Genomic DNA, 144,179 nt, shown 5'->3' on the forward strand with positions numbered 1-144,179 from the left:
AGAGAACAAATGAGAAAGAACAAAGAAAATGAAAAAAGACAAAAGAAAAAAGATGGGAAACGGAACGGGAAAAATGGTGAGTTGAAAGGGGAGAGGGGATTGAATTTGACAAGCATAATGCAAACGCCCACTTGAAAGAATCAAAGTGTGTTGCCATAATCATTGTCGTTTCCCTTCCCCCCGCCGTGTCACCTCTACCATATATAAACTCATTTTCTTTTAAACCTCACTATATATATATATATATATATATATATATATATATAGGGTCTTGTTAGGTTGAGATTTTTTAGCTTAATTGAGAATTGAGATGCATTTTCAGCCACTCATTTTGAAATGTCAACTGCAAGTAGATTATGTCAACTAAGGGGTATTATCGTCATTTCATTTCAATAGCCAGAATATCAAATGTCAACAACTCGTATTAAAATGTCAACAACTAAAAAAAATTTAATTTTTTTAATTTTTTTTAATTTTTTTTTAATTTTTTTAATTTTTTTTTAAATTTTCGCGCGATATCAACTACTGAGACATTATGTCAACTACGATGTGTAGTCTGCACATCAAATGTCAATAGCTCTGCACATCAAATGTCAACAGCTTATAATTAACATTATATATGTGTAGTTGACATGAATTGTATATGTAGTTGACATTATATGTGTGTAGTTGACATGAATTGTATATGTAGTTGACATTACATGTGTGTAGTTGACATGAATTGTATATGTAGTTGACAAAAAAAAAAAAAAATAAAATAAAATAAATAAAAAAATAAAAAATCGAAAAAAAAATAATTTTTTTAAAAAAAAATAAAAAAAATATTTATTAAATAAAATATATGATGAAATTACAAATATGCCCTTTCACAATTAATTAATGTAAAAATATTTTCCATGTGGCAAATTCTGGACCACTCATTTAATAAAAATGAGTGGCTTATAATGCATCTCAATTCTCAATTAGGCTAAAAAATCTCAATTGATCACAACCCTATATATATATATATATTTGAGGGGCATCATAAGCATCTTAAAGACCTCTTATCTCACTTTAATTATGTTTGTTTGTCTTACTGAATGACATGTCTTATTTTTATTAGTCGGATCATTAAATTAAATGCATAGTTACAGAATTTTAATTTATAATATTACATATGTGAGGTGCTTATTATTTTAACTTTCTTAAAGCATTACTATATAACATCACCACCACATTCCAATCAATAATTGATTGGATTGGGCTGATTGTAAGATGTCACACTGAAAAGGAACATTATTATCCGTTTGCATAATTTTAAATTACACAATTTTTGGATCAGCTTCGTCATTTACAATTACATATATAACCAAGCCATACATACTATCCCCCTTTTCTGCGTTTCGAGTGGCAATTTCTTCGTGAAAATGATTTGACAATATAAATAATCTACCTTAAAGTCAAGCAATTATGATATCAAATTCGCAACTTTTAGATTTAGGTACAAAATTAAAAGAAAATTAGATTTGCGGGTAACTATAGGCTTCAAAAGCGCAATTTTATTAATATATTCCATACGTTCCATAAAAATACGTGCACTTTCTATTTTTATCCGTCCCACAAAAATATGTGCATTCCATTTTCAAAAAATTATCTCAATTTATTACCCATATATATCAACTTATTTATTACTTTAACTACCATCATACATTGTTAATAATATGAGTTCCATTATCCAATGACACTATTTTAACTATCATTTACATTATCTCTCTTACTTTACTAATTTTATCTTAATTCTCATGTTATATCATATGTTCATATTTTTATGGGACGGAGGGAGTAACATTTTTTTTTCTCTTTCTATCATAGAGATTCATGTGTCCATTGTAACATAATTATCTTATTATACACCCATATAAAGCATATCACTATTACTTTTAAAACAATCCCAAACTATACTTTGTATTTTAACCTAAGAAACTTACAACATATGTTAATGAGTACAAAACAATACACACATATTTGTAAACTACACATCAATTAGTTATTTTATTAAAACATATGTTGAGTCAAATGTGATATACTTTTCGTAAACGGAGAGGTATAAATTATTCTACTACTGAAAACATTATGTATTTATAAATTACAAATTAAATCATAAAATTATATCTATTTTGTTATTTTGGTCTCAATTTTAAAATATTTACAAAAGATACAAAATTTTCTTATTATTAAAGCAACAAAAATCAGTAGTAAGTTATGTGGTGTTTTGTACCTTCAAGAGGCAAGTAATAAATGTAGGAATATATTTGGCTTAGAAAAATATGTATAAAATATTTGTGTGTATATATGTAGAAAGCGGCCCACATTGATATGAAATGAAAGGCAGCAGCCCCACTTAGGTTGAGTGACTTGATTTTTCGCAGGCTTTGGAATTTTGTGTATTTTGTTAGTGAATCCACTGTAGACTGCACCAACATTCAACCTTACATCATCAATGTCGATATAAATTAGTAATCAATCAGATCGAATTGATCATAAATAAATGATTAATGTGAAGTTTTTATTTTCCCGAGTTAACTCTTGAGTCTTGACATTTTTCATAACGGAATTTGTGATTTTCAAATAATCTATTGACTACTATTATTAGGATTATAATTTATTTCCTAAAGAAAAATAATTGTTGGAGTGACAGTTTATATTTTGGTGAATTGAACTAAATCTTAATTGCTTATTGATAAAAGAAAATCCAATTAATGCAATTTGATAAATTAATATAAAATCTAATCTGCTCCTACGTATTAACTTTGATGCTAAAGTTAAATTATTAGTAATTAACACAATCCTTCACACACAAAAAAAAGTACTCCAATTAAGATGAATTTCGTTGTCATTTTTATATTGAATCAGTGAATGCAAGTATAGATGTAACCGAGTTGAGTTAAATTATGTAATCTTGATTAATACTCCATATTATCAAGTACTACATGTTCGACCATTTTATTATCAATCACTTCAATGCTTGCAAGCCAAAGGCCCATAATTGACTTCGTAAATGTAGATGTAGATTTAAATTTAACGATTTGAACTTATTAGTAAATTGCAATTTATGTAATATACATCTTTGAAATTTCAATAATTAATCAAAACTCTAAAATATTGCTTAATTAGTCGCACTCTAAATAACACAAATTTTATTTCCGGTCGTCTCATTAACTAATGCCTTTAACTCTACTAAAGTGTTTTTAATAAAAGAAACAAGTTTAGTTCCTTTAATTTGTTTTAAGCCATGAGGAAATGTAATGTACTATCATGAAAAATATGAAAACTGCAAATCATAACATAGGGGGTCCATTAAGTAAAATATTTGGACTATTAAGCCCATTTGATATCTAAAGAAGTAAATAAAATAAAAAATTCTTGGTTTAAGCCCAATATTTGTAACCTCTAGTCGCTTACTTACGCTATACGATTCTTCCACATAATTAGGTTAAGTCTCTTATTTCATTATGTTTCTAATATGAATAATTCATTTCCGCTAAATATATAGAATTAATACAATTCACTTGTATTTAATTAATTAAACAACACATACACACAGTTTTGTTCAGACAAATTTGAGTAATGTTATATCAACTCATAATCGAATCTCTTGCATCAATATCAATTTTTTTTTCTTATAATCGCAAAACTCAAACAATCGATTTGTATACTTAGAGCTAGGATTATTAAATTTTACTTATCGCATCTTCCGACCACTAAAAAAAGAAAGATATATATGTCATGCAGTCTTATTTTAAAGCTGTCACATTTATTATATAAATTTCAATTATTTTGGATATTTAGTAAGGATGTCAACCCGAAATACGTGAGTCGGCCTGAATAATCGAATAAAATTAGCGGGTTAGGGCTGTGATTTCGCAACCCGAATACAAAAATAGGCTAAAAGGGTTTGCTCATTAGGATTGGCGGGTTAAATGGGTTGGTCCAACCAGGTTGTGGGTTGTCCCAATGGGTTGTTGTTTATAATTTTAGGGATTTTTTTGTACTTTTAGATTTCTTGCGTCGCAATTCTATAATCTTCTTAAATCTCCCTTCAAACCTTTCTACTCGGTTCCATACTACCAATTTCGAAGTTCCACCTCATCCCGTCATCCGTTGCTGCCTGACTTACCACAACAAAAGCCAAACATGACAAAATTGAGAATTAGCATGTCAAAATTTTAATGTATTAATCGTTTAACATTGATTCATGTAAGATACTATTTGAAAATTAGAATTTCTTATAACACTTCAAAAATAATAACACCAACACAAGCATTAATTAGAATTGATAGCTCTAATTTTAATTTATCTTTCTATATATTGTACTCCCACCGTCCACCAATACACAGGCACATTTGACTGGACACTGATTTTAAGAAATGTAGTAAAAAGTAAAAAGGTTAATGAAAGGTGGGTCCTACTTTTATATACTCCCTCCGTCAGCGAATAGGAGTCTCATTTCTTTCCGACATGAGTTTTAGGAAATATTAAGAAAAGTGGGTGAAAGAAAGTTAGTGGAATATGAAATTCACTTGTATATTAGTTTTAAATGATATGTGGGGGAATGCGTTGGTGAAATGTGAGACATTTTACCATTTATAGAAATAATGAATCGGGACTCCTAATCGCGGACGGACCAACGAGACTCCTATTCGTGGACATGGGGAGTATTAGTTTTATAATGAAATGTGAGTGAGTTAAAATTTATGAAATATGAAGTCCATTACCAAAAGTAGAAAAAAAATAAATTAGAGATTTATTGGTGGACGAAAGAAGTAGTTGATCCATCCCAATGTAGTTGGTGCATTTCTTTTGCACGAGATTTAAGAAATTAATGGATTAAAGATTAAAGAGGAGAGAGAAAAAGAAAGATGAAGAGAGATTAAGGTATGAGAGAGAATAAAACTTTTACCAAAAAAGAAAATGGCTTATCTACCTTGGGACGAAGGGAGTATGATTTTAAACTAAGAAAGAAAAAAGATAACGATTTATGTTACGATGGTGATCCAATCGGCACGCAGTAGTCGCCGAATGCTCTCGCCTGCACCTCTGGGTTGGGAGTTGTTGATCGGCGCCCTATTGCAAATGCTCATATAATCTGAAAATGTGTTACACTAAAATTCACCCAACAATTAAATAGAGCTCAATAGTTTACTTGTAGAAAACAAAAATCCGAAATTCCGGAGACAAAGATCTGCAATGCTCAAATTGTTTAATACAGTCGCATCCCCCAACGCAAAGATTCATATTAATTTAGTTACTCGATTTCAGATGATAACAATTAGTCTATACAATAAAAAATACTAATTTTAATCTCTGCATACAATTCAAGAATCAAGAAACAAACAAACCCCACATTACCTCGACAATTCAGATCTGTGCATTGGCAATGACACAACTACTTGAAAAAAATCTCACTCAGAAAACTGTCCCATTCCCATTCACAAACTCAAATCTAAACCAGCAGCCACCTCATCTCCATTCTTCCTCTCTTTCGAGAGAGACAAGCTGCTGCTGTCGACCTCTTCATGATCACACGCGGCCTTCTTCTTCTTCTTCTTCCCAATTGTCTTCAGAGAGAGAGTGAGGTCAAGGTTGAGCTCCGCGGGGGTTTGCTTTCTCTTCAACAGAGGAAATGCGCGAGCATTCGCTTGTTCTAGGCCAGTTTGCCAGAATCTTTGATTCAACATTATGTTTTTGTGATCAAGAAATCTCCAAGAATTTGTTGATATATACCCATTTTTGGCCTCATTTGATGGTGGTGGTGAAGGCACATAGAGTCCATTTTTGGTCATGTTTGGTGTTGCCCAACTAGTACTGCAAAAATTGAATTAGGGTTAAATCTTAGTTGATCAAGAAAAAATAGTGAATTATTTTAAATTATTTGTCACAAACCTCAAGATAGAAATTGATTTGTGATTGTTGTAAGTTTGTAGCATTGGGAGTTGGCTGAGGTTATAGACATGTCGATCTCCGGCATCAACTAGGATTCGTCTTTGTTGTGAAGTAACTATAATTTCCCCCAAATTAATCAATTTCAACACAAACCCTAATTTTTGTAACAAAAAAATGATTAGATATTTGGTTTACCTTCATTGGGATCATCAATCTTCTTGCTTCTGTACATCTGATTAACATCAACACAACTAATTAGTTGTTACAATGAAAATCAACCAAAAAAAAAATCAAATGATATAATTTTATAATTATACCTGAAGATGGCTCTTGACATGAGCAATGCTTAGCCCTTTAACGTTCATTAGTTGTAACACCAATTTTGGCGTTGCTTCTGCGAAGATCAAGATAAAAGATATAGTAATGATTTTTATAAAAAAGAAATTCATGAAATGATATGAGGGCTCACTTTCTTCTCCACCTGTTGCATGCATAATCCACGTACGTGCATGCAACAATTCGCGGAATAGCCGCGTTATGGAATGAAGGAATAAGGGTCGTATGCGGATAATAATAGGCCCACGTGGACGTCCGAGCTGGCATGGGAAGGGGAGTACGTGAGTTCGGCACCGAGCTGGCATGGGAAGGGGAGTACGTGAGTTCGGCACCGAGCTGGCATGGGAAGGGGAGTACGTGAGTTCGGCACCGAGCTGGCATGGGAAGGGGAGTACGTGAGTTCGGCACCGAGCTGGCATGGGAAGGGGAGTACGTGAGTTCGGCACCGAGCTGGCATGGGAAGGGGAGTACGTGAGTTCGGCACCGAGCTGACATGTGAAGGGGAGTACGTGAGTTCGGCACAGAGGAATATAGGTGGATGCGGTGTGCATTGCGTGAACTATAAGAAGGGGGACCACACTCTCATTTTGTTATGTTAGTTATGTGATTGTTGATTTGGGCTAGGATCCGTGATCCGTAGCAATTAGGAGTTTCATTCTCATTGTTATCGTTATTGTTTGTTGTTGCTATTTGTAATTCCTCTTTTGCAATTTACATTCGATTACCCAGATCTATCTATCTTAGCTCGGTTACTCTGCTACGTGAGGTGGTGTTGCTTGCTTTTGCTGTGTGACTTGCAGTGATCGTTGCGGTCTCGCTGGCTTCGAGCTCGAATCGCAACAAGTGGTATCCAGAGCTACCGATTCTCGGTGAAATGACGCCGGTGAACACGAGGGGATCGACGGAGGCGGAGAGGAAGGTGATGGAGTCGGAGAGGCGGGTGATGGAAATGATTGCGGAATTGGGTCAGAAACAGGAGAGAGCGGAGGCGAGAATGGAGGAGATGATGAAAGCGATTGTGGCGATAAACGTACGGAATCAAACGGCGGAAGTGAGAAAGGAACGGGAGGTCGTAGGCGATGGTGGATGTACGAACGAAGGCGGAAATGATCTCGGCCGATCTACTCGGTACGAATTTCCTAAGTTTGATGGAACTGGACTAGAAGGTTGGGTGATGAGATCGGAGTTCTTCTTCGAAATCGCGAAGGTGACAGAGGATAGGGAAAAGGTGAAAACAGCAGCGCTGCACCTAGAAGGGAAGGCATTGCAATGGCACCGGGGGTTTGTGAGTTTGCAAGGGGAAGGAGCCTACGCAGATTGGGGTGGATATGTGAAAGCTATGTCAGCGCGGTTTGGAACACACGCTTATGAAGATCCATTAGCTGATCTGAGAAATTTGAGGCAAACCAATTCGTTGCAGGAGTACATGGATGAATTTGATGAGTTATACCCGAGATCGAAGGTGTCGGGAGAGCAGGCGCTCAGTTTCTTCCTTTCCGGGCTTGTGGATGAGTTACAGATGCCCGTGAGGATGTTTAAGCCGCAGAGCTTAGACGATGCTTATGCCTTAGCTAAGCTGCAGGATCTCACTGTCAAGGCGATGCAGGGCAAGCCTAAAGTGAGCCAAGGGGGAGGTTCGCAGGGGAGCAGTTATAGTGCGAATAACAAATCATTGACGGTGACTACCACCAACTACAAGCCAAGTGGAAGTGCAGGCGGCTATGGGAGCAGTAAGGAGAATGATAGAGGGAATCCAACGAGACCACCACCTAGACTTCTAAGTAAGGAAATGGAGGAGAGAAAGGCTAAGAACCTCTGCTTTTGGTGCCCGGAGAAATTCACACCGAATCACCGCTGCTCTAAAAGGAAATCCTACGTGATGCAATTGCTTGAGGAATTGAAGCAAGAAGAGTCTGAGGAGCAGGAAGAGGAGGAAGATTGTGAAGTAGCCCAGGACTTACAGCTATCTTTGCATGCTATGTGGGGAATTAATGGGGAAAGAATTATGAGGATGAGGGGAGTTTGTCAGAAAAAATACCTTAGAGTTTTGGTGGATACAGGAAGCACACACAACTTTTTGAGCAGCCACATAGCTGATAAGATCAAATGCAAGTGGACACAAGTAGCAACCGCAGCAGTTGAGGTAGCCAACGGGCAGCTACTGCAGTGCACAAAAAAATGCAAGGAGTTCCAATGGGAAATGCAGGGTTCTAAATTCACTACTGAGGTTCATGTTATTAACTTGGAAACCTATGATTTGATATTGGGAGTGACTTGGCTATCTACATTGGGGAACATTGGCTGGAATTTTAACACACTCAGTATGGTGTTCAAGTTAGATGGTCAGTTGTATCAGCTGCAGGGAGAGAAGTGGAATTCTAAGGAGAAGCAGCTCAATTGCATCCAACTAATAACTCAAGAGGAGGTCTCTGGTCAACCAGTAAAAATGAGCCAAGTGGTGACAGCGGTGGAGGGAGTTACTTGGCAATGTAATGGAATAAGCAAGGAAGAAATGTGGCCTGAGTTGGAGCAGCTACTTGAGGAGTTTGCTGAGATTTTTGAAGAACCTAAAGGCCTACCACCACAAAGGGAGCTAGATCATAAGATCATTCTGAAGGAGGGAACTGAGCCTATCAATGTGAGGCCCTATAAGTATGCAGCTCATCAGAAAGATGCTATTGAAATAATGATTAAGGAAATGCTAGAAGCCGGGGTTATAAGGAACAGCAAGAGCTCTTATGCTAGCCCTATAGTATTGGTGAAGAAAAAGGATAATACCTGGAGAATGTGTGTAGATTACAGGGCTTTGAATGCAGCCACTGTGAAGGATAAATACCCTATTCCGGTGATTGAGGAGCTGTTAGATGAGCTAGGAGCGACTGGTTGGTTCACAAAAATTGATCTCAGATCAGGCTATTGGCAGGTTAGGATGAATCTGGAGGATGTGCACAAAACTGCTTTCAAATCCCATGAGGGCCACTATGAGTTTCTTGTCATGCCCTTCGGCTTGACAAACGCACCAGCTACTTTTCAGAACTTGATGAACACCATATTCAGGAAGTACTTGCGGAAGTTCGTGTTGGTATTCTTCGATGACATATTGGTATATAGCAGAAGCCAAGCTGAACATGTTGGGCATCTTAGGGTGGTGTTGGAATTAATGAGAGAGCATTCTCTTCTAGCTAAGAGGTCCAAGTGTGTTTTTGGGGGAAAGGAGGTGGAATACTTAGGCCATATAATATCAGAAAACGGGGTGGCTACAGATGAAGCTAAGATTGAGGCTGTCAAAAACTGGCCTCAGCCTAAAACGGTTAAACAGGTTCGGAGCTTCTTGGGTCTAACGGGGTATTACCGGCGATTTGTGCAGGGCTATGGTGTTATAGCAAAGCCTCTGGTGGAAGTTATCACAGGGTCGACCTTTGAATGGACAGAAGCAGCCCAGGCAGCCTTTGAAAAGTTGAAATTCTTGATGAGTTCAACCCCTGTTTTGGCCTTACCGGATTTCTCCAAGGACTTTGTGGTGGAAACTGATGCATCTGGGGTGGGAATAGGAGCAGTATTGATGCAAGAGGGGCATCCAATTGCCTTCATCAGCAAGGTATTATCTCCTAGGTATCAATCTCTATCAGTGTACGAGAAGGAATTATTGGCTATTCTCTTGGCGGTGAAAAAATGGTATCACTATTTGCAATGCAGAAAGTTTGTGATTGTGACTGATCATCAAAGTTTGAAGTACCTTTTGGAGCAGAAACTCACAACACCTACACAACAAGCTTGGATGGCTAAGTTGATGCACTTCGACTATGAAATTAAGTACAGAAGAGGGGTAGAGAACTCAGCAGCTGATGCCCTCTCAAGAGTTCCTGAAATTATGGTTCATGCTCTCACCTCTTACATCATTCCCCTGGAACTCATAGCTAAAATCAAATCTACATGGGAGAAGGATCCGCAGCTACAACAGATTATCTCAGAAAAACAGCAAAACCTTGAATCTCATCCGAAATTTAGTTGGCAGAAAGGGGAGTTGAGGAGATATGGGAAGTTAGTGGTGGGAAATGACATCCAATTGAAGGCACAGATATTGGCAGTATTTCATGAGTCTGCTCTAGGGGGGCATTCTGGGGCTCTGCCTACTTATAAGAGACTATCGGCCTTACTATATTGGCCCAAGATGATGAAGGAAGTAAGGGAGTTTGTGAGGCTTTGTGTCGTTTGTCAAAGATTCAAGGCAGGAAATTCTCCCCCCGCTGGGCTACTACAGCCATTGCCTACTCCAACTTCACTCTTTACTGACTTAACTATGGATTTTGTGGAGGCTTTGCCAACTTCTCAGGGGAAGGATGCCATACTGGTGGTAGTGGACCGGCTGAGCAAGTATGCTCATTTCATGGCAATGACTCATCCTTTTACCTCTAAACAAGTGGCTGAAACCTTTATGAATTCAGTCTTTAAGCTTCATGGGATGCCACTAAAGATAGTCAGTGACCGGGGTGCAACGTTCATGAGTGCTTTTTGGGCCGACTTCTTTGCCTTGTTGGGAGTTGATCTCTTGTACTCCACGGCCTATCATCCGGAGACAGATGGCCAGTCCGAAGTAGTTAACCGATGCTTGCAATGCTATTTAAGGTGTTCGGTTGGGGAGAAGCCACATTCTTGGCATCAATGGTTGGGTCTCGCCGAGTATTGGTATAATACTTCGTACCATTCGAGTATCAAAATGACTCCCTTCGAAGCTCTGTATGGGTATGCTCCACCTCTACATGTGCCGTATTTGCCCGGGGATTCACGGGTGGAGGCAGTAGATATTGCCTTACGGGACAGAGAGGAAATGATTTCAGTGCTCAAAATGAATATACAGAAGGCTGCGGACCGGATGCAAAGGCAAGCCAACAAGCATAGGGTGGATCGCGAGTATGAAATTGGTGATTGGGTGTGGCTGAAGCTGCAGGATTATCGACAAAAGTCCATCCGAGGCAAGCACCACAAATTTGAACCAAAGTTTTTTGGGCCCTACCAGATTCTGGACAAGATCGGCAAGGTGGCCTATAGGCTGAGTCTTCCCTCATCAGCCACCATCCATAATGTGTTCCACGTTTCTCTACTTAGGCCGGCTTCTCAGCCTACTGGTCCAGTGCCCAACCTACCTGCTATATCTCACATTAGGGATGCTCTGCCGCAAGCTATACTTGAGCGAAAAATGGTGAAGAGGCACAATCAAGCTGTTACTCAATGGCTCATACATTGGGATGGGTATTCACCCGCGGATGCTTCGTGGGAATATGCGGATGAAATCAAAGCACGTTTTCCCTGGTTCCTTGAGGACAAGGAACCTTAAGAGGGGGGTATTGTTGCATGCATAATCCACGTACGTGCATGCAACAATTCGCGGAATAGCCGCGTTATGGAATGAAGGAATAAGGGCCGTATGCGGATAATAATAGGCCCACGTGGACGTCCGAGCTGGCATGGGAAGGGGAGTACGTGAGTTCGGCACCGAGCTGGCATGGGAAGGGGAGTACGTGAGTTCGGCACCGAGCTGGCATGGGAAGGGGAGTACGTGAGTTCGGCACCGAGCTGGCATGGGAAGGGGAGTACGTGAGTTCGGCACCGAGCTGGCATGGGAAGGGGAGTACGTGAGTTCGGCACCGAGCTGGCATGGGAAGGGGAGTACGTGAGTTCGGCACCGAGCTGACATGGGAAGGGGAGTACGTGAGTTCGGCACAGAGGAATATAGGTGGATGCGGTGTGCATTGCGTGAACTATAAGAAGGGGGACCACACTCTCATTTTGTTATGTTAGTTATGTGATTGTTGATTTGGGCTAGGATCCGTGATCCGTAGCAATTAGGAGTTTCATTCTCATTGTTATCGTTATTGCTTGTTGTTGCTATTTGTAATTCCTCTTTTGCAATTTACATTCGATTACCCAGATCTATCTATCTTAGCTCGGTTACTCTGCTACGTGAGGTGGTGTTGCTTGCTTTTGCTGTGTGACTTGCAGTGATCGTTGCGGTCTCGCTGGCTTCGAGCTCGAATCGCAACACCACCAAGCCTCTCAACGGCGTGAACGAAGTAGAGGTGGAGCTCCAAGGTCCACCGGAGACGGGGATTTTTGGAGCGGATATACTGCCGTACGGATCCAGAGCTGGCCTTCTTCCCATTGTTCTCTTCAACTGTGCTGTTGCTTGAGCTGCACTTTGAATTCTCCATATCTTCAATTTTAAAATTTTCAAGATTTTTTAGCTACCTTCTTTAATTTGTGTATTGGTATGATTTCTCTCAATTCAATTCTTTCTTCTTGGGTATACTTTTTTGTTTATGTGAGAGTAGATGGAGGAGGAGGGGAAGTTGTTAGAATTGGGAATGAAAAATCCTTGATTAGGAATATAAAGAAGAATTCCTTCTCTCTCATCAACCAAAGTTTTACTTATACATGATTTCCTTTATATGGCTCTATCAACTACCTAGCCGATGATGATCATGATGTGATAGATTTATATACTTTCTTTGTCCGCCATTTATAATCCCATTTTGACTGGGTACATGTTTTAAGAAATTATTTGACTTTGTGAAGAAAAATGAAGAAACGAGTTATTGGAATGTTGACCTCATTTTTATATATTGATTTTATAATGGAACGTAAATGTAATAAGTTAGATGAATGAATGATGAACTCCTTACTTATAATGAAAGGTAAATGAGACTTTATATTGCGGACACCCCGAAATAGGAAAATAGAACATTATTTCACGGACAAAGAGTACTCCATGTTTGCAAGGACTTACCTGCACAATGCTTTTTTAGATGAAATTTTAAATTTTATGGTTGAATAAAGGAGTAGGAACTTCTAAATATTGACTAGATTATTATTTTCTATTGAGAATGTTTCTTCTTAGATGACCATTAAGTCAAAATTAGGATCACCCGACCGAAAACTACTCTGCAAAATCACACCATAAATGGTGTAAGAGCAAACTCCTTTTAATTTTTGAGAAGTTCAAAGTATAGATTCTTTGCCTAGCTATATGTTAATTATAAATTTTTCTGTCAAATCCAACTCAATTGGTTAATTTAATTATCATTCAATTTCATAAGATTTCACGCTTCATATTTCCAAAGCGTAAATTTGCGTACACACTCATCGACATTACTATAATTTTATATTTAATTTGATAAAATGCTATATGGAGTATATGTTAATAATGTAGAAATAAGAATAAGCCTCAATTAATATTCATTTGATTGCGTGCATAATATTTGATAATTAAGATCGATCTAGCCACAGTTTTCAAGAATATTGACGTATCTTTGTGAGAAAGGCCTGTGAGTTTTGATGCATGTGCAAAATGGATCCAAGCACATATATGAGTTGGAGTAAAAGAGGGGATGAGGTCCAGAGCCTTTGTCCTAACGGCAAGGAGCTCATACATTATTGTATAAGGTGTCGAGTTCGAGTCCTCTTGACATTAGTTGTAATTTCTCCTTTCTATAGGAGAAAAAAAAGGGTAACAGAGGGGATGAGGACTAAAAATATTATATTAATTCATGTTTTGATAAATACAAAACTTGTTCAGACAAGAATCAAGAAAACTGTCATGAGCTAGACTTAGGAGTAGTAATAAAAAAAATACTCCCTCCGTCCCGGACTACTCGCACATTTCCTTTTCGGCACGGAGATTAAGAATGAGTATATAGCAAAGTCAACAATTGCGGCTGTAGGTGATAATTTTTACCAAAAATGGAAAGAGTGCAAATAACTTGGGACGTCCAGAAAGGAAATAAGTGCAAGTAGTCCGAGACGGAGGGAGTATGTGTTTTAGATTCTACAACTTAAATTGTACCTCATTATTTGACTTATTTTCATTATGGAATCTGTAAAAAATATAGGGCTGCTTCCTTGCTTAAATTATTAAAAAAATACAGTAATGTTCTAATTAATAAATTAATATTCCCAATTTATTGTTTAATTAGTTGTATTTGAATGGGCCATATGTTGCTGTGGTTTTGTGGGCGAGCATCTAGCGACTGCTGTCAGCTTGGTCAACTATTTCATGTCTCCTTATGCGAGATTATTATTTATTAATTTAAAGATTATTTCGTCTCTCATTTTAATAATAGGATTGAAAATTTCCATTATGCGATTGAAACTTTAATGTTATTAATTGTAATATAATTATTGTACACTTATGTATATCAGTATTGTTTTCCCAAAAAACCAAGGGCGTGCTTCTTTCTTGGCTTGGTGCACCCTTTAGACGCTTTGACAAGAAGCTTTAGATCTCTATCTTTTATGTCACTGCATGGTTAATTTAGAATATCCGTAACAAGATCGTATTTCAAAACTTTCAACCCAGTTGGGAGTTTGAGAAAATGCTACTGTGTTGGCTCACTTTCCCCTTCTCATCAGGGCAAATACTGGAGGATTGCAATGTCATCAGAGAGTGTGAGGGTTGACACCAGGTTTGAAGGCTTGAAAAACACACGAAATAGGTGGGCGTTGCCTCTTGCTCCCTACTCATTGTCTGATGTTCTCTCAGGTAGCTTCCTGTTGTTTGTCTTCTCTTTGTTAGTTGGTGGCATGCCTTGCTTTCGACTGCTGCTTTTTCTTTCTAGCTTTGTTGATTTTGCACTTTGCTGATTTTTCTTTCTAGCTTTGTTGATTTTGCGCTTGTTGTGCTGTTAGCTTTGTTGGCTTTTCTCACTTTTTTTTTAATCAGTGTACTTCTATTGTTGTTGTACTCTACCTCGTCACTTTTAGGTGGTTTGAGATTTTTGATTTATCGAAAAAATATGTATATCAGTATGTAAGATTGTGTTATAGTGACATTTACATTTTTTATTAGAACATTGCATAATTATGATCCGCAATTTTATTATCCAACTAATATTACGAGTATAAATCTTCAAAGTGCTGAACTTTTTTTTGTTCTCACAATAATTCTCATTTGAAACCCCTCTCTCGAACTCTCGAAGGTCAAATAAAAATCGCTACCCCTTGGTATTTCTACATATTTAAATTTTTGCGATAAAAGTGAGTGACTTTTATGTTACATTAATCCAGCTAAAAATAAATATGTTCTCTTAATTCAATGAATTTTTAAATCTGAAATCAATCTTAAATCAACATATATATATATATATATATAGATAAAACGATATTGAAGATGAATTGAGCTTTATAATTATCCTTATTTCTTTAAAATAAATGAGCGATATTCGATGGAAAACTTATATGTTAATGAGCTAAATTTGATCTGTAAATGTGGTATAGCATTGATGAGATTCATGTGTCATGAAATTAGAGTTCAATATTCTACGCTCGTGTGTATTGTCAATAGGACTTATTAGGACTGTGAAATGTTGCTTACTTTCAACTAATTCTAAAGAGAAAAATCCATTTTCTCATTATTAATTGATCACAAGCATCTTGCCCTCAATTCGCCCACTAAAAGCCAACTCAATTGGCCCTTTTAATTTTCCTTGTGACATTGTGTACAATTAATTGCATGCCTATTTCAACACTAGGAGGTCTCGTCGAAAATATTTTTTAAAATAAACATTGCGAATCATGATTTTTGTTGTGGGAACATGTATATTATAATTTGACGAAATACTGTATGAATTTTTAAATTAAAACTTTTGTTGTATATGGAATTCAATTCTATGATCCAAGTATCCAATGCATTCAACAAACGAATTTCTCATAAATCATTATGAATTAAGGGTTTGAAAGGATTCAGATTATTTATATTTAAATTTTTTTGCCTACTTTTATACTCCTATATTTATAAAATCGATTTTTGTAAGCATTATTGGATATATCTGTATATCGGCGGTTCCAGTGAGAATTTTTTTTAATGAAAACTTGAAAAAATTGAAATCATATCATTCTATGACACATTAATATCAGTTGACATCACAAAATATATCAGTTTTTTTATATTTAGTCAGAAGTTTTTTAGGAAAAGTTCTGAAATGGCCAATCTTCTATCTACACAATTCATAATTATGTTAGGAAAAAATAATGCAATATCTACATAATTAAAGTTATATACTATTATCTAGAATCGTTTTGGCATTTGGGGCCCTCTATCTCATTTACAGTGGCGCCTCTTACTTGTCTCACTTATATTTTATCGCTTCAATTTTTTTGTTCAATTCAGTTTCTTGTGTTTTAATTTAACTTTCGTATCATTCTATAATTGGGTTTATCATACACCTAATAATTTGTCTCACATGAGAGGGATGTAAAAATCATGGATTAAATATGCCCGGTCAATGGATTTTGACCAAATAATAAATATGACGAGACATTTAATTTTGTGAAATTCACAAAATTAAATGATATAGCGTCGATCTACATTTTACGTAGATAAATGTAGTATATTCACTTTCTCAAATCCGATTTTCGGTGAGTGAGAAATAGTGGATTAAAGTTGGGCATAATTAGCTTTTAATTAAAGCTTGGACTTTGAGCTTAGGGAGTAATTAACTAGTGTTAATTATCCCACATAGGAGAAGTAACACATATTTTAATGTGTTTAAATTAAGTGACTTTATGTTACTTAATAATTATAGTGGACCAAGATGGGTGAAAGAGCCTACACGCGCGCGCCGCCGCCGCCGCCCGCCCGAGCCCGTGCTCGCGGTCATGGGCCCGGGCCCGATCTTGATCTTGGTAATTGGTCTTTGGGTGGTCTTTGGGCTTGGTGCTTGGCCCAAACTAATCTTTTTAGACCACCGCCGAGTCAGCAATCCAAGTGGCTTGACACATCGTCTCTGCTGATAGCGGTGCTGCTTCACCAGAGACGTAGCCGTTTTACCTTTGGGGACGACACGCCAAACCGAGAGCACTACCGGGGCGTATCTCGTCTTGCGGGAAGAGGCCTCCCCGACTCGGCTAAACTTTGTTCACGGTTTATTATTTCTTTTCGTTGTAATTTCAGCTTCAGTTTCTCCATCTGTATTCCTTCCTTTTGGGTTGTATTACGCCCTGTTTATATCTTGTAATCCTCAGAAACCAACAATCGCAAGACGAGATATAACTTGCTTTTGAAGGAATTTGGACTCTAAACTGAACCTAAAAACTTTCGAAACATTTAACACCTTTGCTGGAGATGCCGACTGAATCCAACACCGCTGCTGCCACCACCACCGCCGCCATTTCCTCCACCATGGCGACCACTGGACCTATCAACACTTCATCGACTCCGTCGATGATGCCAACCCCTAGGTTCTATCCATCTTCATCAACAACCCCTTGGGTGTATGTTAACACCCATGGGCTCACTGGCGGATTCACCTCGAGTGGAACAGTTGGTTCCACTTTTAGTGGTTCCTTCGGATCCTTTGATGGATCGAGTGCTGGGGCCTTAGGGTCTCACACAGGTGCTGGGGCCTTCGGGTCTCACATGGGTGCTGGTTCCTTTGGGACCAACACGGGTATTGGCTCCTCCGGGACCAATATGAACATGACGGGCTCTATGCCCAACATGACCATGGCGGGCTCTATGCCCAACATGAATGGTGGGGGCTCTATGCCCAACCACGTTGTTGGCTTCTTCGGGGGTAACGGAATTGGTTCCTTCCATGGACCAAGTGCGACACCTTTGACACCAAGAATGATGCCACCTGCCGAGAAGCCACCGAAGTTTGGAGGATCTGACTTCCAGAGGTGGTACCAGAAGATGTTGTTCTACTTGACAACATTGGGCGTCGCCAACTTCCTCATGGAAAACGAGCCACCCGCGCCAAGCGACCAAGAGACTAGGCTCGAAGTCATGGCGGACTATGAAGCTTGGAGAAAGGGGGGTTATCTATGTAAAAATTTTATTTTAAGTGCATTATATGATAGCCTCTACAATGTATACTCCAATGTAACCACATCTAAACAAATGTGGGAAAACCTAGAAAAGAAGTATAGCATAGATAATGCTGCAGGGACTGAACAAGTTGTAGCTTCCAAATTTATGGACTATAAGATGGTCGATTCTCGACCTGTCATGGAGCAAGTCCAAGAGCTCCAAATGATCATCCACGCACTAGTGGCTGAAGGGATGACCTTGCCCGATAAATTCCTAAGGTGCACGATCATTGACAATCTTCCTCCCTGTTAGAAGGACTTCAAGAGCTATCTCAAGCACAAGCGAAACCACATGACCCTTGAAGACTTGATCGTGAAGTTGCGCATTGAGGCTGATGTGCGCAAAAGCGACCAAAAGGCTAAGGGCTTCACCCCAAATGAAGCCAAAGCCAATCTGTTGGAGCGAGGCGGTCCCTCCAACAAACGCCCTCGCCCAAACCGTCCAAATGACAAAGGGAAGGGAAAGCATCCTTCAAAGAAGTTTGAAGGCGACTGCTACAAATGTGGCAAACCAGGCCACTTTGCAAAGGACTGCCGCGGCAAGAAAAAGAAGCCGGCTGCCCACGTCGTTGAGAAGGAGTTCAAGGACTAGGACGAGAACGACCTCATTGCTGTGGTCACTGAAGAGGTTAACCTTGTTGATAACAAGGGTGGCTGGTACATCGACACCGGTGCTACTGCTCATGTCTGCTCAGATAGGAGCAACTTTGCCTCCTACACGGCTGTTGAAGAGAGGAAAATCAACATGGGGAATCAAGCATCGTCCGAAATCCTCGGCGTTGGCAACGTGATTCTCATGATGACGTCCGGCGTCACAATCACTTTGAAGGATATGCTGCATGTACCGGACATCCGCAAGAACCTAGTGTCAGGATCAATACTAGTTAATAAGGGGTTTAAACTTGTATTTGAGTCTGATAGGTTTGCTTTGTATAAATTTGGAAAATCCCTCGGAAAAGGTTATGTAACCGATGGGCTTTTCAAGCTTAGTGTGGCAACTCGCAGTGTTGCAAAGCCATTGGCGAATAATAATAAAACATATACTTCCTCTTATTTGACCGAGTCTTCAAATTTATGGCATTGTAGATTGGGACATGTAAATTCAAAAGCCATTAAAAGATTAGTGAATTTAGATTTACTAAAGGCTAATGAAGTGGATACCCAAGATAAATGTGAAATTTGTCTTGAAGCAAAAATGACTAAGTTGTCGTTTCACTCAGTTGAACGAAGCACAAAACCCTTTGAATTAATTCACACGAATGTATGTGATTTAAAGATGGTGCAAACTAGAGGTGGTAAAAAGTACTTTATCACTTTCATAGATGATTGCACAAGGTATTGCTACATTTATCTTTTAAGAAGTAAAGATGAAGCAATAGAAGCGTTCAAAAATTATAAGAACGAAGTTGAGAATCAACTTGGTTGTAAAATCAAAACGATTCGAAGCGATAGAGGAGGCGAATATGTAGCCCCGTTTGAGGAGTTATGCAACGCAAGTGGTATAATTCATCAAACAACTGCTCCATATTCACCACAATCTAACGGTGTTGCAGAACGCAAAAATCGTACTATAAAAGAGATGATGAATGCACTGCTTCTAACTTCAGGATTACCACATAACATGTGGGGGGAAGCTGTTTTGACAACCAACTATATCTTGAATAAAATCCCTCTCAAAGGAAAAGATGTTACTCCTTATGAGTTGTGGAAGGGAAGGAAGCCATCCTACAAATACCTCAAAGTGTGGGGGTGTTTGGCAAAGGTGATGGTTCCTCCACCCAAAGAAGTTACAATCGGACCTAAAACGGTTGATTGCATCTTCATTGGATATGCACTTAACAGTAGTGCATATCGATTTGTTGTTCACAAATCTGAAATATCGACTATCACAGTAGGAACAACAATTGAGTCGAGGAATGCTGTATTTCTCGAAAATACATTTCCTTGCAAAGACAAGGAAAAAGTCTTAACCAATTCTGAGACAAGAATTGAAGAAGCCACTAGTTCTAAACCAGTGGAAGAAGAAGCCACTAGTTCTAAATCAGCGGATGAGGAACCTGAAACGCGCAAGCGTGCAAGGTCCGATCCAAAAGATACAGTACTAAGACGTGGTAATAGAGTCAGAACACCAAAAACATTTGGTCCTGACTACATTGCTTTCATGTTGGATGAAGAACCAACATCGATAAAAGTAGCCTTTGCTGGCCCAGACGGGCTGCATTGGAGAGAAGTTGTTCAAAGCGAAATTGATTCAATTTTGCTAAACCACACTTGGGTGTTGGTAGATCTACCTGAAGGTGCGAAACCTCTAGGTTGCAAATGGGTACTTAAAAGGAAATTTAAGGTCGATGGAACAGTGGATAAGTATAAAGCCCGATTAGTAGTAAAGGGTTTTAAACAAAAGGAAGGACATGACTTCTTCGATACATATTCACTTGTAACAAGGATTACATCTATCCGAGTGCTTCTCGCTATTGCTGCATTGCACAATCTTGAGATTCATCAAATGGATGTAAAGACCGCGTTTCTAAATGGTGAACTAGAAGATGAAATATATATGGAACAACCCGAAGGGTTTGTAGTACCTGGACAAGAGAAAAAGGTATGCAAGCTCGTAAAGTCCTTATATGGATTAAAACAAGCGCCATTGCAATGGCACTTGAAGTTTGATAATGTGATGTTATCAAATGGGTTTAAAATCAACGAGTGCGACAAATGTGTCTACATCAAGAGCACTAATAACGGCCATGTTATAGTGTGTTTATACGTTGACGATATGTTAATCTTGGGTAGCAACACTCAAGTAATTAACGATACAAAGGTCATGTTAAAGAGAAACTTTGACATGAAAGACATGGGTCTAGCCGATGTAATTCTTGGTATGAAGATTCTAAGAACGTCTGATGGAATCATCTTAACACAATCACATTATGTTGAGAAGATATTGAATAAATTCAAAGCCTATGATGGCGCGCCGGTTAAGACTCCAATTGAACTCGACGTTCATTTGAGCAAAAACAAAGGCGAGCCCGTTGCACAAGAATAGTATGCACGGGTCATCGGGTGCATTATGTACTTGACTAATTGCACTCGACCTGACATTGCTTGTGCCGTGAACAAGTTGAGTCGTTACACGAGCAATCCAAGCAAAGAGCATTGGAGAGCTCTTGAGATATTTGAAACATACTCAAAATCTTGGGCTACACTTCTCGAGATACCCCCCGGTACTTGAAGGGTATTGTGATGCGAACTGGATATCCGATAATAGAGACTCACTTTCAACAAGTGGATACGTCTTTACTATTGGGGGTGGTGCTGTATCGTGGAAATCCACAAAACAGACATGTATAGCCCGATCAACAATGGAATCCGAGTTCATTGCCTTAGATAAAGCGGGTGAGGAAGCCGAGTGGCTTAAGAACTTCCTTGAAGATATTCCATGTTGGTCTAAGCCAGTGCCACCATTGTTGATCCACTGCGATAGCCAAGCGGCTATTAGAAGGGCAAACAATGGCTTCTATAATGGTAAGTCTTGACATATACGTCGACGACATAACACCGTGAGATATTTGATCACAACAGGGGTGATTACAATTGACTATGTGAAGTCAATAGATAATCTAGCGGATCCGCTAACCAAAGGGTTAAACCGTGATCAAATGAACAAGTTGCTAGAGAGAATGAGTTTGAAATCCACAAACTAAAGAATTATCATAGTGGTAACCCAACCATGATGACTGGAGATCCCAAGAACTTGGTTCAAAGGGACAACTAAGCTATGAGAGTTCATGAGAAACACTCAACTATATCTATTCCCTAGAAAGCAATAGAGTGTTGGAGAACTTGCCTAGTGGTAAAGGCTAAGTCTATGACTTTTAATGGTTCTTAAGGATCTCAAAGAGATGGAGTTCTCAAAGAGACCAAGTATGGCAAGGTACTTGTCTAAGAATCACCTATGTAAGTGCGAAGTGTGGTCGCTTCATAAAACACACTTATGAATCCAAAGTGGTGTCCAAGACCGCAATGGACACAAAACGTGAGAACGGATGAGGTTGAGGTGTTTAAGCGTTAACACCATTGTCTCGGTGCACGTTGTGGGGGATTAGTTCAAAGCATCGCGCTACTAAGCCGCATGTGTATCCGATGGTGTTGACTATGGAGGGTTCAAAGCCAACAACTACCTATCCTTATGCTTATATACCTCTCGAGGGTTGAGCTTGTGTCTGCATGCATATGCATTCGGCTATTTCCACTCATGTGGGGGATTGTAAAAATCATGGATTAAATATGTCCGGTCAATGGATTTTGACCAAATAATAAATACGACGAGACATTTAATTTTGTGAAATTAAATGATATAGCGTCGATTGAAGGTTGGATTTCTCTGACTCTGTAAGCAGTGATAGTAAGTAAGTCAAGTGTGCACAGAGAAAACTAAAGCAAGTGCTCGGTCAAGACACCACGCTCCTTAAATCCACCGGATCACCAGGTCCAGGAACTCAAGAGAACAACAATGTTTTTGTCGTTGGACACACTCGACTCCCCTTAAAAAATAAATCCCTCAACCCGAATACTATAAATTAGTATAGAGAAGCGAGGTCGATCCCACGAAGATGGATTCGTGAAGTAGTGCTTAGAGACTCTGGAAACAAGCGGCTGCTGCCACGCAAAAGGGTTGAGAATTTTAACTACCTCTAGACCTAGGCACGAAATGTAAATGCTAGACCTATGACACGGAAAGGAAAATAGAATCAGACTTCAACACTGAGAGACACATTTTACTTCCTAGATTGAGTAAAGGCCTAACTAATTAAGACTAGACAGAGAGAATAAAACGGCGGGGACCATGACTCCAAATATAGTAAGTACGGCCAAAGCTGCAAATAACAAACTTATGCTCCCACTAACAACGACATGAAATTTCCTAACCGATTCAAGCACGCAAATGGAGAAAGAAGAGCATATATCTGGATTCGAACAGAATATAAAGATTTGGATGCTGGAAACTTACCATGAACCGGAAATACATCAGATCTGCGTAAACTAGACGAAATGAAATGAAAACACGTAAACTAGGCATGAAATTTAATCAATCTTGCTCAGATTCACGTCGGATGCTTAATCCACTCCGGATCCAAGCGATCCGAACCCAACAACAGACAAAATCGACTCTATCACTCCGGTTTTCATAGATCTGTTCCGATCAACTCTGAATTCAAACAATCACAAACATCTCCACAATACCAGCGAACTCAACTCTCCGATTCATCAACAAACAGACTCCGAACTCCCAGATCCAACCACAACCTGCATAAATTCAGAAAACAATTGCGAAACGCATCTAAAACAAGTAAACCAACTCAAATTCCAGAAGATCATAGCAGCAAAACCAGAAATCAACATCATCGTCATAACTGAAAATAAAACTCACATAAAATACGGAATAAATGGTAAAAAACAACCAGAGGTCCGAGCTTCGAACAACGAAGCTCGGCGAAATCAGCAAAGTACGAAAGCGGAAATTAAATTATTTCTTCGCCCCACAGAAGGACGGTGTTACAACCCAATCGAAAATGTGAAAAAGCTAGATGTGAACCCAAAGTGCGTCACCCTGAATCTCCCCTCGAAAAGAACCCAAGTGTGTGAAAAGTGAACTAAGCTACAGGCTGTTAGCGAGGTCTCCAACCGAGAAGATCCCTCCAGCGTACATGTTTCTCCATTTTATAGATGCGGACATAACCTTCTAGAGTCTTCGTAGAAATCTCTATTCTACCCTTCAACTCCGAGGTTTCCTCCGTCAAGCAATTTTTCGCACATTGTTCACTTATCCGCCAGTTTCCTCGGGCGTGTGATTACCGCCTTCTCTTCCTGGACCTAGCGGATTCCTTCTACACACCTGGCTTAAAACAAGTGTTAGACCCTGTAAATTCACGAATTTTTCCCCTAGACCTATGCATGAAATTAGCCTTATCAAACTTCTCACACTTAAACCATGCTTGTCCTCAAGTATGAAAGACAAGAAAAAAAGAAATAAGGCGAATTTCAATGCATGGTTCCCAAGAACGACTCTATAAACAAGACACTAACACAAAAACAGACTCGTAGACCTAGACAACTACAGATTCAGAAAAGAAAAAAATAACACACAAAGAACACAAAACACAACAAATAAGCATGCACTAGTTTCAACTTTTAGGCAACGGTCCCCACAAGCTTAAGTTTTCTCTGACTGTCTACAGTCTTCAAATCCTCCATCTTCCTTCGTCGACCTAAACGGTCCGTCAGTTTGTCAAGAAGCCTATGGATTTCCTAGCGGTTAGGTTCGCTCGATCGCTCATTCCTCACCAGGGATGGTAGGACCAAAACGCTCCGAAGTTAAAGTTACACCACTGATGCGTTGGGTTACGAGAGTTTCTCCTTTCTATCATCTCTTTTTTTTTTCTAGGTCAGGTAATATTTATTCTTTTTTTCCCTTTTTTTCCCCTGGACTTCGTCCAGCTTATACCTCCCCCTTTTTTTCAATTTTCTCCTCCCCTGGACTTCGTCCAGCTTATACCTCCTTTTCCTGGACTTCGTCCAGCTTATACCAACAGTTCTGGACTTCGTCCAGCTTATTCCTCCATAACCCATTTTTCCTCCTTTGTACTCTACTCCCTAAGCATCAAGTGGCTGCCTATTTTTTACATGTTAGCTCAAAGTGTTTAGGCTTATAACTCACTTTTATAGTGGGCTGCACATCTAGGTTATCTAAAGCATCCTCTATCGTCCTCACTTCATCCAAACCGCTTTTGGTTTATTAAGGAAAAGGGCATCAAAGTTGACGTGTATCCTTTCTTCAATTGCTCTTACTAAGGGAATTTTTGCCTTATTGTATCCACTAGCTCATGCAACACGTAAAAATAAAATAACAAAAACTGAAGACTCTAAGACTCTTATTTACATACTGCACCTAATCCCTCCCCCTCCCACTTCACTCAAGCTTGTCCCCAAGCTATCCTAGTGAAGGGGGGAAACAGGGAAGTATGAATCAACACAAAACAGACCACAAAACGAACAAACAACATGCTAAAAACAAAACAAACTTCTCACACTTAGACCGTACACCGGGCTAAGTGGGAGAAAGTTCAACAACTAAAACCAAACATGCAAAAACGGCACAACCCCTTCTCACACTTAGACCAAAGAATGGACTAAGTGTGGGAAATTGCAACACATAAGTACAGAACAAGCATACTGGCACAGAAAAACAAAAACAGAAAGCAATAAAAGATGAAAAGTAAAAGTTACTTGGGTTGGGGGGAATTAATTCGGGGTCTGGCCCCCTTGGGAGCCAGACTTGGGCGGCACGGTCTGTTGGGTCACTTTAGCCTTCTTTCTTGCCGGCGATTCCGGCTTCTCTGTCCTCTCTTCTGTCTGTCTGGGTACGGTCTTCTTTAAAGTCACGGGTCTAGCAGAAGACAGGATGGTCAGAGGCTTGGTGACTTGCGGCGGCTTCTGGATAGATAAACTTCCTGGACTTGGCGTCGTGGTTCCGCCACTGGATCCAGGAAGTGACTTTGGTGGTGCGTCCGGAAATTTCTCGCGCAACCACTTCATCATCGTCATTATTAATGCGACACCTTCCGTCATCCTCTCAGTACATCTGGATGATGTCTCCACCAAATCAGAAATGCGCCCCTTGAGGGCCACCATTTCCTCCCTAACCTTCCTGACTTCCGTTTTCATTTCGTCGATCTCCGTTCTTACTCCGACAACTTCTTTCCAGACTCCCTCAGCCCCAACACTGTCCTTCCCTTTACCCCGTAGGGCCACGATCTCTTCCCTCACCTTTCGAATTTTGGATCTCATCCATCCGACTTCCTTCCTCATCACTTCCACTTCCACGACTGACTCTCTGGCTGCATCCACATCAGCAATTTCCGTCACCCCCGCCTCCTCTTGCTCCTGTTTGATCTGGGCTTCCGACTTACCAACTTCATAAAAACAGACATCCCTCCCGTGCGTGATTAGCAGCCCCTTGTTGAAGAAGTAATCCATGTTGAAAACCTCTGGGGATAGACACATCTTCACTTCTCGGCAGGACTTGTGGATCTTCATGATCACATTCCGCTGTAGATAAGCCCCGAGAAGATGGCATGTGTATAGATGCCTGGAAGGGTTGGCAGTTACTTGGTGGCAGGCTTGGGCTAACCAGTAGCCCAAGTGGACACGTACACCCGTGGCCATGCACCAGGTAAAGTATAAGTCGGGAGTCGTCAATGCATTGTTAGTTGTGCCCATCAGATTATAGCTAATGAAGGTTTGGGCGAACCTCAGGATCATGTTCTCGATATGGTGGGCCTTCGAAAAACTAGTTTTAAATTGACCCACCCTCGGGTGGGGGTCAAGAACTCCCATGCGCTCTGCGCTTTGAAACCTGGCGTGAACTTTGGTGGGCCGACCATTCTCTCGTTCCATAATCCTTCGTCATCTTCTGTACGCGTCAGCAGACCCATCCGTAAGGTCCACTCACGGATGCTCATCACATGTTCTTCGGTGAAGAGCCAGAAGTTAATGGAATTGGCATCCAAGTCGGTGGTAGATTTAAACCGAAAAGTCGAGAAAAATTCTCGGGCTAACTTCCTCATCTCGTTCAGCAGCTCTTTAGTAATCCAGATTTCTTTCGGCTCAAAGTTGAGCTCCACCTCTTGTTCTTCTTCGGAGTCACTGGACCCATCAGGGCTTCCGGACTCAGCAGCGTACGGTACCTTAACAGGTGGAGGGAGAGAGGGTTCAACGGACTTCCCTTTTGCTTTCTTGGTCGAGGAAGGAGCAATCTGTTTTCCTTTCCTCTTCCTCTCAACCGCGTGTCGGCGCTCCTCCTTGTCGCTCTCCCCATCAGTAGGTCTAGGAGAGTTTACCTGGTCAGGAGCTGCAGGCTCTAGATCTAGCGACCCTGCTTCTGTCCGCGGGACGTGTTCCTCTATTTCATCACGTAAACCTCGACGAGCTTGCCTCCTTGCCCCCTGTGCGTTAACTGGTGAATCGGTCCCATCAGGGACATCAGTCAGATCTACCATCAAAGTAATCCCGTCGCCGCCGGGTTCTTGTTTAGCATCAGTAACGAGGGCTTCTCCCTTGTCAGACATAAAAGGGGTCGCCCCCTTGAGATAAACAGGGGACTCTACCCCAACCAACTCTTGTTCAACGTGGGCTTCAATACCCACGGACTTCTCAGGGGTTTCCCCCTCTTTGACATCTTCCTCAACAGTTAGGGCTTCGGTGCCCTCAACCACTTCTGGGGTTCCCCCGCTAATTTTCTATTAGAATTTAGGGCTTCGTCGCCCTCTGGAACATCACTACCAACAACTGGGGTTTCCCCCTCCAAACTTTTCCAAAACAGGGGATTCCCCCTCTGTACGACTATCAGCAACAACAGAAAGATCCACACCCACAGATTCTGGTAGGGCTTCTTTCTCCACAAAATCCACAGCGGCAAACACAGGGTTCACCCACTCAGGAACTCCAACTACTTCATCATTTAAAATAGGGGATTCCCTCTCAGCGACAAAATCTAACCTGGGTTCACTTACAACCAATAATCCCAACCCTGCCGCCAGATCTGCTTCTTCTTCGTGCTTTTCTGCGGCGGCTGTCTCCGGGATGGCAGTGTCAGGTTCTGCAACGGCTTCCGGTTGGGATGTTGAAACCCCTGAAGTTTCCGCTGGGGGTGGTACGACAGATGTTGAAACGGCCGGTACAGATTTCCCCATCACAGCCGCGAACAAAGCAAATGCCTCCATCGCCTTTTCTGGCCCCCCAAATTTTTGTAGGAGGTCAGCCATGAACGCCACCGTATTAGAATCGGCGGGTCCTAAAGTACTTCCTGCACTCTGTTTGTTGTCCATGAAGAATGCTGCAAAATTTTCACAGAAACTCGGACGGAATTTTCTCGATTAGGGTTAGAGAAAGAAAACCTAAAGAGAAATTTTTGGGGATTTTCGAATGTAGAGAGAGAGTGAGTAATGAAAAATAAAAAGCAGCACACGGTTATTAGCTGATGGGTATGGACGAGGACGGTTTTGCAGGCATGACGCTAGCGACCGTACGTCTCCTCGTAAAGGTGCCCCTTTAGTTTTTTTTTTTTTTTTGAAATCCAAACCGGTGCCAATTCCCTCCAATGTTTTGCTCCTCAACTCCCTGCCCCAGTAGATACTCTCTGCAGAACTACACATAAAAAAAGAATCAAGCTAAAAAAATGAAACGCCAGACCCCCCAGGTCTAGGATATGACAATATAAAAAACATTCCCAAGGAGTCTGGTATTTCGAAAATATTTTTGGAAGATTATTTTTTTCTGATTTGTTTGGGTTTTCTTGATTTAAGGAAAACAATTAAATATTTACAAATTGTGTTCAAGTGTTCTCACGATTCCTAGGTCAGGTCATGGTAAAACTTCTTGGATACTGGACCTAGGAAATCCTTAAGAACACACACTTCCTAGAACGATCAGGCGATATCAGGGAGTGCGCGTAGTGGCATTTCGTCCACTACACACAGCTCCGAGTTATACCTAAATACCTTCACACGATGACCGTTGACAAGAAAAATGAGTTGAGTTTGAAGCACTTCCCTAGATCTCTACTGCTCCATTTGCACGAAGACTCACAATAGTGTATGGTCCAATCCATTTGGACTTCAGCTTACCAGGCATTAACTTAAGCCGGGATTGGAACAGGAGAACTTTCTGCCCAACTTGCAGTTCCTTGGTCCGGAGATTCTTATCATGCCAAAGCTTGGTCTTTTCTTTGTACCACATCGCTGATTCGTAAGACTCAAGCCTCAATTCTTCCAACTCCTGGAGCTGCAGTTTCCTCTCTCCCTCACAGGCTTGAGGATTCATATTAATCTCCTTGACTGCCCAGTACGCCCTATGCTCAATTCCCTTCGGCAAGTGACACATCTTGCCGAATACTAACCTGTAAGGAGACATTCCAATGGGCGTTTTATATGCTGTTCTGTATGCCCATAGTGCGTCATCAAGTCTCTTACTACAGTCCTTCCTTGACGGATTAACCGTCTTTTCCAGAATCGCTTTGATTTCCCTGTTTGATATTTCAGCTTGCCAATTTGATTGAGGATGATATGGTGTGGAAAGGCGATGGTGAACTCCGTACTTTCTCATTAGAGCTTCAATAGTCTGGTTATGGAAATGCGTCCCATTATCAGATATTATAGCTCTGGTACTTCGTACCTGTTAAAGTTGTTAACTCTAAGAAATTTCGCTACCTCTTTGGCTTCACACGATGTGGTCGCCTTGGCCTCTATCCACTTTGAAACATAATCAACTGCCACAAGTATGTATGCGTTCCCGTATGAAGACGGAAATGGACCCATGAAATCCATTCCCCAGACATCGAAGATCTCACACACAATCACTGGAACTTGTGGCATTTCGTCCCTCCTGGAGATTCCCCCTGTCTGTTGACACCTCTCACAGTTCTGACAAAACTCGAAAGCATCCTTATGCAATGTAGGCCAGTAAAAACCACTATCTAACACCTTCCTTGCAGTCTTCCTAGGTCCAAAGTGACCTCCACAAGCTAGGGCATGGCAATGGTTCAGCACATCCCTTTGTTCCCATTCTGGTATGCATCTTCTAATCACTTGGTCAGCTCCCATTTTCCACAAATACGGGTCATCCCAGAAATAATACTTGGCCTCGCTTTTGAGCTTCATCCTCTGGGCCCGGGAAATTTCCTGCGAACTGGGCACCTCTCCAGTGACCAAGTAGTTTGCCAAGTCTGCGAACCATGGCTCATCGTTAAGACGACATTTTCCTCTCTCAGAATCACCTGGACCTGTTAACGCCATGATCTTTTCCCAATTGATGGGTCTAGGAAGTTCTCCTAAATAGTACAGATGTTCCTCGGGGAATGCATCTGGAATTGCTTCCTCGGTCTCCTCTTGAAAAATACGACTCAAGTGGTCAGCCACCTTGTTCTCAGTTCCTTTCTTATCCTTGACCTCCCAATCAAATTCTTGTAAAAGTAACACCCAACGGATTAATCTTGGTTTGGACTCCTTCTTCGTCAGCAGGTACTTAATAGCCGCGTGGTCTGTGAAAACGATCACCTTCGACCCCAACAAGTACGGGCGAAACTTCTCGAATGAGTATACAACAGCCAGCAACTCCTTTTCAGTGGTGTCATAATTCTTCTGAGCTTGATTCAGTGTCTTGGATGCATAAAAAATCACATAGCTTTTCCCATCAACTCTTTGACCTAGCACCGCTCCCACGGCGTAGTCGTTTGCGTCGCACATGATCTCAAATGGTAGATTCCAGTCGGGCGCTCTAATAATGGGAGCAGAAACTAACCTATCCTTCAACAACTGAAAAGCTTTTTTGCACTCCTCATCGAAAACAAACTCAACATCGTTATGCAATAAGTGAGTGAGTGGTTGAGCAATTCTCGCAAAATCCTTTATAAACCTCCTATAAAACCCTGCATGCCCTAGGAATCCTCTCACCTCTTTCTGATTCGTCGGGTAAGGCAGTTTTGAGATAACATCGATTTTTGCTTGATCTACCTGTATGCCTCTTAACGATACCACATGCCCTAGGACAATTCCCTCGGGGACCATAAAGTGGCATTTCTCGAAATTCAAAACCAAGTGCTTCTCCTGACACCTCCTCAGCACTACATCCAAACTTGCCAAACACGAGTCAAATGAATTCCTGTACACAGTGAAGTCATCCATAAAAATCTCGATGCAATCCTCCAGGAGATCCGAGAAGATACTCATCATACACCGCTGAAAGGTGCCTGGCGCATTGCACAGACCAAACGACATTCGTCTATAAGCATACGTTCCAAAGGGACACGTGAAAGTTGTCTTCTCCAGGTCCTCGGGATCCACATAGATTTGAAAATACCCACTATATCCATCCAGGAAGCAGAAATATTGCTTGCCCGCCAATTAAAGGTAACGGGAAGTGATCCTTCTTAGTAGCCTCGTTCAGCTTCCGGTAGTCAATACACATCCTCCACCCAGTAACAAGTCGAGTGGGGACCAACTCATTTTTATCATTCTTAACCACCTGTATTCCTGACTTCTTTGGTACCATATGTACTGGACTAACCCATTCACTGTCTGGTATGGAATATATGATTCCTAGGGATAATAGCTTCAATACTTCCTTCAGCGCTTCTTCCCTCATGTTCGGATTCAACTTGCGTTGCAGGTCCCTGCAGGCTTTTGCTCCTTCTTCTAGACGAATGTGATGCATGCACATATCTGGACTGATTCCAACCAAGTCAGAGAGTGTCCACCCAATAGCCTTCTTGTGTCCCCGGATCACATTCAGCAATTTCTCTTCTTGTCCCTCGGTCAAGCTGCTGTTAATAATTACCGGGAAATTTTCATTCTCCTCCAGATACGCATACTTGAGCCCAGGTGGAAGCGTTTTCAATTCTTTCTTGGGGACATCTTTTACCTGGGGCAAGGGATTTTTCTCTGTCGACTCTGTTGTGATTCCCTTCTTAGACTCAGTAGAACTGTCCATGCTCGCCACATAAGGTGCCTTCCTTGATCTAGCTAGCTTCGGGTTCGCACAGAATTTCAGAATCGCTTCAGCTAGCTCATCATCTGATAACTCACTCGTGTTCATTGCTTGACACCAACTAGCTACTTCTCTATCAATGGCATGACTCATCTCAGAATTCTCGATCTGTTCCCGCATTAATTCTGTCTCAAGGTATCCTGGACCAAGGGGTTAATAACATCTATAGCATGCAAATTTTCGACGTCAAGAGGTTTTTTCATTGTCTCATCTATGCTGAATGTATATTTCTCCCCATTATAATCAAGGCAGATGGTACCATCAAAAACATCAATGATAGTCTTGGCGGTACGCAGGAAGGGTCTCCCTAAAAGTACTCCGCCAGACTCTGCAGATTCATTATCACTCATTCTAATCACATGGAAATCAGCTGGGTACAAGAAGTCATGTACCTTTACTATTACATTCTCAAGCACTCCTTCAGGACAAATGCATGACCTGCCTGCCAATTGGATCACAACTTTCGTGTCCACCATGCCTACCCCTACTAACTTCTTGTATATAGACAGTGGTAACACATTTATGGATGCACCTAAATCGCACATAGCATGCTCGATTTTTACATCACCAATAGAGATGGGTAAGGTAAACATACCTGGATCATTGCATTTCGAAGGCATCCTCCGCTTTTGAATCACTGCAGAGACGTTCTCGCCTATCAAAATTTTCCCACTGGGTCTAGCCTTCCCAGCTATAAATTCCTTGATGAACTTGCTAAACACCGGCAATTTCAAGGCCTGTAAGAATGGTAGATTAATCTCCAATTTCCCGAAAATATCCATGAAGTCCACCGGTTCTTCCTTCTTCTTCTTGGCTTCCCTCCGGCTTGGGAAAGGCTTCAGTCGCTTCCCTGCTCCTGTAGAGCTTTCAGCTAAAAATTCTCCAGTTTCCTCCCTTACTGCCTCGTTCTCCAACTCCGGCTCTGGATCGAGGAAAAAAGGCTCAGCTGACCTAGGCAAGGGTTTCTCCAAATCCCATGTCTTAAGGTCATCCTAGAGGCTTGTCGCTTCTTTCGTTCTTACCACTGGCCCATCATATCCTTTTCCCGGATCTCAAGGTAATCTGACTTATATTCGCTCTATCCGGTGGTCTTACGGAGGCGGGAATCTTCCCTTCATTTCCCCTCATATCACTCAAAGAAGTGGCTATCTGGGATAACTGCTTGGCCAGCATATCCATTGCTGCCTTTTGCTCCTGTTGAGCATCTTGAAGCTTGTGCACTACGTCATTGTTCGATTGCAGGTTGTTTTGCATATGCTGCTGAGAACTGACGAGATCGTGCACCATATCATCGATACTCTTTGGTGATTTCGATGGCTGACTGGGCCCTGGCCCTATGCTCAGAGTCGGTCCACTCACTTGACCCTGACGAGCGTTTACTTGACCTCCTGAAGAGTTGTTGTATTGATTTCCTTGACCCTGGTAATTGTTCTGAAAGTTCATTTGGTGCGGTGGTACATAAGAGTTCCCTTGACTGTTCTGATTTCTGTTTCCCCAGCTCGAGTGGTCTCCTTGGTTCCGATTGATCCAGCTGCCCTGCCCTTCTTGATTCCTTCCTGACCAGTTACCTTGTCTTTCGGGCTGAGGTGCAAATTGCTGACTTTGTTGTGGTGCCGGCTGATTCTGCTCATTGTCAGTCCATCTGAAATTTGGATGGTTTCTCCAGGGCGCATCTCTCTGTCTCCCTGGATTCCAGCTCCCATCGGGATTCCAACTTCCCATTGCATTGACCTGGGCCTGATAATCTCCTTCCTGGGTCCCGTAATATTGCTGAATTTGATTATCTCCTGGACCAAGAGATTTCTCCTTCCCTTGTGAAGCCAGTGGAATCCTCTTTTCAATCGCGTTCAAAAGAGCTCTCTCGAGCCTATCAATTCTTGCTTCTACTTTGTCACCTTCTTGCTCTTTTACAGCATGCACCGATCCTCTCCTCACTGCATTCCTAGGGTTATCGTATGCTTTTTTAGCGTCGATCAACTTCCCCAGGATTTCTCTTGCCTCACTTCCTCTTTTTCTTGTGAAATTCCCTCCACTCGAGGAATTCTTTAAGTCCTTTGACTCCGGAGTTTCCCCTTCGTAAAACAGAGAGTAGGTCTCTGCCTCTATCATTCGGTGGTTCAGGCATGCATCCAACAACCCCTTGAATCTCGACCAATACTGACTCAGCGATTCATCGTAATCCTGCTTACACTCTAGTATTTCTTTTTTCAGTGCATTCGTCTTGTTGGATGGAAAGAAATAATCTAAGAATTCCAACTTGAAGTCCCTCCATGTGCGGATAGAATCTGGGGGCAACCTCAATAACCACGTATTAGCTTTCCCCTTCAAGGTAAATGGAATTGCACGTAGGCGATAATCCTCCTCTGTTGCATCATTCGGCCTCCACACAACTTACTGAATTCATTTAGGAACTCATACGGACACTCATTCCTACGCCCAGAGAACGTTGGCAAGATGCCCGAGTACGTTTGTCTTTATCTCAATAGTCCTCTGGCGTGGATTCATCACTATTGCTTGAGCTGGTTCTCCATCTAAATGGGCAGTGAGCGAACCGATCTCTGGATCTGGATCTACTACTTGCGCCATGACTACTTCCTCTGCTTCCCCTGTTTCTGACTCTGTTTCTGATTCGGGTGGTGACTCTGGATCTTCGCGTCCTGACGACGTCCAAGATTCATCGCTAGTAAATTCACTCGGAAACGGATCTCCCGTGGTGAACCCTGATCTGGTGGTCACAGTAGAGACTGTATCCTTAACCCGCCAGTTAAATTGGTCGTGTTTCCACCCAGATGAGTTGCTCCAGTAGGTAGATCTTGAGCCTCTGCTTATAAACTACAAATAAAAGAGAAAGAAAATAAATCAAAACTATTTACACCACAGGCTCTGAACACTAACACAAAGCACGTCATCCATCCCCGGCAACGGCGCCATTTGAAGGTTGGATTTCTCTGACTCTGTAAGCAGTGATAGTGAGTAAGTCAAGTGTGCACAGAGAAAACTAAAGCAAGTGCTCGGTCAAGACACCACGCTCCTTAAATCCACCGGATCACCAGGTCCAGGACCTCAAGAGAACAACAGTGTTTTTGTCGTTGGACACACTCGACTCCCCTTAAAAAATAAATCCCTCAACCCGAATACTATAAATTAGTATAGAGAAGCGGGGTCGATCCCACGAAGATGGATTCGTGAAGTAGTGCTTAGAGACTCTGGAAACAAGCGGTTGCTGCCACGCAAAAGGGTTGAGAATTTTAACTACCTCTAGACCTAGGCACGAAATGTAAATGCTAGACTTAGGACACGGAAAGGAAAATAGAATCAGACTTCAACACTGAGAGACACATTTTACTTCCTAGATTGAGTAAACGCCTAACTAATTAAGACTAGACAGAGAGAATAAAACGGGGAGGATCATGACTCCAAATATAGTAAGTACGTCCAAAGCTGCAAATAACAAACTTATGCTCCCACTAACAACGACATGAAATTTCCTAACCGATTCAAGCACGCAAATGGAGAAAGAAGAGCATATATCTGGATTCGAACAGAATATAAAGATTTGGATGCTGGAAACTTACCATGAACCGAAAATACATCAGATCTGCGTAAACTAGACGAAATGAAATGAAAACACGTAAACTAGGCATGAAATTTAATCAATCTTGCTCAGATTCACGTCGGATGCTTAATCCACTCCGGATCCAAGCGATCCGAACCCAACAACAGACAAAATCGACTCTATCACTCCGGTTTTCACAGATCTGTTCCGATCAACTCCGAATTCAAACAATCACAAACATCTCCACAACACCAGCGAACTCAACTCTCCGATTCATCAACAAACAGACTCCGAACTCCCAGATCCAACCACAACCTGCATAAATTCAGAAAACAATTGCGAAACGCATCCAAAACAAGTAAACCAACTCAAATTCCAGAAGATCATAGCAGCAAAACCAGAAATCAACATCATCGTCATAACTGAAAATAAAACTCGCATAAAATACGGAATAAATGGTAAAAAACAACCAGAGGTCCGAGCTTCGAACAGCGAAGCTCGGCAAAATCAGCAAAGTACGAAAGCGGAAATTAAATTGTTTCTTCGCCCCACAGAAGGACGGTGTTACAACCCAATCGAAAACGTGAAAAAGCTAGATGTGAACCCAAAGTGCGTCACCCTGAATCTCCCCACGAAAAGAACCCAAGTGTGTGAAAAGTGAACTAAGCTACAGGCTGTTAGCGAGGTCTCCAACCGAGAAGATCCCTCCAGCGTGCATGCTTCTCCCTTTTATAGATGCGGACATAACCTTCTAGAGTCTTCGTAGAAATCTCTATTCTACCCTTCAACTCCGAGGTTTCCTCCGTCAAGCAATTTTTCGCACATTGTTCACTTATCCGCCAGTTTCCTCGGGCGTGTGATTACCGCCTTCCCTTCCTGGACCTGGCGGATTCCTTCTACACACCTGGCTTAAAACAAGTGTTAGACCCTGTAAATTCATGAATTTTTCCCCTAGACCTATGCATGAAATTAGCCTTATCATCGATCTACATTTTACGTAGATAAATGTAGTATATTCACTTTCTCAAATCCGATTTCCGATGAGTGAGAAATAGTGGATTAAAGTTGGGCATAATTAGCTTTTAATTAAAGCTTGGAGTTTGAGTTTAGGGAGTAATTAACTAGTGTTAATTATCCCACATAGGAGAAGTAACACATATTTTAATGTGTTTAAATTAAGTGACTTTATGTTACTTAATAATTATAGTGGACCAAGATGGGTGAAAGAGCCCACACGCGCGCAAACGCGCGCGCCGCCGCCGCCGCCCGCCTGCCCGAGCCCGTGCTCGTGGTCGTGGTCGTGGTCGCGGGCCGCTGGCCTCGGGCCCGGGCCTGATCCCGATCTTGATCTTGGATCTTGGCAATTGGTCTTTGGGTGGTCTTTGGGCTTGGTGCTTGGCCCAAACTAATCTTTTTAGACCACCGCCGAGTCAGCAATCCAAGTGGCTTGACACATCGTCAAGCGAGGCACAGTCACGGCTGCCACATAAGAAATCCACATGCTCCACACGCGAAAGGCACACGCCTGTAACCGACGACGGTTACGAATTTACCATGATGGGCCTTCAATGGCTTGGTTGACCCTGCATGGTGGCTTGGCCTATAAATAGGCTAGCCATACCACTGCATTAGCTACACAAAAACAAGCATTCTCTGCATTCATAAGCTCTCTCCCTCTCTCTGCATTGTCTTTCTGTCGAAGCTCTGCCCTCTCCTCCATCCAGTTCGCCGGAGCTCTGCTGATAGCGGTGCTGCTTCACCAGAGACGTAGCCGTTTTACCTTTGGGGACGACACGTCAAACCGAGAGCACTACCGGGGCGTATCTCGTCTTGCGGGAAGAGGCCTCCTCGACTCGGCTAAACTTTGTTCATGGTTTATTGTTTCTTTTCGTTGTAATTTCAGTTTCGGTTTCTCCATCTGTATTCCTTCCTTTTGGTTTGTATTACGCTCTGTTTATATCTTGTAATCCCCAGAAACCAACAAGGGAAATAAAGATAATTAGGTGGTAGTGGTGCTTATGAGTTGTCAATATTAAAAATTCAAGAATACTTTTATATCTATGGAGAAAAATAAAAGACGTACGAGGGAAAATGATGTTGTGAGCAGGATTCAATACCTGTGTTTTTAAACTGTCGCACTCTGTAATTTTTAAGTTATCTTGTGTGAAATAGGGAAGAAGCTATTAGTGCGGATCTATATAAAAAGAGAATGATACCACAATATGTCTGGGACTAGCTAAGCTTTGTACAAATTTCTTTTAACTTTTCATGAATTTTAAAACTGAAATGTTAAATTACTAAGTCTAAAATCAATATAAATTATAGTAATTTTTTTAATTGTTTCATTTATATATAAATATTAATTCTTAATAATGTTCAATATGATATTGGCTTATTGAAATAAGAAAGGAAAATATAAGAAATGAAAATAAAATAAAGGAAAATAAAATAAAGGAAAATAAAATTAAAAATCATATCATAGTGAAATACTATATTATTATGAACATCATTAAAAGACGACATTTGATATACATATGAGATAATTTTAAAAAAATCGAAACTTTATAATTTAACAGTTTGATTAATATTGAAAAGTTGAAAAAAAAATGAAACTTTTTTTTGATACAGTACTAACAAATAATAATAGGGTTTGGTTCGCATATTTCACATTTTAATCCATAAAAGTTATTTTAATTTTTAGACTAACTATGAATATATTTAGTTATGTGTTTGTGTTGGAATCGATCCAGCAAATTATACACGGCTTCGATTACAAATCACTTTTATAACGTTTATATTCCACATACGTAATTCTATTTTATATAGTACTTCATAATTTTCCCTTTTATAAGAGCATGGGCAGCGGTGGACGGACGACGTTCATCCGTCCGTGCCGCTGGCACGGACAAGCTCCACCGCCGCTGGCACGGCGCTGCTCGCTGCGAAGAGCACGTCCGTGCCAGCGAGCAGGCGATGTGGCGGCACGCGATTGGGCCGTTGCCTTTGAAATTTTTTTTATTAAAAATCGGTTTTTAATTAAAAAACTGATAAAAATAAGAAAAATTCACTTCCCAAAAAAATATATCCGTTTATTACCGTTTTTTACCACTTTTTAATTTTTTTTTATTTTTCCCCCAAAAATACACATTTTCATCTATAAATACCCCCCACTTTCACACCCAAAAATTCACATAAAACTACACAATTCTCATCTTCATTCTCTCATATCCATTTTCATCTTCATTCTCCCATATTCATTCTCAATCTTTCTTCCACTCCTACACCATAACAATGTCCGACCACGGCGATAACCCCCCGGGCTCCGGTTGGAACCCCGAATTGGGGGTAGTGCCGCCGGATGAGTAGTCGTCCACGGGGGTATTTTTAGCTTTTAATTATGTAATTTTTAATTTTTAGGATTTTAATTATGTCTTTTTTATTTTATTTGTAATTTGTAATATTTATTGTGGTTTTTTAATGAATTTTAATATTATGGAATGTTTTTGTTTAATTGAATTTTAAATTGAATTGTGCTCGTCCTTGCGGAAGAGCAAAGCTGTGGGTGTTGTGCTCTTGCCAGAGAGCAGACAGGAATAGTGGCGTCGGGCCCACAACCGTGTTCGCTGGCAAGAGCACGGTTGTGGATGCTCTAATCCTATATTTTTATGTATTAGAATAAAAGATGATTGATCTGCTGCACAACTAAAATGAGTGACTAGGGCTGGGTCGATAAGATATATCGTATCGAAAATTTTATATCGTTATTGTATCCAAAATATCGATTTGAAAGAATTTCATATCGTTATCGTATCGAAAGTTTCGGTATACAGAAATTTTGGTAGGGAAAAAAACTATATCGTTCCCATATCGAAATTTCGATATATCGTACCGAACTTCGGTATACCATTCTGAACGATATATCGAAAATTTCGTACGATATACTGAAATTTTATACAATTTCGAATACATGTATACCGAAAAATATAATTTCAAAATTGAAAAATAAAACCAAAATTAATATAATTTCAACACAATGAAATAAACATTGTTCACATCTCCATAATCAAAATCCAACAAACAAAACACCAAAAAATACCATAATCAAGTCAAGTCCGAATAAAATACATTACAATAATTAGCAAAAATTATCAACATCTTGATCTTGAGCACCAAACCCTTCATTTTGTTGAAACCATCTAGAAATATTAACATACATAAATTCAAGACCAAGAGATAAATTAGTACTAATTCAAAAAGGAATTTTAATCGTACACGAATATAAGCATAAAATAGAATTGAACAATAAATATTTTTTAAATATATAAATAAATTAAATGAATATCAATTAATGATTTTAAACTTTTAATCTTAAAAAATAAATTATATTATTATATTTTAATAGGTATAAACGGCATGTATCGATAATTCAATATGTATTGATTGTCGATATATTTCGGTATACCGATAATATCGATATATATCATAATATACCGCGGTATAAGAAAATTCATATCGTTACCGTATCAAAAACTTACGATACGATATTGTATAGTACCGAAAATTTCGGTATACCGAAAATTCGATATTTTTCAGTACGATACGATCGATATACCGTTTTTTCGGTATATTTACCTAGCCCTATGAGCGACTGTGAGCGCTTACATGCCACGTATGCCTGATTTTAAGTTGTTTCCATTTTTCAATTCTGTAATTTCTTTTCTCTTTCTTCTGCGTTGTCTTCTCTAATCTTTGTTGAAAATGGTTAATTCATTTGGATTGAGAAACCTCCATTGAAGAAGGATGAAGTAACTGCTAAAATTAGGGAAAACTTCGATAGAGAAAGTGGAGAAGAAAAAGGGGAAATTTCATTATGGACTACCTTTTAAAAGGAGTTAATATACAAATTACAGTAAGGGTGCCTTATATAGGCTAAGGAAAAATATAAACTACCAACTAATATAATACTAAACACTATCTAATAAAAGAAAAACAATATCAACTAATTACCATTTATTTTTAATTTCAACAATCTTTTTCTCTACCGTGTGCAATTCTCCCCCATTAGTGAACCTCTTCATTGCCATAACAGTAGCCTCTTTCAATATTTTCCCAAATTAAATCTCACCTCACCGTTGCATATACTGAAACGCTTCACCTGGACCTCCCCTTCCACGTCAAAGACCTCTTCACCGAGCTCCAAATCGGCGATGTCGAATAGAAAAAAGGCATACAGTTCCGCTCAGTTCTTTTTTCTCCAGATCTAATTCTCCTTCAAGTAACCCAGCAGTTCCATTTTCATGATTTTTTTCTCTAAATTGAAATTCCACAGCACATCTCAACTTTTGATTTCTTGCTTCTCCTATAATTTCAGAAATCACAAAATTGCAGAGAGAGAAATGTAAAACCCCTCCCACTCTCTTTATTCTCCTCGAATTTTCAGAATAATTGTAAAGCGTAAGATGCAAAACTCACAACAAATTTCTTATTTCCACTAACACTAACCCCTTCTTAATTTTTGTTGAGCTCAAATCAATCAAAAAAATTTGATGCGGTTGTGATAAAAAATCCACAGGAGTGAAGTTTGGGAAGAAATTTTGGGAGTATTGGATGCCAAGAAGGAAGAAATGTGGCAAGGACGAAAGAAAGATTGAGACGAAGAGAGAAGACCCAGTACAAAAACTCCATTTGCAGTGGTCGGCGCAAGGATAAAAAAGTTTTTCGGCGAATATGGAACATAATTCGGGCTAGATAAACTTAGTGATGTAGTGGGTAAGTGGTAGAGACGAAGTAGAGAGTGAATATTTCCATGGGTCGGAGTGGTGGCTGCTCGTCAGAGTAATGTGGAGAAACGAGCGGCGGCGCGCGGGATTTCTAATTCTAGGTAATGAAAGCTCCTGCACGACGTCGTGGTTTGGGTTGGGATTTCTTTTTGGTAAGAATCATGCGTGTGTTATTTTAATGTATTTTCAAATATATTCAAGACATCAAGTAGTACTCCCTTGCAAAAATATTAAAATCTCGCATTTACCATATCAAAAAATTATCCAATATATCAGTTTTTTTTGGTATATCTCAATTTTTGAAATCTTAACGGCATCAATTTTCACGCATGTATATATTGAAATACTAATATATAATATTCCCCCGTTCCATAGTAATAGAGTCATTTTGGTACGTTCTATATTAATAGAGTCATTTCTTTTTTTAGTAAAAGTCAACACATTTCTCCACACCTAGTTTACTCACATTCTCTCTTCATCTCTCTACATTTTTCATTTTCCCCTTTATTCTTCATTTACTTAAATCACCTAACACAATTTTCTTAATTTCTGTGCCGAAAAGAAACGCATACATTACTATGGAACGGAGAGAGTATTACAATATATTATACCCCCTCCGTCCTTTAAATAAGAATATTTTCCATGTAGGAAGGTCCCATAAAAATATTTCCTTCTATTTTTCGTAACTTTTATTTCTTTCTAATAAGAGCATCTCCAATGAGAGAAGGTATATAGAAAATGTATATCATGTATTTACCTTCTTAAAAAGTGAAATATATCTTTCTAAAAAATAACATATTCCAAAGGAAAAAGGTATATAGAAAGGTAAATTATTTTTAAAAAATAAAATAATAGTACAAAATGCATTAAAAACATAAAAAGTGTAATATCTTTTCAAATATCTTTCCTCTTGGAGAATGGTTTTTCATGAAAAGAAGACAAATATGGTAGTTGTAAGATTTACCTCTCCATCAATGGATTCAAAATGGGAAAAGGTATAATACATTCTCAAATACCTCTTCCATTGGAGAATGATTTTTCATAAAAAAAAGGTAAATACGGTAGTTATATTAGTTTACATCTTCATTTACCTCTGTGACGCCCCGGAATTTCTTTCCTTTTGTTATGGATAAGCCGAATTTATTAGGCTAATTAATCCTCGAGTGGAGGGCGTGTGAATGTAGAAATTTCCGTTGTAATCTCCATCGTGGAATAAAACAAGTTTTGTGAAGGAAGCAAAGTACAAGAAATGTTTTCAAGAATAAAAGTAAATGATATGCTTTTATTAGAAGAGCAATTTGGAGATACAATTACATGATTAATGGATATACAAATAGTACATGTTTACATGTGTGAAAGAGACAACACACACATCTACACTACATCTTTCATCCTACCAACTCTAGTAGGCAAAACTAGAAGTTAACTAATTTGGTATGGGATCCAAATAGCTACAAGAAGAGATCCCCTTCCTCTTTCTCCAACTTCTCTCTTCTCGATTCTTGCTCCCACAAAACTCTAATCTTGGACAGCCATTGCACCTACAAAAAGTACACCAAAAAGGGTGTCAAATTTTTAACACATGAGAAGGGGAAGAGGAGAGACAAGCTCAATTAAGATAGTAGGAGTAATAGGCAGCCAAGAGGCTGAGGTTTTCAGCTGTGAGATCAGCCACATTTTTGTCCCTTTTCAACTTGCATCAAGTGGGAATCAAAACCAAGCTGCCACCTAGTAAGAGGACTCAACCACAAGCCAAAATTTGAAGAACAAAGTCCCCTTTATCGAGACTAAAGGAGCAGCCAAGGGAGGGAACCTCTTTCCCCAAGAATTTCACCAATATGGAGTGAACAACAATATCACAAAGCTCAAAAGCAAGCTAAGATTGTAACCCGAAATAGCATATCACTTTCCAAGGATTTCAGGCAAAATGCCAAGACATGAGATATATATAAACAACACTCATCTCCCTTCTCCTCCCCACAAATTCGACACCGTAAATTCACTCAAATTGAAGGAGTGCAGCAAGGAGTGGAGGAGGAGCAAGGGGAAGCCTTGAGGCGAGGATCAGCCCCAGACCGAGAGAGATCACAAGCGAGGTAATTACCTCTGCACCATACTGCATCATGTAGAACACATAGATAGCACAAGAACTTAGTTTTTGCCAATAGGATCCTCATATCCAATATAGAACAGCAATAAACCATCTAAGTCTTTCCACAGTAAACATATATAAGAGTAAGGGCTCTTTACAGTAAACTAATCGCCCTAAAGGAAAAGTCAGGAATCGGTTTCACATAAGCTACTGCCCAACAAAGCAAGAACAATCATAGGAGCAAGCCTTTGTGTAGCAATTTAATATCAAGCTCAGTGGGTAAGAACCCCAAAGGTTCCGAATCAATCATCAATCGAGGACCCCAGAAATTTACGGAATAAGTAAAAAGGAGAAGGGAGAGGACTTAGCTTTAGGCCGAGCGCCGACGGAGCCCGGAGAGATGCCGGAGGAGGCGGCGCTGCCAGAGCAGCAGCGGCGACGACGGAGTGGCCGGTTACCTGTCGAGAGGCTGGAGCCGGGGAGCAAGCGCAAACGGCGGGGGCGGTCCGGCGCGGGCGCAACAGGAACGGAGGACTCCGACGGAGGCGCTACTGCCTCTCTTTCAACTCGACCTCCCTAATTTTTGCTCAGATTTGGCTAATTAGGAAAAGAGAGAGAACGATGTGTAAAATTGAGGGAGAAGTGTTAGGGAAGGGAGAGAGAAGTCCGACTTGGGGGCGAGAACCGCCAAAAAAAATCGAGGAAAACGGGAATGGGGGCGTGGAGAAGAAGAAGACGCTGCCCTCTTTTCTTCTTAAATTGGAATTTAGAAAAAGAAAATTTGAGGAAGGAATGTGAGGGGGGTTTGACCGAAGAAGAAGAGAGTATATTTTTTTTTATTTGGACTCATTTTCTGTTTGGGCCTTTAAATTGATTAAATGGGCTAGTCTTGTGGAAGTGAGATTTCGGGCCAATAAATTAAATTAGTGAACTTGGAATTTATTTATTTTGGGCTAAGTCCCCTATAAATTAATTCCCGAATAATTTATTAAATTCCCAAAGATGGAAAGTGAGGAAGTGGGAGACGCGAAGGGCCGACCGGCGTCGCCCCGTGACGCCATGGGCGGCCTTAAGGAAAATCTTAAGAAAAGATTTGAGAAAAAAGATTTTCCAAGAATCCATATTTTATTAAATAAGTGCCCAAATATTTATTTTAGAGAAAATAAAACTTCTCCGAAGTTAGTAAAGTAAATAAATAAATTCTGCAGAGTAGTGAAGCCCGAGATAGGATTAAGAAAATCCTATAAGACAAGACTAAGATATAGGTGCTATCCAATAGGATGCATGCATTCTTTTCTCAAGAGAAATAGTCAAGTACTAATTAGCGTGCTACGCTATTTATTTTCAAAGGATAAATTGCACAAGGGCAAGTGAGGCCAAAGTTGAGGAATAAGCATAACAGGTGGGCTTTCTTTTAAATATCCAGCAATATAGTGTGGATATAAAGCAAATACTTTTGAAGTTATGAAATATCTTTTTCTCAAAAATGGAGATGTGATTATTTTAAAGTTGTTGTCATGCCATAAAGTGTTTGTTTTCGAGACCTGTCTGATAGGGCTATATGTCGAGAGTTTGGCGATGCCAAAAGTTTTAACGAATTCGGTTCTCAATAGGACCTCAAATCCTATTCGGAATAATGTGCACAAGAGTCGTGAGCCATCCTAGAGAGGTTGGCCGGCGAGGGTACTGTTGAAGGTGGCCACCTTCACGGTACACTAGATTCTCAGACATGGCAGGATACACTAAGAACTTAGACTGCAGTCGGACTTTTAAGATCACAAAAGAATTTAGTATGCTCGGGCCTTTTTAAGAAAAACCCCCGTGTGATACTGTTGATGGATGACAACTTATATATGTATGTTTTGTTTTCGGCACGTGTCCACTGAGTACTCCTGTACTCAGCCCTGCATGTATTTATAAATGTGCAGGTTGAACGTCAAGAGGAATGAATATTGATCGGAGTCGATGCTATTAAATAATCAAGTGGATTTCTCTACGATTCGTGTCTTCATACACGAAGTCGTTTAGTAAGGACCTATTCCGATGTACTTTTGTCAAATGAGAATTTCAAGTCTCACCTTCGAACTCTGATTTAATTGATATGATGAATTATTCTATTTTGAGATCTTGTAATCAAATACTTGGCTTCTAATTTGTGGTATCAATTGATTGGCCTTTTGGCAAGTCCCTTGAGTTCTTTCCTCGTTTTGTTAATTCCGCTTGTTAGTCACGGATTTCCCGCTTTTGCTATTATTAGCAAAGTGTGGTCGTGACAGAGTGGTATCAGAGCCTCAGTTTCCTTCCTGCTCTGAGATCCACACCTTTCTTCAGTAAAGATCTAGACTTGTTCACTAGATCATTCCAAGTAATCGACTCAATCAATACTCCAAGACGTTCAACCAAACAAGTTGAAAGATGAAGAAGTGGGAAATTTTGAGATAACTAAAACAAAGTGTGACGAGAATGTTTTACCTAGTCAAGATAATAGAAAGAACTGAGAGGGAATAAGTACTCTCCCTAAAGAATGTAGTTCGAACTGGGACTGCGAAGGATGAACCATAAATCCTACTATTGCTTTCCCGAGCAACAATTTTAAGACGATGCTAGATAAGAGTTAAGCACGAAAGCGGGATCTAAGGCGACACGACTTTTGCACAAGAATAGCCAATGCCCAAATGGATAAGAGCACGAGAGGGGCAACTGTTGAAAATAGGGACGAGGAACGATGCTATAAGGGAATAGCACAAGATAGATCCTCACTGTGGCCAAGCCACTCATGTAAGATCCGAAAGCAAGTGTTGATCCCATCACGTTTCATGAGACCTTATAGAAACGCTCGATCTGAGATATGAACTTAGTCTAATGACATTAGATCACACAACAAGTGGCTCTAGTTGATGACTTTCCCTACATGGATTTTCGTACATCGATTCATTTTCTTTCGAATACCTTCGACGGACTCAAGATATCCCCACCACATGGATGAAATAGACAAATTTAATCAACAGTACTTACTTGGATTTCCAGAAAATCTCTTTCTTTGAACATCCTTAACGGAAATGCCTTCTTGTCTGTTTAACTCTGTTGATCGACCTGCGTTTTGCAAAGCATGGTGTCAATACTTTCCTTCTTCTATGAAAGTTGTGACCCATTTCCAGATCATGGTTAAAAATTCAAATTTTAGACACTTTGAGCAATTGGCAATACAAATCAATGTGCCACTTCTTATCTTGGGTATATCATATCGCTATTCACTTCCAGTTTCTATGAGCACGAGCTTTGCTCTTATATTTTCATATATGTCGATTGACAACAACTTTTCTTACTCATCATTCGTATATGCCGAGAGTTTGGAGATGCCAAAAGTTTTAACGAATTCGGTCCCAATAGGACCGCAAATCCTATTCGGAATAATGTGCACAAGAGTCGTGAGCCATCCTAGAGAGGTTGGCCGGCGAGGGTACTGTTGAAGGTGGCCACCTTCACGGTACACTAGATTCTCAGACATGGCAGAATACACCAAGAACTTAGACTGCAGTCGGACTTTTAAGATCACAAAAGAATTTAGTATGCTCGGACCTTTTTAAGAAAAACCCCGTGTGATACTATTGATGGATGACAACTTATATATGTATGTTTTGTTTTCGGCACGTGTCCACTAAGTACTCCTGTACTCAGCCATGCATGTATTTATAAATGTGCAGGTTGAACGTCAAGAGGAAGGAATATTGATCGGAGTCCATGCTATTAAATAATCAAGTGGATTTCTGTACGATTCGTGTCTTCATACAAGAAGTCGTTTAGTAAGGACTAGGGGTGTGCATTCGAGTTTCGGTTCGGTTTTTTGCCAAAACCGAACCAAAACCAAAAAACTGAATTTAGTTCAAAATCCAAACCGAACCGAACCCGAAAAACTGAAAAACCAAAACCGGAAAACCGAAAATCGAACTTAAAAAATCGAAAAATCCGAACAAAACCGAAAAACCCAAAAAAAAACTGAAAACCTGAAAAAAATAAATATAATATAAATATATATTTATATATGTGTATTTTATTTTATTTCATATATACTAATAGAATATTTATATATAATATAAAATTAATAATACATATAATATATATTATATAGTAGAATATATTAAAAGAATATATATATTATATATAATATAATATATTAAATTAATAGAATATATATATAATTCGGTTTTTTGGTTTTTCGGTTTTTTTCTTCGCCCGAACCGAACCGAAAAACCAAAATTTTTTTATTTTTAAAACCGAACCGAAAAACTGAAAAAATCGAACCGAATTTCAAAATTTCGGTTTGGTTAGGTTCGGATATTCGGTTTCTGGTTTTTTTGCTCACCCCTAGTAAGGACCTATTCCGCTGTACTTTTGTCAAGTGAGAATTTCAAGTCTCACCTTCGAACTTTGATTTAGTTGATATGATGAATTATTCTATTTTGAGATCTTGTAATCAAATACTTGGCTTCTAATTTGTGGTATCAATTGATTGGCCTTTCGGCAAGTCCCTTGAGTTCTTTCCTCGTTTCGTTAATTCCGCTTATTAGTCACGGATTTCCCACTTTTGCTATCATTAGCAAAGTGCTGTCGTGACATCTCCCCTTGGAGATGGCCTAAGATGGACCGAGGGGTGGCAAATCATGCGGATTAGGTCTTTATTAAGACAACTTGATAACGACCCAACCCAATAAGGCGTAACCGAACCCGTTAAGGAACCTGTCATTCCGAACACGAACCCGACCTACTATCCTCAAACCCGAACACGATCAGAACCCGACATAAACCTGATAACGACACGATATAATATTGGTTGACACAACACGATAACGACCCAAACTTGATATTACACGATTAAAACTAATATTACACGATTAAAATTATTATTATCTAATTAAATCTAATTTTTAAACTTGATTTACATAATAAAAATTCATTTTCTACAATTTAAACCTGATTTACAAGAAATTAAATAACTCAAATAAAGTATTATTTTCTTTTAAAAAATAAGAATAAGAATAAAAATAATACTATTTCTTAATTGGTTATTCGCATCCAACCCAAACCCAATCCAAATTTTTTGGATTCTTAACAAGTCAACTCAATAAGGACATGAACCTAATAAAGTTTGACTCAAACCCATTATTTTCATGCGGATACGTTTTGATTATCGTGTCGGATCAAAAATTGTCTGCCCTAGGTGGACCCCAATCTCCACTAACAATACTATAATTATTTTTCTTTCTATCTCTCTTATTTTACCAATTGTACATTAACTCTCGTGTCGTCCCATAGGTCCATATTTTAGTGGGACAAAGGGAGTATTATATTTAATATATTTATGTATAGTATAAAATAGAATTAAAAAGAAAAAATTTCTGAAAATCCTACATTTAAATATTGTGTATAAAATAGATTTTGTTTGCGTAACGGTATTACGGTATACTGTATCGTACTTCAGTATACCGCAAAAACGGTAAGGTAACAGTATTAAAAATTAACTATACCGAAAATTCGGTATGATATTTTGTCATATCACAATTTTCGGTACGGTATGTGGTATGGCGTTTAAAATTTTTTGACAATATTCAAGTTAGACCTAATGAGGTATAATTGCATCATAGTTTTCTCTCCGTCCAATACGAGTATGCATTATTTTCTTTTTAATCCGTCCTACAAGAGAATGCATTTTTTAATTTTTGAAAATTTTTTTTCCTTCACATGAGGTGAGACCGCCACTAGCAATATTTTTATTATTTTCTTTATAATTCTTTCTTACTTTATTAATAGAGTTTTAAAACTCGTGCCCAGTTAAAAGTACATACTTTTGTGGGACGGGAAAGAGTATTATTTTATATATTAAGATATTTATATTTACTGAGTTTATTGATATATTTTTAGGGTGGAGCAGTTGATTATATTCATGTTGAAATTGAAGAAAAGATTATGGGTCATAGTGGGCTATCTAGAGTCCCATTGAGAAATGATTTTGAATTTGGAATTAATCACCCATACACCATGAATAAAAATTCCAATATAGACTCCAAATTTGGACACAATATTCAAATTCAGAATTAAGCTTACTAATATTTTGTTTGGATCTGATCTTGGATATGTAATAATTTATTTTTCTAACTTATTTTTATAGACAAAATTTATTATGTGGAGGAGTAATTTTGGCATTTTTTTTTTGATACAATAAAAACCTCAAACCATAAACGGCGGAGAGCAATACTAATTTCAACCCAACAAAAAACAAACAACGAGACACAAAATTTGAATTAATATAAGAATAAATTAATAATATATGTTACACTAGTTCCTATTTGACACACCCACTTTCTGAACTGCATTTCACATTCACATAAAAAAACCTCACTTCACATCTTTCACCAAAAAAATAAAAGAATCACATATAGTACTCTACTTATATTCACCCCCATATTTTGATTTTACACCTCTCTACATACTTCAATTTATACCAAGAGGCAGCAAGAAGCTTTCTCCATAGCCAATAAACATCATAAACAACCCAACCTTTAGCTGGCCTCAGTCGACAGAATCTCAAGCTCCGCCCACCAAAGGGGCGACAGCTTCGGGATGGCTCCATCGGGCCCTATCCCGGTGATCACTCTCAACCTCGTGCACACCTCTTTCATCGACGGCCTCTCATCCGCACAACACCTTATGAGTTCACCAATTTGTTGGAGCTGATCCTCCTGATACGTTCCCAGGGTCGGGTCCACCGTTTCCCTCAGAGATTGCGTTCCCCCAAGGTAGTCGCACGCCCAGTCTTCAAGGGAGTCACTGCCCGCAGTGTATGGAAGCCTACCCGTCATCATCTCAAACAGTATCACGCCAAAGCTGTAGACGTTGCTCTGCGGATCCGTTTGCCTCACTGCTGCGGCGCCCTCGTCCCAGAAGACAATGTCGGACACTTTGGCAGCGTAGTCCTCGGTTAGATAGATGGACGAGGAGGTCAGGCTTTTGTGGGCTAACGGGGGTGTCAATTGATGCATGTGCTCGAGGCAGTATGCGATTCCCATTGCAATTCTTAATCGCGTTGTCCAGTCCAAGTGTTCCGCTTCTTTTACTATGACATAGGTGGAAGAATGACGGTCAGCTTGAACATAAAGTAATTCAGAAACCATAAAGCAAGAGGAACGAGCACTCACTGTGTATGTGCTCAAACAGAGTCCCGTTGGGAGCATACTCGAAAACCATCATTCTTGTGAAAGGCACCTGCTCATCACAAAAGCCGAGTAGGCTGAGGAAATTCTTGTGATTCACTTTCGATAGCGAGTCAATCTGACACGCAGACGAAAAGGGTGTTAGCGCCAAGATAAACTATTAAAGACTAGATTTTTATAACTCTAAGACGGAAGGACTTCGTTCTAGAACTGGATGTCGACATACAAAACATATTCATGTAAATTCATAATCACATAAAATGCACCTTCTTTCTGAATTGGATCTCGAGATTACTAGACCAGTCCTTTGCAGATGACATGGCGACGGATGTGACTGCTATCTCTACTCCACTGGACAATGTGCCCTTATAGAAGGTACAAATCGAGGTTGAACCAATCACGTTGCTAAAATCTTCACAAGCAGCCTCAAGTTCAGATCTCTTGAGTTTTGGGACACCTGAGACGCCAAGAATGGATACTTTAGTGACGGAATTCATCATAGTCGAGATCCGTTATGGCTCACGATGCAAGAACAATGATATTAATCACATAAATTTAAATATGATTTGCAGTGTAGAGGTAAGAAGAGGTACCAGTTACAAACGCTCTCTGTAGCTGTCCACTTAATCCCGTCGCCCAGGGCTTGACAGTTGCAACTTTACCATATTGATAGACGGCAACACCAATGACTACAAGCAAAAGTAATAGAGAGCCACCAATGGCTGCAACCAATACAAGTGTGCGATTCTTTGTGCTTCTCTCAGCTGGGCGAGTTCGATTCTCTGCTTCTGGAAGTATTGTTCGAGAATTATTGTTAGCGGAAGGGGCAGAGGGAGAGGAAGGTGATGAAGGCGCAGGCAGGGGAGATTGAGGCACAGAAGGAGCAGGTGCAGGAGCAGGAGTAGGAGTCCGAGGAGTAGGAGCCGGAGCTAAATCTGGATCTGGAATTAAGGGTGGTTGAAATTCTCTTGGTGGAAATCGAAACCTGAAGCGCTGTTTTTTTCTTATCGGTGGTTCTTGTAATAATTTCCGCTCTCCCGCATCTCGTTTTTCCCAAGAAGTCCTGTGGAGGTAATGCATATCATGAAATTGAAAAGGAAAAGTAATATTGAATGTCAATAAGGACTCTGATGCATTTAAAGGATGGGACAAGCAAACCATACTCCCTCCGTCCCTCAAAGTAAGAACTATTTCCTTATTAGTCCATCCCAAAAAAGTATGAACTTTCAAATTTTGAAATAGTTAAACAACACATTACCCCTACACGTCATTTTATTTACAACTTATACCATTACACTACACTACTAATGACATGGAGCACACTCTCCACTAACACTACTTACACTACCCTTTATCTCTGTCTCTTACTTTACCAATTATACATTAAAACCCGTGCTGAACCAAATGTTTATACTTTTAAGGGACGGAGAGAGTATAATGTTAAGAACCTATCTTTGATTCAATTAAGACATGAGTTTACATATTTATGTACAACACAGAAGTTGTTATTGTAGATATGTATTCACTACATATTCATGCTAATAGTAATACTCCTATATAGGAGTAACTCGTATATAGGAGTATTAATTATTTATAAACACACTTGTTCATTATATCCATGTGTCACATAAAATACTTCATAAACATGTTAAATCCACTGTGATCACTACCAAAACTCCCATTCATTGTCACTCTCTATTTTATTATTACTATTCAAGAATCCAAGCAAGTCAAAAGGCAGTGAATAGATTGTATGTACCATGGCGTAAATAGGCTTTCACAAGCTGCCTCTTTGGATCTGGACAACAGCTCCTCCTCCACCTGAACTTCAGATAGCTTCTGAAGCTCATAAATCTCAGGACATATGTGACTAATACGCTCATTATTGTCGAGCAAACTGCATCACAACACAAAAGAAGCCTATTCATCAGACAGAGAAAAAGATTTTCCATCAAAAGATTGAGCAGGCTTCATTCAATCCAACTTACAGAAGTGTCATTGAGAAATTGTTGCCTAGACTACAAGGAATCTGTCCACTAAAGTTATTGTATCCAAAATCCAACACCTCCAATCCTTTTATGTAAGTGATTTCTTCCGGGATCACACCCGAGAACAAGTTGTTGCGCAGAATTCTTCAAACAAACAATTTCAAGTAAATAAAACCACAAACAGATTACAAAATTGGCAAGGAAATAAAATACTAAATTTGAATTGTTTAGCATTATCTTACAGAGATTTCAAGTGAATTAGGGTCCCAATTTGAGGAGACAAAGTACCTCTGAGGCATAGATCTTTGAGGTTCCTGCAATATAAGATTTTCTATACATCAAAATCCACAACAAATTAAAAGCATTATTTCAATCACTTACAAATCAACAACATATCCTTTTGAGCAGCCAACACCAGACCAAGAACATGGATTCTCCACTCCAATTTCATCGATCCAATTTGACAAAGCTCCATGTGGATCACTCACAATTTCTTGTTTAAATTTCAGCAAAGCCACGCCTGTTCAAGCAAAAAGGTTCTCCACTTCATTTCACATCGCAATTAGGCACAAAACTCACATAAAAATCATACCTTCATCATTGAGAGACCAGCAAAAACCCAAGTTGAGCAGACAAAGGGTGCATAAAGCAAATGCCGCCAAGAACCGATTTTGAGAGCTCCACAGCTCTTTCATTTCATCAGAAACCCCAATTCGAGTAGAATTACAATGAAATAATCAAGCCAGCTCCAAAATGGCAATACAGCGAGTTTCTTGAAAATTGTTTAACCACCTAACCTGGTTGACTCAGTCGAGCACACAGATACAAATACGGTACAAAGTTGAATGACTACTTGAATCAAAATCGAAAGGAGTACTTGAATGCGAATGCGTTCTCAACATTGATTCCTGAAAACGCGTAAATACAATGCCTTCAGTTAAAATTAAAAACACCAAGAAAAGGGGCTTTATACACTTTTGACTCTTAAAAAAAATATCACCACACTGTAAATGACCAATCGGTCCCTTTTTATTTGTACTTGTTACTACATGTATAAACACCTTTATTTACTTTATATTTTTTTTTCTTATTTTGTTTTCTTAGGGACAAAAGGTGATTCGCTCACCCCAGGCGCCCCCATAACCCGGCCCGACATCGCTATGGAGGGGTTCAAACACGGTACCTCAGCGGCCCATTAGGTGGGAGGAACTTATTTTGTTTTCTTCACTTAACACATAAAATCTCGTGTTATATTTCTTAAGACGAAGTGAATACAAGAAAAAGGAAAAATGCATAAATGTAATCGAAAACTAATAATACTATGACTCATTATATCTCATGATTAAATATATACTACTATTAGTATATTTTATTTATAAAATTGAATAATAAGTCATAATCAGCTTCTTTAATACTCCCTCCGTATTTAAAAAATAAAAACATTTGAAACGGCACGGGATTATTGTACAATTGGTAAAGTAAGCGAGAAAAATTGATAAAATAAGAGAAAGGAAATGAAAAATGAGTAAAGTAAGAGAGAGAAAGAGAAAATGTAGTGAAAGTAGAATTAGTGGATTGTGGGGTCCATGTTCTAAAATAGAAAGATTCTAAAGTTTCTATTTTTAAGGAACACGCCAAAATTGAAAATAGTTGCTATTTTTAAAAAAATGAGGGAGTAATAATTTCACAACTTACTCATAATTACTCCCTTCGTCCACGATTCAAAGAACTTTTTTGCCATTTTGGTTTGTCCACAGTTTATAGAACCATTTACTTTATTCTACTTTTAGTACGTGGATCTCACATCCCACCAACTTTTTACACTCACAATCCAATATAAAACTAATACTTTAAATGGGTCCCACATTCCACTCACTTTCTCCCTTTACTTTTCTTCACCAAGTCAAACAATTTCTTAAAACTCGTTCCAAGTCAAAAATGGTTCTTTAAATGGTGGACAGGGAGAGTATTTAAAATTAAAAATTATGAATTAGTAACCTAACGATATCTACGTGGATATATGCTGATGCGATTACAGAGCGATCTTTCTCAATTGCGGTGCTGACTTTTGAAATATTGACTCTGTAATCTGTTATACTCCTTTCGTCCCATTAAAGATGACTCACTTTCCTTTTTGGTTTGTCCCAACAAAGATAACTCATTACTATATATGGAAACACTTTTATCTCTACTTTACTATCTCTCTCTCTTACTTTACTCTCTTCACTTCACACACAAAATAAAATTGCATAAATTCCCGTGCCGCCCAAGGAATGGATCATCTTCCTTGGAACGGAGGGAGTACTATCTAAATAACTAGTGTTTACACCCGTGCTATGCACGAGGCATATAATTTTTAAATAATGAATATAAATTTTAATGAAATATAGAAACTAAGAATTAAAATATAAAGATTTACAAAAATATAAATGTGATTATAAATAAAACATTTATACTAAATGAAGAATTTATTCATCAACTGTAAATGAAATATTTGATATTCGGCAATCAGTTTTATACAATTTTAATTTATGATTAAGTGGAGTAAAATAAATGACAAATAAGAGATGTATGACTAATGATCGAAGAGTATGAGTTAGTTAGAATAGGATACTGCATTAAAGAACCTGTTATTTGATTACCAATTAAAGAGGAAAATTAGAAAACAACATAACTCATAGCTATTGACCTTTGAACGAATATACCAATATTTGATAAAAAAATAGTAAGATCAAACAAAAAAAAATGTGATTCAGGACATAACTAAATTTACCATACAACAATTTCATTAAAATGAATATAAGAATTAAAAAAATAATTTTATTTTTCTCAAGTTATTATTATCTAATATAAATACATTATATAAAAACAGGCCCAAAATATGGTTCTACATCCATAAGATATCAGTCCAAATAGATTAAAAGAATTGCCTATATGAAAATGGTAAATTTAGCCCAAATAAGAAATTGCAGGCCCAGACTTTGCCATATATTTAAGCCAATATCATCAATCTAAAATATTGTGAGAAATAAATTAACTAATCTTATCTTAGGTTTTTAACAACTTAATAATATAAGATTAGTGAATTAGGTAATTAACTAATCTTATTTTACTCAATTCGATTTTTTAATCAGCCAAAAAATAATTAACCTTCCTCATCCATTTTCTCTCATCGAGATTACATCTCCCTCAACCCTAGCGGCGCGATTTTTCCGCCGATTACACCCACCACCACCGAAACCAACGACTACCTCCATCACCGCCACGAATGACTCCCTCCTCCGCCGACTACATCATCCTCCATTCGGCAAAATACAACTCTCGAAAACCCTAACGGATTTCAGCCTACAAATCCAACAGTTTCTCTCGCCTTTCAACTTGGATTCTGAATGAATTAAAGGTAAAAATTTTGGTCTTGTTTCATGAATTTTAAAGGATTCGTAATTGATTTAGATTTCCAATCTGTTCTCATAGAACACACAAACATGTTTTTCTACACTCGCAGATCTGTTGAAAGGGCGCCGATGAAAGCAGTGGATTGTCAAATGGATTCGTGACCTAACCTCGGGCATAAACTGCAAAAGGTAACAAAATTCCTTTTCCCAACCATAGAAGAATTATTTTTTTGTAGATGATAGTCACATATTGGTAAAACCTACACAGATCTGAGAAAAAAAATCGAGAGCATTCATACTTGGCTTTAAACACCTGGCTAAAAAACGAATACCAACTTCAACAGACACAAATCACTTGTTTTTTCAAAGCATGTTTACATATATATCACAACAGGCTTCACAGATTGTAAAAAGTCATATCTGTGTCAAATTATAGTCCAAATAGAGAACTTTAATTATTGCTAAATAAGTACCTGAAATTGAATGGGTGAAGTTCTGAGATGCCAAACTCTTTAGTACTACGGATTTTTTTTAATTACTTCATTGATTCAGAGCTAATAATTGAATCCAGAACAGATTCTAGAATAATATGAAGCTCAACAGAAACAAAATATAAGAAAATAGTGAGGGATAATGGATACTTGATGTGCTGATATTTTATATGTTTATAACACCACATAAACCAAGATGACCTTTCAGTTCATCCTTGGCTTCCAGAACCCTAAATCTTGCAAAATGGGCTTTAAAATGGAAATTAGGTATTACTGTTGGGTTTGTAACAAAAAACCATTTATCACCAATTTTCAAGCAACCCCAAAAAAAGATCTTACAGTTTTTGTAGTAAGTTATTCTATATATCCTTATATAAATGGTTATAAATCTACTATTGTGGCACTAATCTAAAGTAAGTTATTGAATAACATACTATAATATTAGTAAACCAAACTAAGAAATCTTCATATTGGAGCTGGAGCTCTATAAGCAGAATGCCTACAACTTGTGGAAATAAGCAGATAAGTGTTATAACTCTTACTGAGATTTAAACTTTCAATTCTTACAATTTTGTATTACATGTCTTTCAGTTCTTAAATGTTCCAAATGGGATTTCACTGAACTTGTTTTCACATGTCTTTGTATTTTTCAATGCTTACATCCAATTGAAGAACCAATACTAATATTTGATTGATAAGTATATAAGTACATAAACTTGAATAAGATGTATGTTGTTATGCCTAACACTTTTGTATTACATGTCTTTATTAAATTAATTAAATGGTTCCAAAGGGGATTTAACTGATCCCAAACTTTATGTATGTCTTTAGCTTCTTCAATGCTTACATCCAATTTAGACGTTGTACTAATATTGGCCTTGTAAAGGTTGTAAAATATGACATGCCAAAATAGTCTTTTCAAAAAGTTGTTGAGAACTTAAAAGAGAATTCCATTATTTGATGCACAAATTGTGTTTGCATGGTAATTGCATATCTGTAATGCAAAATCGAACAACTTTTCTTTTAGTTGTGTTGTCCTTAAACAAATTATAACTAACTATAAACCAGTTGGTCTTCAGCTTTACAATGAAGACATAGAATGAGGGTATAGATTCCCTCAGTTGGATGTAAGCATTGGTAGATTTGTTTCACTCCATTTTTAAAAGTTTGTCTCTAGAACTAAATCTGAAATTCTGCATCTGATATTGCAGGTTTTGCGTTTTAGGATTAAGGTGAATCTTATTATAAGCCAAGTTATGATAGGCATGCCATGAGAGAGAAGACACTTCAAATTCATTAGAAAAAGAGGTTGGTGATTGAAACGGATACTTTCACTACAAATTTAATAGTTTTATCTCACATACATATTTTTTCACTGTTTAACCTCTAGTTCTTTTGGAATAAACACTATCATTAGTTAAATTTTTTATTAGTGACTCGGTTTCATTTAAGATTGATGTCATTAAGTACATAAATATTAAGGGCACAGCCTGAAAGTAAAAAATACACTTGGAATTAAAGGATTACATAAAACAAAACAAAGATCATTAAACTGAAGCAAGTACACCATAGAATGCTCATATCATGTTCTGCCAACAAAACCTGTTTCTCAAAAATGATAATCTGAGCATTCCACTCTGCCATTTAATCAAAATGTAGGAATCCATGGTACAAAACCACCAACAATGACTCAAAAATCTAATACTACTTGCTTACTTTTTGATTCTTGTTCTTATGAGAACCAAAAATATCATCACTGCTATTAAAATCATCCTCCAAGCACCTCTGAACAGAGCCTTCAATGTTGCACTCATGATTAATCTCATTTGTTACACTTGACAAATCTGGAGTAACAAAGCTTTTCTGAGAAACCTGAAATAATAATAATAAAAGAGATTCAATCAGACATCAATCCATATAAATAAGAATTGTTACTATATTGCAAAACCTCAACACAAAATATGATTACCTCTGGAAGATCAGAACCAAAGATGAGATCAGATAACTTTAATTCTCTCTTAGCTTCTTGAGAACCAAGCTTTAGGGGGGTGTACTTCTCAACAACATGAGGATTATTGCACACTTTGTTCACTGTATGTGGATAAGATTTGTAATACTCCAGCTGATTTCTGAATTGGAGCTTGAACAACACACTCTGCCTCACCGACTTCTTTTCAATTTCTTTAGCAATGTCCTCCATTGGCAAAACCTGCAATTTAAGTGATTTTAGTAAAAGCTACTAAAGATTAAAAGCAAAAAGAATAAATGCATCATATCAATATTTTAAATAACAAACCTGATTATCAGCCCCTACAAATTCATAAACCTTTTTCCTATCAGTTGGATTCCCCCCCCTATCCTACACTAAAACTGAAGTGTTGCTTGTATCATCAACAATATTGACAATAAATTTTATACATGCATAAGATAAATATTAAAAACATGTTACTTAGCAAATATTAAACTTACTGAAGTCTGCTTCAATATTCTTATGATAAAAATACAATGCTATCATACCTTCTATAAGCATGGGAATAAGTGCTCTTACATACTGAACAGTAAAACTTATTATCCTCTGCCTCAACCTTCTTGAAACAGGTCTTACATGACATGTAATACCATGTATCATAATGTGATTCCACAGATACAATCTTTCCAAAAACCCAATATAACCCATCCTGTGAATAAATGGCAGAAAGGAACTATTATAGTTTAAGACAGTATTATTAACAAAATAAGTCAAGGTAAACTTATTCATTTCAGTTGAAAAAGAAGTATTTAATACCTCTAGACATTCTAAATCCTCAAGAGACTTCACTGTAAGATTATCAAACTCACTGCTCATGTTTGGTCCAACTGGACCCAAAGAACCATTGCGAATAAATCTCTCATCACAGTCAATTCTATATAAATATCATCCAAAAATCAGTTGACAATAAGATAATAAGAGACTACAAAGCTGTAAAAACATATTCATCTTAAAAAATGTAACAACTATAGTACAACTAATAGCTTATACCTTTTCCTAAAATCAGTAACTTCATCTAATTTTGGATTAATTAGAACCTTTGATGCTTGAAAGTGTGTTGATATTCTCATTTCACCTAAAACATAAAAACACAATTGATGAATACAGTTATGTCAGATAAACAAAGAAGAAAAAACAATAACAAAGAGACAAATGTTAGAGAAATGAAACCTCTAAATAAATTAGGCTTACATATTTGAACAATAACAATCGGAATAGTTCCTTCACTCTTTTTGAAATCAGAGAGATAGGAATCAACATTTGATTCCCAAATTGTACAAAAGATTTTATTATGCATGTACACACAATAAAAGTGTTAACTTTCAGACAATTGTCAGAAGATGAAACACTTAGTCCACTTATCATTCACATCAATCAATAACAATATAATCTTGATTTTTGCAGAAATAGTGAAACAAACAGAGAGACATCTGTGAAAGCAAGAAGATGCCAAGAAGATCAACCAGCAAAGGGTAAAACACTCAGGTATCTTACACAATCCCTACTGGATTTAAATAATTGAAATGAAGAAAGAACTACCAAAAATCGAGCTTATCACTGAGAGTAGAAGTTGATTGCAGTTTTTAAGAGAGTGTAGCTAACTGATTTGTAAACTGAGTGATTAGCCATATTTATACAGGAAGGAGAGCAGGCTGCACTGCACACATGTACACCATACCATATTCCCAAAAAAACAGAATGATTAGGAGTACTTTTCACATATCTGATTAAAAATAAATACCGGATAATATTTTAGTAATTATTAAATGAGTATAAAAACAATAAAACAATGTAAAAAATGAATTAACAATAATAGGTAATGCATTACCCGAATTAATGATAAGTAACATAAATGAGTCGGAGTTGTGTCTTGGAAACAGAATGAATCAGTTAAAGCAATTAATTGATTGGTGCATTTGCCTAAGCCAATTAATGACCTTGATGATTGGTATTTCCTCTATTTAGACTAATCCAATTCTACACGAGTGCAAAAGGGATTCATTATAACCCTAAAAAGCAGCCGCCAGCCACTCTCTCCAAAAAAAAGCAAGAGACAAAAAGATTCAAACAGCCTGCTACCTAAATAGAGGCTGCAACCTCTTCAAGTCTATATGAGAAGAAGAAAGCCAAAGCGATGGGTCTCAAAAGGTAACACATTTAATAAATAATATGAGTTTAGACACATTCCAATAAGTAACTTAATACCCTCTCTATAACAGATTACCAATCATTAAGTCCACTTCTAACATTAGTACAATACACCTAACTATGTTCATATCAGTATAAAGTGTGCACTATACAATTGTAGAATTTCAATTAAAGTTAATTCCAGAACTAATAATTCCATTTTTATGCACAGGTTATGAATTCATTTAAGGAAGACAAACAATTCATACATAAAACAAAAATCAACAAATATTATAAGGATATTCAAGATAAATTTACTTATCTGGTAATTACATTTATTTCCAGAAATATTTATGTCACTACTCTTCTATACTACTTATGTAAAGTGAGATTTAGTTGTCAACATGGTACCATTAATTCCTATACCTGCTAAGTTACATATCATATCCTACTGCTTCATATCAGTATAAAATTTGCACTATACAATTGTAAAATTTCAAATACAGTAAATTTACAGAATACTTATGTCACTACTCTTCTATACTACTTATTTACATTGAGATTTAATTGTCAACAGGTATCAGTAATTCCTATATTTACTGATAAGATACATATCATATCCTACTGCATTCAAACCATAAATTAAGGAAGCTTGTTTAATTGTGATATTTGCAGATATGGTATGTTGCAAGATTACTGTATAATTTCAATTATTTATTGAAGTGTTTCTCCCTATATTTACAGACACCAATATTTACAAACACCGATTTCTACACATTACATATACATAAACACTGACCTTTTCTTTATCTTTTTCAGGGAAAAATTGCATTGGAAAGAGGTTTAATACTCTAAAAAAGTTACTTAGCAATTTAGATATATGTTTTTATTAAGCTATCTCCCCTCTCTCTCTCTGTCTCTCTTGAATTCTATCACTCTCAATCTCTCTCTCAATCTTTCTCTCGTCTCTCTATCTCCCACACCATAAATGTGTCTGAGATTTCTCTCTCCTGTCCTATATTTCATTTTTCTAATTTGTGAGTTGATGCTATTCCTTCTTAGTTAAATAACCATAATAACTTGGTGAACTTTGATATCAGATTTTATATCAGATTTTATAAATACAGATACTAACATGGTGAACTATGATTTGTATAGGCACAAGCTAAATAAATGTATTGATGTGTTATTAATAATCATACTTTTATTCACAATGGGTCACACACAACCATAAGGAATTTTATTAGCTATTTAGAAAGTGATACTCCTAAAAGACTAAGTAGCTTTGGAAATATGGAAATTTCTTGGTTGCAGTGTAACACGACCAACCAACTTTTTATTTTAGGCTGGTGAAACTGTTATGTGCACTATTAAGCCTAAAAATTTTTTTTAAATATATAAACAAAAACATAAAATATAATTGAATACAGCCAGCACAAAATGACCAAAAGGGTAACAAAAATACCTTTACAATTTCTTGCCAAAAAGGGCAATTTTGACTTTTCATCAAACTGTCACTTTAGATTAGTATAGATATCAAAACGAGTGTAGTTTAATATACTTAATCAAATTCTGGAATACTATAATTCTTATTTACACACAGGTTTTTTTATTTTATTTACTCCTTCCGAGACTACCTAAATCCACCATTATAAATATGTATGCTTATTGTTTTATAAAATTTTATTTGTTTAGTACTAGTACTTCTAGATAAATGATATGCTACATACTTTATGTGAGCTTATTATGTGAGCACCATTCTTGTTTGAAGCACGTTTAGCGTTGTTCGTTTCGATTTATATATTTAGTTTGATCCTAATACATTAAAAAATATTATTGAAATTTTTAGTTTCACAACATTCATAAAAATCAAAGCTTGATTTGTTATTTTATTAATTTATTCAAAGTTATAGGGAAAATGAATAAATCAAGCTTTGATTTTTATGAATTTTGTGAAATTAAAATTTTCAATAACATTTTTTAATGTATTAGAATCAAACTAAATATATAAATCGAAACGAACAATGTTAAACGTGCTTCAAACGAGAGTGGTGCTCAAATAAGGAGCTCAGATAAGGTATATAGCATATCATTCCTCAATACTTGTATATTAAAATTTAAGGAAAAATGCATTCGTTGATTCCATATGTACTAACTTAGCGATAAATTTGATGGGAACTTTAATTGATAGTATAATCTTTTGCTCTTTTATTAACTTTGTGACAATTTCAGTATGTAAGTTGTTTTGATATTAGACAGTTCAGCTTGTAACCTAATCGACTAAAGAATCATGAAAAATGTCTTAATTAAAAAGTGATTAGATTTTTTTTCAATTTATTACATGTATATATTAAACAGTTATTTATGAGGATATATTTTTAAAAATACGAACATTTCTGAAGTTAGATGAATATAGTTTTCCAATAAATTATGTTATGTTTGTATAGGCACAAGCTAAATAAATGTATTGATGTGTTATTAATAATCATACTTGTATTCACAATGTGTCACACACAACCATAAGGAATTTTATTAGCTATTTAGAAAGTGATACTCCTAAAAGACTAAGTAGCTTTGGAAACATGGAAATTTCTTGGTTGCAGTGTAACACGGCCAACCAGCTTTTTATTTTAGGCTGGTGAAACTGTTATGTGCACTATTAAGCCTAAAAAAATGTTTTTAAAAATATAAACAAAAACATAAAATATAATTGAATACAGCCAGCACAAAATGACCAAAAGGGTAACAAAAATACCTTTACAATTTCCCGCCAAAAAGGGCAATTTTGACTTTTCATCAAACTGTCACTTTATATTAGTATAGATATCAAAACGAGTGTAGTTTAATATACTTAATCAAATTCTGGAATACTATAATTCTTATTTACACACAGGTTTTTTTATTTTATTTACTCCTTCCGAGACTACCTAAATCCACCATTATAAATATGTATGCTTATTGTTTTATAAAATTTTATTTGTTTAGTACTAGTACTTCTAGATAAATGATATGCTACATACTTTATGTGAGCTTATTATGTGAGCACCATTCTTGTTTGAAGTACGTTTAGCGTTGTTCGTTTCGATTTATATATTTAGTTTGATCCTAATACATTAAAAAATATTATTGAAATTTTTAGTTTCACAACATTCATAAAAATCAAAGCTTGATTTGTTATTTTATTAATTTATTCAAAGTTATAGGGAAAATGAATAAATCAAGCTTTGATTTTTATGAATTTTGTGAAATTAAAATTTTCAATAACATTTTTTAATGTATTAGAATCAAACTAAATATATAAATCGAAACGAACAATGTTAAACGTGCTTCAAACGAGAGTGGTGCTCAAATAAGGAGCTCAGATAAGGTATATAGCATATCATTCCTCAATACTTGTATATTAAAATTTAAGGAAAAATGCATTCGTTGATTCCATATGTACTAACTTAGCGATAAATTTGATGGGAACTTTAATTGATAGTATAATCTTTTGCTCTTTTATTAACTTTGTGACAATTTCAGTATGTAAGTTGTTTTGATATTAGACAGTTCAGCTTGTAACCTAATCGACTAAAGAATCATGAAAAATGTCTTAATTAAAAAGTGATTAGATTTTTTTTCAATTTATTACATGTATATATTAAACAGTTATTTATGAGGATATATTTTTAAAAATACGAACATTTCTGAAGTTAGATGAATATAGTTTTCCAATAAATTATGTTATGTTTGTATAGGCACAAGCTAAATAAATGTATTGATGTGTTATTAATAATCATACTTGTATTCACAATGTGTCACACACAACCATAAGGAATTTTATTAGCTATTTAGAAAGTGATACTCCTAAAAGACTAAGTAGCTTTGGAAACATGGAAATTTCTTGGTTGCAGTGTAACACGGCCAACCAGCTTTTTATTTTAGGCTGGTGAAACTGTTATGTGCACTATTAAGCCTAAAAAAATGTTTTTAAAAATATAAACAAAAACATAAAATATAATTGAATACAGCCAGCACAAAATGACCAAAAGGGTAACAAAAATACCTTTACAATTTCCCGCCAAAAAGGGCAATTTTGACTTTTCATCAAACTGTCACTTTATATTAGTATAGATATCAAAACGAGTGTAGTTTAATATACTTAATCAAATTCTGGAATACTATAATTCTTATTTACACACAGGTTTTTTTATTTTATTTACTCCTTCCGAGACTACCTAAATCCACCATTATAAATATGTATGCTTATTGTTTTATAAAATTTTATTTGTTTAGTACTAGTACTTCTAGATAAATGATATGCTACATACTTTATGTGAGCTTATTATGTGAGCACCATTCTTGTTTGAAGCACGTTTAGCGTTGTTCGTTTCGATTTATATATTTAGTTTGATCCTAATACATTAAAAAATATTATTGAAATTTTTAGTTTCACAACATTCATAAAAATCAAAGCTTGATTTGTTATTTTATTAATTTATTCAAAGTTATAGGGAAAATGAATAAATCAAGCTTTGATTTTTATGAATTTTGTGAAATTAAAATTTTCAATAACATTTTTTAATGTATTAGAATCAAACTAAATATATAAATCGAAACGAACAATGTTAAACGTGCTTCAAACGAGAGTGGTGCTCAAATAAGGAGCTCAGATAAGGTATATAGCATATCATTCCTCAATACTTGTATATTAAAATTTAAGGAAAAATGCATTCGTTGATTCCATATGTGCTAACTTAGCGATAAATTTGATGGGAACTTTAATTGATAGTATAATCTTTTGCTCTTTTATTAACTTTGTGACAATTTCAGTATGTAAGTTGTTTTGATATTAGACAGTTCAGCTTGTAACCTAATCGACTAAAGAATCATGAAAAATGTCTTAATTAAAAAGTGATTAGATTTTTTTTCAATTTATTACATGTATATATTAAACAGTTATTTATGAGGATATATTTTTAAAAATACGAACATTTCTGAAGTTAGATGAATATAGTTTTCCAATAAATTATGTTATGTTTGTATAGGCACAAGCTAAATAAATGTATTGATGTGTTATTAATAATCATACTTGTATTCACAATGTGTCACACACAACCATAAGGAATTTTATTAGCTATTTAGAAAGTGATACTCCTAAAAGACTAAGTAGCTTTGGAAACATGGAAATTTCTTGGTTGCAGTGTAACACGGCCAACCAGTTTTTTATTTTAGGCTGGTGAAACTGTTATGTGCACTATTAAGCCTAAAAAAATGTTTTTAAAAATATAAACAAAAACATAAAATATAATTGAATACAGCCAGCACAAAATGACCAAAAGGGCAACAAAAATACCTTTACAATTTCCCGCCAAAAAGGGCAATTTTGACTTTTCATCAAACTGTCACTTTATATTAGTATAGATATCAAAACGAGTGTAGTTTAATATACTTAATCAAATTCTGGAATACTATAATTCTTATTTACACACAGGTTTTTTTTATTTTATTTACTCCTTCCGAGACTACCTAAATCCACCATTATAAATATGTATGCTTATTGTTTAATAAAATTTTATTTGTTTAGTACTAGTACTTCTAGATAAATGATATGCTACATACTTTATGTGAGCTTATTATGTGAGCACCATTCTTGTTTGAAGCACGTTTAGCGTTGTTCGTTTCGATTTATATATTTAGTTTGATTCTAATACATTAAAAAATATTATTGAAATTTTTAGTTTCACAACATTCATAAAAATCAAAGCTTGATTTGTTATTTTATTAATTTATTCAAAGTTATAGGGAAAATGAATAAATCAAGCTTTGATTTTTATGAATTTTGTGAAATTAAAATTTTCAATAACATTTTTTAATGTATTAGAATCAAACTAAATATATAAATCGAAACGAACAATGTTAAACGTGCTTCAAACGAGAGTGGTGCTCAAATAAGGAGCTCAGATAAGGTATATAGCATATCATTCCTCAATACTTGTATATTAAAATTTAAGGAAAAATGCATTCGTTGATTCCTTATGTGCTAACTTAGCGATAAATTTGATGGGAACTTTAATTGATAGTATAATCTTTTGCTCTTTTATTAACTTTGTGACAATTTCAGTATGTAAGTTGTTTTGATATTAGACAGTTCAGCTTGTAACCTAATCGACTAAAGAATCATGAAAAATGTCTTAATTAAAAAGTGATTAGATTTTTTTTCGATTTATTACATGTATATATTAAACAGTTATTTATGAGGATATATTTTTAAAAATACGAACATTTCTGAAGTTAGATGAATATAGTTTTCCAATAAATTATGTTATGTAGTAAAAACTAGCTATTCTTGGATGTCTAGCTGGCATGTATTTGTGATTGCATTTGCATGGGTTGAAGTGTTTGCTGAATAGAACTAACAACATCAACTACGATGGTGCAAACGATAGCCCGTCTTACGCATCGGTCATCATTGCTGGGGGACGGACCATGGCGCGTCTCATACCCATGCTCTTAACTTAGTCTGTGGACTATAGGGCGGACGGTAATCGTCCAGCGTATACTCCGTCCCATTGCGGGTTTCGAGACTAAGGTTTTCTAATTATTTATTTTTTTCCTATTTTCCACTCTATAAATACATGATAAGACTAATTTCATGCATAGGTCTAGGGCTTTAATTCGTGAAATTTCTGGGTCTAACACTCGTTTTAAGCCAGGTGTGTGAAGATTTTCGCCAGGTCCAGCAAAGGAGGGAGACAGTTGCGTGGACCTAGGAAGAAGGCGAAAGAGTGGACATTATGCGGAAAATTGCTCGACGGAGGAAGCCTCGGAGTTGAAGGGTAGAATAGAGATTTCTACGAAGACTCTAGAAGGTTATGTCCGCGTCTATAAAAGGGAGAAGCATGCACGCTGGAGGGATCTTCTCGGTTGGAGACCTCGAGAACAGCTTGTAGCTTAGTTCACTTTTTCACACACTTGGGTTCTATCGTGGGGAGATTCAGGGCGTACTTGGGGTTCACCTTTAGCTTTCATACATTTCGATCTGGTCGTAACACCGTCCTTCTTAGGGCGAAGAAACAATTTATTTTCCGTTTTCGTTTCTGCTGAATTCGCCGAGCTTCGCTGTTCGAAGCTCGGACCTCTTTGTTTTCTGGATATTTCTCTGTTTTTATGCAAGTTTCGTTTTAGCTTATGGCGATTGTGTTGATATTTGTTTGTTGATTATGTTTACTTGAATTCTGAGTTGGATTGTTGGAGTTGGTTGTTTTCGAGGTTGTTTTCTGGATTATTGCAGGTTCGTGGTTGGATCTGGGAGAATGGAGTTTGTTTGTGGATGAATCGGGTTTTTAACTTGTTGATGTTGTAAGGTTGTCTGTGATTGTTGGGATTTGGAGTTGATTTGAGCAGATCTGTGAGAATCGGAGTTATGGAGTTGATTTTGCTGGGTGTTGAGTTCGGATGGCTTGGATCCGGAGTGGATTAAGCATTCGACGTGAATCTGAGCCGTGTTGATTTAATTTTATGCCTAGCCTACGTGTTTTTATTTCATTTCGCCTAGTTTATGTAGATCTGACGTATGTCCGATTCGTAGTAAGTTTCCAGCGTCCCGATTTCTATATTCTGTTTGAATCTAGGAGTATGCTCTGTTTTCTTCATTTACGCGTCTGGGTTGGTTAGGAGATTGCATGAGTTTATTAGTTGCAGCTTTTTCTGTACTTACCTTATTTGAATGTCATGGTCCCCACTTTTTAATTCTCTCTGCCTAGTCATATTTAGTCAGTCATTTACACGGTCTAGTGAGTAATTGTTTCTTTCGGCGTTGATGTCTGATTTTATAAGTGTTCCGTGCCTAGGTCTAGTGGTAGTTTAAACCTCAACCCTTTTGCGTGGCAGCAGCCGCTTGTTTCCAGAGTCTCTAAGCACTACTTCACGACTCCATCTTCATGGGATCGACCCCACTTCCCTATACTAATCCATAGTATTCGGGTTGAGGGATTTAATTTTTTAAGGGGAGTCGAGTGTGTCCAACGACAAAAACACTCTGTGTTCCTTGAGTTCCTGGACCTAGTGATCCAGCGGATTTAAGAAACGCGGTGTCTTGACCAAGCACTTGCATAGTTTTCCCTGTAAGCACACGAAGACACGATCCGACTTTTCCCCACTTCAATACACCACATTTTATCTTCATTTCTCACCACGTCCAATCCTTTTCTCAAACTCACTTCCCATTGAAAGTATATATAATGCCTCCTTTAATTAGGAAGTAAAGTAATCCATACATACAGACCAAGAAATTAAAAAAATATGAATACTAGTCCAGAACATATATACTCCTTTTGTCACATAAAAATATACTTATCATTTTCATTCAAGAAAAGTTTCGACAAACTCATTACTCATATATATCCATTTATTTATTATTCATAAATGAATTGATAACATATAGTACTATTACTATATGTTGAGCTTAATCTTGAAAGCCGGCCTGTTTCCATACAGCATCCCTTACATTGCTCAAATCCCTGCCCTTGAGAGTCCGCCCCTTCCCTTCATGCACCGAAGGCGACGCTCCTCTCGTCTTCGCCAGGTACTCGTGAGGCGGCATTCCCTCTGTTCCCTTCTCAGAATAGTCTCCCACACGTGCCCTGCTCGACCACCCAGGAATGTTCACCGGCTCGGATTTTTTCTGCTGAGCTTTTCCGGTGTTGGAAATGGATTCCTTGCTCCCCTTTTGGTCGCCGGTGGTGCTCCAGACGTCAGCTCCGTTGAATCCGAATTGATCCATCGCAGTTGAGAAAAAAACAAGTTGGGAGCAGACTTTGGCTATAATGCTTAGGCCTAGAGTATATATAAGGCTTGATTTGGCCAATAATTTTTTCAATATTTATGATTTCACTAACCAATAAGAGGAGTTACGATTAAATATTTTTAGAACGTGGACTCAAATTATATGCGTATGAGCAAAATTATTGTATTCGGACTGGATTTTGTACTTTGTTGATTAAATCTTAATTCAATTCCAAATCTTTATTCACGGAATACTTATTTTATTTTGTTATTACTAAATTTTATTTAATGAGATAAATGCGCCATTAATGCGCATGAGATATACGTAAAGCACAGAATCACCAATTATCAAGATTAACACATTATATTTTCTGCGCCCCTCAATGTTGTTATTTCAGATATTTTACATTTCCTACTTCTTTCACAGATTTATAAAATATTAAAGACATATATAGATAATAATTCCAAATTTTGTAATTAGTATGATTATATATGAAATATAATTCATGATTTTTAATCAAGTTTTAGTTAGTCTCATAATTTTAAAATCAAAATATTAAATCATCAATTTTAATTTTCGCAATTGTCTTATTTGTATACAAAATATTGCATTCTGATTTCAAATCTTACGATATTAACCATAATTTGATTAAATATCACGATTTAAATAAATGTTAGCATTTTATTACTACAAATATGGAGTACATATTGTGGTAGGGTAGTTATAAAATGCAAACTCATATATTGTACAAACTCCAAACTTTTGAACACAATGTCAACACAACATCAACATATGTCAACACAATGTAAAATGTCAAGATTTTAATGTCAACACAATGTCAATACAATGTCAACACAATGTCAATATGATATCAACATGGTGTCAACCGTTGACATTGTGTTGATACTTTATGTTGCTATTATTTTGTCATCTGTTGACATTTTTTAATGGTCCAGATCATAGTTTGGAATTTGTACAATATTTAGAGTTTGCATTTGATTTCATTGCTATTGTAATATTCTAGAGTTATACAAATAAGTTGTTAAAATATAATTAAAATATATATAATACACCATAGATAAAATATATGTAAGAAATTATAGGAGATTTTCTAAGTCGTTGCAAATTGACAGAAGAAGTTGAAACCCGAGTCTTGAAAGCATGAAGGCATGAAGTATATTTATAATTTCATATTTCAATACTTTTAAATTTGAGATGTCAGTCGAATCAATTTATATAATTTGGTCTTAGTTTTATTGTCTATGGGTTCTTTTAAATACTACTCTCTCCTTCCCTCAAAAATAAACCACATTTATCATTTTAGTTGTCCTTAAAAATAGATCAATTCTATTTAAGGAAATTTTTTTCTTTCTAATGGGCGAGTCTCATTCTCTACTAACAATACTTTAATCATTTTTTTCTTTTTATATTTTTATTTTAATAATTGAGTATTAAAATTCGTATTATTTTGAATATTGTTATTTTTCAGAAAGAGGGAGAGTATATGTCAGTCAAGTTAGAGGCGGAATTCTTTTGGAAAAGGTAAGACAAATTTATTTCATTGAAAATATAAGATGTGTCCTGTCAGTCAAGATTCTTTATCTTGTATTAGATGTCTAAAAAAGTTCATTTCAATTTTATGGTATATTGTATTCCCTCTATTTTATAGTACTGGAGTCATTTTAGTACGTTCCAAAATAGTAGAGTAATTTCTTTTTTTTAGTAAAAGTATTATTCTCTCTTTATTTTTCTACATTTTTCATTTCTTACTTTATTATTCCTTTACTTAATCAACTTAACAAAAAATTTTAAAATTACGGGCCAAAAAGAAACGTCTTCACTATTATGAAACGGAGGGAGTAATTAGGAACTAATTTTATTGAACACACTCTTTCCTCAAATGATGTTCTGTAAAACAGTCAATTCACAGATATGAGATGAAAGTAAAACTTCCCTATAGACAATCAAAACGCATCTAAAAAATCTATAACAAAATCTTATCAAATGATAATATTACAGAATTAAATAGCTAGAAAATTTTCAGTAGATTTTGGTAACAATCATGTAGTATATGGGAGGCGTGCTATTTTCAATTCGGACTAATTGAACTGAATTCTATCGGGACAAAAACTTTCCTTGGAAATCCGTTTATCTAATTTCAAAGTTAGGGCATTTGCAACGCGATCAAGGAAGGCTATGGACCGCTCGTGCCGGTGCATGTTTACCTTGTGCCTGAGAGCTGGAATTCGATTACAAAAAATAATAAAATCCGTAGGCTACATGAATGGTTCATTATACAGGGGAGACTCATGATAAAGGACAAGCTACTCAGATTTGGCGCCTCCAGAATTGAAGATGATCAATGTATTTTTTGCAAGGGGGAGCCAGAGACCTTGGAACACATTATCTTCAACCGCAGAGTCTCTAGTAACCTTTGGTACTACTGTTGCTACAGGTGGAATATTTCTTTTTGCTTGCCCAAAAAGCCAATGGCATGCTTCCTATCTTGGTTGGGCACTCCTTTTTGCAAGTTTGACAGAGAGTTGTGGATCTTCTTGTTTTACGCGATATCATGATCGATTTGGTTGTTCGAAATAAAATGATGTTTCAAGGTATCAAATTGGGACTTCGAGAAGAAAATGTTAATTTTGCGCCTTCACTCGTAGACTAGGAGTTGGTGCCCCCAAGGTTTGCACTCTCACTCAATTCATTAACAAAAGATTTGAGAAATATCAGAGGTTGGAACGGAGGTTAAAAAGTCGCATGTATGTTGCTTGGGGAAGTTTGTGGATAGACTTTTCTCTTTTTGGTTGAATCTCTTTCGAACATTGGACCTCTGTTCGTCATTTCTGGTTTTGAGCCTTTCTAAATGCATTGAAAAAAAATTGTAGGCATACCTCCAAAAGGTTAAAAATAAAAATAAAATAAAATTCACCTGATATTATCCAGTAAATTTCAATGCCATTTTTAATTAAAGTTTCTGTAACTACAGATATAAATCATGTTCAATATAGTATTGTTGTTTCATTCATAGGTTATCTGTAATAATGGAGTGCTCATTTCAGTTGGAAGAAGCTCGGCTAGAAAGGAGTTCGGTAAGCTCGGCTTACCGAGCTGGAACTAGCCTGGAACTAGCCGAGAAGAAGAAGGCAGAAGTCGGTAAGCTCAGCGGTAAGGAAGCTCGGTAAGGAAGCTCGGTAAGGAAGCTCGGCGTTGAGCTGGAATGAGCCGAGAAGGAAGAGTTCGGTTGTAAGCCGAGCCGAGAAGGAAGAGTTCGGTTGTAAGCCGAGAAGGAGTTCGGTTGTAAGCCGAGGAAGGAGTTCGGTCTTGAACCGAGGAAGGAGTTCGGTCTTGAACCGAGAAGGTAGAAGCAACCTAGCCGAACTAGCCGTTGGAGCAGCAGTTAGTTAGCTGAGATGTAGCGGTTATTCTTCTTGCTTTCTTGATTCTTCTTGTAGTTAGTTAGTAGCAGTTGCTACTTGATTATAGAGCTTTAAATAGCTCACCGTGTAAGTAGTTTAGAGAAGAGTTTTAATCAATAAAGAGTTTTCCAGTTTTCTCTCCAAGTTTATCATCTTCAATACTCAAAGTGTGAGTGTGTGTGTTTTCTGCATTGTGTGATCTCATACAACAGTGAGTGTGTGTGTGATCTTATTGAGTGTGTGAAAGCCTTGTGTGTGCGAATCCTAACAAGTGGCGCCGTCTGTGGGAAAGGGATATTGAAGCTGATTTGCAGAGGATCAAACGGTTTCAGAGATGGCAGCAAGGCTTGATGCAGAAAAGTTCACAGGCAAGAATGATTATGGCCTGTGGAAGATGAAGATGAAGGCGGTTTTAATTCAACAAGGCTTGGCGGCAGTTCTTGCAAAACCAGAGGAGAAAGAAAAGGCTCCAGTGCTTGATGAAAAAGCTCAGGCAAAGATGGAGGAAATGCAGCTCAAGGCACATTCTGCAGTGATTCTGTGCCTTGGAGATAAGGTCTTGAGGGAAGTTCAAGAAGCCAAGACTGCGGTGGAGATCTTGGACAAGTTAGATGAAGTTTACTTGGCCAAATCCTTGGCTAACCGGCTGTATCTCAAGAAGAGGCTGTATGCCTATAGTTTTTCTGGAGATAGGTCCATCATTGAGCAGCTAGAGGAGTTCAACAAGATCATTGATGACCTGGGATCTGTTGATGTCAAGATCTCAGATGAGGATAAGGCCATTCTCACATTGAATGCCTTGCCTAGCTCGTATGACCAGCTAAGTGATGCAATTATCTATGGAAGAGATAAACCTATCACCTATGCAGAAGTCTATTCAGCCTTGATGGCCAAAGAACTCCAGAAGACAGCCAACAGAGGCTCTGCAAGCTCCAATGTTCAAGCTGCAGAGGCCTTGAATGTGAAGAAGTTCAAGAAGCAGAACTTCAAGAAGAAGTTTGAGGGCCCTAAACCCTCAAGTTCTGATGCTCAGAAGGAAACCAGAGCTTGCTATTGGTGCAAGAAACCTGGACATTTGAAGAAAGATTGTCATGCATGGAAGAGAAAGATGGCCTCTGAGGGACACAATCAATCTGATTGTGTGGAGAGTGCTGATCCCCCGGCTCAACTCATGAATATCAGTGATAGTGGGCTCAGTCATAGGTGGATAATGGACTCGGGGTGCAGCTTCCATATGTGCCCAAATAGAAGCTGGTTTCATGATCTTCAAGAAGCATCGGGTACGGTTGTTCTTGGTAATAATCACATTTGTCAGATCAAAGGAATAGGGAAGGTAAAGCTAAGCCTACAAGATGACTCTATAAAGATCCTAACTGGGGTGAGGTATATTCCAGAAGTAAAGAGGAACCTCATCTCATTGGGAATGCTGGAACAGAAAGGGTTCACCATATTGATGAGTCAAGGAAAATTGTTTGTGAAATCTGGAGATGCAGTGATGATGGAGGCTGACAGAGAGCATATTCTCTATTATCTGAAGGCTAAGGCTGTTGATGGAGAAAGCAATGCAGTGTCAGATGATTCCATAATGCTATGGCACAAGAGATTGGGCCACCCAGCCGAAGGAAGCTTGAAAGAACTCATCAAGAAGGGTCTGATCTCTGGAGATTTCAACAAGATGGACCCATGTGAGCAATGTATACTTGGAAAGGCTAAGAAGGCACCCTATCCTACAGGTATTCACTCTTCTACAGCCCCTTTAGACTACATACATAGTGATCTTTGGGGGCCTTCACCGGTGTGTTCAATTGGTGGAGGAAAGTATTATCTAGCTATCATTGATGACTATACAAGAAAGTTGTGGGTATATATTCTTAAAGAAAAATCTGAAACACTCACAAAGTTCAAGATATGGTGTAAGGAGGTTGAGCTAGAGAAGGGTAGAAGTGTTAAATGCTTAAGGACAGACAATGGCCTAGAGTTCTTGTCTGCTGAGTTTGATCTGTTTTGTAAAGAGAAGGGTATGAAGAGGCACCGGACTGTTCCTGGTAATCCTCAGCAAAATGGTGTTGTGGAAAGGATGAATAGGACAATCCTAGAGAGGGTGAGGTGCCTACTTCTTGGGTCTGGTTTGAGCAGCAGATTCTGGGGTGAGGCTGTGTATACAGCAGCCTATCTCATCAATAAATGCCCATCTACTGCCCTGAAATCTGAAACTCCTGATTACATGTGGTATGGAGCTCATAGTGACTACTCAAAATACAAGGTGTTTGGGTGTGTGGCCTATGCTCATGCTAGGCAAAGTAAGCTTGAAGCTAGGGCTCTGAAATGTATCTTGCTGGGGTATCAGAGGGGTGTTAAGGGGTATAGGCTCTGGTGTATTGAGCCCGGTAAACAGAAGGTCTTGGTGAGTAGGGATGTGGTGTTCTTGGAGGATCAGATGCCATACCTGAAAGATAAGCTGGACTCCAGTGAAGATGAGGGTGATTTCTTCAAGGTGGAGCCTGTGGGGGTTGGCCTAGGAGCAGGTGGAGTTATTGACTCAGGGAGTGAGTCTGATTCAGATAAAGAAGAGGCTCCAACTCAGGGCAACCAGGCTGGTGAGTCTATATCAGACTCTATCAGAGACTATCAGCTTGCAAGGGACAGAGTTAGAAGAGAAACAAGGCCACCAACAAAGTTCTCTGATGTTGTGTATTATGCTCTGTGTGCAGCTGAAGGTATTGATGGTGCAGATCCACTCACATATAAAGAAGCTATGCAGAGTAAAGATAGAGAAAGATGGATTGAAGCCATGAATGAGGAAATAGAGTCTTTACTCAAGAACAAAACATGGATTTTGGTGGACAAATCCAAGCTGAATACAGGTGGAAAGGAGAGGAAGTTTGATCATTGCAAGAAATTGATCAATGTTTGTGCAAGAACTGAGATGAGCCCTCAGGTGGAGAATTGTAATAATGGAGTGCTCATTTCAGTTGGAAGAAGCTCGGCTAGAAAGGAGTTCGGTAAGCTCGGCTTACCGAGCTGGAACTAGCCTGGAACTAGCCGAGAAGAAGAAGGCAGAAGTCGGTAAGCTCAGCGGTAAGGAAGCTCGGTAAGGAAGCTCGGTAAGGAAGCTCGGCGTTGAGCTGGAATGAGCCGAGAAGGAAGAGTTCGGTTGTAAGCCGAGCCGAGAAGGAAGAGTTCGGTTGTAAGCCGAGAAGGAGTTCGGTTGTAAGCCGAGGAAGGAGTTCGGTCTTGAACCGAGGAAGGAGTTCGGTCTTGAACCGAGAAGGTAGAAGCAACCTAGCCGAACTAGCCGTTGGAGCAGCAGTTAGTTAGCTGAGATGTAGCGGTTATTCTTCTTGCTTTCTTGATTCTTCTTGTAGTTAGTTAGTAGCAGTTGCTACTTGATTATAGAGCTTTAAATAGCTCACCGTGTAAGTAGTTTAGAGAAGAGTTTTAATCAATAAAGAGTTTTCCAGTTTTCTCTCCAAGTTTATCATCTTCAATACTCAAAGTGTGAGTGTGTGTGTTTTCTGCATTGTGTGATCTCATACAACAGTGAGTGTGTGTGTGATCTTATTGAGTGTGTGAAAGCCTTGTGTGTGCGAATCCTAACATTATCTATGGCATGCGATTTCAATTTGCAGCAAAAGGCTACAGACAAAATTTTGTGCATTGAAAATTTCTTCATGAGTGAGTATTAATCTGATCTTATGTTTTCTATTCAAAACTATGGTCAAACAAAAGTTTACATGAAATACACGTGGATGATCAGTCGTCCAAATTTGTTATGAACAAAATTGAATCTTTTTATATGGTGCTAAATTTTCATCCATGCAAAAGTATTGTGAGTTTGTTTATCTCTATAAATACTTGACAAGAAAAAACCGAGTCATAAATCTCATCCATTTCCCCCTCCTCCAAACTCTCTCATCTCAACCACCATGCATCCTTCTCTCCATCTCCTCCACCACCTCCTTCTCCTCCTTTCACTCACCCTGACCCTTCCCTTCTCCCCCACGTCGTCGCTGCCGCTCCACCTCTCCAAAACCACCCACCTCCGCCGCGCCAAGTCCGCCCCCGCCCCGCCCCAGCAATACATCGAAGTCACCCGCCCCCTCCCCTTCGACTCCCTCACCCCCTCCTGCATCCTGCCCCTCCTCTCCCACACCTTCTCCGCCCCCACCGCCAACGCCACCTACTCCCCCCCCGCCAACTGCTCCTGGTCCAACGCCGTCCTCCACTTCTCCGCCGCCTCCAACGGCTCCCACCGCGGCCGCATCGCCGCGGTCTGGCTATCCGGCGCGGAGCTCGCCCGCTCCAGCACCCCCGACCCCACCCCCGAGGGAACCTTCTGGAACTTCCGCAAGGACGTCACCCGCTACGCCTCCCTCCTCCGCAGCTCCAACCTCACCCTCTCCATCGCGCTCTACAGCCTCGTCGGCCACGTCACCAACGACACCTACGACGTCAACGTCACCTTCCTCTACTACGACGTCAACAAAACCGATCACGCCGCCCCGTTAACGTTGATCCGGCCGGAAAAGAGCTCTGAATCGCTCGAATTGAATCAAAATCCGGCGGATCTGATCGTGCCGATCTCTGCGCCGGGAGACGGAGGCCACTGGTTCAGAATCGACAACGGATCGGATTCAATCTCGAGAAACATTCAAATTCCGTCCAACACTTACAGAGCCGTGATCGAGATCTACGTTTCGCCTCATGACAGAGACGAGTTTTGGTACTCAAATCCACCGGATTACTACTTGGAAATCAATAATATCCCGATTAAAAGAGGCCACGGCTCGTACCGAGAAGTCGCCGTGAAACTCAATGACAACGTAGTCGGATCAGTGATTCCTTTCCCGGTGATCTACGGCGGAGGAATCGATCCTCTGTTCTGGCAGCCTCTGGTTTCAATCGGAGCATTCGATTTCCCCTCTTACGAGATCGAATTGACGCCGTATTTAGGCATCATGCTCGAAAAGGGGAACAATCTGCATTCCCTAGGGCTCGAGGTCACCGATGCGCTTCCCTACTGGCTAATCGACGCAAATCTGCACCTCTGGATCGACAGCAACGGAGATAGCGTCACCGCTGGCCCGATCGAGTACAGAGATCCACGGAAGCGGCTAGAACGCGAGTCGAAATTCCACGATCTGGACGGAAAATTCAAGGTGGAAGGGGAGACAAAGAGGGAGGCGTCAGGGTGGGTGAACTCCAGCGCCGGAAATCTGACGACTCACGTGTACGGTAAAGTGGAATTCGAGAGCAAGCTAGTGCTGAAGCACGGCGGGAGGAAGGTGAGGGTGAGGCAGTCGGTGAGGGCGGTGGAGGAGGTGCGCGTGAGATCTGACGCAGGGCACTCGGTAGCGGAGATGGCGCGTGAGAGGAGGTATCCGCTGCAGGTGAGGGCGAGGGTGATGCCGGGATCGGAGAATGAGACGTACTGGATCGCGGCGGAGGTGGAGCACGCGATGAAGGAGGAGAAGAAGGGGAGTGGAGGGATGAGGAGCGAATCGGAGAACAGGCAGAAGAGCAGGGGGTGGATGTTTGTGCGGGAGTGCGAGATATTGTCGGGGGCGGCTGCGACGTCGCAGAGCTACTACGCCAAGGATGGGAAGGGATGCTATGCGCGCCATGTTTTGGCGGATGGCGGGGCGGTGAAGAATGACACGCACAGCTTCGTGTGCGCGCACACTGCTGCTTCCTAAATTTACAACAGATTCAGCGTAGGTTCATCCACTTTTATGGTATGTGGAGTGGATCTTCAATAACTGCACCTGCACCTGCACCTGCTGGGTGGTGACACTAGTTTTAATATGTGCTTCCTAATTTTCCTATCACCCATGCACATGCACATTATTGAATTTTGAATATAACCAACAAATAATTTCAATATAAAATTTATTGTTCTTCTAAGTAAAGTCGATTTTTCTTATAAATAAATCACACTGTATTCTAAATAAAATTGATATGTTTTTAAAAAGTTATTGTTCATAAAATTTTGATATTTTTCTTAATTCATAGTGAAAATTTTTGGTACCTTATGTGTCTGAATTACTAACTAAGTGTGTTAGACAATGCCGCTCAAGTATCTGAACATTTTATCCACACACTCCCTTCATCCTAGGCGTGCACAAACCGAACCGGCCCGTCGGTTTATGAACCGGAACCGGCGGGTTGCCGGTTCAGGGTCGAAGGATGCGTGAACCGTGAACCGGCGGTTTACCGGTTTGAACCGGCGGTTCAACGGTTCAACCGATTTTTTTTTTAAAAAAATTATTTATAAAAATTGATATTTATATTTAAAATCAATTTTTACAAACAAATGAATACAAGAAATTCGTAATAGCCCATATATATTTGATGGGCTTGCGAATTTATGAAACCATTCTTGGTTGTTTCTCTTTTATAGAGACATCCTTGAATGTTTAATGTTCCACTTTCGATGTGAGACAAAATATGTTGAAGTACTTTCTTTTATAACTACATGTTTAGAGCATTCATTCATCTTTTTCCAATGTGGGATACAAAACTTTCTTTTGTCTTCTACTTTTCTTCATGTTTTGTATGATATATATAAACAAAATTATTATTCAAATATATTCTTGATTGATAAAAATAAAGAATTATTGAGAAATATGATTTGTATATAGAAAATATTTATTTGTATAATAATTATTGTTAGGTTTATACAATTTGTATAAGAATTATTCTTTCAATGTGTATAATATTATTTATTAGTTAACATATACATAAATTTATAAACATAAGCAAATCATTAATGATAAATAAAATATTAAGTAGTGTTTATTAATTTTTGTAAATAAAATATATTCATTATAAGTTGAAATACACTCTCTATAATTCAATACACTCTCTATAATTCAAGTAGTATTTTCCCTATAATTCAATACACTCTCTTCCAATTTAAATGCTCAAGTCCAATATTAAGTATTGATATTTTAAAAATCAAAAGGTTTAACTTTAAATAGTGTTTATTAATTTTTGTAAATAAAATATATTCATTATAAGTTGTAATTTTTAGTCTAATTCAAATTTATTATCAATAAAATTGTAATTTTCACCTTATTGTTTGAAATTTGTTTAAGCACATTTTATACATAATAAAGACTAAAAAGACAAAAAAAAATTACTCCATACTTAAAGTTGGATTTGATTTTTAAAATGCCAATACTTGGATGAGAGTATATTGGATTTTATTTAATTTAGAAGATAGTATATTTAATTATTCTCTTTTATAGTTACATATTTTGGATGTGTTACTCTTTATTTCAATGTGGGATAAAAGTCTTTATTTATAAGTATATTATAGATCGTCCATAATTCTTCGTCTATATTAATACTCTATCTTCTATTATTATAATTTAACAACAAATATTATTACATAAACTATTATTCATTAGTTCTTTATCATTAATGGTTTGCTTAGGTTTATAAATTTATGTATATGTTAACTAATAAATAATATTATACACATTGAAAGAATAATTCTTATACAAATTGTATAAACCTAACAATAATTATTATACAAATAAATATTTTCTATATACAAATCATATTTCTCAATAATTCTTTATTTTTATCAATCAAGAATATATTTGAATAATAATTTTGTTTATATATATTATACAAAACATGAAGAAAAGTAAAAGATAAAAGAAAGTTTTGTATCCCACATTGGAAAAAGATGAATGAATGCTCTAAACATGTAGTTATAAAAGAAAATACTTCAACATATTTTGTCCCACATCGAAAGTAAAACATAAAACATTCAAGGATGTCTCTATAAAAGAGAAACAACCAAGAATGATTTTGTCTCACATCGAAAGTGAAACATAACATTCAAGGATGTCTCTATAAAAGAGAAACAACCAAGAATGATTTTGTCCCACATCGAAAGTGAAACATAAAACATTCAAGGATGTCTCTATAAAAGAGAAACAACCAAGAATGGTTTCATAAATTCACAAGCCCATCAAATATCTATGGGCTATTATGAATTTCTTGTATTTATTTATTTGTAAAAATTGTTTTTAAGTATAAAAATTAATTTTTATAAATAAAAAGTATTTTTTTTAATTTTCGGTTGAACCGCCGGTTCATGCCAAAAACCGGCGGTTTTGAACCGCCTCGTGAAACGGCGGTTTTTTGAACCGGAACCGGAACCGCCGGGACCCTTGGCGGGCCGGTTCCGGTTCAAGCATATGATGAACCGTGAACCGCCGGTTCATGAACCGGAACCGGCGGTTCGGAACCGTTGTGCATGCCTACTTCATCCAACATACTCCACTTTAAATATTCAATACTTCCTCCGTCTTCACTAAATGTCACAAATTGATTTGGCTCAGGTTTTAAGAAATACACCCTTTGTCCCATAAAAGACACTTTTGGTTGGGTATGAGTTTTAATTCATAATTGGTAAAGTAATAGATATAGAAAGAAAAAGTAATTAAAGTATTGTTAATTGATAATGAGTCATGCCTCATTTGAGATAAAAGAGTTTTAGAAAGTGCACTCTTGTAGAACAAAGAGAGTATAAAGAAAAGTCGGTGAAAAAGTTAATGAATGTGGATCCTATTTTTATATATTAGTTTTATAGTACTCCATAAAATGTGAGTGAAATGAGTTAGTGCAATATGGGGTCAATTACTAAAAGTAATAAAAGGTAAATGTGACAAGTATTGACAGACGGGCCGTAAAGAAAACTAGTAACAAGTAATGATGGATGGAGAGAGTCATTTTCCTAAAACTCGTGATACCGACATCGAGAAACACTCCTCAGACTTGGTTCTTCTAACATCAAAATCATGGCTCCATCACTCCATCCTCTCCCCCATAAGAGTATCCACAGTGGGGGAGCCGCGACGGCGCCAAAGGTTAAAATTATTTATTATTATTTTTATTTTGTTAATAATTACTTATAAATACACCCGATTCTCTCATTTTTTTTCATTCATACATCCAAATCCACACTACAACCTCATAATCATATTAAAATATTCCAATAATTAATTAAATAATGTGATTTGTGGCTGTGACGTGGCTGTTATTGAGCTGGACAAGTTATTGTATCTCTGAAAGTGTTTTTGTGGCTATGGCATGGCTATTCCGCACCAGCGTGGACCCTCTAAATACGTTTGTGGCGCCCCATTAAAAAGTGATCCCTGTTGGATATAATCGACCACTATAGTATGCAATTCACATGTGAGGTTTCACTATGGGGAAAAAATCGATTAGTCGAGTCACAATACACATGAATATTGGGACCCACAAATTCGTCCTTCCAATTTTGGAATAGATCTATTCCAAGATTTTTGTCGCATCATGTTGATTTTCATATCATTTACCCAATAATCATTGATAATATCATTTCAATTCTATTTGTAATTTTGATCAAATATCTTATTTTTTATATTTATACCAAATTAATCTTTATCTAGAAGCATAGTATATAACTATTTATACCAAACTTAAATTCATTTTAACATAAATATCAAAGAAATAGGGATTTATTCTAACCATTTATACAAAATCAAACTTAAAATGATAGCCTTTTCCACTCACTTTTTATACTCCTTACTTAAGTATGTTATACTGTGAACTCAAAATTCAATATTATTATTTATTTGTTAAAACCTAAATTGAGATGAGTTTTGGGTTTTAAGCTATTTACTTACTCCAAGGGAATTTACAAATTACAATAGTGGGCTATGGCATCACTCAGGCTATCATCCACTATTGCAGGTGTTTGCCCCAAGCCCTCGCCCTAGTCGTCCGCCCTTCACATGGTCCGCGCCCTTTAGACCACGTTTATTGGTGGTATGTGGTCGACCGCCACGTCAATGGCAATTCAAAAAAAAGAAAATTATTTCAATTGGTCTCTCTCTCACCTTGAACACAGTTGCATTTCATACGACCAAATACCGTTGGTTGCCCTCTTTATCAACCAATGAGATTGTGCCAAATGGCACAATCTCATTGATTGATATTTTTTTAATTTCTATATCTTTAATATATTATATTAAAAATTTATGCCAAAATTCATAATTTTTCTTCCTCTATAAATAGAGACCACATTTGCTTTAGTTTTGCATACAAAAAACATTATCTTTTCTACTCCTATAATCTTTCTTGTTTGATAGAATTTCATGAGTACTTTTTAGTTTCCGTTGTTGCTAACTATGGAGGACGATGAGAATAATATATTCTCCGATTCCCCAAATTTCTATCATTCCCAAAACTTCAACCCCTCCCAAAGTTATAATCATTCTCAAGATTATTGAGTTTTTTCTAAATTTTACTGTGCAATAATAAATATTTTATGTACTAATATTGTTATTATTAAAAATTAATATAAAATAAATATATAATGGAGTGGTTGGGTTGTTATTGATAAACTATCAAAAATGGTGTGGTTGGGCTGGATGAATATTGATGATGTATAAGATGATGTGGAGTAGATAGAAATTAATTAAATATTTAAAAAGTGGGTGGTTGGGTTGGATTTGTTGGTTGCTGATAAACATGATCTTAGGCCGGACGATAGATCGCCCGGGCTATTGTCTGCTATTGCGGGCGTCCGGACGATCCCCCGGCCGATGATTTTGTGATTTTTTTATATACACTGCATTTTCGCCTTGTACTTTTTCGTCTTTTTAATATCACAAAAATTTTCATATTATGGTCTTAAATTTATGTTTATTTTGTTACTTTATTTTGTAGGAAAACAAAAAAATTAAAAAGAAATACCATTACAAAATGGTTGTCAAAAGATAGGGCGGGTTTATACGGCGGCATATAGTCCGGGCTATTACCGGTGTATGAATTGGAAAATAAAATGCTAACATGGTGGACAAAAAATAAAAATGATACAATGTTAACATTTAGGATAACTTGATACTACAAACAAACTATTGTACTAAAAGTTGGGAAACTCATCAAATTTCACAAAATCTATTTATTGGATGTGAGTGTAAAGAATGAACTACAAAAATGATCCTTGGACTATGGGTTTATCTCGTTCATAGTCTCTGGACTTTAAAAATATCGTCAGACATCCTTGGCCTAAGGGTTTATCTCAAAAATGGTCATTTTGGCATTTTTTGAACCGAAAATGCCCTTTTGGGATACTGGGCAATTTGGTCTTTGTAAACTTTTAACTTTTTAAATCTGATATTATTTCAGTGATGTACTGAATCTGATATTATTTCAAAATTATCATTCTTTCTCCTTTTTGGCATCCTTCACTTTGTTTCTTTATTTCAATATTATATTTAATTTTATAAAATTAAATTTTAAATTTAGATTTTTAAATATCAATATATTTTTTGTTAATTATTAAATTATTAAATAACAAAAATTAATAGTTTTAATCAATATTTGATAGTGTCTAATATTTAATCAATACTATATAATTTATATTTATTTATTTAAAAATAATCAAAATTAACTAAAAAATTTAAACAAAAATACTCGTGTATAAATACTTCAAATGGGTAAGTAGTAATAAATAATGGATAGCAAAACACAGACTTATTATAGTACGGAGTATAATGTTTTGATAAAAAGGTTTTCAAAAAATATAAAAATGAACTAACTTTGTGGGATGGACAAAAATGACAAAAAAAGACTATGTTTTTTGAATGGATGGAGTATAATAGAATAATAGCAATCTCAAATTTTTAGTCAACTTTATAATATTTAATCACACGCAATTATAACAACGGAACGAATGCTAAGTAGAATAGCTCTTATTTTTCCATCATGATTCATATTATTTATTTGTACTTCTTCAATTCAGCTAAATATTATATTAAATAATAAAAATTAATAGTGTTGATCAATATTTATAGTGGCCATGAATTAATAGTTTTAATTAAAAAATTTATTTATATTTAAAATTTTAATTTTTTAAAATTAAATCTAATATTGAAATAAAGAAATAAAGTGAAGGATGCCAAAAAGGAAAAAGAATGATAATTTTGAAATAATATCAAATTTAGTACATCAATGAAATAATATCAGATTTAAAAGTTAAAAGTGTAAAAAGACCAAATTGTCAAGTACCCTAAAGGACATTTTTGGTTTAGAAAATACCTAAATGACCATTTTTGAGATTAACCCTTAGTCCAAAGATGTTTAACGATATTTTTAAAGTTTGAGCGAGATAAATCCATAGTTTAGGAACCATTTTTGTAGAGTTCAAAATTATCAATCTTGTTGATGATGCAAACGTTGAATCGTATAGGAAAATACAAAAGAATAAAGAAGAACAGTTATGCACTTGTATATGAATTGAATTAATACTCTTCCCATCTTCAATTTCTCAGCAACAAAATCAAAAAACAAAAATGCATTTATCTATCCTCCTCCTTTCAAGCCTCCTCCTCCTCCCTCTCTCCGGCGCCTCCCCACCGCCGTTCCAGCACCACCCGTTCCCCAGGACCCGCCGCTCCGCCTCCCCCCAACCCCAAAAACTAATCGAAGTCACCCGCCCCCTCCCCTACGACTCCCTGACCCCCGCCTGCAGCCTCCCCCTCTTCACCCACAGCTTCGGCAACACCTACAATCTCCCCCCCGCCGCCGCTAACTACTCTTCCCCCCTCGACTGCACCTGGTCCAACGCCGTCCTCCAATTCTCCGGCGCCTCCAATGGCTCACAATACGACCGCATCTCCGCCATCTGGCTCGCCGGCACCGAGCTCCTCCGCACCAGCACCCCCGAGCCCACCCCTCACGGAATCTCTTGGACCTTCCGCAAAGATATCACCCGCTACTCCTTCCTCCTCCGCTGCTCCAACCTCACCCTCTCCGTCATGCTAGAGAACATCGTCGATGACACATACACCGGCATCTTCCACATCAACATCACCTTCCTCTTCTACAACATCAGAAAATCCCCAATCTCAAGCCCTAGAAAACTCATACGCAATTTTCCCACTGCGTCGCTCGAATTGGACCAAATCCCCGCCGATTTGATCATCCCGGTGTCGGCCGCAGGGCAGGAAGGGTTCTGGTTCAGAATCCAGAGCGAGAACGACGCCGTTTCCAGAGAGATTCAAATCCCTAGCAACACGTACAGAGCAGTGATCGAGGTCTACGTCTCCGCCCACGGTGACGACGAATTCTGGTACTCAAACCCGCCGGATTACTACATCGAGAGGAACGGATTGAACATCACGCGCGGCCACGGCGTCTACCGCGAGGTTCTCATCAAGCTCGACGGCGATGTCGTCGGATCGGTCCTCCCCTTCCCCGTCATCTTCACCGGCGGCATAAACCCCCTGTTTTGGGATCCAATCGTCGCAATCGGCGCTTTCAACCTACCTTCCTACGAAATCGAGCTCACTCCGTTTCTAGGCACGCTGCTCGACGAAAAACCGCACAATTTCGGATTCGGAGTCGCCGAATCGATCCCCTTCTGGCTCGTCGACGCCAATCTGCACCTTTGGCTGGACGACGGCCCGGTGCGCGTCACCGCCGGGAAGATCAAGTACAAAAACCCTAACAGTCGCATCCAGCGCGAATCCAGCTTCGCGAAGCTCGACGGCAAATTCAGAACGGTAGGACAGAGGGATTCGGAATCCTCCGGCTGGGTGCACTCGAGCGCCGGAAACCTAACCACGCGCGCGATCACGAAGCTGAAATTCGACAACGAGGTCAGCTACAGGAGCAACGGCACGATCGCGAAGGTCGAGCACGAGGTGACCGTGCAGAAGCAGATCGAGATCTCGATGGCGTCCTCCGGCACGGTGGCGACCTCAAGCGTGGACTCGAAGTACCCGCTGATGCTGAAAACGGCGACGGCGGCCGGATCTGAGGCGGGGAATTACGAAATGTCGACGGATCTGGAGGTGTCGTACGAGGAGGAGAAGAAGATCGATCATTTCGAGAGTCAATTGAAGAACAAGCAGAAGTGCAAGGGGTGGATGTTCGTGCAGGGACACGACGTGGTCTCTGGCAGCGGCGCCACGTCGCAGAGTTACGCAGTGCAGGATAGCCACAGCTGCTATAATCGGAAGATATCGGCGAATGAAGGCGCCGTGGTTAGCGACGCCGAGAATTTCCTCTGCGGTGGTAGGGGTGTTTCTGGATCTCGATCATCTGATTAGAATGAATTCAATGTGCTTTTTGTGTTTATGGTTTGATAATGTGTGAGTCTTTAGCATTTATTTTTTGTTTTTTTTTGGATTTGTAAGATTTTGATTTGGATTTGGATTTGGATTTGGATTTGGATTTAATGTCATTGAGTTTAATTATTTTAAACTCATTTAATTACTTGGAAACTAGATTAAATAAGGAAATTCAATCGCCTGAAAAGTAATGAAATTAGATGATTTAATTAAATCAGGATATTGATTTTTCTTTTGTCCAATTAACTTATTTTGAGATTAATTAAATTAAGAGATTTGATTACTTTAATTAGCTCAGAAAATTTAATTACTTTTAAAAAAATTTTAAGCATACTTAAATCAAGCTATTTCCGTACTATCCATATTACGGCAATTAAGAGCATCTCCAATGGCGATGAGTGGACAGGCTAGCCGATTCCCGGCACTGGCCGGTCCGCTCGCCGAACCATTGGAATCGGCGAGCGCCATTTCGGCGAAAAAATCGGCGATCCGACGCCGATTTTCGGGCGCTGGCCGATCCGAGCGGATCGGCCGGCCGCCATTGTAGGCTCCCGATCGACGAGCGATCGGCCAGCTCAAATTTTTTAAATATTTTTCAAAACACTAGATATACACGATTTGCACGTCATTTTCATTCGCACCACTTGTTTTAATGAGTTTTCTCTCCATTAATTCTGTACAAGAGCAACAACGTGAAATGAGTAACGCGAGTGGTAGTAGTGGTGGTAGTGGTGGGGATGCTGAGGAGTACGTACGGCAAATGAACGAAGAGTTGGAGGCCTATACGTCCCGCGAGATAAACCGGTTGATACAAAGGGCGGCCTTGCAGCCGGCGGTACCTCGACCTCCACCCGTTGTCCACCGACGAACAGTGATTGATCGGGATCACGTAACTGCACATCAGCGGCTATATGAAGACTACTTTGCGGAGGAGCCGCGGTTTGGGGCGCCTCTTTTCAGGCGGCGTTTTACGATGCGTAGGCAGTGTTTATGCGTATCTTTGATGCTTTGGAGCGTCGATATTTGTGTTTCCGGTTCAGGTACGATGCGGCTGGCAGACCCGGCCACACACATATATAAAAGTGCACTGCGGCAATCAGGCAGTTGGCCTACGGAGGCGCGGCAGACATGTGGGACGAGTACCTCCACATCGGTGAGACGACTGCCCTGGATTGTCTGAAGTATTTCTGTCAGGGCGTCATTGAAATATTCCGTGATCAATATCTTCGAAGCCCTACCCCTGAAGAGTGCCAGGATCTGATGCAGATGCACGGGGAGAAGCATGGGTTCCCCGGGATGTTGGGCAGCATAAATTGTATGCATTGGGAGTGGAAGAACTGCCCCGCTGTCTGGAAAGGGTTCTACACGACCGGCTACAAGGGAAAGAATCCCACTATGATCCTCGAGGCCGTAGCTGATTACCGGCTGTGGATTTGGCATACATATTTTGGGGTAGCCGGGTCGAACAACGAAGGTCCTCAACTCATCGGCCCTTTTCAACGAGCAGTGCCACGGAGTCGGTCCGGCCATCAGTTTTATCTCCAATGGTAACCAGCATGATATGGACTACTACTTGGCGGATGGGATATACCCTAGGTGGCCCATCTTTGTGAAGACGATCAGATGCGCATCAGATGAGAGGAAGACCTACTTTGCGGAACGGCAGGAGTCGACGCGCAAGGACGTGGAGCGCGCATTTGGTGCGCTCCACTCTCGATGGGCGGCAATTAGGGGTCTAACGCGTTTGTGGCATGTCGACTGCATTACTGATATAATGTACGCTTGTATTATCCTGCACAACATGATTGTCGAAGATGAAGGTGTACAACTGACTAGTTGGGCCAATGACGATGCTAATGAAGCCGGCCCAAGCCACGATGTGGCCGCCCCCAACGTACGAAGGGGGGTACCTCACGATGAAGTCGGCTGCCTCAAGGCACATGCCGACATGCACAAGTGGATGCTCATAATCGACTCCTAAAGAATTTAATTGAAGAGTTGTGAGCGCGGAGGACTGCACATCGTTAGATTTTTTTAATTAATGTTCTTTTTTTTAATTAATGTTCTTTTTTAATTTAAATATTATTATTGAATTTTTCGTATCTGTGTCGTAAATTTAATTCCGTATTTTGTGTGATTGTTAATTATTTGTTTTTTATAATTTTGTTTATTGTGGCTAGTAAGCTTGTCCAGTTACTTGTCCTGATGATGTGACAGGAGGAGTTTTTAGTACTAATAATGTAGCAGGAGGAGTTTGTAGCTAGCCTATGGTTAACTGACCCGTCACCATTATGGATGCTCTTGCACATCGATAAATTCCCCAAACGCAACACGTGCTTGGGACCCATTTAAAAGCTATCCCTCCAGAATTTGAATAAGCTTTTCAGAAAAATAATTCACATGTTTTCACTATGTCAGAAAAATAAATCACATCACAAATGTATATAGGGCCCAAAAATTCGTCCTTCCAAGTTTTGGTAAGAATGTCTGCGGACACTTCAATAGCCCCGCTCATTTTTTTTTGTTTACAACCCCATTTTATTGTTCACAGTCTTAAAAATTTGTTTCCGCTATTATGATAGACACTTCCAATAGCCCCTAAATTTTATAATCAATTTTCATTTAAAAATGTTTTTAGTTTCAATCAAGTATAATTAAAATTATCGCACTGTAAATAATTAGAAAACGAGGTAATTGAGACCGAATATTCGTTGTATTGAAAATGGTAAAATTATACAACGAATATTTAAAATAAAATACAAATAAAAACTCCGTCACCGTCTACTCGGTGTCGGAGTCGGCTTCCTCATCTTCTTCTTCTTCTTCTCCTCCTCCCTCGCTGCTGCCGGCCGCGGTTGCCCCAGGAGCATCATCAGCCAACCCTAGACGACGCTCAATCCGAGTGATGAGCTTCTGATATATATTTCTTATGTACGGGTCATCGGTGGCTAGGTATTTGCTGCAGACGTCTTGCAGTTGTTGCATCAACTGCACATCTAGGTTCTCCCTCAAGACCTCGTGGGGACCAGGAACCATGGGCTGTGGGATTGGGGCGGGCTGCGAGATGCGCGATCCAGAAGCGGCCGACGATAGGCGGCGGGCAGGACCTCTGGCGCTGCGGATAGAGGCCTGTTGTCCGGCCGTCTTCGCCTAGTGTGTGTAGCGGCGGGCTCTTCGACTTGCTCGTCGTTCTGCGAGCCGCTTCCGCTGCTGTAGTCCCCGGCAAGGTTGTGTCTTGTATGCTTCGGCTCAGGAGCTCCAGTGACCTCTTGCGCGCAGATGTCCTTGAATTTCGGACAATCCGCGAGGACTAGATACTCCTCCCACATTGTAAACTTCGGCTAGCCCTCCGTGTTGTATTGGCCCATCGACAGGGCCTTTACGTCTGCTTTGCTTCGGCCGCTCTTAGCGTGAAGAAGGTTGTTCTGGTATATGCTCGAGAACCGCTTGGTAACCGGAAGAATCCTAGACCACTTTTTGCGGATCTGTTCTGGGTCGCGCTCTCGGGCGCCGGCAGGTTTGAACTCGTTGTATGCCATCAGGACGTGCCTCCAAAAGCTCCCCTCGGTCTGATCGGTGCCCACTATGGGGTCCAATGTGATGGCATCACATGCCCTCGCCACGACAATGGACTCCGCTTTGGTGTAGAGCTTGCCCCGTTTGGAGCCCTCGCCACCGCCATTGCCGACGCCGCTGCCCGAGCCGCCACCGGCGCTGTCCGAGCCACCGCCACCGCGGCCGCCATATCTACCGCCACCGCCACCGGCGCCGCTTCGGGTCGGAACGGGCGTTTCCACCCCGTGCTGCAGGCGTATCCGGGACGCCGGAACTGAGCAGACCCATTATGGTATCCAGTGCGTCTTGATCTGCTTCGGTGTAAGGAGATTGGCTGGATAGGAAAGAGGACTCCGGACGCGGCTGGATAGGAAAGGGGACGTCGGAACTGAGCAGACCCATCATGATAAGCATTATGCGTCTTTGAACCACGCATAACCCTTGTGCGTCATTAACGAAAGACGCATAAGGGTTGTGCGTTTCATTAATAACGACGCATAACTCTTATGCGTCACTCCTCCATTCGGAATAAATCTAATCTCCTTCATTAAAATGGAATTCCATTAGTGGGCTATAACAAAAAAGAAAGAACTCGAATTTTCACTACACTCGAGCCAGCTTCCTTATTTATTTGCGCCACCTCTGTCATTGTAACTTTGCTCGAAATAAGAGATATTACCCTTTCCACACTAAGAGCATCTCCAATGCCGGCGTCAAAATCGCGACGCTGATTTTTCGCCGACGCCGGTTCTGACGCCGAACCATTGGAACCGGCGTCGGCGAACTCGGCGTCAAAATCGGCGTAGCCATGCCGATTCGCGCGATGACGCCGGTTCCGACGCCGATCCTCACGGCGCCATTGCGGGTCCCGGATCGGCGTCAAACCGGCGTCAGATTTTATTTTTTATTTTTTTTTCTATTGAAAACACTATATATACGCGCTTTGAACGTCATTTTCATTCGCACCACTTGTTTTAACGAGTACTCTCTCTCTACCTTACTTTCTGTACAAGATCAATTTAAGAAATGAGTAATGCTGGTGGTAGTGGTGGGGATGCGGATGAGTACGAGCGTATGCTGAACGAAGAGCTAGATGCCTATACGAGCCGTGAGGTTGATCGATGGATGCAGAGTTATATGCAGCCGGCGGCACCTCGCCCACGACCAGTTGTCCACCGTCGACAAGTGGTTGATCGTGATCATGAAGCTGCACATCAGCGCCAGTTCACAGATTACTTCGCAGAGGAGCCGCGTTTTAACGCCAACCATTTCAGGCGTCGTTTTAGGATGAGGCGGGACTTGTTTATGCGTATTGTTAACGCTTTGGAACAGCGATATCTGTATTTCCGCTTCAGGCACGATGCGGCTGGCAGACCCGGTCACACCCCTATTCAAAAGTGCACTGCGGCAATCAGGCAGTTGGCCTACGGCACGGCGGCAGACATGTGGGACGAATACCTCCACATCGGTGAGACGACTGCCATCGAATGTATGAAGTATTTCTGTCAGGGCGTGATCGAAGTATTCGGTGATCAGTATCTCCGAAAGCCTACCCCCGAAGATTGCCGGAATCTGCTGCGGATGCACGGGGATCAACATGGGTTCCCGGGAATGTTAGGCAGCATAGATTGTATGCATTGGGAGTGGAAGAACTGTCCCGCTGCCTGGAAGGGGTTTTACACGACCGGCTACAAGGGAAAAAATCCCACGATGATCCTCGAGGCCGTAGCTGATTACCGGTTGTGGATTTGACATGCGTATTTTGGGATAGCCGGTTCGAACAACGACCTAAACGTCCTCAACTCGTCGCCCCTTTTCAACGAGCAGTGCCAGGGCGTCGGTCCGGCCATCAGTTTTGTCGCCAACGACAACCAGCATGATATGGGCTACTACTTGGCGGATGGGATATACCCTAGGTGGCCCGTCTTTGTGAAGACGATCCGGTGCGCATCAGATGCGAAGAAGGCCTACTTTGCGACGCGGCAGGAGTTGGCGCGAAAGGACGTGGAGCGCGCATTTGGTGTGCTTCAGGCTCGATGGGCTGTAGTTAAGGGACCAACGCGTTTGTGGAATGTCGACTGCATTGCTGATATACTGTACTCCTGTATTATCATGCACAACATGATTGTCGAAGATGAAGGTGTACAACTGACTGATTGGGCCAACGACGATAATGAGGCCGGTCCAAGCCACGGCGTCGCCACCGCCAACGTACGAGGTGGGGTACCTCACGATGAAGAAGCCCTCCTCCAAGCACATGCCGACATGCGTCAGACGGAGGCTCATATTCGACTCCAAAAGGATTTAGTTGAAGAGTTGTGGGCGCGGAGGATTGCAAGGCGTTAGTTTTTATGTAAATTTATGTAATTTTTTTAAATGTATTTTTTTTTAATTATTGTACTTTTTGAAATTTTAATAGTATTATTCAATTTAAATGTATTTGTCTCGTAAATTAAATTCCGTATGTTGATACGATTGTAAATTAAATTATATAATTGTTATTAGTGATGTGGATATGTAGTGTGAAGGCTATGTGAGGGCTATTTGATGTCCAGTTGATGTGGCAAGCTGATGTGGCAGGAGAATTGTAGTGCTGATGATGTGGCAGTGTGAAGGCTATGTGAGGGCTATTTGACGTCCAGTCTTACTGGAGATGCTCTAACTCTTTCCCTCTTAAAAATGAACCCACATTTCTTTTTCTAAATTTGCCAACATCCTACACCGAAAATCGTGCACCATTGCACCCCACTACTCAACGCAATCTTTGAGCTGATATTGGATCTTCAATTAATCATGCACTTTGAAATTGAGTAAAGAACGTGAAAAATGATACTCCCTCCGTCCCACTCAAGTTCTCCATCTTTCTTTTTTAGTTTGTCTCACTCAAAATGTCAACTCTATATTTGAAAAATGAATCCCTATGTCATCTCTCATCGTTAAAATGTTCAACTATATTTTTCTCTATACTCACTCCATCTAATAACTCATAAAATTTCATGTCAAGTATTCTGTAAATAGCATATTCATACATTGTTACGAAAGAGGAGTGTTGGATTTACTTAAACATTTGACCAACGATATCCATATAAACAATCAAGCACCAAAGGAAAACCTACATAGTATATTGCGATTCAGAATTATATGATAAAAAAATGGTTATCAGCTATAGTAGTAGTGCATTGAAATAAACAGGTGGAGAATTTAACACGGAGCTATTAGATCAAGGTTGAAAAATTGGGGAAGAGACTAACAAAAATGTTGACAAATTCCATATTTGAAAAGATACAAGGAAAGGAAAAAGTTTACTCTATCCCCATTCTCGAATTCTCGAGGTCGATTTCACCCATCCCAGTATCTTCTTCCTCTTCACTGTCTTCATCGCCACTGACCTCCTCATTTTGCTGTCCTAGCTTAGCCATATGTTCTGCAAGTAACTTGTCCTCCCGTTCACTCACCTGAACAGAATCATACTCGTCAAGTACATACATAGACATCGATAATAAGAGCAGACCATTTTGATCTATCATGAGAGTTAAATTTCAATATTCATATCAGATGTATAGTGATTTATTCTTTACCGCTCGTGGTGGTTCCTTAACAGTGAGTTTTCCTTTTTGGCGTTCAATCTCTTCAGTGCAAGCTTGAATTGCCTTGGTAAGGACTGCAATTCCTTGCTCCTAACATTATAAAATAAAAACAAGTATTTAGAATCATACAAAATCCATTTTAGTTCACAAAGATATTATTTCATCATTACATAAAATAAGCTGGCACTGTCAAAACTTTAAAAGACATGCTTAGGAATATTAGTGATTACCTTGTCAAGAGTCTGGGTGGTAAGTACATAAGCTGGAGCTGCAACAAGTTTCATTTTAACCGGACAATCATCATTGCCAGCAGCTTCAGCTTTACGCATTGCTTCCTGTGAACTTCTACACAAATCAGTACTTTCGCCAAAGAAGTTTTGCTTTGAGCTTGATGCATAATAATTGAACAAGAAAATGAAAATGAGTTAATGAAGGATGAAGACCTTTATGTGCAGAACACCATCAAACTGAAAACATTTCATTTCAATATCTGCACGAATCTTCAAGGGTTGAGGCGTCATTCTTCTCCTAATATTTTTAACTAAAGCATCTTTCACTTCTTCAGATATTGCAGGAACCACTTTCTTCACCTAGAAGAATAACCACTTGCAAACGGTCATAAAAAACTGATGGAAGACTGATGATAAATGCAAATCTAAATGTGAATTAACACTACCTCTTGTCCATCAGGACCAACTTCCGTGATTTCCCGAGTGAGGGAATCAAGAACTGAGTCGGGGTCGGTAACCATCACTTTAAATGCCTGCATTTTTATACAGACAATTACTGGATAATAGTAATAAAATTGCTACAAGAGGCAGGAATTTATAAACATAAATTTTTATATAGTATATGAAGTCTCACCTCAAATGCATGCCCATATTTCTTGTACAACGGCCAGCCAACATGGATATAGAGATCCTACCACAATATACATGCCGTTAGTGAAAATGCATGTCAAGATATATCACAAAATAGGATATGAATGTATCTGTGCGTGTAGACAAAACATAGAAAGTACTACCAGAAGAAACTTAAATAGCCATAAAGATACTCTTTTCAACTATTTGGACATGAAACTGTTTTCATATTTACCAAACCATACAGTTCAAGTAGCAGGGAACACATTCCATATCTTACAAGGAACTGAAATTAATAGCACCAATATACAACCAAAAATGTTGACAAAAAACATGTTACAGGTTAAATAGGCACGAACCAAAAATAAAAATTATCTTTCTGCAGATAATATTATGTCTACCTTCATAGATAGGTCATCATTCCAAGTTCCAACGCACTTGGAATTAGCATGTGAAACTCACGAGCTTTATTAATTGCAATACTTATCATGACCATCACAAACAATGTATGAATGTCAAGTATCCATTAAAACCTCATAAAATGTTGGAGTTATAAAATAGAATACACCTTCATTGAAGCTTGAAGCCTTGAAGACAAGTTATGTTTCAATTAATATAAAACAAAATCCAGAAAAAGAACTGGTGCATAGGACACTAAGTGATGCAGCAAAAGAAACAGATCTGCAGTTTTGTCCACTTTTTTCCATCACAAACTTCTTCCACTAGTTTTCTTCTCGTTATCCATTTCTCTACCAAACTTCTTTATAATATACTCACTCCGTTCCATAGTAATAGAGTTATTTTGCCATTTTGATATCTTCTATAGTAATAGAGTCATTTCTCTTTTTTAGTAAAAGTCAACACATTTTTCCACACCTACTTTACTCTCTCTTACTTTTTTCTCTCTTATCTCTCCACCTTTTTCATTTTCCACTTTATTCTCTCTTTACTTAACTCACCTAACACAATTTTTCTTTATCTCCGTGCCGAAAAGAAATGCCTCAATTACTATGGAACGGAGGGAGTATTATTTTAAAACAGTATCAAAGATTGAACTACATTAGTTATTGAGTAGTCAGCCAATCTTGTCTTCACTCAAGCAACACATCTTAATATTTCGTGAATCGTGATCTATAATTCTATTAAAACCATCAAAACAGTATATGAGCAGATAATTACCAAACACTGAAACAGAGAACTAGCTACCTAAATCAGTAAGATAAACCACATAAGTCATTTAAGTATTTATTATACAAACATTTCCTGAGACAGTATGATCATACCCTTATGTTGTTCTATTTGAAAAACTAAAATTTTCTTGCAGCATAATCTACTTCCTCGGGACAGAGTAGTTAAAGAAAACTAGCTAAACTCGAAGACGATTGAAACTGACGATAGTAACATTACCATCTAACATGGTTAATTCAGTAACACAATTTCTCAAATTAAACCCCTATCAAATCATTTGAAACAGCTATTATTCATTCAACATAAACCGAGATTTTCTGAAACAAATTAACGGGATATTTGCAAGCCCTAGTTCAGCTCTTGGGATATTTTACAGAAGACAAAGCAGAACCATACCTAATCACTTCCTTTGCTGAATTATAACATAGAAATACGAGAAATTAAGATTCCAAATACGAATCGCCAAAAGAAAAACAAACCTCAAGATCAACGCTCATGGTCTCAGCAACATGCCTCATGATCGAATGCACAAGCTTACTCTTGTTGAACCTCTCCTCGCAGCCCTGGATGTCCTCCTCGGAGACGCGGCGCTTGCTGAGATCAATATAGCCCTTCTCCTTATCGACACGGAGCACCATGACAGGCTCGATGCGGCCAACCTTGATGAGGCTGCTGATGCTCCGAATGCGGCGGCGGGAGAGCTCGGAGAAGAGAATCATTCCCTCGATGTTGTTGTACTCGAGGAGTGAGACGTAGGCGCCGCTGTCGGCCATGCTCTTGACCTGAATCATCACGGCCTGGTCCACCTCCGGGTATTTGGCCTCGTACATCCGGCACTCCAGATTCGGCCCGTTTGTCGCCATAGGAACGGGTCGGATCTTATCGCGGCCGAGATTAGGGAATTAGGGTTTCTGAGAAATGGGGGTTTTGGACTTTGGTTACAGAGGGGAAAGTCGAGCAAGAGGAAAGAGAGATTCTTGGACTAAAGACAATATATTTTTATAGCGCGATAAAATGGGGTTTATCGAATCTTTCATTTCAAAAAACGATAAAAAAATTCCACTACTAGAATATCTATTTTTGAAGATAACAAAAACTGTCTGAACTATGACTTTATTTTATCAACACTCCCTAAATTTTAATCTCTGAATTTAAAGTTTATTTCACCGTAGTTCTTTTGCATTTTTGATCACCAATTTCACCTGAAAATACCCCCAAAAATAAGATGGACTTTTTTATCCTCACAATTTCACCTTTTAATACTAGTCAAATATATTTGCCCTGGACTTGTTCTTGCAAAATTCAAAGAATCCAACAAACCCAACAAGATATGAAACAACAAAATTGTGGAAAATGAAGAAGATAAAACTATTATAATTTAGATAGATGCTTGGAACAGATAAACCTTCTACAAAACAATGAAGATAACCTAAGACAACTTTTACTAAAGCAAAAATCTAAGGGCTCTACAAAACTAGCAACGCAAGAACAAGTAAAGCATACCTTGAGCATACCTTAACATTCAACCTAAGCCCGACAATAGATTGGAATGCAACAGCAAGAGATTTTGATAGATCTTCAAAAATGAAAATGGGTGCAAATTCAAGTTGTCATGAAATGAATCCTAGCAAGAGTCTTTATACTCTAGGTTTAAGAAGAGCAAAACAAAAAAAATAGAAGTCTAAAAGCTATTCCATCAAAAACGCCCAATCGAGCGATTTAATCCTAGCCAAATCGTCCGGTCGGGTGAACTTTCTGGACTCCAATGTTCAAAACAGTTAACAGTCAGAACGCCCTATCGTGCGTTTTGCTCCTTGGAATTCGCCTAGTCGCACATTTCTTTCTGGACTACGCGGCTTTCGTAAGACGACCATAACTTCCTCATTCGGGCTCCGATTGAGGCGTGTAAGGTACCTACACAAAGTTCTTTCGACGATGAAGAAATGGTCATCTTAGAAGAGCATTTTGACACCATCTTGATAGGCGTATTGACGTTTGAAACAAACCCCTTCTCCATTTGGTTCATTGGATGCCTTCACTCCTTCTATTGATTTGGTGCTTCTCGGATTCGTATCACACTTTTCAAACTCAATCTGATATTATTTCAAACTACTTGCCCTGCGGGCTGCGTGCAATATTATTTTTTAGTACTGAATCCGATATGCATGCACGTACTAAATCTGATACTCTCTCTATCCCGCCACAAGTGATGGATTTCTTTTGGACACGAGATTTAAGAAAATGATATACATTGAGTTAAAGTGGAGACAATAAAGTATGAGAGAGGAAAAAGTAAGAGAGATAAAGAAAGAATAAAGTAAGAAATAGAGAATAAAGTAAGAGAGTGAGAATAAAGTAAGAGAGGGTTAAAGTTTAGTTTTTTGTTAAAAAGGGAAATTGATCACTTGTGATGGGACAACCCAAAATGAAAAGTTGATCACTTGTGGTGGGACGGAGGAAGTATTATTTTAAATGTGCCTGCACTTCATGCTTGCGATATTATTTTGTACCACTAAATCTTATGTGCAAATCATTACTAAATATGATATTATTTCAAACATATGAATGAACCACTCTTTAGCGGCATATACAATTTTTCGTAGTCAAATCGGAGCCACCTAAAGAAGAAGAAGAAGAAGAAGAAGAAGAAGAAGAAGAAGAAGAAGAAGAAGAAGAAGAAGAAGAAGGAGGGTTTATTTCATCGGCGATCCTTTTGCAATTTTTAGTACAATTTCTTCCGAAAATTCCCCCAAAAGTGAGATGGACATTTTTGTCCATTTACAATTTTACCTTTTCAATATGATATTATTTCAAACTACTTGCACTGTGTGCAATATTATGCGTGCAATATTATTTTTTAGCATTGAAACTGATATTATTTCAAAACTATATTCTTCTTCCTTATGCCCTCTTCCAATTTTTTTCTCCATAATTTTTAGGAAGATCTTTTTTTTTTTCTCCATAATCCAAGGTGTATGGTGCTGAATCAAATTCTGCATCTATAAATATAGTTGTTGATGTCTTAGTAATAAGAGAAACTGTTAATTATGCTTAATTAACGTCGTTGTATTTTAATTTTTCAGTTGTTGGCTTTAGAATAAGAAGGGGCCTAATTTAATAGAGAAGTAATATTACTCACAACGACGAATGAGTTTTATAAATAGTTATCAATTGATTATTAAATTTTAATTTAAAATTAAATGTTTTTTTATTTTTAATTAAGTAATTCATGATGTTTCTCTTAAAAAAGATTATATTTTTTTGGGGACAAAAATCAATGCTCTTGTAAAAGTTGTTTTTTTTAATGGTTAACTGATTTATTTTATAGTATGTGCATTATTGTACTCTTTATCCTTTAAAAATATAAACTAACTTCATTTTGGTCCATTTCTTAATAATAATTTTTTATACTTTTTAATTTAGAAAACATTTTTTCTGTCTAATTTATTACAGGTAGTTCACTGTGATGGATTTGCACCCACAGATGGGTGCCATCGATGCTCTGTCACTGTTAATATTTCACCATATATGCCAAACATGCCGTCACTTAATTTTGCATATACCATCGTCTACCCCCACCATTTTTGAGCAGCAAACGAAATTTTCCAATTTCATTTCCCTCCAAATTGCTTGTTAAAGTTGAAGCTTGATAGTATTGAAACAAAACTCAGCATAAGTCGGTTGTTTGCACTTGAATTTTGCGAGATTTTGTTAAAATTCAACGAAAGGAATGCTGCATAAAGATGAAAATGATTTTTGTTTTGGGGATTTGGGGGTGAGTCCTGTGTGAACACAGGAACAAAGATTAATTTGACAGAAATTGTCCAATAAATTAGCTCGCCTCGCCTAGCCTCGTTTACGATTCTCTACATGGAAGTTGCGTAGCACAGAGCAAAAATTTACAGCCAGCAGAGCAAGGAAGGAATTCAAAACTGATGAACATCAACATTTGGAAGATCTCAGACCTCAAATCATCAGCATGTTAGTAACTGCACTGCATCTGTCTTATTGGAGTTCTGAGCTTCACATAAACTGTACCTATCACAAAAACTGGTACTACCAAAGTTGTGATGCCAACAATTGTTAAGAGCTGCTCCTCTATAGCTCGTCTTTCTGAGTTCCATTCGTATTGGCTGGAAAAAACCAACCGAGTATTTGCCATAGCTTGTTTGTTGGTGTCGTTGGCAATGATTCCGCACTACAAAGATCGTTGTAGTTATGCTTCAAGTGAGGAGCAGCTATTTTTTCCTGAGGAGATCAAAACATGTGCAGCAATTTAACAAACATTCTTTCTACTATTAAATACGAGTACATAAAAGGCAATCTATACCTTGAACACCTCGAAAGGGCAAAAGTCTGAATCTCCACAACCCTGTACGTGAAATGTAATTTAACATAACTTGAAACAAGAAATAAAAGCTCCCAACAATTTCTTCATAGTTGTTCTCATATTCCATAGCATTCTTATAGTAAAGATGAAGATCTGATGGATTTTAAAGTTGGGAGTAAGACTATGATGCACGTACTGCCATTCGTGTAGGACGTTCGTTGTGCAATACTTGCACAAAGTAATTGCTTGTATTGTTGTTGGCTGGGCAGCTATATAGGACCAGCATGTTATTTCCAGCAAACGGAGCAACTGTGCTACCATGCCATATTCTCGTTTGGGGAGGTTTAGGAGGTAGTTGCAAAGGTTCTTCTCTTAATATTTTATCAAAGTCTGAGAACCCAAAACAGACTAAAGGTCAAACCTAAGCTACAAGCCACCAAAAACTGATAGAAGGGATAAACAATTATCATCTCACCACGTCCATCAAGAAATAGCCCGATCAAACAGGAAAATGGGAGCAGCGTTTCTGCATGAGCGAATCTTAGTTTGGCCATTTCATAGCTCCCAGGAACTAGTCCTTCTATAAATCACAAAAAGGAAAAAAGATTATACATGGAGCTGAGACAGAACTTTGAGGATAGGAGGGGATAGGTGCCAATCCACACTAGGGTATTTTTCCTCTCTCCTTTATCCATTCTGTTTCAGATTTCCGAGTATTTAGAAGAGAGAGATAATAAGTCCGTATAGCATACTTTAAAGGAAATGAATAGAAGTTAAACTTAGTAGTAGCATATTCAATGGATCTTTTTGCTAGTATTTACTGAAAACATGTTTCATGTTGCTTTGTTGTAATCTTTATAACCCAAGACAATGAGAAGAATGAGAAGAAATAGTTATGAGACATGATTTTTTCATATAAGAGATAATACTTCTTGCCGGCATTATTATTAATAAATTCAGAACAAACAGGAGTAATATATAATTGAACAAACAAGTCATTCTTCTATATCTACATTGCAAACTGATAACCTGGTTCTGAAATATTTTTCAGTCAGTATCTTGTAGACAATACAGATAAATGAGGACAATCTATCGTGAACGGTTGAAATACACCCTCCGTCCCACTCAAGATGTCCACCTTTCCTTTTTATGTTTGTCCAACTCAAGATGTCCACTTTCTATATTTGGAAATAAATCTCTCTCCTTTCTCCTTATTAAAATATTCAACTACCTTTTTCCCTCAACTTATCCCACCTAACAACTCCTCCTAAAATCCCGTACCACTCAGGAATGTGGACATCTCGAGTGAGACGGAGGAAGTAGTTAGCTAAGAAATAATTCATGAATTGAGGAAAATGAAAGAAGAGGAAAAAATACCTTCCTTAGCCTTGATAGCTTGCTCCATTGACTGCATAACATCTCCAAGTAAGGGAACTCCCATCCGGTAGTTCAATGAATTACCGTAGCCTTTTACGATGAAAACCTCCAGATCGTCTGTCCATTCTAGTAAACCAACCTACCAAAATTAAGAGGGGGAACATGAGTGAGAGAAAAGGTCAATATAATGTATGATGACAAAAATGGAATTTCTAATGTATTAACGTAATCTAAATATGAAATACATATGGCACTTTTAGATCATAGAAACACTCCATTTGTAAATAGACAATCACAGTAAAACCAAATTATTACTCATCATAGACCGGGAGATAAGGAAGAGTAAGTACCTCAGATGGACTGAACAGGGAACAAGCTTGATCAGTTTTGTTTAATAAAGCAGCTTCCTGCAAGAAAATGCAGCAAATTACATATTTCGTTAAATGTTTACAGAGAGTGGGATGCTGGGTAGAAAATGAGGAATAAATTACCTGTTTGCATAGAAACCATAGAGATGATACATCCTGTCTTGTGAAATTCAGACCCCAGTGTTTCACTAATTCTTTAGTTATTTCATCCAGTATGGGTTCCTTGAGTTTATCAACAGATGGTTCCTGACTTTTCCTGAAAGCCTTGTTCATGTATAAAAGAAAGTTGCCACTTTCAATAATCGCATTGAGTGATCAATAACAAAGTTATAACAGGAAAATCATAATTCATAATTCCTTACCATGTCATGATAATTTACCAGACTTATTGCTTAGTTTAACTTAGACATAAAATTAACCAGGAAAAGCTCATGATGCAAAACATGCTCTGAGATAAAGGACCATCATGTACAGGCCACTGCAAAATGTTGACAAGATACAAAATTCACTTCTACCATTAACATTTATATATTATACTAGTAGTTGACAACCACACAGCTTGAGCTACCATTATATGCAAAAATGGACGACATAATTATAAGTAGCATTGGTGGCAGTAATGTAGGGTCTCCAGAAGATGATATCTTACCTTGTAGTTTTGACAGCAATCATGGAATCTCAACATTATATCACTTGCACGACTTTCACTAATAACTGCAAAAGCTCGATGGTGCCCAGGTCCCAGATTTCCACGGTCACTAAAGAGTCCCATGCCAAATGCCACTGCACTTGCTGAGGCTCGTGAAACCTGATAATAATCCATTGAAGAATATTCAGATATTGATTGTCAGTCTACCAGTTGAAATAGTCATCACTATTAATTTCTGCACACATATACGCACTCCAAAAGTGAACAACAGAAAATACAAATGATATCATGAAGTTAGTTTCCAATATGACTCGATATGACTCACCAATCACAAGATGTTAACATGTCCCTGAGAAAATGAATTAATGTGCCATAAGATCTACAAGCAATTCTCATCTCATGCAAGAGGCAGACTAAAAGAAATGAAATGAATAGTAAACTGAAGTATGCGCCGGAGGCTTCTTTGAAGCATAAGTATAAATAATAAATAAATCATAATTGTCGAACATGATACCTGAGTGGCTCTAATAGGATATATGTCAGGATGATAATCCTCATGAAACAATTGCGGAAATTTTTCTCTGACTCTGATACCGAGCTCATACAGTTCACTTTCTCCTAAGCTAATCAACTCTCCACCTTTATGCTTTCCAGTCCAAGGAGATTTCCATCCCCATAACCATGCAGGTAGTGCACCTGACTTCTTTTCTTTAACATTTTCTAAAAGGACTTCCAAGCGAGTGCCCAATGCATCTAGTAGCTTCATTTTTTTCTTAGTAGGAGCCCGAGTCCCATGTCTTGCCTGCCATAAATAATTAAGCCAAGTCATATTAACTCTTAAGAATCCACGAGCACTAACACACTGTAGAGTGGCGATGAGCCACATTTTCATTATGGATATCTGAAACTAGTAAAACAGGCAACATGATAAAAATTGCTATCGTTCAAAGTAATTATACTTATAATTATCTGTAACTTTAAAATGCTGAGAATTTACATCATATCTATTTCAACTTTGCATTGTCCAATTTTAACAGCCCACGTCTGAAAATGTCCAAGTTTTAGCACTAACAAAGTGTCACATCCTCCTCCCTCCGCCCATAGATGATAAAGAAATTATATGCTCACATGTAGTAAAAAACTAAACTTTCCCATTCATCCGCACTTCAATTAGGCTAAAGTACCTCACATTGAATCACCAATTTAAGCACGACCACCGCTCAGCTTATAAACTTAAACCAAAAGAAAAACACCTTGAATATCACAGTGCCAGAAAAATCTTTGAGTACCACAAATAATGGAAACAGAAAATGAAATACGACGAAGCCGCTGTTACAAAATGTGAGTATTACCACAAGATTTAAGTGAATAGGTTTACACTGATCAGGAACATTTGAAGGAACATATGAATTGTCAGATATTTCCTTCGCTACATGATATCTGCACAGAAGAGACGCCCGTCATTACCTAAGAAGAATGACCTAATAAAATAACAATCATAAATGACCGCTTTTTTTTCTTTGGAAACACGCAAAAAACACATTCCAACTCCGATAAGCTCCTAAATCGTACTCCATATAAATCAAGCTCCCTCTTCCTATGATCAATTCGATGTCGGAAAACTTCACACGAACTCGATCAGTAAGCAAATTCAAAAGAATAAAAAGGGGAAATAAAAAAATTAAACGAGCCTTCCTCATAACCGATACTCGAACACAATATGGTATTTCTCTCACAATTGATCGCAATACATCATTCTTCACGATTTGAAATTGAAACTAATTGAAATTGATAAAGGGAAGGAAAGTTGCAAATTTGAAAATTGAAGGACCTGGTGACAGTGGATAAATGGCGACGAACGTCGAAATCGGAATTGGCGGTGGCTAGAACGGATGCTGCGTGAAAAAATGTAAGTAGGAGTAAAGAAACCATCAGAGGCGCGGCCATGGCTTCTCCAAACCGCCTTGGGTGTTCGAGAACAACCACAAAGTGTCGTTTTAGTTTTGATGTTCCAATTTCGGGAGTTTTTAATTGCTTCTACAAATCTCAATTTCGGGAGTTTTAGTTTCTATTTATATACTTTTATAATTTAATTTGAACATATTGAATTAGTAAAATTTCGGATAATAAAAGTAAAATGAGGCTTTTATTGATAAAAACTCTTCATAACCAGATGAAAAAAGTATTTTTGAAAACAAAAATAGATACGAGTACTATATTTAACCGGAAATGTGATCCAAATTCAGTTGTGGCGACGAAGTGGGAATAAAGCAATTTGAAAGTAATGAAAATTCAGTTATCGTGTTATAATTAACGATAACACGATGCCATTTTTAAATCAAATGTGAATTACGTAGTCCAGAGGACTAATTGTGAATTAGTGACCATATTCCAAAAGACAAATAAAAAAAATCATGGAGTATGTAGTTAGGCAGAGAAAGTCATTACTAAGAGCATCCATAATGGTTATAGCCCAGCCATAGTCTAGCCACAAACTCCTCCTGCCACATCATCAATACTAAAAATCCTCCTGCCACATCAGAAATAGCTCAGCCATAGCCTAGCCATATCATAAATAGCTCAGCCACATCAATAGCCACATCACTAATAACACAATATTAGCCACATCACTAATAACACAATATACGAAATTTAATTTACGAGACATATACGAGAAACATTAATAATACTATTTTAATTTTAAAAAAAAGTACAATAAATTAAAAAAAATAAAATTTTTTTAAAAAAGTACATTAATAAAAAAAAATTACATTCATAATCGAAAAAGTACATTGCTTAAAAAAAATCACACGTCGGCTCCCTCGCCTCCGTCGCCGCCGTCGCCACCGCCACCGCCGCCTCCGTCGCCACTGTCACCGCCGCCTCCGCTGCCACCGCCGCTGCCGCCTCCACGCAGATCGTCATTCATGCTCTCGAGCAATGTGAAGAGAAATCTCTTCTCCTGGGGGTCCGTCGCCGCTCGCCATTCGACTAACGTCTTCACCATCATCTGGCGCGTTTGTTGACGCGCGAAGTACTTGAGATCCTCTGTAGACTGGCGGTCAAAGGGGATGCCGACTGGACCTCCTGGGAACCCCCCTCGCCTCCCGTTGCGCCCGCTTTTGCCCATCGGGGCGAGGTCGGCGGCCGAACGAACGAGGGTTGGGGAGCACCTGGTCCGTCTCGGGAAGGTCGTGGGAACCACCGCTGCTGCCGCTGTAATCCCTGGTATAGTTCAATCATTGCTTCTTCGGCCAGCCAGCGTCGACACCTACTCGGAATTTCTCGGAGTCGTTCAGCACAAGATAGCAGTTCCAGTAGGTGAAGTCCTTATACAACCCGGGCTGGGGGAAGGCTTTCTCCGCTATCCTCCTGCAGTCGTCCTCCGTTTGGCCACTACTCTGCATGCGGAGGGTGTTGGCGTACAAACCCGAAAATCGGGAGACGGCAGCCCTGATTCGGTTCCACGCCTTCCGGCAATCCTCCCCGTTGTGTGGCCTCCCCTCCGGGCAAAATAGCTGGTAGGCTGCTGCTACCTTGCCCCACACGTTGACGATCCTCTGGTTATTAGAAACAAGAGGATCGTCGCAAACACTCACCCACGCCTTTGACAGCGCAACATTCTCCTCGTCCGTCCACCTTCTCCGTATCGTAGGGTCATCCCCACCCGGCTGCGACGACTCCCCGACCTTCTTTCCCTTGCCCTTCTTCTTTGGGGTGCCACTACCCTGCACTGCTCCCCCCGTTTGAACGGGAGTTTCCGGAACTCCGAGACTATCAAACCCCAAATCCGACAACGCAAAATCCCTGCGTCGCCGCTATGCCCCCCGGCGTCCCCTACGTCGCCGAACCTTCCCCGGGTATCATCTGCATATTGGGTGTCCACCCCGGCATCATCTGCATATTGGGTGCCCAACCCCGCATCGCCGGGAACCCCCCCGGCGGACACCCTCCGGTCGGCATCTCGGGTAGCATCTGCTGCCACGGGTACATGTTGTAGTACCCGGGCATCTGATTCCATCCGCCTCCAACGGGGATTGGGGGAGTTTGAGAACCGCTCGTCCCTGAACTAGGCTCGTTGTTCAGATCCATTTCTCGGTGTTGATCTTGTACAGAAATTAAGATAGAGAGAGTACTCGTTAATACAAGTGGTGCGAATGAAAATGAAGTGCAAATCGCGTATATATAGTGTTTCGAAAATTTAAAAAAAAAACCGCTGGGCGATCCGGGCGCTGCAATGGCGCCGAGCGGATCGCCCAGCGCATAGCCCAGCGGTTTTTGACTGCCTAGCACTAGGCGAAATTCATTTCTGAAAAACCGCTCGGCGGTTTTCGGCTTCTGCAATGGTTCGCCTAGCGCCGGAGCTCGGCTAGGCGGTGCGCTAGGCGCCATTGTGGATGCTCTAATAGAATAGTTAGGCGCCGTTCTTGTCAAATGTTCATTGGCTGCATGACAGATGAATACTTATGTCAGAGTTTTACAAAAATGAATTTTGAATTCGAGGTTACGTTGCCGATAGGCGTTACGCGATCCATATCTATGTCTCAATACCGTCTCTTAATCGTCTCATCCCTTAATTATTCATTGGTCTCGCTACACTTTTTACCACATCTCTTAACTAAGAGACAATAACTGCATTCCTCCATCTCTTAACCATCTCATCCCTTAACTATTCATTCAATTTCATTTTTTATTTTTATTTCCAACAAATTCAATTAATATTTCATTGAAATATTTAATTAATACTAATAATTCATAAAATCATTTAAAAAACATGAAAATTACAACATCCGAAAATACGAAAATACATAATTGAAATCCTAATATTACAATTTATTGAAATCCGCATAATCATGGAAAGTGATGCGGTAATCGTCTAACGGTTACCAAATTTTGCCCAAATGTGCTCCATTAGATCCCCCTGGAGTTGGGCGTGGGCCATAGAATCACGTGTCCTTGCCCGAACACACAACCGCTCTTGCAAAGAAGGATGCACTCCACTGTGAGGCGGACTACTTGCGGAAGAGCTTTCCGGGGTTTCAGGGTCGAACCAATTTCCCGCCTCAGGTCCTTCGTCGGCGACAATTATGTTGTGCAAGATTATGCACGTATACATGATGTCGACCACATTCTCCATAAACCACGTACGAGCCGGGGATTTAATAAGGTGGAATCGAGCTTGTAGAACCCCAAACGCTCTCTCCATATCCGTGCGAGCAGCCTCTTGCTTCTGCGCAAAGAGAGCCTGTTTGTCATCTATCGGCCTGTTGAACGTCTTCACGAAGGTTGGCCACTTCGGATAGATGCCGTCGGCAAGATAGTACCCCATTTTAAATTGGCGGTTGTTAGCGGTGAAGTTGATGGTCGGCGCTTCTAGCGATTCTTCCATCATTCGACGCATTTGCTCAAATGGATCCATAAATGGATTAAATTTGGGAGAAGAATTGGAGAGGAAAGAGAGATGATATGATAGTGATGATAAGAAAAAAAGATGAGAGATAATGTGTTTTAAAATGAAAGAGGTTAATATGAGTATTTATAGAATAAAAAAATAAAAAAATAAAAAAATTACTGTTTCAAACGGTAATATTAACGGTAAATTTTTTTAAAATTTTTAATTTTTTTTTTCTGGAGAATCGTTTTTTATTTTTAAAAATAATTTATTGCGTCAGCATGACGACGCCACTCGCGCGCCGGCGAGGGGGGGCACGCTGCGCGCCAGAGCTCACCACGTGGCGCTGGCGCGTGGAGAGACAGCCCGCCAACCACCCCTCCCCCGGGCTACACTACGAGACGGAGACGAGACCGAGCCCGCATCGAGACACCGATGCGGATGCTCTAAAGTCTTTTGCCTTAATATGTATTTCACTTTAATTCAGTATGGATTTTTAAAAATATTAAAAAAAATTATGAATTGAAAAGTTAGTATAATATAAATTATGTTTACATATTAGCATATAAATAAAATGAGTTTATATAATATAGAGTCTACCATCAAAAATAATACTAGTAAAAATAAAATAAGATTATTAATAAGGGGCAAACCAAAATTAAAACCGAGACACATAATTTTTAGAAGTGGTATTAGTCCATAATCACTCACTTTCACTGAAATTTGGTAGTACTCCTATTAACTTAAATTTGGTTGCAAAGATCATGAACATAGACTTTGTTGCGGATTTCTTATTACATCAACTTTTTTTCTCAATTCCTGGGAAATTCAGTACAATTGATGAGTTAATAATTTTTGCAATCAATTTTAGATTTGTGAAAAATACCAAATTTTGCCAAAATTTATGTTAGGGACCAATAACTTTATTAAATAGTTTTATGTTATCCTTCTTTGTACATTTTTTATGTTTCAATTCTTTCCATATATTTCTTTGATTTTTTTTAGTTCTATATATTTTTTTCTTTGCTTTTTATATTTTTTTGTAATTTCTTAAGTTTATTTTATATTTTAGGGTGAACTGCACCAAATATGCTTAATTTTTGCACTTGTTGCACCAGTGACCCCTAACAAAAAAAATAGTACCAGAGGGGCGTAACAAAAAATACAATCACAAACGAGTTTTTTTCAGACGATAACCACCAGGCCCTTAAAGGGCATTCTTGTCAAATTATCCACATTGATGATGCCGCCCTGCAACCTATAGCATGTCTGTTTGACTGACAACATCAACAAATGATATGACTTCAGTGTCTAAAGTGTCAAATCAAAATTTGAATCAATCCCCATTTTCATTTCATGACTTTTAAAGCATTGCTAGCTTGTAAAAAGAACATGGTGGAATAAAACTAAAATTTGCATCTATGAGAGAGAATCTAACCCACCATGCAAATTGGCATAGGCATGACTTAGAATAACATTACCATTTTATCATTATTTATTTGGATAAGTTGGACTTTGTTAGTAACATATATCCTGGGATCCTGCTATAAATATAGGTCAAGATTTCAGAAACAAATAAAACTAAATTTTATTTGATGAAAATTATTTAGTAATTTATTGAATAGTGTATTTTGTTATAATACTTTGTTGAGCATAATTTTTAGTAATTAAAATTTTATCGTTTAAAATTTTTACTAAATTTTTTAGTAATACTTTGTTGAGCATAATTTTATAGTATTATCATAAATTAATGTAATATCAATAGTTTATTTAAAATAATAATTAGAGTTTGTTGATAATTTGTTTTGAACTAAAATTTTAGTGATAATTTTATTAAATAATAACTTTTGATTAAATTTTGTGTTTTAATTTAGGGTATTGGACAAAATTAATGAATACTCATCCGTCCGCGACTAGGAGTCCCATTTTTTCATTTTAGTCCGTTCGCGAATAGGAGTCTGATTCATTTATACTATAAATGGTAATATGCCTCATATTCCACTAACTCATTTCACTCACATTTTATTTAAAATTAATAAATAGAAATGAGACTCATATAGCACTAACTTTTTTCTACCATTTCATTTAAAACTAATAAATACAGGTGGGACCCATATACCACTAACTTTTTTCACTAACTACTCTTAACATTCCTTAACACCAGTGCCGAAAAGAAATGAGGCTTCTATTCGCAGACGGAGGGAGTATGAAATTTTATGTTTTGAAATTTGACAAATTTTTAGTGCAAAAAATGGCACACTTGTAGGATTGATAAGGCTTGTTTCATGCATTGGTTTTAGGCGATATTATATGTTTTTGGGGGAGATAATGCACAAATTGTGAGCTTAAGTGTGCAGGTATCTGCTCGATCAAGTAGATGGTGCAAACTGATCGAGCAGGTTCAGATTGAGCAGAAATGAAGCAAAAGTGCAGAAAAAGTTATCTAACTGGTCAAGGAGACAGAATGGCGTGGTGACATGTAGATCCTCAATTACTGCAAGGGTAAAATGGTCAAATCAGACGAGAAGTTGCCTTAGGGTTGAAGTTGAAGCTGCTCTATAAATAGAAGCTTTCCACAATGAAGAAGCAGCGCTTAACGCTATCGTAGTTTAGGTAGGAAGCTCTCATAGGCGCTTAACGCCACTGCTCTATTAGCTTAGTTTAGATAGTTAACTGCTTTCTTAGCTTAGTTCAATGGTTTCGACGGGGAATTGACGACTCCGACGTTGGATCCTTGCTTTCTTTACCGCTTTTGAGACGTTGTAGTTAGATCTCGAGTTTCATTGGAGGAATTGACGACTCCGCCTTTGGATCTCGACTTATTTCCAGTTTTATGAAGCTTTGGTGTTTATTTTCATATTGATGATGCTATTTACTCATGTTTCTTGGATGCTTTTTCGCAAATGGTGGCTTAGATGTTTAGATCCATGATATTTACATGATTTCCAATAGTTTAGAGGTTGAGATCTAGTAGTTCACATGCTTGGTTTATGAGATCTGTTAGTTTAGGTGATGCATGCAAGGTTAATCTGTGTTTATTCCGCTTTCTGCTTGACCAAGGAGAGTAGGTCCGGTAGTTATAGCTTGAATTTCGTGTTTACGTCTCGTTTTGAAGCATGCTCTGTTTTATTTCGTCAATGGTGTTGAAGCTTTGTTCCATGCTCTGTTTTTACTTGATTGTTTGGAGAAGATGAAGTAGAAGTTAGTTAGAAAATCAGATCTGCTATTTGCTTTTGCTCTTTTGCTTTTCACAGCTTTTCTGTCAGCCCCAGCCAGTTTAGGAAAAATGGTCCCCACTTGCTTTTGCATCTTTGTCTGCCTATTTTGGAAAAGTTTCAGCATGTTCCTTCAGTCACAGGTGTTCTAGTTAGTTTAACTCCAGTTTACAAGTTGCCATGAGTTTAGTTGTCATGCAACTGTTCGTACTTTTCCCATCCGCTAGGTCAGTTAAATAGATCCAATTTAATTCCGCCAAGTCAAGTAGATTAGAAACTTAACCCACTCAATGAATGTGTGGCAGCAGCCGACCCCTTTTTCGATTGTGTCGTAGAAACAATCTTGAGTAGGTCCATAGTCTCTGTGGTTCGACCCCGCTCTTCACGCTTATACTTAGTAATATTTGTTGCATTAGTGGGAAAATTATAAATCTTGTTGAAAGGAGGGACACGTGCATGCGGCACACGTGCAAAAATCCTCTCCTCAAGGATGATACGGGATATTATGAGCTATTATTTTGTGTGTTAAGTGGATAGAGAAAATATAATTTTTATATTAATGGGAGAGATAACTTTTTCTAAAAATAGAAATGTGACATCTTTAGTATGCCAAGCTAGAAAAGAAAGTGTGATATATTTTATGGGATGGAGGAAATACATTAATTTATAGAATACTCTTAGTTAATAAAACTTTTAAATGATAAAATTTATACATATTCAACAAAGTATTACTATAAGAAAAGGTACTATTCAATAAATAATTAAATAATTCTGAATTCATTAGGCCATCTGCAGCGCTGTCTCTTATCCGTCCCTTAACCGTCTCTTAAATTATTAAGGGACAGAACCTGCAACCCTCCATCTCTTATCCGTCTCTTAACCATCTCTTAAATTACTATTCATTCATTTTTCATTTTTCATTTTTATTTCCAACAAATTCAATTAATAAAAACATATTTCATTAAATAAAATAAAATTACAACATAAAATTCTTTAAAAAATAAAAAATACATAATTTAATTTCTTTCGCTCACTCTCACTAAATTCAAAATCTTAAAGCTCAAAGAAGCAGAAGAACGGCGATGATGTGCGTCTACCGGTTGCCAAATTTTGCCCAAATGTGCTCAATTAGATCATTTTGGAGTTGGGCGTGGGCGGTAGAGTCACGTGTCCTTGCCCGAATAGACAACCGTTCTTGTATAGACGGATGCACTCCACTGCGAGGCAGACTACTTGCGGTAGAGCTTCCGAGGGCTTCAGGGTCGAACCAATTTCCCGCCTCAGGTCTTTCGTCTTGGACAATCATGTTGTGCAAGATTATGCACGTATACATGATGTCGACCATACTCTCCATAAACCACGTCCGAGCCGGGGCTTTGATATTGTTGAAGCGCGCTTGGAGAACCCCGAACGCTCTCTCCACATCCTTGCGAGCAGCCTCCTGCTTCTGCGCAAAAAGAGCATGTGTTGCGTTCACAAGCCTGTTGCACGTCTTCACGAAGGTTGGCCACTTCGGGTAGATGCCGTCGGCAAGATAGTACCTCATTTTATACCGCCGGTTGTTAGCGATGAAGTTGATGGTCGGTGCTTTACCATCCAAAACTTCGGCGAAGAGGTCGGATTGGTGGAACACGTTTACGTCGTTGTTCGATCCGAGGACCCCGAAGTACGCATGCCAGATCCATAGCCGTTTTTTTTTAATTCGATTTTTTTAAAAAAAATGATTTATTGCGTCAGCGTGACGAAACCCACTCGTGGGCAGGCGAGTGGGCGTCACGCATCGCACCGGACGGCGCCACGTCGCGCGAGCGCGTGGCGAGACAGCTCTCGCGCTGTCTCGGAGTGACGGGTGTCTCGGCGGACTGGGGACGAGACGGGACGCTGCAACCCATCCCGCGCCCGTTTCGTCACGGAGGGACGGGATTCGAGCCACCCGCGTAACGCGTTGTGGGTGGCCTTAGCAGTGTGGACGTGTGTTAACCTAATCATAGATCAAATGACTTGAGGATACTGCAATATAAAATGACAGCCAATTGAAAATGTTTCAAGGACCGTAGCAATTTGTGCAAAACGGTGGCATATTATGGCACAACAGCCCCTCTGTGTTTTCACCACTGCAGGGGATCCACTCCCTTAATTATTAGACAATAGCAGGTAAATCGCAGGTCTATGAAGTAGGTGTGCAGGTTTCAAGATGATCAGACAAAAATGCCCTTTAAGCCATTAGGACATTTTCGTCCAAAGAATGGCTTAAAAAACCTCGTTTGTGATTGTATGTTTGGTTAGGCCCCTCAGGTGCTATTTTTTTATTAGGGGTCACTGGTGCAATAAGTGCAAAAGCTAGAGGTATTTGGTGCAGTTCACTCTATATTTTACTATACTCTATATTTTACTATGTATATTTACTTTATTTTTGTTTTTGTATCTTATGTTTTATTTATTTATATCATTATTATTATTTACAAAATTATACTCCACTACCATCTTATAGTTCATTAAAGAGTATTATGGTTTCGAAAATAACATATTTGAGCCAAATTTTGGGATTTCCATGAACTTTAACTTTGACTGCAAAAATTATAAACTTAGGCTATATCATATTCCTCACAAAATCAATTTTTTTCCTCATTTCATGAAAAATCAATCCACTACAAAGCATAAGCTTTTTCTTTTTTATGTTTGCGACCAAATTTAAAGTTCGTGAAAAATATTTAATTCAATTAAAGTTTATAATTTTAAAGACCAATACCCCTTTTAAAAACTGTACATTGGTTGTTTGTAATAGTACACTCTCAATAATAAATTAAAATATCATTGCCACACTTAGGCCTGTCAAAATAGATATCGGAATTTGGATATCCGCTATCCGAACCCGAAATATCAGATAATTGGATACTCGAAACCAGATTTTTCGGATTTCGGGATCGGGTATAGGATTTTTGGATTATTGGTATCGGATATACCCGAATTAACCAATTTTTTTTTTAATTTAAAAAATTATGTATTTATTTTATTATTTAAAAAATTCAAAGGTACTCCCGAAATCCTTAACTCTTAAGTTTTATTTCTAATAATTTGTACTCCTTCCGTCCGCCATTAGGAGTCTCATTTCTTGGCGGCACGAATTTCAAGAAATGTTAAGAAAAGTTGGTGGAAAAAAGTTAGTGGAATAAGAGTCCAACTTGTATATATTAGTTTTAAATGAAATGTGAGTGAAATGAGTTAGTGGAAGGTGAGACCATATTACCATTTATGGTAAAAGTAAACCGGGACTCCTATTAACGGACAAACTAAAATAGAGAAACGACTCTCATTCTAGGATAGAGGGAATGGTAGTTATTTATCTTAAACTTGAACTAGTTCAAGTTTGTATCAAATTCGAACTACAGGTTTATATTCTAAAATTTTGTAGTTAATTTTCTTTAAAAAATAATTAAAAAAAATATTTTAAAAAATCCACAATCGAGACTGGATACCCGATTTTTTGAGATTGGATACCTGAGTCGGGTATCTAGGTACCCAAAATCATTTTCAGATCGGGTATCGGATATTAGATTTTATAAAATTCGGGATCAGGTGGCCCACAGTAATCTCCTTCAATATTGTTTTCCTTCTTCTCACTTGCATAAATTAGTCACAGTTGCTAAACCAGATTTTGAACTTAAATCTAATGCAATACAAATCCACCGTATACAAGTTTGTACAGGCTTCAAAGATCCATATGAGAAGACCAGACAATGTACTGGGAAAAACAGATGTGCCTTTGGAAAGGATTATGGTGGTAAGATAAATTAAACAAGCAAGTAAAATATATCAAGAAACGCATCAGATAGAAATGTCGAAATTTAAAATCTACCCACCCCGCATCGGATGCCCGAGCTACTAAGAAATTCTGATACTGCTACTAAAATTTCAACAAGACAAGTCTCATATAAACTTCATGCATCAATACTCAATACCATCTTATCAAACTAGCACACACAAGTTCACTATGCAAAATCAAATGGGGTAGTGGGCTGCGCAGGATGGCAAGCCAGGATTAAGATCGACTAATTTTCAAGCAACGGCCTCCTCCAGCAGCATCTGATCAAAGTGCCAAACACCTAACGTCCCAAGAAAAGAAATCGTTATCAGGACCAGAAACGGATATGAAACCTCAATGGTACGAGAAATGCTTTGACATTATTGATGCACAACAAAGTAAAGATGAATCAGAAGCAATGCTAATGAAAAATTGCTGCTAAAAGTGGAGTTTTGTTCTGAATTATCCTTACCGTGGCCTTTACCCACTCTCCTCAACTGTGCAACATATTCTGATATTTTCTTGATAGATTCCACCTACAAAGAAAATATTAGTTATAGCCCTACCGCAAAATACAACGTGATAGCATCTTGGTAAAGCACAAGATTTGGTAAGAAAAATCCAAACCTGCTCCCCCAAATACTCGCTCTCAACAAAATCAGTCAGTTGCACATCATTGCATTTAGAGGCTACCTGTAATAGGAATGACAAACAAGTCAGTATCAAACCAACTTAATAAGAAAAACTCGAACTAAAGCTGGTGAGTGCACAACCACACATTGGAATTCAAAATACCACACCCATAACCTTTTTATCAATTTTCTTAAAGTCATAAATTGAACACCTGCCTTCATTACACAGACACGCGAGGAAAGCACAAAAGGACTTACAGCATGTAGATTTAGAAGCTTCTCATTCGTCAACTTTTCTAGAGACAGTGCCAACTCCATAGCTGTAATATAAATGAAGCAAAAAGAAAGGGGCAAACATGTCATATATATAGACTTTGACGAATGTATAAATTGCTCAAATTTTAAGATGGACAACATCATTGGACATATTGAGAAGATGAAACACTGGTGCAATTTTCATGGAAGACTTCAAACATTTGCTCCAGTCACTTACCCCTCCCCCTAGAGAAAAGAAAGAAAAATCTTCATCTCTCTCTCTCTCTCTCTCATAAGAAAAAACCTATGCAACTTATCCATACTTACATAACACTTAATCCAAATATGTTCCTCTTAAGACTGCAATACACTGTATGGTGTACACATAAATACTATGCGCTGATGAAGACAAGGTATGTAGAAACAAGCAAATGCTTTTCTATCATAGTATTATTGTTGTATTTTATGATGTACAAGTTGTCCGCCCACTTAAAACTGAAAATCTCTACTTGAAATCATAAGGTTTTAAGATAACGTTATTTATACTTGTCAACTTAAGTAGACCTGCTCCAAAAGGTAAATCAAAGAAAATTTATCCTGGCACATCTCTGGTTCCTACCATAACTTGCCAATTACCATAGAATTATACTCCACAACAACTATGAGCTATTTTACTAGTTGAACAAAGCATTCTCCCATAATCATACCCAATAATCCATCAAAGCCTACCATGATGACAGGAGTCCAAAAGTTGCACAACGACAATTACAAATTCAGGAGCCTAAACTTCAATATGCAACTTATATTCCAACCACCACACAAAAATCTATGATATATTGATATAAATACATTGTTGGAAAGTTAAAAAAGGCTTTGAACATCAGTCTCACATACTTAAAAAAGACCTACTCCATACCCTGCAACTTGAAAGCTTTTGGCATGCAGTGAACTAAATCAAATATTCATCTCAACATGGGACATCAAATTTTCCATATCTCTCCCTTTGTTCTTTTCATAATTCAGAATGTATTCAGGCAAGAGAAGGAGAAAAAAAATCTTAATTTTGTTTTGGAGTTAACAAAGCTATAGAAGTATCAAAAGAAAGAAAGATAACATAAAAACATGTCTTGAAATTATTAGAACTAGAGACAGTCTTAAAAACCAATATTTTGAAAAGAAATTTCATTATAATATTACTATAATATTGAAAAATAAATGGAGATGCATTATATGGTAATACTTTTTTGATTGAATATTATCTCTGTATTCAGGATATATTATAGCTATAGTGCTCAGTATTTTACACCGTTGATCATAATACTGTGAAGGTTGCATGGAATCATTTGATTCCTAGGGTGGCAGTAATGTGAAGAAGGGATTAGACTCTTAAGAGAAAGATAATAAATAAAAAGATGGACATGAAAAATCAAGGCAAATAACTCGAAGTCTAAGGCTGACAAGAGACCATACATAGGGACAACTAATCCTTTTATCACTACTCAAGCTTAACTGTAAGGTGTGAAGTGGGCCACACGGGGAGATAATCACACAAAAGCATGCCGTTGAATAGGATATTAATTTTTGAATACCTCCAAATATAAAGCTGCGGGTATATAGAGACTGGAAACATTTCCCTAATTTATTAAACACAGCAAAAATAAATGGATGATCAAGACAAAATTCGGTCCCCATCTGTTGAAGTAAACATTTGGATAGATATCAGAAATAGTTTGATGTTTTCATTTGGACAGGTGCTCATGTATCAACCATTCAATTATCGGATCTACATCACCAGTCATTATACCCCTCCACCGATAATATCTTCACATTAGACTCAAAATATCGCAATATAATCAGGAAAGAAGCATTACCATATGATGCATCTCCTTTCTCCGCATGATCAAACTCCGAAAGCGGCATCACAATCGACTGCAGCTTCACTTTTCCTCCTCGCTTGTTCTGGATACAATTCAAAATTTATTACGAATATTACTTGAGCGATGCTAAGACCATAAATAATAATTAAAATCATCAAACACCTGGTATTCCATCAATTTTTCAGCGTGCTCTCTTTCTTCAACACTAGACTCCTTGAAAAACCTACAATTAATCAAATCAAAACCCCCAAATTTCACTCGAATTAGAAAATAACAACGGCAGATAATAGTTCTCAAAGCGAAGCAAGGCGTTAGCAGCTTACTTAGCAAGTCCTTTGAGAGCAACGTTGTCTCTATCAAAATAGGCGAACATCGCGTGGTACACATACGAAACATTATACTCCACGCTGTAATTCACAAAAAACCACACAGATCAGAGAAAATATAATCTCGAATCGGAAAAACAAAATGAAAAATTAACCGAGGAAAACCTACTTGATTTGTTCGTTGATGGCGGCCTCACAGTCATCGGAGTACTTATGGCGAGCAAGAGAGGCTTGAGAGACGCTAGGAACAAGCATGAGCTCCTTCTTGACCTCTTCGAACGGCTCGAAAACGACGCCGGTTAGGGGCTTGCTGTTGGTGTGCTTGGCGGCGCACACCGCGAATCCATTTCCGTTTCTGCCGTCGAGATTCTTAACCGCGAGAGAAGAGGAAGTTGAGACGAAGAGAGCGCTCAAATTTTCCGCCTGCGAACTCAACAGATTAAACGCAGGCGCAGCTTTGAGAATCATTTTTCTAGTGTGTTTTTGGGAGAGAGGAAGTGATGAGTGAGTGAGTAAGTGAGTGACAGCGAGAGGAAGATATGAATGATTTGTGGAAACTAAGGGAGGTTGGGAGATGGGATCCGTTGGATGAGAGGACACGTGGATGGAGAGGATTTAGAGGTTATGAATAAGAGCGTGGCGGACTCACGGGTAAATCTGGAGTGGGGGCCACTGATATTCCGATGCTCGAATTGATTTAGACCATTAGCAATACGGTGCGCCACGTCATCAGTTTTATCCTCCTACCCCCACCTGCAACGTGGCGCCCTAAGGCGCGCCCTATATGTCATACTATTATTTTGTTAATTAATTTAAATATTTTTAAATATGTAATGCAAACAAAATTAAAAAACACAACGATTAACTAAAAACCGGCGAAGACTGCATTCATTAAACAAAAGTTACACGATTCGAGTTGGCTAATCTACACAATTCTCAACTTCCAGCGCAGCTCATCGATCAACCCCCGGAGATATTCGGCTTCGGCGGGGTCCGTGCACTTCTTGAGCATTTTGTGCGTCTGCAACAACGTATTCGCCATCGAGGTTGTTGCCAACTGCTCGTACGCGGCGGCCGTCGGGCTCGTACGCGGCGGTCGAGGATGATGTCGCCGCCGCCTTCCCCTTGGCCTTCGCAGCCTTGACGCCCATGGGACGCAGGGAGGACATCGGTGTGCCGGAACTCTCAATGTCCTTGTACGTCCGGTTGAGGTCCACCGGACGAGTTCCGCTTTCGCTGCTCGTGTAACCACCAGCTTCGGTGGTCTTCGTCCTTTTTGGCGGGGGCGGTAGCGGCGGCGGCGGCGCGGCGGGAGGGCGCGACGGGTCGGTTTGGAGACGGCTCCATGTCATCCAAACCGTACGATTCCGTGATGAATTCGGGATCGTACTGCGTGTTGGCGTCGAACGGTCGATAATCGTCGGGTTCTGTACCCGGCCAACGCGCCTCCCCAAACATCGGACTCTTGAGACTTGAATCCATTTCGTAGTAATAATAAAAATGTGAGTTTCGAGAGTGAAATCGTGAAATGAAACGTTACAAATGAAGGTAGGGTAGGGGGTATTTATACAAAAAATCGAAAACGCATGCCATCGTCCGCGACCATCGTCCGCCGATCCCGCAATGGGGCGCCCGATGGCGCGGACGATGGCCTATCGTCCGCCGAGCCCACAATAGCGCGGACGATAGGCCATCTTCCGCAACGTAGGGCACGCCCTATGCATCGGCCGCGGACATAGGGCGCGGACGATGGCGGCCACCCACAATGTGGGCATCGTCCGCGCCCGAGGACGATAGATGCTATCAGGCGTGCCATCGGGCGCCCCGTTGCGGGTGGCCTTAATATTCCTATTATAAATAATTATTGGTTGTAAAATTTAAATATTTCAAGATCTTTCTATTTGCGCAAATTCGTACATTCATAATTTTAACACGAGTCTCGACCTGAAATTTGAACAATTTAAACATTCATCCATCGTCCAATGACATTTTTAAAATTCATATTTTTAAACTACAAGTCAAAATATTTTTTAAACTAATAATATAATTTTCAATATGACATAAATTTTGAGATTTTTATTAAAATTATTTCGTGTTATATGGGTGTAGTGGAAAGGTGACTCTCGTAAAAAAAGTGTAATAAGTAGTAGGAAATTTGGAAAAGATAAGGATCCACTAATTACTGAAGAACTGAGATGCGATTCAATTAGTCCACGTTTACAAAATATATTATGGTGAAATTAGCATCATGATCATATCAAAAGGCTCAAATGCCAAAATACTCATCATATAGAGGGTAAGGGCATTATGATATTTTAATATGCAAATAATGTGAATGAGATGTTACTATTTCTATGCAATTTATTATTGAGGCATCAGTTATAGTACTTTTCTTAATCATTTACTAAATCATATGCAATGTTTATTGTTTTGTTTTACACGTTTTTCGTTTTATATATTTTCTGAAATACCTAATCATCTTAAGTTCACCAATTTAACTAGATGTGAACAGTTACGGAGATTAGATATTAATGAATAATTATTTAAAAGTGAAAATTGCAAACTGTGTTCAAATAGTATAATGAGTAATATTTTAGATTAAAATTCCAATAACCGATATTGTAATAAGTGATTAAGTTGCAGAATAAATATTGTCAAATTTAGAAACAATGTAAAAAAAATAGTCCATATAATGTTTCATATTCAGATTTTATATAAATGAAAATTTGATGCGGTCAATGAAATTGTAATTTTGAGGCATATTCACAAAAAAAAACTATAGTATTGTGTAATTTTGACGAGTGAGAAAATAAAAAAAGAGAGCTGCGGTTGTGGCTAAAGAAGATATAATGGCAGAAGCCCCACTTTGCTGAAATCTAATGCAGCGATTTTTGTTTCAAAATTTGCATAGTCCGAATGAGTTCATGTCATTATATGCTACTACTCTTGAAGTTTGTGGAAAAACTCGAAAATGGCCAAAGTTCGTGAAGGCAGAAAGAATGACGATGACAAGAAAGAATAAACCTTTGAAGACAAATACTACTCACTACGTCCAAAAAAAATAGTCTATCATTCTATTTATATCTATCTACCAAAATTTATTTTCTTCCTAAAAATAGTCAATTTTTCCATTTCTGTCCGTCCACGAGACTTTGGAGTAAGTCATGAGTACTAATCCTTGAATGAAATATTTTAAAGTTGCACAAATGAAATAAAAAGTTGCTTGAATCCATTTAAGATGTGTAACTGAATAGTCATTAAGGTTAGAACATCAATAGTTATAACTTTACAATAGACTATAACAACAAGAGGTGTGATCAAATACAAACTCCCATTTATAATACAAACTACAAACTTTAATCACACACCATCATTGTAACTAATCTACGGCTGTTAGGAGGTTACAAATTCGATGTCACCGGGCAGTACAATTTATGTCAGCGGGGGGTGTATATGGAAATCGTTTTTTGCCAGCAGTTACATACATCCTCATTTCACTCCAATCTGGTATAATCATAACCAGAATTGTTTGTAACCGTTTCTAGGCGTGATTAGTCAATGATGACGCCCTAATTTATCTCCATTCTCCCAAACTACCATTATTATCATTTTTTGGAAAGAGATTACATTACTCATTCTGCCATAAAATATAACATATCTTAATTATTCAACACTGCAATATCAACTTCGATCTCCTGTTGAAATTCATATCCCAAATCTTTGCCGTCGTTCTTCTCCGGCGTTCTTCTCCGGCCTAAGGTCAACGTCCACGTTTGTGTTGAAATGGAAATGGCTTACGAAGCTCAAGGTATTTTTCTTGCTAATTTGAATAATATGTGTAACATAATGTTGAAACTAATGACGATTATGTTCGATGTTTTTACGTTCGTTGATGGATGAGGTTCAGTAGTAGGTTATATTTTCGAAATGGTTGATGAATCTGTTTTCGAAATGTAGTTTTTGTGCAAGATTATCTAATTTTTTATGCTTGTTCTAATGCTCCATGCATAATCTGCCAGTAATGTGTTTTATCTGATATAGTTTGCTATGATATTCTGCCAATTTGACCGCTGACATTCCGTGATGACATTCTTGGATGATGATTCTCTATCGTGTGTACAGCTGCAGTTAGATTTCGAAATGGTTGATGTCCCTGTGATGAATTTTCTGTCATTTTTTTGGTGAAAAAATTGTTGAATATATAGTGTAGAAGTTGTTGTGCTTGACTGAAGAAGACATGGTACGTAGAGTAGATTATGCATAGGCATTAGGTTATATTGCGAAATAGTTGATGAATCTGTTTTCGAAATGTAGATTTTGTGCAAGATTATCTAATTTTGTATGCTTGTTCTGATGCTCTATACATAATCTGTCAACAATGTGTTTTATCTGATTTAGTGTGCGATGATATTCTGCCAATTTGGCCGTTGACATTCCGTGATGACATTCTTCGATGACGATTCTCTATCGTGTGTACAACTGCAGTTATTCCAGATTGCAGACCCGAGTTGAAACCGTACGTTGGCCAGGTGTTTGAAACATTAGACGAAGGAATTTCCTTTTATGAAGCATATGCCAACGACTGACAGACCATTGTGTGCAGCAGGCAAGGTGAAAAGTGGGATGTCGACGAAGAGGGTAGTTCTACCAAACGTAGACGTCGTTCTAGCAGATGTCAATGCAATGCGAAACTTACGTTGAAGTATATAACCGATTCCGGCAGTCCTCGAATGCTGTCAGCAACTTTGTAGACCAACACAATCATGATATGGTCGATACAAAGCACGTCCGATACATGAAATCCAACAGTAACCTTGGGGATATCCATTATAAATTCCTGCAGGACTGCACAAAGGCCAACATTGGACCTACACAGACTTTCAATTTATTGAAGGAGTTCCTGGGTGGCTATGATGCTGTGGGTTGCACCGTTACTGATTTACGGAACAACAAGCGCGACATATTGCAAGAAATGAAAGGCGCTGATGTCCAGATGATTTTAAATCAAATGGAGGAAAAGAAGAACACCAGTGACGGTTTCCATTACAAATTCCAGCAAGGTAGTGATGGAAAGTTACTTAGTCTTTTTTAGTGTGACGCTGTGTCGCAAAAGAACTACAAGATGTTCGGTGACATTATATCCTTTGATACTACATACTCAACAAACAGGTAATCACACGTGTAGATTGTGTCTGACATTTTCTTTATTTTTTATTATGCTCTCAATTCAGGTGATGTGTTGAGCTCTTGTTGACATTTTCCTCACTCTCATTGCTTGCTATGCTCGTTGAATAGGTATTGCATGGTGTTTGGGCCATTCACTGGAAAAGACAACCACGGATGCCATGTTACATTTGGTGCCGGCTTCGTTTCAAATGAGGGCGCCGACTCATTCTCTTGGTTGCTCAGTGAGTTTGTAGAATGTATGGGTTTCGCGCCTAAGTTGATAATAACTGACCAGGATTGGGGGATGAAACTTGCCATAGAACGTGTAACTAGTACTAGGCATCGTTGGTGCATGTGGCACATTATGATGAAGCTTCCAGAAAAGGTACCCAAAAGAATACTTGCCATCGAAGAGTTGAACAAGGATTTGGACTCTTGTATATGGTCTGAATTATTGGAGCCAGATGAATTTGAAGAAACTTGGCTGATCATATGATTATCATGTGAGTAGACTGAGTTGACTCACTCCTCTTCTTCTGCACTGAAAATATCGTTTCTTGTTGCGTTGGCGGTACAATGAATAAAAGGATATTTCTATCTGGGTTTTCTGATTTAATTTTGTGGAAATTTCATTTATCAATCTCATACCCCCTCTCTCTTCTTTAAATTTTTATTAAGTTGTCTAAAAAATATGTATATACATGAAGAGTTATGATAAAAAAAAATGAACTTGAGTTTATTGTATATAAAAGGTCAAATATCAATCTTAGGATTTTAATATAAAATGGTAAGTGTAGATGGCAGACGATAATCAAATTTAATTAATTAAAAAGTCTAATCTATGGTAATTTTATCAATCCATACAACAAAATAACCATTATGATATTGGTTTGGTTATTGCATATACATTATTTGAGTATAATGGAGTACATTCTATATTATACTGTTTATTTAGTTTTATAATAAAGTAAGTTGAATGTTAAAATGATTGAATCTATAATAAAAGTGTCAATTAATATAACTATAGGTTATGATAATTACTTAATTCTCATGGGCTTTAAATAAATTTGTTTATATAAATTTGTTGTATGATGAAGTTTATTTCTGATTTTGCAAAAATGACTAAGCTGGAAATTGAGCAGTTTCATATCAACGTCTTTAAACATTAATTTCTTAATCTCATCTCCGTGAAAAAGGAAACACTTCTATTATCTTAAAATGACAAGAGTAATTTTTATAATTTTTCAAAATAATTAATTAAGAATACATCATTTTTTTCTAAAAGAAAATCAAAATCTTATTCTTATCTTCAACTTTAAATAATTAGAGCATAAAATGATATGGATTTAATGGGATTAAAGCAAAGTACTAGAAAAAAATAAAAGACAAGTGATGATATTTTTATTTTTCTAAAACCTTATGATAATATTCCCTTCGTCCCATAAAATATAGGCAAGTGATATGATACGAGAATTAAGATAAAATTGGTAAAGTAAGATAAAGGAAGAGAATGGTAGTTAAAGTAGTGTTAGTTAATAGTGAGACTCACATTATTAGTAGTGTTTAATAGTAAAATAAGTAAATAAGTTGATGTATAGTGGTAATAAATTGTAATAACTTTCCAAATATGGAATGCACATATTTTTATGGAACAGACGAAAATGAAAAGTGCACATATTTTTATGGGACGGAGAGAGTATTATATACTCCCTTCATAATACTCTCTCCGTTCCATAGTAGTGGAGACATTTCATTTTGACACGAAGATTAAAAAAAATTATGCTAAGTGAATTAAGTATATGAAGAATAAAGTAGGAAATGAAAAAGATAGAGAGATGAAGAGAGAATAATTTAAGAGAGTAAAGTAAATGAGAAGAAATTTGTTGGTTTTACTAAAAAGAGAAATAACTCTACTAATATGTCACGTACGAAAAAGCAGAACGATTTCATTACTATGGAACAAAGGGAGTAATGTATATTCTTAGTACTTAAAGACCAAAATCACATTTTTAAGAAAAATATAAAGTTATACTCCCTCCGTCCTCAAAGAATATGCACTTTGAATACGACACGAGTTTTAATGTAAAATTGATAAAGTAATAGAGATAGAGAGAAAAAGTAATTAAAGTATTGTTAGTGGTGAATGAGTCCTACCACGTTAGAGAGAAAAGTGTTTGCAAAATAGGAAAGTGTGTGTTTTTGTGAGTCAGACCAAAAAGAAAATATTGTATATTTTTGTGGAAGGGAAGGACTGGATACTCCATTTTTCAAAGATGAGACGGGGATACCATTTTAATTAAAATAATTAATGATTTAGCGGAGCACATGCACAATGGAGTAGAAATCAAACTGCACTCGTGATCATTGGGTTAAATATTCTCATCGATTTTCGTAATAACTAGAATTCTATAATTATGGCAAGAAATGAGCTTACATCCAATAAGCATCATACAACTGTTGAAGAAGTTCATCAATACACCATTGTAAATTATATGTTCACCAAAATTACCATATAATCCTTAACTTTTTTTTACTTTAACTAATGAAACATTATTTAAAGACATAAACAAAGTTACAAAACCACTTATCTAAAATTGTTCGAGTAAAGTAATATATAGAGCAATATCTCTGTCTCACATTAAGCGTCATATTTTGTCATTTTAGTTCGTCCTACGTCAGCAGTTTTATCCTCCTACCTCCCCACCTGCAGTGGGGCGCCCTAAGGCGCGCCCTATAGCGCGCCACGTCATCATTTTTTTAATATTTACAAAATCCATACGAATTTAAAAAAAATAATACATTAAAATACGAATTTCATAAACTTCATTTCATTTAATAAAAATTAATACATTACAATGCGAATTAAAAAAAATGCAAACTCAGCGACGGCGGTTACGAGCCCACACTTCTTCAATCATGTCACTCATGTGTCGCCATAGGCCTCTACTATCCCCCGACAAAAGCTCTTCAGACACTCGCGGCCTGTAGTCTCCCCACAGTGGAGGTACTCGTCAAAAAGGTCCGCCGTGGTGCCGTATGCCAACTGACGAATAGCAGTCGTGCACTTTTAAAATGGTGTAAGGCCGGGTTTCCCGATGCCGTCCTCCCGAAACGTGAAGTATTCATCACGTGAAGACAATGTACGAACAATGCTGAGAAAAAGGTACCTCGACATTCTAAACCGGAGGCGGAAAACAGTCGGGCCCCATCGCGGTTGATCGGCAAAATAGTCTTCAACCAGACGTCTGTGAGCTTCCTGGTGGTCGCGTCGGACATACGACCTATGTCGAATAGGCCAATGGACTTGCTCAGCCGCCGCTGCCGCGGCCGCGGCAACCGCCTCCTTCTCGCGCTGCATTTACGCATAGCATGCCGCCATGGCCTCTTCAACGGCTGCATCTAATGCTTCGTCAAGCGAACCACCGGATTCAGACGAACTAGAACTATTGGTGTCGTCGCCGAGATTCATTTTGGTTGGATGTAGAGAGAGAATATGTAAAGAGATAGTTGATATCTTCGTATGCACAGCTGAATGAGAAACAAGATTTAAATAGAAAATCAAAACCGCGTGCCATCGTCCGAGTCGATCGTCCGTGACCTCCACAATGGGGCGGACGATGGCGCAGACGATGACCATCGTCCGCGACAGCCGCAATGGGAGGACGATGGCGCGGACGATGGCCATCGTCCGCGTTATCCTCCGCGACCGAAGTATAGGGCGCGACTATCGTCCGCGCCCTATGGCACGCACCTGCAATGGGTGCGGACGATGGATGGCGCGGACGATGCGCGCCATCGGGCGTGCCATCATCCGCCCATTGCGGATGCTCTTATGCCATGAAGATATAGGGAATTTTCCAAAGCATGTTCACTAATCTCTGAGTTCAATTATTTGCATAAAGCTTGGAGCATATTGCTATTCAGATTACTGGTGTCAAAACAGGTAGAGGGAGTGGGTATTTTCAAACCCGACCCAATACCTGCAAAAACCAGGTATTAGGTATACCCCGATACCCAAGCAGGTACACCCGATTACCTGATTCAAACTTTAATTAGATCTAAAAGTTACCCTTTATTAATACAACACCAACTTAAACCACCAAATATCTAACTCGATGTGGGACAACCAAGCATGAGAAAGAGCCACAACAACTTGCTTAACTCTCCTTTCTTATTTCTACCGCTATACTCCCCTCTAATTACTTTCTAATTTTTTAAAATAAAATGAGTTTTAAGTTATATGATGAACCCAAAAAGTGATAATTCAGATATGTTATAATTTTTATTCTCCTACATCTACATTGGATAATGTTTGATATGTATAGTCAATTGCTCGGCTGCTCACACTAATTCTGAACATACATTCCACAGTATTTATATCACCATGTCAGTTGAGCTCTTTTGAATAAAAAAGCTGCAAAATGATAGAAGTATTAGTGAAATTATTTCTCTCAATTAATGAGTTAATATCTTACATTCACTTGAGCACTAAAGGGATGAATATGGTTAATAGCAGTTGCATAAGAATATTTCATACTAGTAGTATTAGGAGAGCTTTTAAGCAAGAACATTCCCACATCGATTATAGATAAAAGGAGGCAAACCAAAATCTATATATCAAACAGTAGTTTTTCATTACTTAGCGGGACACACAGCGGGTTCGGGTTCGGGTTCGGGTTCGGGTTTGGGTTCGGATACCCACATGCCACATTGCTTGGGTTCGGGTATCTTGAATTTTTGGGTCTTGTGCGGATACACGTAGGTACCCGTTTTGACACTCCTAATTTAGATTAAGATATTGTTGTTACTTGCTTGTTCCTTTGTTTTTGTTTTTTTAATGTATCTACTTCTTTTGGTTTTGTTGTCCTTCTTTTGGTTTTGTTGTGTTCAAAAATAAATAAATAAATTAGACTAAAAAAAATGCAAAGAATTATAGTAATAAATGATCAAGTTAAATAAATTTATAAATGTACTCCTAGTATATATATATATATATATATAGAGGGTAGTGATCAAGATATAACTAATCTTAAGTGTATAACTAGAGAACAAATCTCAGCCACACATCTTAATGGAACAAATATTATTTAGTTTAATAATATAAAATAGGAGAATGGTATTTATGGAAATTACATTTGAGATTTAAACCTGCGATCAATTACGCAGTTTTCTTCTTTCTCATTCCAAATCTGCGATCAAATCTCCTTCCAAATTTCCTTCCAAATCTGATCACTTCATCCAAATCGCGATTCCATGATCTGTGATGAAATCAGGTGTGTTTGGTTGCAGAGGATAGGGTGAATTTAATAGTTGAATTGCTCAAACCGGGGAACCGCCCTAGGAGGATGGTGATGTTGAAGGCGGATGTAGTGGTGATGGTGGTAGAGAGGAGGATAATGGAGTCGACGAGGAGGAAAGGGCGGCGCATTTTTGATGAATTAGTCGGAGTGAGTTTTAGTGATTCTGTGTTGCAATCATCAGTTGATGCAAATGAGTGTGAGTGTATATATACGTTGCAATCATCAGTTGATGCACATCAAAGCATAAGAATTGATCAATTTTCACTTTCACATTTAAATTGTTTGATTTGTAATCGTTAATGTATTGTAAATGTGGGAAAGGCAGCTTCTTGATTTTCGAAGAAATTGTACAGGAGGTGAACTTCGTTTTCCTCTTTGTAGTCTTGAATTTTTTTTAATGTACATAAAGCTAAAGTGACTAAATTAGAAATATAGTCAAGGGTTTTTATTGGCATTATTGATGGACTTAATTAGAAATTACATACTATAAAGGTGTAAATATGGACGCTATAATTGTGGAGAATTGGATGTGTAGCTATGCATGTTTGATTTTTGAATAATCTTAATATTTTGGAAATTTTGAATGATCTTAAATTTGGGATAACTCTATAAAAATATGGATAAATTCCCATATCACGCTTAGCATGATTTTACTTCACTCTTGTTTACAAAACACATCACTCTTAGCATGAATTTACTTCACTATTGTTTACAAAAAACATCACTCTTAGCATTAATTTACTTCACTCTTGTTTACAAAAACATCACTCTTAGCATGATTTTAATTCACTCTTATTTACAAAACACATCACTCTTAGCATGGTTTTACTTCACTATTGTTTACAAAACACATCACTCTTAGCATGATTTTACTTCACTCTTGTTTACAACACACATCACACTTAGCATGATTTTACTTCACTCTTGTTAACAAAACACATCACCATTAGCATGAGTTTACTTCACTCTTGTTAACAAAATACATCACCCTTAGTATTATTTTACTTCATTGTTGTTTACAAAACACGTCACTATAACATAATTTTAATTCACTCTTATTCTGATTTTACTTCACTCTTGTTCACAAAACACGTCACTCTTATTCTGATTTTACTTCACTCTTGTTCACAAAACACGTCACTCTTATTCTCATTTTACTTCACTCTTGTTCACAAAGCACATCACTCTTATTCTGAGTTTACTTCACTCTTGTTCACAAAACACATCACTATTATTCTGATTTTACTTCACTATTGTTCACAAAACACGTCACTCTTATTCTGATTTTACTTCACTCTTGTTCACAAGACACATCACTCTTACTGTGATTTTACTTCACTCTTGTTCACAAGCCACATCACTCTTACTTTGATTTTACTTCACTCTTGTTCACAAAACACATCACTCTTATTCTGAGTTTACTTCACTCTTGTTCACAAAACACATCACTCTTGTTCACAAAACACATCACTCTTATTCTGATTTTACTTGACCAATAGGTATAATAAATTCATATCTGAGTCTTAAGCTTGGAAACAAACCATCTATAAATCTAACTACTTAAATAACGTGAATAACAAAATACGCTTGGATAGTAAATCATACATTAACAAGTTGACTCCATAGCACTCGTCGAGAGAGAAAGACAGCTCAAACTAAAAGCAATAAACTAAAATCCAGTGCAAGTAATAACGGTAGCTGATTTCCCTAAGAAAGAAACTAATTTGCAAAATAGCAGTGAGTTCGAATGATTTAAAAAAAGCAAATAAATGAGTGTTTGTCCTTGCAACTATCCATGGTTACTGAATTGCAGCAATAAAATTCTTCCCGAACAGTAGCAGCGTTGAAATGAATCTTCGACCATTGTCTAAGAAAATTCTCTCCATTGTGATATGTGGCGATGTGAGTTCTGCGTCGAATGTGTAGCAGCGTGGATTCCTCAACCTGAATCTGCCCTCCCTCTCTTCTTATGTGTGGCGGCTGATTTTGGAGCCAAATTGAGTTATACATCCTACTTGGATCTCTCTTCCTGAATGCCCTCCTCCTAGAACAGATAGATATGATTTGTTTAAACCCATCACCAACACCGATTACTCCGCCATGAAGCTCGCCAAAATCCACAAGCTCTTCAAGACCAGGAAATCCCCTTCCGTCTCCAGATCCGACACCGATCCGCCTTCGTTCAAGAAATCCCCTTCGGTCTCCCATCCACCTTCTCCGGCGAGTGGCGGAGATCTCCTCGACCTTCACCTATCTAAATTTGGCTATGCAATGACCATTATACCCTGCCTTGTTATTGTGGAGTAAATTTGTGATTGAGAGAACTAATTTCTCCTTTAAATTCTAAATTCTAAAATTACTTGTATTAATACTAGCCCTTGATTTCTTAATCTTGTGGCTATGATTTGTTCTCTAGTTATTTGGTTAAGGGGTGTTTGCCATAGATCACTACCCTATATATATATATGGGCTGTGATAAGAACTTCTTTGACTTTAGTATTTCCTCTCTTCAATCTACTCGAAGGGTATTGATATTTTTCTAAGTTAAACTAAGTAAGTCTTTGAGATGCCTCCTATTTGTTCTTCATGAGAAACACAACTTTGTAAATAAAATAAATCATCAGTAAATATGATAGAAGTACGAATCATTAACACGTTGTTTGAGTTGAAAACTGTCTGCATATGGATCCACTTTAGCACATCCTTGGCCTGCATCATCTTCTCTTTGAAATAAAATTTGCAAGCACCATACGATTTGAAATCAAATGGTGTGAGATAATCTAATTTTTCAAATTTATTATTTCTCATTCATATGACCAAGTCTGCAAATGCCAAAGATATTATTATTCGTATTACTTACCTTTAGCTTATGTATTTTATTTTATCCATTGAGAATATGTCACTCACGTCCTATCATATCAATTATATGGGATTATGAATATTTTTATCTCAACAACAAACATACCCGAGCTCCCACTCAATACACCTTGTGTCTTGAATTCAGATAATCTCTCTTTAAGTGCTCATTTTCGTGACAAAAAATGCACTAATCATTTGGCAGTATCGGCTTCTTTTCAACTCTTGTATTTTTAACCTTTAAGTCACATCCTAGATGTTTTCTCATTCTAATACATACTCTTCCACATAGAAGACTTTGCAAAACTGTTCAAAAAAGAACACAAGTTTGTCGGAGTTCATGAACATAAATTTGCCTCTGAAAGTAGAAGACTAATAGGCTTTTAGCATATTGTGAAGTTCTAACATATTCATAAGCTTGTTCATATTAAAGTTCACTTAATTTTTCAAACAACAAGAGGATACTGCAGATAAGATTTGTTGAGACATTCGCGGAAAATATTGTTCCAAACGATTGTAAAAAATCATGGATTAAAATATGCCCGGTCAATGGATTTTGACCAAATAATAAATGTGACGAGACATTTAATTTTGTGAAATTAAATGACATATCGTCGATCTACATTTTACGTAGATAAATGTAGTATATTCACTTTCTCAAATCCGATTTCCGGTGAGTGAGAAATAGTGGATTAAAGTTGGGCATAATTAGCTTTTAATTAAAGCTTGGAGTTGGAGCTTAGGGAATAATTAACTAGTGTTAATTATCCCACATTGGGGGATTAACACATCTTTTAATGTGTATAAATTAAGTGACTTTATGTTACTTAATAATTATAGTGGACCAAGATGGGTGAAAGAGCCCACACGCGCGCCGCCGCCCGCCCGCCCGAGCCCGTGCTCGTGGTCGCGGGCCTCGGGCCCGGGCCCGAGCCCGATCTCGATCTGGACTTGGATCTTGACAATTGGTCTTTGGGTGGTCTTTGGGCTTGGTGCTTGGTCCTAACTATTCTTTTTAGACCACCGCCGAGTCAGCAATCCAAGTGGCTTGACACGTCGTCAAGCGAGGCACATTCACGGCTGCCACGTGAGAAATCCACACGCTCCACACACGAATGGTACACTCCTGCCACACACTCGTAACCGTCGGCGGTTACGTCGTCGATTCCGACGATGATGCCCACTCCCGGGTGCTATCCCTCTTCATCAACAACCCCTTGGGAGTTCGTTAACCCCCTTGGGCTCACTGGTGGATCCACCTCGAGTGGATCGGTTGGTTCCACTTTTAGTGGTTCCTTCGGATCCTTTAATGGATCGAGTGTTGGGGCCTTCGGGCCTCACACGAATGCTGGGACCTTCGGGTCTCATGCGAGTGCTAGTCCCTTCGGGGATAGTACGTTCATGGCGGGCTCTATGCCTAACATGAATGGTGGGGGCCCTATGCCCAACCATGTTGTTGGCTCCTTCGGGGGCAACGGAATTGGTTCCTTTCAAGGACCAACTATGGCACCTTTGGCACCAAGAATGATGCCACCTGCCGAGAAACCACCCAAGTTTGGAGGATCAGACTTCAAGAGGTGGTATCAAAAGATGTTGTTCTACTTGACAACATTGGGCTTCACCAACTTTCTCACTGAAAACGAGCCGCCCGCACCAAGCGACCAAGAGACTAGGCTCGAAGTCATGGCAGATTATGAAGCTTGGAGGAAAGGAGATTACCTTTGTAAAAATTTCATTCTAAGTGCTTTAGATGATAGTTTGTACAATGTATACTCCAATGTAACCACATCTAAACAAATGTGGGAAAGCCTAGAAAAGAAATATAGCATAGATAATGCTGCAGGGACTGAACAGGTTGTAGCGTCCAAGTTTATGGATTACAAGATGGTCGACTCTCGACCCATCATGGAGCAAGTCCTAGAGCTCCAAATGATCATCCACTCCTTAGTGACTGAAGGGATGACCTTGCCCGATAAATTCCTAAGGTGCACGATCATTGACAAGCTCCCTCCAAGTTGGAAGGACTTCAAGAGTTATCTCAAGCACAAGCGAAAGCAGATGACCCTTGAAGACTTGATCGTGAAGTTGCGCATTGAGGAAGATAAGCGCAAGAGCGATCAAAAGGCTAAGGGATTCACCCCAAATGAAGCCAAAGCCAATCTGTTGGAGCGGGGCGGTCCCTCCAACAAACGCCCTCGCCCAAACCGTCCAAGTGACAAAGGTAAGGGAAAGCAGCCTTCAAAGAAGTTTGAAGGCGACTGCTACAAATGTGGCAAACAAGGCCACTTTGCAAAAGACTGCCGCAGCAAGAAGAAGAAGCCGGCTGCCCACGTCGTTGAGAAGGAGTTCAAGGACTGGGATGAAAACGACCTCATTGCTGTGGTCACTGAAGAGGTCAACCTTGTTAACAACAACAAGGGTGGCTGGTATATTGATACCGGCGCTACTGCACATGTTTGCGCAGATAGGAGTATGTTCTCCACCTACAACAACGTTGAAGGGAGAAAGATAAACATGGGGAATCAAGCCTCGTCTGAAGTCCTCGGAGTTGGTGATGTAATCCTCAAGATGACGTCTGGCGTCTCAATCACCTTGAAGGATGCGCTGCACGTTCCGGACATCCGGAAGAACCTAGTTTCAGGATCAATACTAGTGAATAAGGGTTTTAAACTTGTATTTGAATCCGATAGGTTTGCATTGTATAAGTTTGGGAAGTCCCTCGGAAAAGGTTATGTAACCGACGGACTTTTCAAGCTTAGTGTAGCAACACTGCGTGTTCCAAAGCCATTGGCTAATAATAATAAAGCATCTACTTCCTCTTATTTGACCGAGTCTTCAAATTTGTGGCATTGTAGATTGGGACATGTAAATTCAAAAGCCATTAAAAGATTAGTGAATTTAGATTTACTAAAGGCTAATGAAGTAGATAATCAAGATAAATGTGAAATTTGTCTTGAAGCAAAAATGACTAAGTTGCCGTTTCATTCGGTTGAACGAAGCACAAAACCCCTTGAATTAATTCACACGGATGTATGCGATTTAAAGATGGTGCAAACTAGAGGTGGTAAAAAGTACTTTATCACTTTCATAGATGATTGCACAAGGTATTGCTACATTTATCTTTTAAGAAGTAAAGATGAAGCAATAGAAGCGTTCAAAAATTATAAGAACGAGGTTGAGAATCAACTTGGTTGTAAAATCAAAATGATTCGAAGCGATAGAGGAGGCGAATATGTAGCCCCGTTTGAGGAGTTATGCAACGCAAGTGGTATAATTCATCAAACAACTGCTCCATATTCACCACAATCTAATGGTGTTGCAGAACGCAAAAATCGAACTCTAAAAGAGATGATGAATGCATTGCTTCTGACTTCAGGATTACCACATAACATGTGGGGGGAAGCTGTTTTGACAGCCAACTATATCTTGAATAAGATCCCTCTCAAAGGAAAGGATGTTACTCCTTATGAGTTGTGGAAGGGAAGGAAACCATCCTACAAATACCTCAAGGTGTGGGGGTGTTTGGCGAATGTGATGGTTCCTCCGCCCAAAGAAGTTACAATCGGACCTAAGACGGTTGATTGCATCTTCATTGGATATGCACTTAATAGTAGTGCATATCGATTTGTTGTTCACGAGTCCGAAATATCGACTATAATAGTAGGGACAACAATTGAGTCAAGGAATGCCGTATTTCTCGAAAATACATTTCCTTGCAAAGACAAAGAAAAGGTCGTAACCAATTCTGAGACAAGAATTGAAGAAGAAGCCACTAGTTCTAAACCAGTGGAAGAAGAAGCCATTAGTTCTAAATCAGCGGATACGGAACCTGAATCGCGCAAGCGTGCAAGGCCCGATCCAAAAGATACAGTACTAAGACGTGGTAATAGAGTCAAAACACCAAAAACTTTTGGTCCTGACTACATTGCTTTCATGTTGGATGAAGAACCAACATCGATAAAAGTAGCCTTTGCTGGCCCAGACCGGTTGCATTGGAGAGAAGCTGTTCAAAGCAAAATTGATTCAATTTTGCTAAACCACACATGGGTGTTGGTTGATTTGCCCGAAGGTGCTAAACCTTTAGGATGCAAATGGGTCCTTAAAAGAAAGTTTAAGGCCGATGGAACAGTTGATAAGTATAAAGCCCGATTAGTAGTAAAGGGTTTTAAACAAAAGGAAGGACATGACTTCTTCGATACATATTCACCTGTAACAAGGATTACATCTATTCGAGTGCTTCTCGCTATTGCTGCATTGCACAATCTTGAGATTCATCAAATGGATGTAAAAACCGCATTTCTAAATGGTGAATTAGAAGATGAAATATATATGGAGCAACCCGAAGGGTTTGTAGTACCTGGACAAGAGAACAAGGTATGCAAGCTCGTAAAGTCCTTATATGGATTAAAACAAGCGCCATTGCAATGGCACTTGAAGTTTGATAATGTAATGTTATCAAACGGGTTTAAAATCAACGAGTGCGACAAATGTGTCTACATCAAGAGCACTAATAACGGTCATGTTATAGTGTGTCTATACGTTGATGATATGTTAATCTTGGGTAGTAACACTCAAGTAATTAACGATACAAAGGCAATGTTAAAGAGAAACTTTGACATGAAAGACATGGGTCTAGCCGATGTAATCCTTGGAATGAAGATTCTAAGGACGAATGATGGAATCATCTTAACACAATCACATTATGTTGAGAAGATATTGAATAAATTCAAAGCCTATGATGGCGCGCCGGTTAAGACTCCAATTGAACTCGACGTTCACTTGAGCAAAAACAAAGGCGAGCCCGTTGCGCAAGAAGAGTATGCACGGGTCATCGGGTGCATTATGTATTTAACTAATTGCACTCGACCCGACATTGCTTGTGCCGTGAACAAGTTGAGTCGTTACACGAGCAATCCAAGAAAAGAGCATTGGAGAGCTCTTGTGAGGGTTTTGAGATATTTAAAACATACTCAAAATCTTGGGCTACACTTCTCGAGATACCCCCGGTACTTGAAGGGTACTGTGATGCCAATTGGATATCCGATAATAGAGACTCACTTTCAACAAGTGGATACGTCTTTACTATTGGGGGTGGTGCTGTATCGTGGAAATCCACAAAACAGACATGTATAGCCCGATCAACAATGGAATCGGAGTTCATTGCCTTAGATAAGGCGGGTGAGGAAGCCGAGTGGCTTAAGAACTTCCTTGAAGATATTCCATGTTGGTCTAAGCCAGTGCCACCAGTGCTAATCCACTGCGATAGCCAAGCGGCTATTGGAAGGGCAAACAATAGTTTCTATAACGGTAAGTCTCGACATATACGTCGACGACATAACACCGTGAGACATTTGATCACAACTGGCGTGATTACAATTGACTATGTGAAGTCAATAGATAATCTAGCGGATCCGCTAACCAAAGGGTTAAACCGTGATCAAATGAATAAGTTGCTAGAGGGAATGGGTTTTAAATCCACAAACTAAAGAATTATCATAGTGGTAACCCAACCATGATGACTGGAGATCCCAAGAACTTGGTTCAAAGGGACAACTAAGCTATGAGAGTTCATGAGAAACACTCAACTATATCTATTCCCTAGAGAACAATAGAGTGTTGGAGAACTTGCCTAGTGGTAAATGCCAAGTCTATGACTTCTAATGGTTCTTAAGAATCTCAAAGAGATGGAGTTCTCAAAGAGACCAAGTATGGCAAGGTACTTGAGTAAGAGTCACCTATATAAGTGCGAAGTGTGGTCGCTTCATAAAACGCACTTATGAATCCAAAGTGGTGTCCAAGACCGCAATGGACACAAAACGTGAGAACGGATGAGGTTGAGGTGTTTAAGCGTTAACACCATTGTCTCGGTGCACGCCGTGGGGGATTAGTTCTAAGCATCGCGCTACTAAGCCACCTGTGTATCCGATGGTGTCGACTATGGAGGGTTCAAAGCCAACGACTACCTATCCTTATGCTTATATACCTCGTGAGGGTTGAGCTTGTGTCTGCATGCATATGCATTCGGCTATTTCCACTCATGTGGGGGATTGTAAAAAATCATGGATTAAAATATGCCCGGTCAATGGATTTTGACCAAATAATAAATGTGACGAGACATTTAATTTTGTGAAATTAAATGACATATCGTCGATCAACATTTTACGTAGATAAATGTAGTATATTCACTTTCTCAAATCCGATTTCCGGTGAGTGAGAAATAGTGGATTAAAGTTGGGCATAATTAGCTTTTAATTAAAGCTTGGAGTTGGAGCTTAGGGAATAATTAACTAGTGTTAATTATCCCACATTGGAGGATTAACACATCTTTTAATGTGTATAAATTAAGTGACTTTATGTTACTTAATAATTATAGTGGACCAAGATGGGTGAAAGAGCCCACACGCGCGCACATGCGCGCGCCGCCGCCGCCGCCCGCCCGAGCCCGTGCCCGTGCCAGTGCTCGTGATCGCGGCCGCAGGCCTCGGGCCTGGGCCCGAGCCCGAGCCCGATCTCGATCTCGATCTCGATCTTGGACTTGGACTTGGACTTGGACTTGGACTTGGATCTTGGCAATTGGTCTTTGGGCTTGGTGCTTGGCCCAAACTATTCTTTTTAGACCACCGTCGAGTCAGCAATCCAAGTGGCTTGACACGTCGTCAAGCGAGGCACAGTCACGGCTGCCACGTGAGAAATCCACACGCTCCACACACGGATGGCATACTCCTGCCACACGCTCGTAACCGTCGGCGGTTACGGATCTGCCATGATGAGCCTTCATGGCTTGGTTGACCCTGCATGGTGGCTCGGCCTATAAATAGGCTAGCCATTCCACTGCATTAGCTACTACATCATTCACAAGCATTACAGCATAAGCTCTCTCCATCTCTGCATTGTCTTTCTGTCGAACCTCTGCCCTCTCCTCCATCCAGTTCGCCGGAGCTCTGCTGATTGCGGTGCTGCATCAATAGAGACGTAACCGTTTTACCTTTGGGGACGACACGCCAAATCGAAGAGCACTACCGGGGCGTATCTCGTCTTGCGGGTAGAGGCCTCCTCGACTCGGCTTAAACATTATTCACGGTTACTGTTTCGTTTTTGCATTTGTAATCTCATTCTAGTTCAGTTTCCTCTTTTGTATTCCTTCTTTTGGGTTGTATTACGCCCGAGTTTTATCTCTTGTAATCCCCAGAAACCGAACAACGATGTTATTCTCTCAATTAATCTAATTATCTTTTGCACATGTTAAGAAACATGGACCCATCATGTAACTTATACCTGAAGAGATTTAGAAGTATTTCATACTCCACTGTTTCAGCTTCCAAACCACACAAACTCTTCAAATGTCTAAACTTCTCATATGAGAACATGTGTTCATGTTATCTATTCCGTTCAAAACTCATAGAATATGACATGATCCACTAAGTTGAGGTGATATCCCAAACATGCTTCTTGTGAGTTTATTTGACACGACCGCTCTTGCTAAGAATAGTGTGCGTGGCGTGGGGAACCGTGACTAGGGGGTTCAGAAGCGAGGAAGAAATGTGGGGTTGTAATAAATGACAGCATTAAACTCAAACTCAAAAATAATATTTAATATAATAATATATAAAACAACGGAATAACTGTTAACAGAGAATAAAACATCAACATGGTACTCTAAAGTAATGCGGAAGGGTATAAAAACAAAACGAAGGATAACAGTGGAATAAGGTTCTATTGACAGTCAAAGAATGACCCTCATGTATGAAGACATGATGCATTTGGGAAACATCTAAACTCAACTCAACATCCGTCACGCCACCACTCTGGACCTGCACATAAGGAAAACACATGTAAAGTTGAGTACTTGGTATATTCAGTGGGCAACTTACCATAACATTTGAATAGCATTTATGTCACCAGTATCATAGTGAACTCAAGTTTAACTTTAAAAAGAAACGAGAGTCACCAAAACATTCCATAAAATGACCAGTCTAAACAATCTCCTCATTTTCACATACTATCAATTAATCACGTACTCTTTCCATAATGTGACGATAGCGTGGCCACGCTTTTCATCCACTACACCGGTTGACTAGCAAGGATGGTTGTTAAACCTCTCTCCATGAGGGTTTATGTGACTAATAAGACTCGACCCTAATACTCCATTAGGGTTATGAATGGGAGTAGCGTAATAGGGGTTGTACGAAAAATGGCAAAATATGACTTATAAGATCATCTCCAAGGATATGGCGCCATCCAGGAGGTCCTGAGTTCGAATACTGGATGGCGCAACTTTGGGATTAATTTCCCTGTGGGCCCAAGGCTTGTTGCCTTGGGACTTTGCAAGCATACGGGCCTGGACCAGTCTGAGGGTGGTCAACTTACGAGCCGAGACCCATCTGAGGGTGGGTTAAGCAGCTAGTTCGTGGGCCACGAGGGAAAGGGAGAGGCCGGTGCTTGGCCTGGACCCGTCTGAGGGTGGGTTAAGCGACTAGTTCGTGGGCCACGAGGGGCAGGAGGAGGCTAGTTTGGACGTGACCACGAGGGGCTGGAAGAGGCTGGTTCGCTTGCCAATGTATCTCGAACTCCGATGTGTGTGTAAAAAAAAAGATCATCTCCAAGAGTAGGGAAAAATGAAAAGATAAATAGAAATACTAACTATCATAACTTTTTTTTTCAAAAAAGTTCATTCTCCAAGGGGAACGATATTTGAGAATGTATTATACTTTATTTTTTTTAAATAAAAAATCGAAGAGATATCTTTACCTCTTATTCGCACAAAAAGTAAAATGTTACTTATTTTTGTTTACCTTTTGAATTTACCTTCTACCTTTGGAGTTCACCACCTTTTAAGATGTAATATAGCATATTCGTTTTTCCTGAGAAGGTAAATGAAAAATATACCTTCTCAATTTATCTCCTGAAGCTGTAATGGAAACCAAATGGAGTATTAAATATATAATTGTATGTTAAACGTTTATTCCAAATTAATAGAAAACATACATACTATATTATTACTATTTCAAAAATAATTATAAATAATCTATAATTAATGCACCTATTACATATGTTAATTAATTATAATATAATATAGTTTAAAATCTGATACTTATTAATTTCAAATTAATATGAAGTATTTATCATTATTATCTAAAATAAGGACATTTCATAATTTATTAATCTAATTAATATATTAATATGTATATAATTGGGATGTATTTAATTAATGAGGGAACATTATTTTTGGTCCACGAACTTTGCCAAAGTATCATTTTAGGTCTGTGAACTTTGAAAATATCATTTTAGGTCTATGAACTTTGAGTTAGTATCATTTGAGGTACTTTTTACAATTAGCAAGTTTTTTTGGACGAAAATACCCTCAATACCTTAAAGTGTATATATTTTTAATAAATTTATCATATACTCATAATTTTTTATAAATATCTTTACAATATATTTTTGACAAATTTTCTAAATATAATTTGACCTTAAATATTATCACTTAATTTTGTGACATGCAAGTAAAATTGCTTCTTCAATTTTTTATATTAATTTTTTTAAAAATTGAATAAAGAACTTTTCTTTAATAATAAAAAATTGAATAAAGATCTTTTCTTGCATGTCACAAAATTAAATGATAATATTGAAGGTCAAATTATATTTAGAAAATTTGTCAAAAATATATTGTAAAGATATTTATAAAAAGATCTTTATTCAATTTTTTATTATTAAAGAAAGTTCTTTATTCAATTTAAAAAAAATTAATATAAAAAATTGAAGAAGCAATTTTACTTGCATATCACAAAATTAAGTGATAATATTTAAGGTCAAATTATATTTAGAAAATTTATCAAAAATATATTGTAAAGATATTTATAAAAAAATATGAATATATGATAAATTTATTAAAAATATATACACTTTAAGGTATTGAGGGTATTTTCGTCCAAAAAAACTTGGAAATAGTAAAAAGTACCTCAAATGATACTAACTCAAAGTTCACAGACCTAAAATGATATTTTCAAAGTTCACAGACCTAAAATGATACTTTGGCAAAGTTCGTGGACCAAAAATGATGTTCCCTCTTAATTAATAGACTAAAACATCAACATTTTAAAGCCTAACTTAAATGCTGTACGTAATTGGCTGTAGCCCAGCTGGCCATTTTTCATCCTAAAACCCTGACTGTTGGGTTCTGATCTTGCTGCTAATGAAGTTGGGCTGATCATTAGGGCCAATTTTAATTTTGAAGGGATGGGCCATTATTCTTTTATCAGTTGGGCCATGTATGCTTTTCTGTTCCATAGTTTGTTTTTCACTGTTGGTATAATTTCAAATTTAATCCACTACTTTCAGTTAGACGTCACCACGGTTCGGGAACCGGCGGTTCACGGTTCGGAACCGCCGGTTCCGGTTCAAGAAAGGCGTGAACCTAAACCGGCCCGGCCAAGGTTCGGCAGTTCCGGTTCCTGAACCGTGAACCGCCGGTTCACGTGAACCGCCGGAACCGGTGGTGCATATCCGGTTCCGGGCCGGTTCGTCCGGTTCGACGGTTCATTTTATTATTATTATTTTTTTTACATTGTAATTTTGTAAATTTGTAATTCAAGTAAAATATGTAAATATATTTGCATAAATACAATTAGAATAAAGCGATGTTCAAATGCAATTTTATTGATACAAATTACAACTTCAAAATTACAAATTACAACTTTAAAATTACAAATTACAACTTAAAATTTACAAATTACAACTTTAAAATTACAAATTACCAACTTAAAATTTACAAATTACAACTTAAAAATTATAAATTACAAAAGACTTAAAGTCTTGATTACAATTTACAAATTACATATTCGAAACAAAGGGGAGAAAAAAAATAAAGGAAAAGGACTCGAGCTCAACTTAAATTTAAAATTTAAGTTGAGATGCCTACGTATCCTCAATGCTCAATTGCATTTTGGAATCAAAGTCCACGTAGTTCTCTTACCTTGCTTACCTTTTTGGCTTGATCGGAGGAATTGGCGCCTACTCTTCTTCGTCGGGGAAGTAGTCTTGGTCGGGTTGTACTACTTGATTGTCCCAATCCGGTTCTTGGTCTCTAATTTCGGCGGAGCACCAATCATCAAGTAACATGGTGGCTTCCATATTTTGCCCGGTGAGTCTACTTCTTCTGTCGTCCAAGACGTTGCCTCCAACACTAAAGGCGGACTCGACGGCGACAGTGGAAGCCGGAACCGAAAAGATCTCCTTGGACATTGATGCAAGGATGGGAAAATCTTTCTTGTGTGATCCCCACCAATCTAGGACGTCGATTTGTTAGGGAACAGGACCTCCTTCTTCCTCATTGAATGAAAAGTGTGAGTCAAAATATAAATCTAACTCACTTGTCGAATTTGCCGTCCTTCCTCCGCTGCTGAAGCCGTATAGGTCCGCCAATTGGGATTGGGCGTCGGGGTCATCAACTTGGAAGAAGCCAAAGTTATGTGTTTGACGGGGGGTCTAGGTCTCACTTGGTGGGTAGTGTTGTACTTGGCTTCGTAATCTTGAAAGAGAGCCCGCAAGTCGAACTCAAAACTTCTTTGGAGGCTTGGGAGGTGGGGGAGGTTTATTTGGAATGTTTGGGCTAGGTTTATGTAGTTGTCGTCGTCCTCGTTAGTTTGCAAAGCTCGGAGTGGTTCAAGATCAATAGAAGCCAAATTGTTGTAATAAAATTCTAAAATTTTGAAAGTACCAACTAGTTTCCACTTTGGATCCAAAACTTTGGCAAACAAAAAAATAGTTGGGATCTCATTGAAATACTTGAGCCATTTTTCAACCATGTAATATAAAACACACATTAACTCAAGATTGTGTGTGGAATTTTTCATTGCAGTTTTAAAACCAAGTGATATGATCATGCAATGTTCTAAAACACGAACGGATGTGCAATAATACACACCCGATAACTCAACAGTGGCATTTCGAAAACCTTAGAATAATTTTAATAAGCTAATGCTTTGATCCCAACAAGAAGATGTTAGATATAAATCATCAACAGGGTAAGTTCTATAAAGATCAACCAAATATTCTATATGCTCTAATGTAGAATGCAACATATCATATGTAGAGTTCCATCTAGTAGACACGTCTAAAGTAAAAGTTGTGTACCTTATTTTCTTCGAGTGACAATACTTCTTCCACGCCTTGCCAATTTGAGGCTTCCAGTGAATCAAAGATACAGCTGTAGTAATAGGTTGAATATGTCTTTGCCATAAAGACAAAGCATCTTGTACACATAAGTTTAAAATATGACAAATACATCGTTGGTGAAAATACTTACCACTTATCACCGGGGAGCAAGCCGCAATTAAATCGGATATACTTGCGGTGTTAGCGGTTGCGTTATCAAAACCAACTGAAAATATCTTGTTGCATAACTCATACTCATTCAAAACTTGAATAATTAGAGATGCAATTGCTTGTGCGATGTGCGGGGAAGGAAATTGTCTAAAACCAATTAAACGTTTATTTAAAGACCAACTATTGTCAATAAAATGACACGAAATTCCCATGTAAGAATTTCGTAGGAAAGAATTCGTCCACACATCGGAGCAAATATTAACTTTGTGCCCCAAGGTGGATAGAAATTTTCCAACCTCTCTTTTTTTGTCAAAAAACTGATGGTTGTTAGATCTTTGAGCAGTAGAGGGGGGAATTCTTTTTGTAGCAACATTAAAAGCGGTTTGAATAGTAACTTCATAT

General features: G+C 38.3%; 8 protein-coding genes and 1 long non-coding RNA gene across 9 annotated transcripts; 3 read left to right on the plus strand and 6 right to left on the minus strand.

Annotated features, from left to right (window-relative positions):
• Positions 1-5,468: 5,468 nt before the first annotated feature.
• On the minus strand, positions 5,469-6,287 carry LOC121774559. The gene is made up of 4 exons (XM_042171409.1): positions 6,240-6,287; positions 6,118-6,154; positions 5,923-6,076; positions 5,469-5,844 (listed from the first exon to the last, which is right to left on the minus strand). Exons 1-4 carry the CDS (start codon positions 6,285-6,287, stop codon positions 5,469-5,471), a joined length of 615 nt encoding a protein of 204 aa, XP_042027343.1.
• Positions 6,288-40,230: 33,943 nt separating this feature from the next.
• Positions 40,231-41,294, plus strand: LOC121770659. The gene is made up of 3 exons (XR_006043779.1): positions 40,231-40,553; positions 40,650-40,732; positions 40,851-41,294. It is a non-coding gene; the product is annotated as an uncharacterized LOC121770659 (long non-coding RNA).
• An 8,139-nt stretch (positions 41,295-49,433) lies between these two features.
• LOC121789989 (inactive receptor-like serine/threonine-protein kinase At2g40270) lies at positions 49,434-53,288 on the minus strand. The gene is made up of 9 exons (XM_042188303.1): positions 52,939-53,288; positions 52,728-52,866; positions 52,589-52,660; positions 52,347-52,490; positions 52,118-52,255; positions 50,952-51,421; positions 50,625-50,815; positions 50,344-50,476; positions 49,434-50,261 (listed from the first exon to the last, which is right to left on the minus strand). The coding sequence occupies exons 1-9, from the start codon at positions 53,039-53,041 to the stop codon at positions 49,708-49,710; spliced, it is 1,944 nt and encodes a 647-aa protein (XP_042044237.1). The 5' UTR covers positions 53,042-53,288; the 3' UTR covers positions 49,434-49,707.
• Positions 53,289-68,834: 15,546 nt separating this feature from the next.
• On the minus strand, positions 68,835-69,152 carry LOC121774577. Its single transcript, XM_042171427.1, has one exon. It carries the CDS (start codon positions 69,150-69,152, stop codon positions 68,835-68,837), a length of 318 nt encoding a protein of 105 aa, XP_042027361.1.
• Positions 69,153-76,503: 7,351 nt separating this feature from the next.
• LOC121774585 (peptide-N4-(N-acetyl-beta-glucosaminyl)asparagine amidase A-like) lies at positions 76,504-78,273 on the plus strand. The gene has a single exon (XM_042171433.1). It carries the CDS (start codon positions 76,504-76,506, stop codon positions 78,271-78,273), a length of 1,770 nt encoding a protein of 589 aa, XP_042027367.1.
• A 6,607-nt stretch (positions 78,274-84,880) lies between these two features.
• LOC121761905 (peptide-N4-(N-acetyl-beta-glucosaminyl)asparagine amidase A-like) lies at positions 84,881-86,860 on the plus strand. Its single transcript, XM_042157617.1, has one exon. The coding sequence runs from the start codon at positions 84,937-84,939 to the stop codon at positions 86,695-86,697; it is 1,761 nt and encodes a 586-aa protein (XP_042013551.1). The 5' UTR covers positions 84,881-84,936; the 3' UTR covers positions 86,698-86,860.
• Positions 86,861-93,426: 6,566 nt separating this feature from the next.
• LOC121790000 (eukaryotic translation initiation factor 2 subunit alpha homolog) lies at positions 93,427-96,898 on the minus strand. The gene is made up of 7 exons (XM_042188309.1): positions 96,388-96,898; positions 94,725-94,781; positions 94,537-94,623; positions 94,304-94,450; positions 94,091-94,195; positions 93,852-93,950; positions 93,427-93,728 (listed from the first exon to the last, which is right to left on the minus strand). Exons 1-7 carry the CDS (start codon positions 96,769-96,771, stop codon positions 93,576-93,578), a joined length of 1,032 nt encoding a protein of 343 aa, XP_042044243.1. The 5' UTR covers positions 96,772-96,898; the 3' UTR covers positions 93,427-93,575.
• A 2,721-nt stretch (positions 96,899-99,619) lies between these two features.
• Positions 99,620-104,665, minus strand: LOC121761912 (multiple inositol polyphosphate phosphatase 1-like). The gene is made up of 11 exons (XM_042157628.1): positions 104,464-104,665; positions 103,985-104,072; positions 103,147-103,434; positions 102,633-102,791; positions 102,107-102,247; positions 101,966-102,022; positions 101,616-101,754; positions 100,714-100,818; positions 100,435-100,628; positions 100,239-100,280; positions 99,620-100,156 (listed from the first exon to the last, which is right to left on the minus strand). The coding sequence occupies exons 1-11, from the start codon at positions 104,577-104,579 to the stop codon at positions 100,007-100,009; spliced, it is 1,479 nt and encodes a 492-aa protein (XP_042013562.1). The 5' UTR covers positions 104,580-104,665; the 3' UTR covers positions 99,620-100,006.
• Positions 104,666-114,997: 10,332 nt separating this feature from the next.
• On the minus strand, positions 114,998-118,658 carry LOC121790007 (ferritin-2, chloroplastic-like). The gene is made up of 8 exons (XM_042188315.1): positions 118,301-118,658; positions 118,129-118,212; positions 117,968-118,028; positions 117,800-117,887; positions 115,932-115,993; positions 115,669-115,734; positions 115,514-115,577; positions 114,998-115,342 (listed from the first exon to the last, which is right to left on the minus strand). The coding sequence occupies exons 1-8, from the start codon at positions 118,597-118,599 to the stop codon at positions 115,296-115,298; spliced, it is 771 nt and encodes a 256-aa protein (XP_042044249.1). The 5' UTR covers positions 118,600-118,658; the 3' UTR covers positions 114,998-115,295.
• Positions 118,659-144,179: the final 25,521 nt, after the last annotated feature.

Source organism: Salvia splendens, chromosome 2 (genome assembly GCF_004379255.2).
Source record: "Salvia splendens isolate huo1 chromosome 2, SspV2, whole genome shotgun sequence".
NCBI classification, from domain to species: Eukaryota; Viridiplantae; Streptophyta; class Magnoliopsida; order Lamiales; family Lamiaceae; genus Salvia; species Salvia splendens.

Coding starts and splice junctions, on each gene's coding strand:
- LOC121774559 (XM_042171409.1), bottom strand. CDS start 6,287: ATGAACGTTAAAGGGCTAAGCATTGCTCATGTCAAGAGCCATCTTCAG. Junction 6,155..6,239: donor ATGTCAAGAGCCATCTTCAG/GTATAATTATAA, acceptor GATGTTAATCAG/ATGTACAGAAGCAAGAAGAT. Junction 6,077..6,117: donor GATTGATGATCCCAATGAAG/GTAAACCAAATA, acceptor TACAAAAATTAG/GGTTTGTGTTGAAATTGATT.
- LOC121789989 (XM_042188303.1), bottom strand. CDS start 53,041: ATGAAAGAGCTGTGGAGCTCTCAAAATCGGTTCTTGGCGGCATTTGCT. Junction 52,661..52,727: donor AAAGGATATGTTGTTGATTT/GTAAGTGATTGA, acceptor CTTATATTGCAG/GAACCTCAAAGATCTATGCC. Junction 51,422..52,117: donor GAAAGCCTATTTACGCCATG/GTACATACAATC, acceptor TTACCTCCACAG/GACTTCTTGGGAAAAACGAG.
- LOC121774577 (XM_042171427.1), bottom strand. CDS start 69,152: ATGGATCAATTCGGATTCAACGGAGCTGACGTCTGGAGCACCACCGGC.
- LOC121774585 (XM_042171433.1), top strand. CDS start 76,504: ATGCATCCTTCTCTCCATCTCCTCCACCACCTCCTTCTCCTCCTTTCA.
- LOC121761905 (XM_042157617.1), top strand. CDS start 84,937: ATGCATTTATCTATCCTCCTCCTTTCAAGCCTCCTCCTCCTCCCTCTC.
- LOC121790000 (XM_042188309.1), bottom strand. CDS start 96,771: ATGGCGACAAACGGGCCGAATCTGGAGTGCCGGATGTACGAGGCCAAA. Junction 94,196..94,303: donor ATGGTGTTCTGCACATAAAG/GTCTTCATCCTT, acceptor AGAAGTTCACAG/GAAGCAATGCGTAAAGCTGA. Junction 93,729..93,851: donor TTAAGGAACCACCACGAGCG/GTAAAGAATAAA, acceptor GATTCTGTTCAG/GTGAGTGAACGGGAGGACAA.
- LOC121761912 (XM_042157628.1), bottom strand. CDS start 104,579: ATGGCCGCGCCTCTGATGGTTTCTTTACTCCTACTTACATTTTTTCAC. Junction 102,792..103,146: donor ATCCTATTAGAGCCACTCAG/GTATCATGTTCG, acceptor GATTATTATCAG/GTTTCACGAGCCTCAGCAAG. Junction 102,023..102,106: donor TATGGTTTCTATGCAAACAG/GTAATTTATTCC, acceptor ATTTTCTTGCAG/GAAGCTGCTTTATTAAACAA.
- LOC121790007 (XM_042188315.1), bottom strand. CDS start 118,599: ATGATTCTCAAAGCTGCGCCTGCGTTTAATCTGTTGAGTTCGCAGGCG. Junction 118,213..118,300: donor GCCATCAACGAACAAATCAA/GTAGGTTTTCCT, acceptor TGTGAATTACAG/CGTGGAGTATAATGTTTCGT. Junction 118,029..118,128: donor GCTCTCAAAGGACTTGCTAA/GTAAGCTGCTAA, acceptor GATTAATTGTAG/GTTTTTCAAGGAGTCTAGTG.